The following is a 124,753-nucleotide window of genomic DNA, read 5'->3' on the forward strand; positions in this document are numbered from 1 at the left end:
TCACTAATGGGCACTGATGGGCATTACATGTCTGGATGTCCCCTGCGAGGAGATGCCGCTGATTGGCTCTTCTCGCCACACAATCTGTCCTTGTGAGGTTATGAGAACCAATTACCGGAATCTCTGTGTTTACATGTGACTGGACACAGCTGATCACATGGTTAAAGAGCTGCGGCTCTTTAGAGAGATCGGGGTCATCCCGTGTTCCAGGAACATGACGCGGTCGCTGAGCAGTGCACCCCGAGGGCGCGTGAGAGCAGCTGTTCTGTCATATGACGTCGTCCCAGAACAAGAGCCACACCGCCCCTTCTGTCATTTGACAGTAGGCAGGTGGCAAGCATTTAAAAAAAATGGGCGAGCAGGCAGGATTTTTACCCACTTGCCTACTGGGCACTTTAACCTCCTTCCTGCCCAGGTCAATTTTCATCTTTTAGTATTGTCACATTGCGAATGACATTAGCCTGCTCATACAATACTGTACCCACATGAAATGTTTATCATTTTTTTTGAGACACATAGAGCTTTCTTTTGGTGGTATTTAATCACCACTTGGTTATTTTTTTTGCTAAACAAATAAAAAAAAAGACTGAAAATTTGGAGGAATTTTTTTTTCTTAGTTTCTGTTATACAATTTTGTAAATCAGTAATTTTTCTTCTTCACTGATGAGGTTGCACTGATAGGTGGCACTCACAGGCATCACCAATAGGCACTGATTGGCAGCACTGGTGGGCAACGAAGAGGAGGCACTAATAGGTGGCACTGACAGGCATCACTGATGGGCACTGATTGGCAGCACAGATGGGCACTGATGAGGAGGCACTGATGGGCACCACTAGTGAGCACTGATTGGCAGCACTGATGGGCACTGATGAGGAGGCACTGATAGGCATCACTGATTTGCAGCACTGTTGAGCACTGATTGGCAGCACTAATGAGGAGGCTCTGATAGGCATCACTGATTTGCAGCACCGCCATGATTGGCTCTGCACCCTGATCTGTGAAGGATGCAGCAATCGCAGATCACTGCCAATGCGTGCCGCAGAGAAGGACGTCATATGACGGCCTCCCAGCAAAGTAGCTGTCACTCAGATATAGCGCGGTCAAGAAAGGGTTAATGCAGAAGAGCCATGTTTATCTCTTCTGCATTAAAATTACTTACCTGCCTGTACGCTCCTGTACAGTGAGCTGCGTACTTGGATTGCTGTAGAAATTAAGCAATACCAAAGCTAACTGCACTCTTGTGCATGCACAGAAGTGATGTTATCCCTGCCCAGCCAATGAAAGTGGCCGGTGATCAATACTCAGAAGCTGGCTACCTGAAAATATCAGCAGCCGGCAGGAAGCTCCAGGATGCCACATCACTGAAGCCAAAGTGAGTATAGTTCTGCTTTAAAGTGATGTTAATTAACCGGTTCCCGACCGGCGCACGCCGATGTAAGTTGGCAGAATGGCACGGGCAGGCAAATGGGTGTACCTGTACGTCCCTTTAAATTTGCCGCCCTGCCATCGCTCGCGTGCCGGTCGGGACCCCCGTGAGTCCGGTCGCGGGTCCCGCGGACTCGATCGCCGCGGGCATACCCGCAATCATCTCACAGGGCGGCTGAATGGAGAAATGCCATTGGAAACAGCATTTCCCTGTTCTGCCCAGCAACTAGTGATACTGATCTCTGCTCCATGTGATTGGAACAGAGATCAGTGTTCACTAAATGAAAGCCCAGCCCCCCACAGTTAGTAACACACCCCTAGGAACACTTAACCCCTACACTGCCACCCACTGGTTAACCCTTCACTGCCAGTGTCATTTACACAGGAATCACTGCATTTATATAGCAGTGATTGCTGTATAAATGACAATGGTTCCAAAATGTGTCAAAAATGTCCGTTGTGTCCGCCATAATGTCGCAGTCCCAATAAAAATCGCTGATCGCCGCCATTACTAGTAAAAAAAAATGATTAATAAAAATGCCATAAAACTATCCCCTATTTTGTAAACGCTATAACTTTTGCGCAAACCAATTCATCGCTTATTGCGATTTTTTTTTTTACCAAAAATATGTAGAAGAATACGTATTGGCCTAAACTGAGGGAAAAAAAGTTTTTTTATATATTTTTGGGGGATATTATAGAAAAAAGTAAAAAATAATGCTTTTTTTCAAAATTGTTGCTCTATTCTTGTTTATAGCGCAACAAATAAAAACCGCAGGGGTGATCAAATACCACCAAAAGGAAGCTCTATTTGTGGGAAAAAAGGACGTCAATTTTGTTTGGGAGCCACGTCAAATGACCGTGCAATTATGAGTTAAAGCGATGCAGTGCCGAATCGCAAAAAGTGGTCTGGTCTTTGAAAATGATCTGGGGCTGAAGTGGTTAACCAGCTAAATACCGGGCAATTTCACCCCCTTCCTGTTGAGGCCAATTCTGTTATAAAATTTTGTAAATAAGTAGTTTTTCTTCTTCACTGATGTGTGCTGATGAGGCTACACTGACAAGGTGGCACTGATCTAATATGCAGCACTGATAGGGGGAACTTATGGGCAATGATAGGCACTGCTAGATTGCACTGATGGGCACTAATAGGCATCACTGATGAGAAAGAATAGTAAAGGAGCGCCTGGTATCCAATGAAGGTAAGTATATTTGTATTTTATTTGAAGTTTCAGCAGTAAAAAGAGGCCAATGGGTTTCAGGGGGACTAAGGACTCCCTCTTCAGGGCTGCTAGTGGAAGTGGTTATGGAATAATCCCATTGGAGGGTGCCTTTGGCACATGAATCGGACTGTTAGATGTCCACGACACTGGCTGTATGTTCAGAGGCAGCAATGAGAGGTGGATTGGTGCCAGGGATTTGAACTCCCTGATTCAAATCCCTGGCGCCAAATCCACCTCTCGGGGCTTCCTCTGGCACACCACACCATGGATCGCTGTGCTGCATGCCCCCTGGGGGCACACGCGAGTGGCCATTCTTAAGAACATCATATGACATCCACGGAGAACAATGAAATTGTTAATCTTTTACAGAAAAAGAGGCTATAATGTCAAGGGGTTGATACTAAAAGACACTGAAACTTTGTAAAATGTTTGTCAGAGTAGATGTAATTTCTCCTCTACTCTAGCACTGCGGTGTCCCAGAGCTTCCTCATTGGTCTTCTGGGTACTGATCTTCAGCCATTGGCCAGGCCACGATGATATACAGTAACACTTGCACACACACACAGTCCATTCATTTTGGCAGATGCCGAAATCGTACTGTGTACAGCACAGTCTGGTAAGAAACTTGCAGAAACCCCATGGTATATCTCTTCTGCATTAAAAAAAACCCCACCTGTTTGCAATTTTTTTTAACCACTTGCTTGGACTGTCTCACCACCTTTCTGCCACATTTTTCACACAGTCATAAAATTAAATTAAAAAAGTGTTGTGCTAGGCATAAAGTTGTCGAGGGTAGCAGAAACAGGTAGGACTGGAACTCAACAACTATATAGAGAGGTAAAGATATGGCTTTTTAGGTTGATAGGGGTTTAGGTTGAAGCCATATTTTTACCTCTCTATATAGCGGCTGGGTTCCAGTGTGCAGTGTTTCCACCTTCTGTCATTCGATCTGTTTCAGCTAGCCTGGATGAGATTATTTAAATGTCAGCACATGATCTGTGCTTTGGACTGCAGGGGTACATTAGCAGTGCTTTGAGCGGCACTGCATGTTTTTGTATATGGATTACAAGGGTACAGTGGTGCTATAAATATTGTAGGGGATCAGAGGGGTGAAGAGCTGGCTCAGAGGCAGTCCGGTAAAATAAAATTGGCTTTTATTCAGCAAAACAGCAAAAACAAAACATAAGACCAGAAAGACTTGTCTTATCACACGGATGTGCACACAGGTACAGCTCACAGTTCATCAGCCCACAGGCTTAGAGGTAACAGTTCATAACTCCAAATAGAGCTACAGTCTTTTTGTGGTTTAAGCTCACCCAGCAGGTACACCATCCAGCAATGGATGTTTCCACACAGCGTGCTGCTGTGTCTCTTTCTCCTACTCAACAACTCCACACTGACCCTTTCAGCACACCTGACCATAAGCAGGTCTGAAGGGGAAGTACCTGCCTTCTTCAATTAACCCCCTCTTAACCGTGCCCCAGGCTGACCCTCTACATATCCCCACCCCCTCTGTTCCAGGCCAGGGGTCTGGACACCACGACTCCAGTAGCAATAGACACGGGAAAGGGCATCCGCATTCTGATGTAACTTTCCCGGTCTATGTACCACTACAAACCTGAAGTCCTGTAGAGCAAGGAACCACCAGGTGATTCTGGAGTTTTTATCTTTATTTTGGGCCATCCACTTAAGGGGCGCATGATCTGAAACTAACTTGAAGGGTCGGCCCAACAAGTAGTAGCGGAGTGTCTCCAAAGCCAATTTTATTGTGACACTCCCTTTCCACAATGGAATAATTTCTCTCAGCTGGTGTGAGCTTCCGGCTCAAGTACACAACAGGGTGCTCATCTCCCCCCAATCATCTGGGACAGTACTGCACCCAGACCCAATTTTGAGGCATCTGTTTGTACCAGGAACTTTTTTTGGAAGTCGGGAGCTACCAACACTGGTTCCTGGCACAAAGCTTGCTTCAATCGGCAGAACACTGCTTCTACTTCTGCACTCCACTGAACAACAGTTGCGTTCTTTCCCTTGGTGAGATCAGTCAGAGGTGCTGCTAGACTGGCAAAGTTGGGGACAAACCTTCTATAATAGCCCAAAATGCCAAGGAAAGAACGCACTTGTTTCTTTGTGAGTGGATGAGGCCATTTCTGAAGAGCCTCCACCTTGTTTAGTTGGGGCTTAATCACACCCCTGCCTACAACATACCCCAGGTAGCGGGCCTCCTCCAACCCAACCTTGCTCTTTTATGGGTTCACTGTGAACCCCGCCCTTCGGAGGGCATCCAAGACCAACTGGACCTTCGGTAAGTGACTCTCCCAGTCCTTACTAAAGCTGACAATGTCATCAAGATAGGCTCCTGAGAATTCCTTATGAGGTCTCAGGACGAAGTCCATGGCCCTCTGGAAAGTGGCTGGGGCCCTATGTAACCCGAATGGCATTCGGGCATACTGCCATAAGCCCTCGGTGTGGCAAATGCAGTTTTTTCTTTAGCCTCTGGGGAAAGCGGGATCTGCCAGTATCCCTTGGTCAAATCAAGAGTGGTGATGTACCGGGCCGGTCCTAATCTCTCTAATAATTCATCGACCCGGGGCATGGGATATGCGTCTGGCTTGGAGACTTCATTTAACTTGCGAAAGTCATTGCAGAACCACCAGGTTCCATTCGGCTTGGGTACAAGGACTATAGGGCTAGACCAGCTACTTGAAGACTCCTCAATGACCCCAAGGTCCAACATGCTCTTAAGCTCGGGCGAGACAATATTACGGTGAGCTTCAGGTATGCGGTAGGGTTTGAGGTTTACTCGAACGCCAGGATCTGTAATGACATTATGTTCAATTACCGAGGTAATGAACAAAAATGTCTTGATTCCTCTGCAAAAACTCCCAGGACTCCTGTTTTTGAGTAGGGGAGAGAGCCTCTGCAATCCCTACCTTCTTAATCTGAGCATCAGGGTCTTCCGGGACTTTCGGACTGACTGTCAAAACCTGTCTATCTTTAACTTTGGTTTGATCAAGTTGACGTGGTAAATCTGGTAGGGTTTACGTTTGGTGGGCTGATGAACTTTATAGTTGACCTTGCCCACCCTCTCAACTATCTCAAAGGGTCCTTCCCACTTGGCAAGAAACGTACTCTCGGCGGTAGGCACTAAGACCAGCACCCGATCCCCAGGTTTAAATTCTCTAATCTTGGCAGATCGGTTGTATACACGACTCTGGGCGTTTTGCGCAGCCTGCAAATGTTCCCGTATGTATGGGCATAACTTTTGTTATTCGGTCCTGCATTTGAGACACGTGTTCTACCACACTCCGATATGGGGAAGCTTCTTGTTCCCACGTCTCTTTCATTATATCCAGTAGTCCTAGGGGGTGCCTCCCATAAACCAGCTCAAAGGGAGAGAACCCCGTGGAGGCATGGGGTACCTCTCTTATGGTAAACAACAAGGGAGGCAACAATTAATTCCAATCCCAACCATTCTCCTCAACTGCTTTCTTTAGCATTCCCTAAGGTAAGGGGCCCACCAAGTCCATGGCTATGCGATCAAAGGGAACCTCGATAATTGGAAGCGGTACCAGCGAACTGCGAAATGGGGTATTGGAGCGGTTCTTTGACAGGAAGGCAGGACTCACAGTAGTCCTTAATTTCTCAATATACACCGGGCCAAAAAAACGCTGTAAAACCTGTTCCTGAGTTTTAGCCGCTCCAAGGTGACCCCCAAGTACATGACTATGAGCCAAATGCAACACCTTAGACCTAAAAGGTTTGGGTACCACCAGTTGTTCCAACACTTCTTGATTGACCTTAGTTACTTGGTACAATAAGTCATGATTCACAGCAAAATTTCACGTCCACCCCAGGGTGCTGTGGTTCATCGTTTAAGACCGTGGCCTGTTCCCTGGCGGGGATCAAAGTGGGGTCCCTCATCTGAGCACTAAGGAAATCTCCCCGCGAGCCCCCGAGATCTGACATGTCTGCGCTCAGAGGAGGTACTTTCCGCTTCAAATCCCGCAAACACCTCCAGGGGACCGGGCTCACTTTCTGCAGGTTCAGCAACCTGGTACTGATCCTTAGTAACAACCTCCTGCAACACAGTATTATTCACCACCTCTGAGGGTTCTTGCTTTTTGGGGGAAATCCCTGAACCTTTGAGCTTTTGCTCATACAAGTCCCAAAACATGGGGCAGTCTTGCCCGATTAGTAAATCATGAGGTGGTCCCAGGACCACCCCCACTTTTAGTTTAGCTGTTCCTGCTGGTGTACACAGGGTCACACAGGCCACCAGATAGTTTTTAACATCACCATGCACACAGATGACCCCAACCTGTTCCCTTGGTACCATCTTTCTTAGCAATCCGTCCGATCGAAGCAGGGTAACAACACTCCCAGAGTCAAGGAGTGCTACCACCTTCTGTCCATTGACCCGCACCACACACTCTTGTGGATTTAGGTTGGTTTGGAGCACATAATGCATGGACATACATGGAGCGACGGCGACCTATGTCGCACTCCATTGGTTCTTCCCAACTTGGGCACTGGGCCGCCAGATGACCCAGTTGATGGCAAGACCAACAGCGAACCTCACGGGGTTCTCCCTGTCGGTTCCCTGGAAGCTTAGGTCCTGTGGCGCTTTTGGTAGTTGTATTATCCCTCCGAGCAGCCACAATGCGATCACCGGGAGGCACACTGGTGCTGGAACGCACTTCTTTGAAATGGGCCAGCTCTCTTGTGACAGAGGGACTCTCCTGGTACTTTTCCGCACAACTGCAGTGCTCAACAACTGTAGCCATCTCATCCAGTGACTGAGGCTCGGACTGAGCCACCCATCGGTGGAGCTCCCTGGTTAGTCCATGCAGTAAGTGCGTCAGGAGGAAGAGCTCGGCACAGGCAGGCTTAGCCTTGTCAAAGCTCCAGCCATGGACTCGGTTTGCCCTTAAAGCGACAGTCACTCTGAGCCTTGCTAGGATTTCGGCTTTCAGGAGCTTATAATCGCGTGCTGATTCCGGGGCCAAGTCACAGTACGCTTGTTGGAGGTCTGCGATCAGGAAAGGAGCCAGTACATCTGCCCAGTCTTTATCAGGCAGACCCTCCCTTGCTGCAACCCGCTCAAACATAGCTAGGTATGCTTCCACATTGTCTAAGGCCGTCATCTTTTGCAGGGTCCACTGCACTGCCTTCCAGGGGGTCACTCTTTACAGCGGGGTCACCTTTCGTCATTTCAGCCTGCTGGGTCACCATCTTTTGTAATCCCGCTATCTGTTCACTCAGTAAGCGATTTGTTTCCTGTTGTACAGCGACTGTCTGCATCAGGATCTGCTCCTGCCGAGCCTGTGCTTGTACCAGGGCCTGCTGGGCCTCCTGATGGCGGGCCTGCGCTTGTGTATGGCTTGTTCAGAAGATTTCACTGTCTGTGCAGCTTTAACCCAGGACATGGAATTAGACTGGACCCCTCAAACTGCCCGCATTCTCCACCAATTGTAGGGGATCAGAGGGGTGAAGAGGTGGCTCAGAGGCAGTCCAGTAAAATAAAATTGGCTTTTATTCAGCAAAACGGCAAAAACAAAACATAAGACCAGACAGACTTGTCTTATCACACGGATGTGCACACGGGTACAGCTCACAGTTCATCAGCCCACAGGCTTAGAGGTAACAGTTCATAACTCCAAATAGAGCTACAGTCTTTTTGTGGTTTAAGCTCATCCAGCAGGTACACCACCCAGCAATGGATGTTTCCACACAGCGTGCTGCTGTGTCTCTCCTACTCAACAACTCCACACTGACCTTTTCAGCACACCTGACCAAAAGCAGGTCTGAAGGGGAAGTACCTGCCTTCTTCAATTAACCCCCTCTTAACCCTGCCCCAGGCTGACCCTCTACAATATATAGAAACATAAAGCAAAAACTCCATTATTAATAAGGTGCTCAATATATACATTATTAAGACCAAAGAAACTACTTTAATTTACAATATCCAAGTGTTTAAAAGTTCAGTGAAAAAAAGTCCGAAGTGCAAAAGATGGAGTTCATAATCCCCTGTGCAGAGACTATATTTAAGAAGTGTTCTTCATGCAGACCCTTCACCTTTCATCCTGGGTGTACTCTCACCTTCAAGATCTGACCCTCATCACACAGGTCAGATAACCCATGCCTTTAAAATGTAAACCAGGTATTCAGGCTCAAACACCTCCAGAAAGGATGGATTCCTCTCTACTAGGAACTCCCAGCTTATAGTCTCAAGGATTAGTAGGTTGGAAAGGGGCCAATGCGTTTCAGTGGACTAAGGACTTGGCACATGTAGAAAGTAAATAAAGTTTGACTTTATTTCACAAGGTTGACATTTAAAGTGGTTGTAAACCCTTACAACCAACTTTGACCTACAGGTAAGCCTAGATTAAGGCTTACCTGTAGGTCCAAGAAATATCTCCTAAACCTACAAGGTTTAGGAGATATTTGCCAAAAGACAGGCACCGCTGTCTACGCACTGAGCACACAGCGGTCAACAGCGATATGCCGCGAGTGGTGGCTCCAGTGCGCATGCACGGGAGTGAGGTCATCGCGGCTTCGCTGAATGCCAGCGGCGGAGCGGCGAGACCCACCGAGAAGATGGATGCGCTGGACTACAGGGGACAGCGGTGACTACGCTGGCTCCTGTGTCAGGTAAGTGACACATAATGGACTATTGCGATGCATAGTAGTCTATTATGCTTTACCTTTGCAGGGAATGTAAGAGGAAGGAAACCCATCAGGGTTTACTTACATAGTTACATAGTTAGGTTGAAAAAAGACACAAGTCCATCCAGTTCAACCACAAAAAAAAAAAAAATATATATATATATATATATATATATATATATATATATATATATATATATATATATATATATAAAATAAATATCATACCAGCCCATATACCCACAGTTGATCCAGAGGAAGGCAAAAAACCCCAGCAGAGCATGATCCAATTTGCTAAATCAGGGGAAAAAATTCCTTCCTGATCCCCCGAGAGGCAATCGGATTTTCCCCGGATCAACTTTACCTATAAATGTTAGTACCCAGTTATATTATGTACACTTAGGAAATAATCCAGGCCTTTCTTAAAGCAATCCACTGAGCTGGCCAGAACCACCCCTGCAGGGAGTCTATTCCACATTTTCACAGCTCTTACTGCGAAGTAACCTTTCAGTATTTGGAGATGAAATCTCTTTTCCTCTAGACGTAAAGAGTGCCCCCTTGCCCTCTTTGTTGACTGTAAAGTGAATAACTCGACACCGAGTTCCCTATATGGACCCCTTATATATTTGTACATGTTGATCATATCCCTCCTTAATCTCCTCTTATCAAGAGTGAATAAATTCAATTCCTCTAATCTTTCCTCATAGCTGAGTTCCTCCATGCCTCTTATCAGTTTGGTTGCCCTTCTCTGCACTTTCTCCAGTTCACCGATATCCTTTTTGAGAACTAGTGCCCAAAACTGAACTGCATATTCCAGATGAGGTCTTAGTAATGATTTGAACAGGGGCAAAATTATATCTCTCTCTCTGGAGTACATACTTCTCTTAATACAGGAAAGGACTTTGCTCGTTTTGGAAACCGCAGCTTGGCATTGCATGCTATTATTGAGCTTATGATCTACCAAAACCCCCAGATCCTTCTCCTCTATGGATTCCCCCAGTTGTACTCCCCCTAGCATGTATGATGCATGCATATTCTTAGCCCCCAAGTGCATAACTTTACATTTCTCAACATTAAACCTCATCTGCCACATAGTCGCCCAAGTAGACAGAGCATTGAGGTCGGCTTGTAAATTGGAGACATCGTGTAAGGACGTTATTCCACTGCATAGCTTGGTGTGATCTGCAAACACGGAAATGTTACTTTTGATCCCAGACCCAATATCATTTATAAAGATATTAAAAAGTAAGGGTCCCAACACTGAACCTTGGGGTACACCACTGATAACCTTAGACCATTCAGAGTAAGAATCATTAACCAAGACTCTCTGAATTCTGTCTTTTAGCCAGTTTTCTATCCATTTACAAACTGATATTTCCAAACCTGTAGACTTTACCTTACACATGAGCCGTGTGTGCGGAACTGTATCAAAAGCTTTTGCAAAATCCAAATATATCACGTCCACCGCCACCCCCCTGTCCAAGGTTTTACTTACCACCTCATAAAAAGAAATCAGGTTTGTCTGACAACTTCTGTCTTTCATGAATCCATGCTATCTGTTGCTCAAAATATTTTTTTCCTGAAAGAACTCGTCTATGTGGTCCTTTATTAATCCCTTCAGTATCTTCCCAACTATAGAAGTTAAACTAACGGGTCTATAATTACTTGGTAAAGACTTTGTCGCACAAAGACTTTGTACTTCCTCTTTAACAAGTTATTTCTCATATACAATATAGACATACTTACGATTACACCCTAAAACATATTCTACTCTTCCCTAGTCTGGGGATACCACACGTTTGAGACTTTTTCATTGCCTAGATGCATAGAGGGGCCCAAAATCCAAGAAGCGCCTTCAGGCATTCAATGGGCATAAATTACGCATCTAATTTCCTGACTTCCTATAACATTTGTGGAGGTCATGACATGAGAATCGAACCCATATATTTTACAAATTAGACCTGCCAATGTATTTAATTAGAGGCATGATTAGTCTTTTGAAGATGTCATTTTTTTCCACGTTTTTGGCAAAAAAACACAATGCTGTGTGCTACATACCCTAAGTCTGGAAAGGTGTGCTGCGGTTGTATGCACGGCCTGGCCACCGCAGCAGCTTGGAGCTTGTCACCCCCCTTTTTTTTTTTTCCAGGATTGAGTGTGCTACATACCGTAAGTCTGGAAAGGAGTACTGGGGTTGTACACATGGACTGGCCACCGCAGTGGCTTGACACGTGTCATCCAATCCTTTTTTCTTGGTCTATGATTGAGTGTGCTACTGTAATGGATCTAATAAAATGACTGTATTATGTCTCCCTCTCCCTCACTCCTAATATTATTATTTTCTTTCATATATTTATTAAGTTCTCCCTCTTGTAGTGAGGAGCCTATATCCTGGAATGCAATCAGTCCCTGGAGACAGATGTTGGACAGGAAGAGGATGATGTGCAGATGAACCAATCATATACACACACATATGTGATGACGTTTGCTTATGTCACTTTGACTATAGAAGAGCAGTAATTTGATTAAGGAGCAGGAGTTGATGAGGAGCTTTTACACTGAACACTGTCTCAGTGTTAATTCTTTTGCATGCATGTACTCACATCACATTGAATTAGAGTCAGAGGCAGAATAGAAGTTTGTGTGCTACATACCCTAAGTCTGGAAAGAAGTACTGGGGTTGTACACATGGACTGGCCACTGCAGCGGCTTGACACTTGTCACCCTTTTTTTTTTTTGGTCCAGGATTGAGTGCGCTGCATACCTTAAGTGTGTAAAGGAGTACTTGGGTTGTATGCATGACCTTGCCACCGCAGCGGCTTGACATTTGTCATCATTTTTTTATTTTTTTTACTCCAGAATTGTGTGCTACATACCTTAAGTCTGGAAAGAAGTACTGAGGTTGTACGCATGGCCTGGCCACCACAGCGGCTTGACACTTGTCATGCTTTTTTTTGTTGGTCCAGGATTGAGTGTGCTACATACCCTAAGTCTGGAAAGTAGTACTGGGGTTGTACGCATGGCCTGGCCATCACAGCAGCCTTTTTTTTTTTTGCTCCAGTATGTAAGATACTATGTGTGTGTGTGTGTGTGTGTATGTGTATATATATATATATATATATATATATATATATATATATATATATATTATTAATTTATCAGAGGTGATAGTATATAGGTGGGGAGATATATATATATATATATATATATATATATATATACAGAAGTTATGGTATATAGATGGGGAAGGGGAAGTATATATACAGAAGTGATGGTATATAGATGGGGGAGGGAAGGCATATATATACAGAAGTGATGGTATAAAGACGGGGAGGTGTTGGTATATAGATGGGGAGAGGAGGTATATATACAGAAGTGATGGTATATAGATGGGTATGGGAGGCGTGTGTGTGTGTGTGTGTGTGTGTGTGTGTGTATGTATATATGTATGTGTGTATATACAGTGCCTTGCGAAAGTATTCGGCCCCCTTGAACTTTTCAACCTTTTGCCACATTTCAGGCTTCAAACATAAGGATATAAAATTTTAATTTTTTGTGAAGAATCACCAACAAGTGGGACACAATTGTGAAGTGGAACGAAATCTATTGGATATTTTAAACTTAAAAAACTGAAAAGGGGTGCATGCAAAATTATTTGGCCCCTTTACTTTCAGTGCAGCAAACTCACTCCAGAAGTTCAGCGAGGATCTCTGAATGATCCAATGTTGTGCTAAATGACTGATGGTGATGAATAGAATCCACCTGTGTGTAATCAAGTCTCTGTATAAATGCACTTGTTGAAAGCGCAGAGAGCATCATGAAGACCAAGGAACACACCAGGCAGGTCCGTAATACTGTTGTGGAGAAGTTTAGCTGGATTTGGGTACAAAAAGATTTCCCAAGCTTTAAACATCCCAAGGAGCACTGTGCAAGCGATCATTTTGAAATGGAAGAAGTATCAGACCATTGCAAATCTACCAAGACCTGGCCGTCCCTCTAAACTTTCAGTTCAGACAAGGAGAAGACTGGTCAGAGATGCAGCCAATCAGTCGTACACTGCATAAATCTGGCCTTTATGGAAGAGTGGCAAGAAGAAAGCCATTTCTCAAAGATATCCATAAAAAGTCTCGTCTAAAGTTTGCCACAAGCCACCTGGGAGACACACCAATATATATATATATATATATATATATATATATATATATATATATGGGGAGGAGAGGTGTATATATACAGAGGTGATGGTATATAGATGGGGAGGGGATGGTATATATACAGAGGTGATGGTATATAGATGGGGAGGGGAGGTATATATACACAGAGGTGATGAGATATAGATGGGAAGGGGGTGGTATATAGATGGGGGAGGGGAGGTTTATATACAGAGGCGATCGTTACATAGTTAAACAGTAGGTGAGGTTGAAAAAAGACACAAGTCCATCAAGTCCAACCCATGTGCGTTATTATATGTCAGTATTACATTGTATATCCCTGTATGTTGCGGTCTTTCAGGTGCTTATCTAATAGTTTCTTGAAACTTTCGATGCTCCCTGCTGAGACCACTGCCTGTGGCCGTTCTTACAGTAAAGAACCCTCTACGTAGTTTAAGGTTAAACCTCTTTTCTTCTAATTTTAATTAGTGGCCACAAGTCAAGTTAAACTCCCTTCCGCAAAAAAGTTTTATGCCTATTGTGGGGTCACCAGTACGGTATTTGTTAATTGAAATGATATCCCCTCTCCAGCGCCTCTTCTGCAGAGAGAATAAGTTCAGTGCTTGCAACCTTTCTTCATAACTAATATCCTCCAGATCTAGAACGGGACAGCATACTCTAGGTGCGGCCAGACCAGGGTCTTGTAGAGCTGGAGAATTATCATTTTATCTCTGGAGTTGATCCCCTTTTTAATGCATCCCAATATTCTGTTTGCTTTGTTAGCAGCAGCAGAGGTTATGGTATATAGATTGGGAGGTATATATACAGAGGTCATGGTATATAGACGAGGGGGATTTATATATACAGAGGTGATTGTATATAGATGGGGAGGAGGGGTATATAGATGGGGAGGGGAGGTGTATATATACAGAATTCATGATACATTGATGGTGGCGGACCATACAAAGGTACAGAGGTATTTGAATAAGTCTATGAGCTTGCCACATCTTACTACTTTTATTTTTGCCCATTCCTCCATGCAAAACTGCCCCAGCTCCTTTAAGTTCGACTACGGAGTCGACTCCGTAGTCGAAGCGCGTTTGATCGACTCCTCTGCAGACATCGCTATTCCTATTTTCAGCTACATGCTGTTTTTTGATATCATCAAAATGTGAGTTTTTTATCTTTATTCATTAAAATTTCTTTGTGACAATATTACGCTATGTTGGGCTTTTGTTTCTATGGTTCTATGTACGAGACTACTACCCCATCTCTCATTGGACAATAGCAAATTTTTCGCCTATTTGACATGGTGGTGCAAGCTGAGTCCGAGGAATATCTACACCCATTGCGTAGAGTCCATATATAAAGCCTACAAGACTTGGAAGGCATACGCCTGACTAAGTCCTGACTAAGTCCAAGTCCTCTGGTAAGCCTCCCCCAATCTCACGATGGTGGGGATGTTGCATGTAAGAAGAGCTCGCATTGTCTTTGAAAGTTGTTTTTGGGAAAGTTGATCTTCCTACAAATTCACCATTGGACTTCACATTTAGCACATGCACTTTTTTCTGAATATTATCTGTTAATGATCATTATTCACGTATATTTTTTCACTTATATTTATAATTGTCTATTGTCTATGTCTATTTGATTATTTAAATGTAGCTTTGGGGATTTATGTTTACTTAGCTCCTCCAGGGATACCTTAGGTCTCTGTGCTGCCTCTCCTTGATTAATGCCCTCCTTGCCTGGTCTGTGCTCCTAGGGATCATCAAAGATTTGGATATTTTTTTATAACCTAACCCTGACTTGTACTTCTCAACAATATTGTTCCTTACTTGTTTGGAAAGTTCCTTGGTCTTCATGGCAGTGTTTGGTTAGTGGTGCCTCTTACTTAGGTGTTGCAGCCTCTGGAGCCTTTCAAAAAGGTGTGTATATATAATGACAGATCATGTGACACTTAGATTGCACACAGGTGCACATCATTTCACTAATTATGTGACTTCTGAAGGTAGTTGGTTGCACCAGAGCTTTTTATGGGCTTCATAACAAAGGGGGTGAATACATGCGCACATGCCAATTATCATTTTATTTCTGAAAAATAGTTTTATGTATATATATTTTTCTAATTTTACTTCACCAACTTAGACTATTGTGTTCTGATCCATCACATATAATTAAGATTAAAAAAAAACATTCAACTAAAGGCTGTAATATAACAAAATAGGTAAAAAGTCAAGGGGTGGGTGAAAAAATTTGCAGGGCACTGTATGTGGATATAATACTGTTTTCCATTGTATATCTTAACCACTTTAATGGCAGGGGTGGGCAAACGGGCATACCTGTACGTCCCCTTCAAGAGCCGGGGATAGCAGGTGCGGTCGTGCTCACCGTGCACAGCGTGACCGGGGCCATAGATGCCGGTCTCCCGGCGATCGTGTCACGGAGCCTCAGAACGGGGAAGTGCCTATTTAAACAATGCATTTCCCTGTTCTGGCTTGTTTCATGACAGAGATCACTGCTCCCTGTCATGGGGAGCGGTCATCTCTGTCATGAGACTTGAAGCCCATCCCACCCCACAGTTAGAATCACTCCCCAGGACACACTTAAACCCTTCATCGCCTCCTAGTGGTTAACTGTTAGAGAATTTAGATTCTTATTTTATAATAATTTATGTTTGCAAAAGACTGCTTAAAAGCAGTAGCATTTCATAATAACCAATATATGTTATTTCGTAAATATAGAAAATGTTGAACTTTAAATGACCTCTCTGCTTCTTTCTCACTTTTATAGTTTACTGGGTGAAAGTTCATTAGAATAGATTCAAGTTATATAGAATTGTCTCAAGTCCTTGAAATGCATATAAATCAGAGAGATAAGATAACAATATCTTATAACAGGTGGTTAAAATAATTATGTGGAATACGGGAAAGTTATACACAGTACATTAATTAAGTTTAACAAAGGTCTGCTCAAGCCCTCATTAAAACTGTTAAAATAAATTGAATAAGAAAAAAATATATATAAAATATATATTTTTTTTATTTTAATAATTAGACAATATTGAAGGAGTAATTGGCTTTGTATATATGTATGTGTATATGTGTATGTGCATATATATATATATATATATATATATTAGGTGAACCAGTAATTTTACACGTAGGATTATATAGTAACACATATAACACATCTGGTGGGGTTATTGAAAGTTGATTCTCTCAAAGTCGTAAATCTGTCACCCTTGAAGTTAGTTAAATCTTATCACGATGAGGAGGGTTTGATTTAACATAGCTGGGTGCCATACTGTCTCTACATATGTGTTTTTAATTGGACAACCAGTTATAAATCACTTTAAAGAGGAAGTAAACCCCTTCAAACCACTTTGACCTACAGGTAAGCCTAGATTAAGGCTTACCTGTAGGTCCAAGCAATATCTCCTAAACCTATATGGTTTAGGAGATATTTGCCCGAAAATGGGCACCGCTGTCTACGGCGCATGCGCCGTAGACAGCGGCGCGCAGGCGCACTAAATGCGGCAAGTCCATGAATGGATTTGCCTAATTTGTCGACTCCCGTGCGCATGCGCGGGAGTGACGTCATCGCGGCTTCGCCGAATGGCAGCGTCGGAGCTGCGAGACGCGACTCCCGTGCGCATGCGCGGGAGTGACGTCATCGCGGCTTCGCCGCTGTCATTGGTCGGAGCTGCGAGACGCCACCAGCAAGATGGACGCGGCGGACTACAGGGATCAGCGGCGACTTCGCTGGCTCCTGTGTCAGGTAAGTGACACATAATGAGCTACTATGCGATGCATAGTAGTCCATTATGCTTTACCTTTGCAGGGAAAAAAAGAGGAAGTAAACCCATCAGGGTTTACTTCCTCTTTAATGAACATATAGGAATTCTGGGAATAAAGTTTATCTGGTTGTAGAACAGGTGTCAGATTTATAGTTAGATACATTGATGTTGAGCTTAGTGACCAATCATAAGTAGGAGAGATGATTAAGATAAGGCTTGTAAAAGGGTATATAAATGCAAGCGCTACAATTGTTAGGCAGACAAGTCAGATAGGAGCTCATAAGGCTGAACTCTATGTATGCTGCCCTATTGCACGGGTCATAGAAGTCAGAACCAATAGGCAAATATCTGTCCTTTTGTTGTAACTTGTCTCCTCGTTCGAGTAAAATAAAGAAAACTTCTTAACTTGATCCAAAATGTGGTCTCGGGCGAATTCACATTAACCCCTTCACTGCCAGTGTCATTTACACAGTAATCAGTGCATTTTTATAGCACTGATCACTGTATAAATGACAATGGTCCCAAAATAGTGTCAAAAGTGTCCATTGTGTCTGCCATAATGTCATAGTCCCAATATAAATGGCAGATCATCACCATTACTAATAAAAAAATGAAAAATAAAAATGCCATAAAACTATCCCCTATTTTGTAGACGTTATAACTTTTGCGCAAACCAATCATTATACGCTTATTGCAATTTTTTTTACCAAAAATATGTAGAAGAATACACATTGGCCTAAACTGAAGGGAAAAAAATGTTTTCAATATTTTTTGGGGGATATTTATTATAGCAAAAAGTAAAAAATAATGTGTTCAAATACCACCAAAAGAAAGCTCTATTTGTGGGAAAAAAAGGACATTCATTTTGTTTGGGTGCACCGTCGCACAACCTCACAATTTTCAGTTAAAACGACGCAGTACCGAATTGCAAAAAGTGCTCTTGTCAGGAAGAAAGTAAAATCTTCTGGGGCTGAAGCAGTTAATTAATACTCAGTGGTATAGTCACTAGGTCTCTGCTCCTCTTAGCAATACAGGTACATAATAGCTGGGTGGCAGTCAGAGTTGGCAGCCATCTAAAGAATTTATGGACAGTCTGTAAATTTTAACCATTTACAGGCTGTCCGTAAATATCCGTTTATGGACAGGGGCCATCCGTCCTTCGGCTTTTTTATGAATGATCACCACACAGACAGGAAGACTGGATGGGAAGTCGCATGGGAGAGCTGCTTGCCAGGAGTCTCGGCCCAGGCAGGGAACTGTCTGAAGGAACTACACGCTGCAGTGCAGAGGAGAGGAGGCACGCCACGGCACGGCAGACACAGGCAGTGTTATGGTGAGAATTTAACTGTATCATATGTGTCTGCAGCCTAACCATCTCCATTCTCTTGTGCCATTTCCACAGCCTAACCATCTGCATTATCTTGTACCATGTCCTCAGCCTCTAACTACAGTGCATCCGGAAATAATTCACAGCACTTCACTTTTTCCATATTTTGTTATGTTACAGTCTTATTCCAAAATGGATTAAATTAATTATTTTCCTCAACATTATACAAACAATACCCCATAATGACAACCTGAAAGAGGTTTGTTTGAAATCTTTGCATATTTATTAAAAATAAAAAACAAAATAAATCCCATGTACATAAGTATTTACAGCTTTTGCTCAATACTTTGTTGAAGCACCTTTGGCATCAATTACAGCCCCAAGTCCTTTTGAATATGATGCTACAAGCTTGGCACACCTATTTTTGGTCAGTTTCTCCCATTCTTTTTGCAGTACCTCTAAAGCTTCATCAGGCTGGATGGGGAGCATCAGTGCACAGCCATTTTGGTCACCTCCCTGACTAAGGCCCTTCTCCTCTGATCAATCAGTTTGGCTGGGCAGCCCACTCTAGGAAGAGTCCTGGTGGTTCCAAACTTCTTCCATTTATGGATGATGGAGGCCACTGTGCTCATTGGGACCTTCAATCCTTCAGAAATTTTTCTGTACCCTTCCCCAGATCTGTGTCTCGATACAATCCTGTCTTGGAGGTCTATTGACAATTCCTTGTACTTCATGGTTTGGTTTGTGCTCTGACCTGCGCTGTTAACTGTGGGACCTTATATAGATGGATGTGTGCCTTTCCAAATCATGACCAATCAACTTAATTTACCATGGGTAAATCAAGTTGTAGAAACATCTCAAGGATGACCAGTGAAAACGGGATGCACTGGAGCTCAATTTTGAGTCCTGGCTAAGGCTGTGAATACTTATGTACATGTGATTTATTTTGTTTTTTATTTTTAATAAATTTGCAAAGTTTTCAAACAAACTTCTTTCATTATGGGGTATTGTAGAATTTTGAGGAAAATAATGAATTTAATCTGTTTTGGAATAAGGCTGTACCATACATAACAAAATGTGGAAAAAAGTGAAGCACTGTAAATACTTTCCCTCTAATCATCTCCTGTACCATGTCAGCAGACTATAATCATCTTCTGTACCATTTCCACAGCTTCTAACTATATCCTGTACTGTGTCTGCAGCATCTAACCATCTCCTGTACTATGTGTACGGACCCTAACCATCTCCTGTACCACGTCCATGGCCCCTAACCATCTCCCGTGCCATTTTCACAGCCTCTAACTATCTCCTGAACCCAGGGCTAGTGCTAGGCTATTTTGCACCCTAGGCAAAACCAGCTACAGTACTTGATAGGTGTGTACCCATGCTACATGTGTTGTTTCCTAAATATATATATCGATATCTAATATAAGGACTGATGCTGAAAGAAAGGCAGAAATATCCTTTCTAAACAATCAGTATAAAAATCTCAGCACTGCCCCTCCATACATAGAAAATGAAATTCATATATAAACAATCTTAAAACTAGTGCAATTGTGCTATTTAATAAAGTCCATTCCAAACGTGAAAACTGGAAATCCTTGGAATAAAGTACAATTCTTTTCTTCAAAGTGCAAAATATAGAAATAGTGCCATATTCTTCACTGTGCAGGTGATAAAGTGCCATGCGCTCACCTCCTATGTGTCCTCACTCACTAGCATTTAATTACTTGATTTCTAGAGTTTATTTGTGACTTTTGATTGAGATATTTCCATCTAATGTTGCTACTACTAGGTGGCTGCCTAGTTTGCCTAGTGGTAGTACTGGCTCTGCCTGTACCTTGTCCGCAGCCTCTAAACATCACCTGTACCATGCCCGCACCCTCTAACCATCTCCTGTGCCATGTCCACAGCCTCTAACCATCTCCTGTACCATGTCCGCAGCCTCTAACCATCTCCTGTACCATGTCCGCAGCCTCTAACCTGCTGTATCATGACCATCACTTGCATTTTGTCCACAATATCTAACTATCTCTTGTATCATGTCCACAATCTCTCTAACCATTTCTTTTCTTGTATCATGTCTGCAGTCTCTGAGGTCAGCCTGGAGAGGAGTCAAAAGTGAGACCACCGCTGGGATGGGGGTCAGGGGAGCAATCAGATGTGTGTGGACTGTTGAGGGGAAATTAGGGTGAGACCAAAGCCACCAAGCTGGAGCCTGAAGGGGACCGTCTGAATGAGCCCTGCATGGTGCTGCTGAGAGGAGGCCAGTGATAGCGCTTCCAGACCAGACTGAGGGGGGGGTCACTGATGTAAAGAGGGAGTGAATACCGTAAGGTAAAGGGGGGGCACTGATATAAAGGTTCCCTCTTATATCAGTAACCCCCCCTCCCCTTACATTAGTGCATTTACTCTGCGGAACGTGGTCTATAGCAGCAGTTTTCACTGGAACAGGTGTAAAGGAGAAACCTTCATATGGGGACACCTGAAAACAGATTGACTTTTGAAAATATTGTTTACAGTTACAGCGACTCCAGGCCTAAATGGTTTTCTATGTATCTCTTTCAGCAGCTTTCAATGGAACAGGTGCTGAGGGGGAGATCCTTACACGGGGCCCCCTGTTTGACTGAAAACTGCTGCAAGCTCCTTTAACTTTTATTTGAACAATGCATTAGTATTACTGTCTCTTTGGTAACTGCTATGTCAGTTTTTAATGATGTCTCTGTGCTCCGGCTGGAGAGATTCACCCTCAAGTTGCCTGTTTACCATTCCACCAAATTCAGAACAGTATTTGAGGGGACCTCTATTCTAGTGATCCTGGCGGCTACTTGGGGTTTTCCCTCAATTTCTGTTTTGGTGGCTAATTATCTAAGCAACTGAAATTGTAGGAAAATCCCCTCAGATGGATGTACGTGACAAAACTCCTGGATTATATTAATCTGACCATCATGGAAATGGAGAAATATGCTTTTTGAATTTTATTATAACTTAACCACTTCAGTACAGGACATTTTTACACCCTTCCCTCCCAGTAGTGATGGACGAACGCGGCCGATAGTTCGCGAACCGGAACGTTCGCGGCGGGCCCCATTGACTTCAATGGGAGGTGAACTTTGCAAACCTACAGGTCAAATTTGCAGCCACAAAATAATTAATAGCTGTGCAAACATAGTCCCACCACATGGGCAATGACATAACACATGTATGAGGTGAATCTGGGATCGACAGCTACAAGCATTCTTTTTTTATATGGGAAATTGTTGTGACAATTCAGGACTGTGGAGCGCATGAAGGCAATGGAAGAGAGGGAAGGTCAGGGACCAGGGTAGGCAAAGAAGAGGGTGCAGGAGATGATCACCAGCAGCATGACATACAGCAATGACACCTGCACCGTGATAGAGTCATCTGACACCAGCACCGTGATAGAGAGCACTGACATCAGCAGCGTGACATACAGCAATGACACCTGTACCGTGATAGAGTCATCTGACATCAGCACCGTGATAGAGAGCACTGACATCAGCAGCGTGACATAAAGCACTAACACCAGCACCGTGATATACAGCACTGACAGCAGCACCGTGATGGAGAGCACTGACATCAGCAGCATGACATAAAGCACTAACACCAGCACCATGATATACAGCACTGACAGCAGCACCGTGATAGAGAGCACTGACATCAGCAGCGTGACATACAGCAATGACACCTGCACCGTGATAGAGTCATCTGATACCAGCACCGTGATAGAGAGCACTGACATCAGCAGCGTGACATAAAGCACTAACACCAGCACCGTGATATACAGCACTGCCAGCAGCACCGTGATAGAGAGTACTGACATCAGCACCGTGATATACAGCACTGACACCTGCACCGTAAGCAGCCCCAGGAGGAAGTCAGCATAGCACAGGGATGGTGGGAGCCCCTCATAATGAGCATAGCACAGGGATGGTGGGAGTCCCTCATAATGAGCATAGCACAGGGATGGTGGGAGCCCCTCATAATGAGCATAGCACAGGGATGGTGGGAGCCCCTCATAATATGCACAGCAGAGGTACAGCCCCAGGAGGAAGTCAGCACAGCACAGAAATGGTGGGAGCCCCTCATAATAAGCAGCCCCAGGAGGATGTCAGCATAGCACAGGGATGGTGGGAGCCCCTCCTAATAAGCAGCCCCAGGAGGATGTCAGCATAGCACAGGGATGATGGGAGCCCCTCATAATAAGCAGCCCCAGGAGGAAGTCAGCACAGCACAGGGATGGTGGGAGCCCGTCATAATGAGCATAGCACAGGGATGGTGGGAGCACCTCAAAATATGCACAGCAGAGGTACAGCCCCAGGAGGAAGTCAGCACAGCACAGGGATGGTGGGAGCCCCTCATAATATGAACAGCAGAGGTACAGCCCCAGGAGCATGTCAGCACAGCACAGGGATGGTGGGAGCCCCTCATAATAAGCAGCCCCAGTAGAAATATGACACCGCTCAACCTCTTCAAAGAGGAGGGTACGGGCAAATAGTATGGTGTGCTTTTTTTGGACAAGGAAGTGAGCAAAAAGAAAAAAGAAGGTCTGTGTGCTCGATTAAAAAAATTGTTTATAGACATATACATGGTCTACTGGTCACATGCTTTGAATTCCTCCGAGATCCATGCCTCATTCATTTTTAGAAATGTGAGGTAGTTAACACTGTCGTGAGCTAGGCGAGTACGCTTATCGGTCACGATCCCCCCTGCTGCGCTGAACATCCTTTCGGACAGGACACTGGACGAGGGGCAAGCCAACAGTTCGATTGCAAATTGGGCAAGCTCTGGCCAGAGGTCAAGCCTGCCCACCCAGTAGTCCAGGGGTTCATCACTCCTCAGAGCGTCCTAATCGGCCGTTAACCCGATGTAGTCGGACACCTGACGGTCTAGGCGTTCCCTGATGCTGGATCCGGATGACACCTGTCGATGGGTCGGCTGAAAGAATGACCTCATATCCGAAGTCACCAACACATCTTCAAACCGGCCTCTTCTTGCAGGCGCTGTTGGATTGGTACCCGCAACTCCTTCTCTGGGAGTGGGAATTGCTCCTCTGCCAGCACACGCAAAAGCAGAATGCAGAATTTCTCGAAGCAAGGCCTGGAAGTGCTGCATTCTGACAGCCCTCTGTGACGGCGGTAGCATTTCCGCCATTTTGTGTTTGTACCGGGGGTCTTAAGTACGTTGCCACCCAGTACTGGTCCTTGACCCGTATGCTTTTTATACGGGGGTCCCTATTAAAACACTGGAGCATGAAGGCCCCCATTTGCACTAAACTGGATTATCCAGGATAATGTCGTCCTCTTCATTCTCCTCTCCCCATCCACGCACAACAACAGGGGTCCCAGAAAGGTTTAAAGCATGCTCTTCTTACTCCTCCTCATCCGCCCCGGCACCATCCTCCTCTGACTCCTCTTCAGACTCCTGTTGTTGACTTGTCTCAGATAGAGTAGCCCCCCTGGGAATTCATCTAGCATTGCAACTTCCTCATCTTCCCGCTCCTGCTCCTCCACAGCTTGATCAATGACACGACGCAATGCACGCTCCATAAAGAAGGCATAAGGTACCATGTCACTGATGGCGCCAAGGCTGCAACTGACCAGTTTGGTGATCTCCTCAAATGGCCACAGAAGTCTGCATGCATCGCGCATGAGCAGCCACTGGCGCGGTGAAAAAAACCCCAGCTCCCTAGAACCTGTTCTGCCGCAGAGTTCATACAGGTAGACGTTAACTGCACGTTTCTGCTGGAGCAGCCTATCAAGCATATAGAAGGTTGAGTTCCATCGCCTCGGGCAATCGCAAATAAGACGTCTGACCGGCAGATTTTGTCGCCGCTGAATGTCAGCAAGGCGAGCCATGGCCGTGTAAGATCTTCTGAAATGGGCCGAGATTTTCCTTGCCTGGCGCAAGATGTCCTGGACCCCAGGGTATTTGACAAGGAATCGCTGCACAACCAAGTTTAAGACGTGTGCCATGCATGGCACGTGCGTGATTTTGCCCTGTTTCAATGCGCTAAGCAGATTGGCACCATTGTCACACACCACTTTACCAACTGTCAAATTGAGCGGTGTTAGCCACTGATCTGCCTGTGAACGCAAAGCTGAAAGGAGTGCCGGGCCAGTGTGGCTCTTGGCTTCCAGGCACAACAGACACAGCACGGCATGGCAACGTCTCACCTGGCATGTCGAATAGGTTCTGGGGAGCTTGGGCGGCGCAGCGGAAGAGACGCTAGCAGCGGAAAAGGAGGAGTCAGCCGAGGAGGAGAGGGAGGAGGATGGAGTAGGAGGAGGAGGAGGAGAAGAAGAGCCAGGCCTGCATGCAATCCGTGGCGGTAAAACCAAATCTACACGGGTGCCACGGGTTACATGCTTGACGGCCGTCAGAAGGTTCACCCAGTGGGCAGTAAAAGTGATATACCTTCCCTGCCCGTGTTTGCTAGACCACGTGTCTGTGGTCAGATGTATCTTGGCACCGACACTGTGTGCCAGAGATACATTCACTTGCCGCTGAACATGGCCATATAGCTCTGGGATGCCCTTCTGTGAGAAATACTTTCTTCCTGGGACCTTCCATTGTGGTGTTCCAATGGCCACAAATTTACGAAAGGCCTCCGAGTCCACCAGTTTATATGGCAGTAGTTGGCGGGCTATGAGTTCTGACAAGCCAGCCGTCAACCGTTGGGCAAGAGGGTTATCTGGTGTCATCATTTTTTTTACGCTCGAACATTATGCCCACAGAAGCCTGCCTTTTTGCAGAAAAACGTGAGCTTGACGTGATGGAAGGTGGAGTGGAGGACAATTGTGAGGAGAGAGGAGAAGGACAAGTAGAAGACGAGGCTGGACGGTGAGAGCCTGGAGTGTGGCTTTGTGTGTTCCGTTGCTCCCACTGGGCTCGGTGATGGCTGCTCATGTGCCTTCTTAAGGCGGTCGTCCCTAGGTGAGTGTTGGGCTTACCGCGACTAATGCGTTGACTGCAAAGATTGTAGATGGCAACGCTATTGTCAGCAGCGGACACGTTAAAAAAAGCCCACACTGCGGAGCCATGTGCCGGTGTCCTGGGAGCGCCAGATGTGACCGTACATGGTCGATGACTCGCTATTGATACATTTGCAGTCTGCTTTGTCCCATCTGTGCAATGTAAGTTATTCCTGCTTCTCCTCCCTATCTGCTGGTCCATATCTCCCTCTGAACTCCCCTCCTCTTCCTCTCTTGTGGGCACGTACGTGACATCACTAGACACGTCATCATCGATGTCACCTTCCCCACCGCTATAAGTAGAGATCTCGGAGTAGGCAGCAACACCGGGGACCAACTTCCTCCTTGGGCTGAACTGGGTCGTCAGACTGCTGAGTAGCGGTTGTTGCTACCTCCTCTTCCTGATCCAATACCAAGAGTGGCTGCGCATCAGAAATGTCTTGATATGGATCGGAAAATAATTCCTGTGACTCAAGCGGAAGGTATGTGGTGGTGGTGGTGTTGTTGGTGGTAGTGTCTTTGGGGGTGCACATAGCAGAGAGTGAAGAAGAGGGTGCAGATCGAGAGGATGAGGAGGGTGCAGAAGAGTAAGGCTGAGTGAGCCACTCAACCAAGTCTGGTGTGTCCTTTAAATGAATTGAACGCACCTTCTGCAACTTCCCACTTTGGCTCAAGCCTGTTGCTCCTGCCCTACCCCTACCACCCCTGCGGAAGGGCCTGCCTCTTCCTCTGCCTGTCATTTTTTAAATGACCCTGTGACAAAACTCTCAGTCCCTATACCGATGAAGGACTGCTGCAGTATAGGGCAGTGGTCAGCAGTAGTGCACCTCAACCCTATGTATTGTGGACCTATACCAGTCCTTATAGAATGGCAGACTGTACCTCACTCAACCCTATGTACTGTAGCACCCTAGACAGACCAAGTTACCAGTCCTTATAAGGACCTTTGTGGAACAAGTAGGTTGTGTGTGACTGATTAGCAGACTGTACGTCAGTCCCTATACCGATGGACTGCTGCAGTATAGGGCAGTGGTCAGCAGTAGTGCACCTCAACCCTATGTATTGTGGACCTATACCAGTCCTTATAGAATGGCAGACTGTACCTCACTCAACCCTATGTACTGTAGTACCCTATACCTTACCAGTCCTTATAAGGACCTTTGTGGATCAAGTAGGTTGTGTGTGACTGATTAGCAGACTGTACCTCAGTCCCCATACCGATGAAGGACTGCTGCAGTATAGGGCAGCGGTCAGCAGTAGTGCACCTCAACCCTATGTATTGTGGACCTATACCAGTCCTTATAGAATAGCAGACTGTACCTCACTCAAACCTATGTACTATAGCACCCTACACCAGCTTATTACCTTACCAGTCCTTATAAGGACCTTTGTGGAACAAGTAGGTTGTGAATGATTAGCAGACTGCAGCAGAAGGGCAGCAGTCAAGTATAATATTCTTTCTATATTTGGAAGAAAGAATATTATACGTGTACAAGCCTATTACCATACCACTGATACCAGTCCTGAAAAGAACCTTTGTGGACCTAATATAGTAACAGCTACTGATTAAACTGACCCTCACTGCCTCACACACTGCTTCCTGCCTGTCCCTATATAAACTGACAAAACAGAGGCTACTGGAACAATAACTGGAATAGCACTTTTGTGGACCCGATAGTAACAGCTAATGACTAAACTGACTGTCCCTACAGCAGACACACCGTCCTGTCCCTTTCTCTAAACTGACAAAAGACACTCAGGCTGCTGCAACAATCAGTAGCACAGCAAACCTATATACACCTAACACCTATACCAGTCCTGAAAAGAACTTTTGTGTACCAAATAGCTAGCGATTTGGGTCACTGTAATCTCTCCCTGCTCCACACAGCAACCTCTCCCTATAGTGACAGAAGAAAGAATGTAAAATGGCCACCGGATCAGGTGTATTTATAAGTTAGGGGGAATGTCCAAGTGTCCATGTGCTGTAATGTCTCAATTGGCTGTCCTGTACCCCATGATGGATGTGTCATCATAGGTCAAAGTTCTTTTACACAGAAAACACTGAAGTCCGCTGGGCGAACGGCGGCAATAGTCCGCCGATCGAGCGAATCGCGAACAGCCAAAATTCGCCGCGAAACGACCGCCGGGAAAACCGTTCGGCCATCACTACCTCCCAGACCAATTTTTAGCTTTTAGTGCTCTCACATTTTAAATGACAATTACTCAGTCAAGCAACATTGTACCCAAACAAAACTTTTATAATTTTTTTTTCATACAAATAGAGCTTTCTTTTGGTGGTATTTAATCACCACTGTGTTTTTTTTATTTTTTGCGACATAAGTGAAAAATTATCGAAAAGTCATTTTTGTTCATAAATTTGGGCCAAAATGTATACGGCTACAACTCTTTGGTAAAAATAACCCAAATTAGTGGATATTATTTAGTCTCTGTGAAAGTTATAGAGTCTACAGGCTATGGTGCAAATCATTGAAAATTGAACACACCTGATCACACCTGATGCACTAACGGCCTATCTCATTTCTTGAGGCTCTGAAATGTCAGGAAAGTAAAAATACCCCCCAAATTACCCCTTTTTGAAAAGTAGACAGTCAAAAGCCCCGTACACACGAGCGGACTTTTCAACATCCAAAGTCCGACGGACTGATTCCGTCAGACTATTCGATCGTGTGTGGGCTGCAACAGACTTTTGACTCGCCAAAGTCTGAAGGACTTTAGAATATGGAACATGCTTCAAATTTTTCCGAAGGAACTCCGCCGGACCCGGTCCCTTCGAAAAATTTGCTCGTGTGTATGCTATTCCGACAGACTAAAACCGACGCTAGGGCAGCTATTGGCTACTGGCTATGAACTTCCTTATTCAAATCCAGTCGTACGTCATCACGTTCGAATCCATCAGAGTTTAGTGTGATTGTGTGTGGCCAAGTCCGCTCAGCCGAAAAGTCCGTCAGAACTCTGTCGGAACTCCGGCAGAACTCCGACAGAACTCCTTCGGAAGTCTGTCGGACATAAGTCCTCTCGTGTGTACGGGGCTAAAGAGATTTAGCAAAAGGCATGGTGAGTTTTTTTTAAGTTGTCAATTTTTCCCCACAATTCTTGGGAAAATTAAGATTTTTTTTCACAAAATTGTCATAATAACAAGTTATTTCTCACACACAGCATATGCATACTTCCAATTACACCCCAAAATACATTCTGCTACTCCTCTTGAGTATGGCGATACCACATGTGTGTGACTTTTACACAGCCTGGCCACACAGAGAGATCCAACATGCAGGGAGCACCATCAAGGATTCTAGGAGCATAAAATTACACCTCTAATTTCCTAATCACCTATTACAGTTGTGAAGGCCCTGGAGCCCCAAGACAGTGGAATTACCCACAAAATAACCCCATTTTGGAAAGCAGACACCCCAACGTCTATTCTATGAGGCACAATGAGTCTTTTGAATGGTTCATTTTTTTTCCCCAAGTCTTCGAAACACATGGAAAGAAAATTAAAACTTTTTTTTTTTACACAAAGTGGTCAGTTTATAAGATTTTTCTAACTCAAAGCATGTATATAGCAAAAATGACACCTCAAAATACATTCTGCTACTCCTCCTGAGTATGGCGATACCACATCTGTGAGACTTTTACACAGTCTGGCCATATAGAGAGGCCCAACATGCAGGGAGCATCATCAGGGATTCTAGGAGCATAAAAGACTAAGTTAGACTTACCGGTGACGGTATTTCTAAGAGCCTTTCAGGACAGCCCCGGAGAGAGTGTAGCTCCACCTTGTCATTAGGAAACACATACCCACTTTAAAAACACCTCCTCTTCCTCCATGGCTTCAGTTATTGTGGCCTTCCGACACTGGAAAACAAAGCACAGAAAGCACAACACCATGGTAGAACTTAATACATTTACTAAGCATAACCTAGGGAGGGAAGTAACGGTTGTCCTGAAAGGCTCTTAGAAAAACCATCACCGGTAAGTCTAACTTAGTCTTTCTCAAATCGCCTTTCAGGACAACCCCGGAGAGGATAACCGAGAAACTTACCCTAGGGCGGGACTACTGCCTGCAGTACCTTCCTGCCGAAGGCCTGATCTGCCGCAGACAGATCTAACCGGTAGTGCCGGAGAAATGTCGAATAACTGGACCAAGTGGCACCCTTGCAGATTTGTTCAGGCGTTGCACCGGCCCTTTCAGCCCAGGAAACTGCTGTGGATCTAGTAGAGTGAGCAGCAATACCTGAGGGAGGTATTTCTCCTTTTGCTTTATAGGCTTCTGTTATAGCCAGCTTAAGCCATCTACCCAGCGTACTCTTAGAAGTTTCTCCCCCTTGCGTGATCCAGAAAATATCACAAAAAGGGCGTTGATCTTCTAAAGTCTTTAGTCATTTTCAGAAACTGCAATAGACACCTTCTCACATCCAATGTGTGAAAAACTTCCTCTCCTGCATTCGCTGGGGTTGCAGAGAATGTAGGTAACACTATTTCCTGCGATCGATGAAAAGCTGAGGATACTTTCGGTAGGAATGCTGGATCCGTCCTCAGTACCACCCTGTCCAGATAAACTCTAAGGAAGGGTTCTGTAATAGCTAGAGCTTGGAGCTTGCTGACTCTCCTGGCCGAGGTGATGGCCACCAAAAAGATTGTTTTTAAAACCACCTTCTGTAAAGAAGCCTCTTGTAATGGTTCCAACGGTGCTCCCGAGAGACCCTGCAAAACTGTAGACAAATCCCAACTGGGAAAGTCTTTAAGGGCGACTAATCTACTTCGAGCAAGAGCCCTAAAAAATCTAGAAATTAAAGTCTCTTTAGATAAAGTATTTTCAAAGAAAACTGATAAGGCAGCCACCTGAGTCTTCAGGGTACTGGCTGCTAGACCCTTCTCCATTCTTTCATGGAGAAACTCCAAGACGGACACCGTGCTCTTGACCTTGAGCTCTCTAGAACTACACCAGGAGTTGAACTTCTTCCAGACCTTCATGTAAATTGCCTGGGTAACTGCCTTCCTGCTAGACAGCAGGGTCTTTACTACTTTATCTGAGAGACCTTTGGCTTTTAAGAGGTCCTCCTCAGAAACCAGGCGGTTAGCTGTAGAAGTTCCACCTCTGGATGATTTACTGTTCCCTGGGATAACAAATCTTTTCTGGGTGGTAACCTCCATGGGGGCTTCGAGGCTAGGTTTCGAAGACCCGCGAACCAAGGCCTTTTTGGCCAAAAAGGAGTGACTAGTATTAAGTCCGTCCCTTCTTCCCTGAATTTCCTCAGCACTAGTGGAATTAGAGGAAAGGGGGGAAAGGCGTAGCACAGCTGGTAGTGCCAGGGGTGAGCAAATGCATCCAGCCCTATTGCTGCATCTCCTCGGTGAAGAGAAAAGAATCTGTCCACCTTTGAGTTCTGCTGGCGGGCAAAAAGGTCTACCTGTGGAACCCCCCAAGCCTCGGAGATCATCAGGAACACTTCCTGATTCAGGCTCCATTCTGCCTCTAGCAATTTCCGCCTGCTTAGGAGGTCCGCAAACAAATTCTGAGAGCCCTTCAGATGCACTGCCGATAGTGAGGCTGTGTTCTGCTCTGCCCAGGCTAACAACGGATTGGCCAACTCCATCAAGCTCCTGCTACTGGTTCCCCCTTGTTTCATTATGTAGGTAACTGCTGTTGTGTTGTCTGACAACACCTGGACATGGTGACCTCTCAAATTCTGCTGAAAGGCCACCAAACCCAGAAAGATCGCCTTCAACTCCCTCCAGTTGGATGATCTTTGAGCTTCCTGCTTGGACCAAACCCCCTGAGATGTTTGACCATCCAGGTGGGCCCCCCAGCCCCAGGCACTTGCGTCTGTTGTTAGTCGCTTGTCCAAGGGAAAAGACCACGCCAGACCCCTTGAGAGGTTTACCTGGTCTCTCCACCACCAAAGAGCCCTTTTCGTCCTTGACAAAATTCTTAACTGCTTTTCCAAAGGATCCTGATAGGACCAGCTTGACAGAACCTCCCTCTGAAGGGGTCTGGAATGGAACCTGGCCCACTGAACAGCCGGGATTGCTGCCGTAAGCAGGCCCAGAACTGCCATAGCCGACCTGACTGAGACTGCCTGGTTGCTCTGTATCCGCTGTACAGCTAGCTGCAACTTTTCCTGTTTTTCCAGCGGCAGGAAAACTTTCTGGAGAATCGAGTTTAACGTATACCCCAGAAATTTCATTTCCTGTGAGGGGATCAGGTTTTGACTTCTCTAGATTTAGAAGCCACCCCAGGCCCTCGAGGTGAGACTGGGCCCTCTGGAGATTGACTAGGACCTGCTCCCTGGAGTCCGCAAAAAACAAAAGGTTGTCCAGATAAGGGACGACTGAAATCCCCTTCAACTTCAGGGGCTCCAGAGCCTCTGCCATAATCTTTGTAAAGACCCTGGGAGAGGACGAGAGTCCAAATGGCAGAGCCCTGAATTGGAGGTGCCACACCGAACTCCCCACATTCAATGCCAGGCGCAGGAACTGCTGCGATGCCTGATGAATGGGTATATGAAGGTAGGCATCCCTTAGATCCAGGGATGCCATGAAGCATTCTGGGGTCAACAACTTTGTGATGGAAAAAATTGTATCCATCCTGAAATGTTTGTACCGCATGAATCCGTTCAGAACTTTCAGATTCAGGATTAAACGGTACTTCCCTGAGGGTTTTTTCACCAGAAAAATATGTGAGTAAAAACCCCTGCCCTGCTGGTTTATTGGGACTTGAATTAGAACCTCTTACTGTATCAGCTCCTGTAATAAAAGCTTCATTGCAGAGGCCTTCTCCTGATCCCTTGGCAATGTTGTCACATAAAACCTGCTCGGGGGTGGTTCTGAAAATTCCAACCTGTACCCCTTATCGACAATGCTCTTCACGAACAGATTTGGAGACAGCCTGTCCCATTGTTCGCGAAAAGCTGACAGTCTCCCCCCCACTGGGGAGAGAATGTCACTTGCTCTTGGGGGTCGGCTCTGGGGGAGATCTAAAGAGGACTCCACCCTTGCCTTTGCCCTTCTGCGAACCCCATCTGCTCTTGCGATCCTGGTCTTTTTTATGGGACTGCTGAAAAGCACGAAAATTATTTTTGGCAACCTGCTTTTTCTTAGCTGGAAAAGCCTTCTTTTTATCGGCCGTCCTATCCAGCACAGACTCTAAATCGGGTCCAAAGAGCAAGTCACCCGAGAAGGGCAGACCACACAGTTTGACCTTAGAGGCCGTGTCTCCAGACCATGTTTTCAGCCAAACTGCTCTCCTGGCTGAATTTACAAGAGCCGAGGACCTGGCGGCCAGTTTGACCGATTCTGCTGATGCATCTGCCATATATTTGACAGCATTCAGGATCAGTGGAAAGGACTCTAAGAGATCCTTGCGGGGTGTCCCCGCTTCAATATGGCTTTTCAGTTTCTCTACCCAACATTCCAGGTTTCTGGCCACTACTGTAGCTGCCATAGCTGGCTTTAGACTAACTGACGCAGCATCCCAAGCCTTTTTAATGATGGAGTCAGCTTTTTTGTCCATTGGGTCTTTAAGGATCCCCATGTCCTCAAAGGCTAGATCCGTTCGTCTGGATACCTGCGAGAAAGCTGCATCGACTCTGGGTCTTTTGTTCCAAACCTCTGAGTCTTTATCTTCGAAGGGAAACCTTCTCTTGAGAGCTTTCGAGAAGAAAGGGGTTTTTTCTGGGTCCTTCCACTCCTTTCTCACTGAATCTGAGAGGACCCTGTGGACTGGAAAAACTCTCAGTTTTGTTTCGTCCAACCCCTGGTACATTTTGTCATGAATTGACAGCTGTACTTTTTCTTCTTGAATTTCTAGAGTAGTGTAGATTGCTTTAAGAATGTCATCTACCTCCTCTAGTGATAGCTTGTACTTAGAGCCCCTGCTATCTTCTTCCTCTTCCTCCTTCGTCTCCAGAATCCTCGGTCTCCACCTGTCTGGACGATGACGCCCTGGGGCTGGGCGGCAAGTTCTGAGGCTCGGTCTGTGCGGGAGGGTTTTGTATCAGGATGGACCTGACTCAACTCAAGGAGTTTGTCAGCTCTTTAACCGAAGAAAAAAAATCCTTATACTGCTGGGATGTTTCCTCTTCCACCAATTCTCTGATACAATTCCTGCACATTGCCTTCTGCCATGAATCTCTGAGGGGGGTCTTGCAAGAAGGACATTTTCTCTGACCTGGTCTAGCTTTTCCTAGTGATTTTTCCTGAAACGACATGCAGGCTTAACTCACTCAACAACCAGTTGCTTAACACCAAGCCAGTGCAGAGACCCACCACCAAACAGACCACTAGTGAGACCCCAGAACTAGGCTGCAAAAGGTCAGAGCGAAGTCACCTCTGACCTGCAGCGACAGGCCCCCAAGAGGGGGGAACAGACAAAGACATAGCCCAATAGTGAAGCAGAGGGTGCCACTGCACCTTACATACCTGGGCTGGACCGGTGCTTGGGGTGCCTGTCTCCGCCATAGCTGGCTTACATTCCTCCATCGCTGAGTAAGGCAGCATTCACAAACAGCTCCGCAATTTTTTAAATTTTCCCGGCCGCCGCGTCATCAGGGCCGGCCGGAAGCGGAAGCACGCGGTCACCTGACCCGCGCCATGATCCCTGCGTTCCAGGCGCTTGAACCACGGCGCCACGCCCCCTCAGAGCGCCCGCGCGTCACCGTAAACGACGCTGTCGCCGCCCGGGATCCGACGCCGAAAACGGAGCCACGCCACTGACCTGCAGTGACCTCCGCCAGCGACAGAGCCCTCCCTGCACTAGTCCAGCGGACACCGGGCACCCGACGCCGGCACTCCAAGGGTCCTTACTCCCGTGAGATGGCAGGACCAGGAGCTCCAGGAGTCCTCTCCCGCTGGAGATGCTGCTGGGGGTCAAAAGAAAAAACAACCAGTACCTAAGGTAAGCCTTACTCCCCTGCAGAGAGTGTAGCTTTCCCCTGGTTCAGGCACATGCTTCCTCCATGGAGGAAACATAATAACTGAAGCCATGGAGGAAGAGGAGGTGTTTTTAAAGTGGGCATGTGTTTCCTAATGACAAGGTGGAGCTACACTCTCTCCGGGGATTGTCCTGAAAGGCGATTTGAGAAATTACACCTCTAATTTCCTAACCGCCTATTACATTTGTGAAGGCCCTGGAGCCCCAGGACAGTGGAATTACCCACAAAATAACCCCATTTTGGAAAGCAGACACCCCAACGTATATTCTATGAGGCACAATGAGTCTTTTGAATGGTTCCTTTTTTTTCCCCAAGTCTTCGAAACACATGGAAAGAAAATTAAAACTTTTTTTTTTTTTTACACAAAGTGGTCAGTTTATAAGATTTTTCTAACTCAAAGCATGTATATAGCAAAAATGACACCTCAAAATACATTCTGCTACTCCTCCTGAGTATGGCGATACCAAATCTGTGAGACTTTTACACAGTCTGGCCATATAGAGAGGCCCAATATGCAGGGAGCACCATCAGGGATTCTAGGAGCATAAAATTACACCTCTAATTTCCTAACCACCTATTACATTGTGAAGGCCCTGGAGCCCCAGGACAGTGGAATTACCCACAAAATAACCCCATTTTGGAAAGCAGACACCCCAAGGTCTATTCTATGAGGCATAATGAGTCTTTTGAACGGTTAATTTTTTTACTCTTCAGAAAACGCGGAAAGAAAATATGACGATACCACACGTGTGAGACTTTTACACAGCCAGTCCACATAGAGAGGCCCAACATTGAAGTAGTACCTTCAGGCGTTCTAGGAGCATAAATTACACATCTCATTTCATTCCTACCCATCACACTTTTGAAGGTCCTGGTGCACCAGGACAGTGGAATTACCCACAAAATGACCCCATTTTGGAAAGCAAACACCCCAACGTATATTCTATGTGGCATGGGCTGCAGATAGGTACTCGGGTACTCTGTTGGGCTGGAGACAAGTACGCGGATACTCTGATGGCCTGGTGACAGGTACTCAGGTACTCCAATGGCCTGGTGTCCCCGATTGCCGCTCTGTGCGCACCCTAGGGGCGTGCACGAGCGCCGTGCACGTGGACAATACATGTGATCGGCTGTGATTGGATACAGCCGGTCATGTGGTAAAGAGACTTTTTTTATTGGCTCTTTACCCCGATCTGGGATGGGCACACTTCATCAAACGATCGCTGCTCTGCGGGCCCCCGGGGGCCTGCAGGAGCGGCAAGATACCAAGTGAGAGATCCCATCTGCAGACGTCATATGAGTATAGCCCGGTATTGAAGTGGTTAAACACATTGCTAATATCACTACATATATGTTTATAGTGTAAAAATTTTGATATTTGCACTGCTTTACACTTAAAATGTCAATTGTATGCACTTTTTTGAAGTGTCAGTAAAAATGTAACTGTCAGTAAATTTCATGATTTTTTTGTCAGTAAAAAAACTGGTGCTGTTTGTAAATGTTGGATGTGCTCTCAGTAAATTTAACTTGTTCACTTTGGGGGTTGGCAACACTGGTGGCAGGATCCTAGCTTCCTGAAAACATCAGAGCACTCTGTAAGCCCTAATGTAAGCAACGGGCTGGCATTTCGGGGAGGGGTTATGTAAATATCAAAATGTATTGATGGGTAGATGGCAGCCTAGAAGAATCTTATAATGTACTGGTGGCAGTAAGAATAACAGAATGTGATCACAGTGAAAGTCAGGTAAGCAATATGAAACCCCCCCCCCCCCCCACCATAAAACACACATTTTTGGTAAAAATGTTAACATTTACCAGTCCACAAAATTTTAATATTCTGTTTAAATAACCCTCTTCATCAATACATTTTCTAAACACAACGATAAATTGATATGTAGTTTTCCTGCAGTATTTCTGAAACAGGAATACTTTACTAAAAATTAGGGTTTTCATATGGTACCATATATTTTACAAGGTGTATTGGTAATTTCTTGTATTGCCTGAATGACTGATCAGTAAATCAGTAAAATGGCAATTCCCTCTGAAAACTCAAGCTAGTTCCAGCTGTTGACTCTTCAAGGGTGAAAGTTGACGATTGGTGGTTCGGTTGAAGGAATCCATAGATGGAACATACTTCTCCATAGGCATAGTGAGCTTCCGGCGGGTATCAACACATTTGTTGTCCAGGTTTAGGGAGTTTTCCTTAAACTTTATATCTGCTTGAATGCGGGCAAGATGTTTGTAGAGTGCATCCAGTGCATCCCTGCAAGAACACAATAACAGTGCTTTCATTTGTGTTTTGTGCTCAGAATAAGCTTCTTTGTAACTCACATAGCCTTATTCAATTAGTTCCTAATTTTAAGAAGAATGTTTATTAAATTGTCACCAACACATTATCTGAATTATTATTGCATTGTATACCTAAAATGATTTTCATGTGATTTTCACATTGTTACGTACTTATGGTGTGATATTTCTGTTGCTGTATTAAATGTAAAGTTTTGTAAAGTAGCAACTAGAGGCAAGGTAGATTAGCTTTAACAAATCCCCTTAAGTTGTTCATCCCCTTAAGTGGAACTTCACTCTGGCAATCAACATTGATAATTTTAAATCCCTATGCTGCTAACATTAATAAATAGATAGAAAAGTATATCATATTTACTTGTTTTAAACTTTTTCTTTTTACATTTCTTCAGTTACTTCCTGTTTTTTTTGCCTTAGAATATGATGTCATACATCCCAGGAGTCTTCAGGAGAGGAGGAGGGGTTTTCTCAGCTAAGCTCTCCTGCATGCATGCCTGAGCTAAGGGCAGATGGATTCCAGGAAGTACAGTAAATGCTACATGAATCATTTGCCCTTACTCAAGATGGCCACAGCCAGAAATGCTAGGTGATGTCTAAACAAAATAAAGCATGGAGACATGGATGGATATGAGAGTTTGCTTTGAATATTAAAAATTAATTAAATAGTGTTTTTGGTTTGTTGTGCTCAAACGCAGTGAAGATCCGCTTTACCAATTTTTGAGGTCAGATAGGGAGTGTTATGTTTTCAGTGAGTTGGCTGGTTGATAGACTTGTATTATCAGAAGGAGTAGTGTCAGAGCCCTTGTGAAGAAAAAGATATACGTTTCCAACATTAAAAGATGAAAATATATCTGTAAGACTGAATAAGCCCCTGAGAAAGGGTCAAATTAAGGACATAGTCAGGCCAGTATTTCAACCGAAGACATTCTGTTTTTCTTACTCGGGTGGAGGTCTATAAACAAGCCTATTTGCAAAACTAGTTGCTAGAACAATGTGTGTACCTTCTTTCCCACCTGGAGCCCAGGAAAAAGCTGTTTCCTTCTTCCTTAATAAGGCCCCTTTCACACGTGTGGACAGTATGTCTGTATTTCATCCATCCATTTCAGATGAAATACGGACATACATGCATCCCTATGGGATAGCGGGTGTCAGCAGATGTTCATCCGCTGACACCCAATATCATCCGTCCCCACTATGGTCCGATTCTGCAGACAGAGGAAAATCCTAATTTTCTATCCATCTGCAGAGCGGATCGGATGAACACGGACAGGCGGTCCGTGTTCATCTGTTCCCCCATAGGGGAGAGTGGAGATCTGACAGCGGGGATCAAGAAGGCGATCCCCGCTGAGCAAGCAGATGTTCACGGGGCGGATTATCACGGATCCATCCCGTGTGAAAGGACCCTTAGGCTGGGGTAATAAAACTCTAAAAACAGCAAACGTCAACTGACTTTCCAAGGCAAGAATACACCATATCCAATCAGTGTATAAAGAGGAAACTTTGGGTGAAGTTTACCAAACTGGACAACCTCCAATATACATTTGCACACAGATATAGAGAACAGTCAACAGACTCCAGTTTAAAATCTGCATTTCTCAACCACTGAATATGAAGAAAAAAAAAAAAAAAGACATATGTATCAGACATAATTTAAAATATGTGGACACTACACTTCAGACACACTTCACTCTTCATCCATAAACTTCACTTGGATCACACTACATCTAGAACACCCCCATCCATCCAGAGAGATGCTCATAATCACGCCTCATCGTCTAAAACATGTGAAGATGCCATTTTGGGAAAGGACCATTGTAAGCCAGCAGCCATTTTGAAAGGGTAACTATAACACATTGCCCTTTCCATGATTCATTGCTAATTTTTATATATCTATTATTCATTTCTTGTGATACTTGGGTTGCTCTTCCCCTGATATAATAACCAGTTCGATTTATTTTTAATTATTTATTTTCCTTTCAATTTCAATCATTTTTGGTTTTGCGCTATAGTAGCGTTGCTTCGTTTAACACTTACTCCTTCTGCGGGGGGGGGGGGGGTAACTGTTGGGCTTCGTAAAACACAGACTATTGTCTGATAGTTAGTTATCAATATACATGGTTATTTTATCCATGGGGAGAAATTGATCCTTCTGTGTTATTCATATATGTAGCAGTATACCTTAGCGAGTGTTGCATACGATCTTGTTATTATCTCCATCCACAAATATAACTATTTATTGTGAATACATGTCTAGTAAATAAATATTTAATTCCATATTTAGTCTGTACTTTAGACTAGACTTTTTGAAGAACCCTTGTATAACTAAAGTTCTCTCTCTGCCTTCTCTCTCCCCCCATCTATAATTAGCTGCTGTTCTACCTTCTTTCCTCCAGTCACATTTAACTTCCCTATGCCCCCAACCATGCTAGAACCATGTACCTATATAGACGATGGTCCATGATCTCTTGCCTCAATTGTAATAATATCCCTTGTTCTGCCTCTCTTTCAACTATACCTAAACCCAAGAACAAAAAATGTATACATTGCATCTTACCAGTCCTTCAATATAGTGGTACTATTTTTTTATTTTTTAGGCATTCTTCCTTTTGTTTCATTGGTGACCCTATCCTCAATACTCAGGGACTGTACCATATCTATGGAGGAGCAGCTTTGTTACCCAAGGCCCTTTTACATGAAGTGTTCAATCAGGTTCAGTTGTCAGTTTTTTAGGCTGATCTGATAGAATGGACCATTCATCCCTATTGACAGGTGAGTGTAAACAAACTTGTGTCTGTTTAACACCCGCTGACCTCCAATCCGGTTCACTAGAGAAAAACGGAAGGGGAACCATCTTCTCTGTCTAGGTGGATCAGAGAGGGCAGTCGGTTTATCCCTGGCCCCCCATAGAGCAGAGTGGGCTCTGTCTGTATCAGATTTTCAGAAACTGAGCAGATATGCTCCCCTGGTCCTTACACAGTTAATATTATGTCTTGTTTATCCCCCCACCCTGAAGTCTATGTTATTATTATTATATAGGATTTATATAGTGCCAACAGTTTATGCAGCACTTTACAATATAAAAGGGAGACAGTAGAGTTATAATACAATAAAATACAAGAGGATTAAGAGGGCCCTGCTCAGAAGAGCTTACAATCTAATAGGGTGGGGCAGGTTGTACAAAAGGTTGTAACTGTGGGGAATGAGGTGATGGAAGTGGTAAAAGATTAGTTGGAGACGTGATGGGCTTCCCTGAAGATATGAGATTTTAGCGATCGCCTGAAGGTAGCAAGAGTAGGGGATAGCCGGACAGGTTGAGGTAGCGAGGTCCAGAGATGGGAGAGGCTCTGGAGAAATCCTGGAGACCAGCATGTGAAGAGATGAGAGAGCTTGAGAAGAACTGAGAGGACGGTTTGGGAGATATTTAGAGACAAGACATGTTCAGCCACTTTTCTACTTCCTCTTTCTTTCCTGATAGTTTCCTCAGTTCCACGATTAGATTATCCACGGTGCAGTGGCATCACTAGGCTTGGTGTCACCCCTCTCCACAAACTATAGCTCCCCTCCACTATCTACAGACCCCCCTCTCTCAATATACAGCCCCCTCCCTCAGTATAGATCTCTCTCACTAAGTATAGATCCCCACTAAGTACAGACCCCCCTCCATCAATATAGACCCCCTCACTAATTACAGACCCCCCACCCTCAGTACAGAACCCCCTCCATCAATATAGACATCCCCCTCAGTACAGACCCCTCCTCTGTCAGTATAGACCTCCCCCTCAATATAGACCCTCCCCCTCAGTACAGACCTCCCCTTCAGTACAGACCCCCCCTCAGTAGAGACTCCCTTTCCTCAGTATAGACCCCGACTAAGTACTAACCTTTTCCATCAGTATAGACCACCCCCTTCAGTATAGACACACCCTCAGTGCAGACCCCCCATCAGTATAGAATCCCCCCTCTTAGTGCAGACCCCCATCGGTATAGACACCCCCCCAGTGCAGACCCCCATCAGTATAGACACTCCCCCCCTCAGTGCAGACCCCCAAATCAGTATAGACACTCCCCTCCTCCTCAGTGAAGGCCCCCATCAGTATAGACACCCCCCACAGTGCAGAACTCCATCAGTATAGACACTCCCCCCTCAGTGAAGACCCCTCATCAATATAGACACTCCCCCCGTCAGTTCAGACCCCGATCAGTATAGACACTCCCTCATCAGTGCTGACCCCCCAACAGCATAGACACCCCCCAGTGCAGATCCCCCCATCAGTATAGACACCCCTCTTCCATCTCATAGTTGGTCTCCCCCCCGCACATGTCTATCTTCATATATACGATAGTATGTATATATATATATATATATATATATATATATATATATATATATATATATTAGTCATATAAGTGTACAGACCTCAGAACAGCACAGACGGATACACATAGCAATGTGTGTCCTTCAGGCTCCTCCCCTCCTGTGTGGATGTAAACAAAGAAGAGGGGGAGGCGGCTTCAGTGCGCTCCGCTGAGGGACATAGCACAAGAACCAGATCATGGCAGCGGCAGGTGTTAACAGTGCCACTACCAACAGGTGTCAGACCTCTGGTGGGTGTCACCCAGTTTTGGCCCACACTCCCCGCCCCCCCTAGCGAGGCCACTGCTCCTCTATAATGGCACACTTGGCCAAGAAATCTAATCTAAATTTTTATGATTGGGTAGTAACGCTTAATAAAAGTAATGTAAAGTATATCTAAAAAACATTCACAAGACTATACTCTTACTAATGTTTAAGTGTAGTATCCTTTATCAACCAATCAGACTATTACAAAATGGATTTTAAAAGAGAAGTGTGGGAATGGCCAAAAAACAAAATCATATTCAACTAAATGGTGGCAGCACCAATGCAAGCTGCATCTATCCCTTGCTGGCTCTACCCTGAGAATTGAGCAAACACTGCTGATCACTCAGTTCTCCACCTCCGCTCTAAGTAGAGAGATGTGACTGTCAGTCAGCAGCTCTCTGCTCACTGAGAAGCTGAACCAGCACACTTCTGGGCAGATCCTGACCATAAGGCCAGGATCTTTTCAGACCCTGAACTAGCTGAGTGACGTAAGCCGATAGCAGACTTTAGCACACAGAACGAGCTGCACTCCTGTGATCCATAGAAGTATAGCCAAAAATGCTTTGGCTATACTTCTCCTTTAACTGTGTTTGTTATCGGTTAGTGCACTTAAAGTAAACCTGTGCTCTGACTATGCACGCTGAATTATTTACATATACTTAACAAGCAGTAACGGCATTTTAAAACAAATCCTCATTCACCTCTGTAGCTGTAGGCATTGTGCAAAAATTCATGCTCAGGAGTGACATCATCGTGGCTCGGTCATTCGAGCTTTTGCAGTCTGCGAACTCGGAAAGGAAGACCGGGTGAAGAAGCAAGCCTCTTCAGCGGTGACAATGTGCCCCTGGAGGGCTTCATTTTAAGGTATGTCTCATAATGTGCTAGTATGCGATGCATAACCACCAATGTAAGGGGCATTTTTTGACTGCACATTAACATCAGCGATATTATTCTTAAGAGAGAAGAGCCGGCAGCTTCAAAGTCCTTGATGCAAAAATGTATTAGCTACAATTGAGCATTTAAAAGCAAACTACTGACGCATTTCGGCGTGAGCCTTAGTCATAGCCAAGTCAAAGTCATCTTTGCACAGTCTACCACAGTATAGAGGCTTTCCCTCACCCATGGACTATCAATGTATAGGAGTATTCTTCCCACTGATCAACAAAAGAGGGGGCATTTTTCCTGCCACTTATCACAAATGTATTGGGCATTCTTCCTCCCATTGACAACCAATGTAAGCGGCATTCTTTTTTCCATTGACCACCAATGTAAAGGTGTGATCTTCCTGTCACTAATTACCGATGTAAAAGGGAATTATTTCTCCCACTGACTATCATGTAGAGCAGGGGTAGGGAACCTATGGCTCTTGAGCCAGATGTGGCTCTTTTGATGGCTGCATCTGGCTCTCACCTCTCAATCTGCGGATTGCGTGGTGTGCCAATCCGTGGATTGCACCCATAGGAAAGGCCGCAGCTTCAGCCTAGCTCCGCAGCTGTGGCCATCTTGGTACACCCAGTGGCGGCCTAGGTGAGCGGCGCACTGACGTCATCATCACCCGCCTCAACTGCTTGTGGATCTGCCTGCCTGTGTAGTGGTAAGCAAGCAGACAATCATAGGGGAGATGTGGATATTACAGTGGGGGAGATGACGTGGATATTACATTTATAATTGAAATTAGTCGATTAAAAAAAAAATAGTTTTAAACATATTGTATGGCTCTCACGGAATTACATTTTAAAATATTTAGCGTTCATGGCTCTCTCAGCCAAAAAGGTTACTACCCCTGATGTAGAGGCATTCTTCCTGCCACTGGCCACAAATGTAGGGGTATTCTTCCAGCCACTAGCCACCAATATAAGAGGTATTCTTCATCCCACTGACCACCAATGCAAGTGGCATGCTTCCTCCTGCTGAGTACCAATGTAAGGGGCATTTTGCCTACAGTCTACCATTGTAAAGGCCACACATTTTGAAATATTCTTTTTAAATGGACTTTATATATAAAATAACACAACAATATAATGTGCGACTTCATCTTCAAAAAAATTCAGCAATTTTTTACACAGTAATGGATATACCACAGGTTATGCTATAGAGAATTATCTCTAGTACTTATTATTTATTTAATTCCTCTTACATTAATACCTAAGAACACAGAGACCCCCACACAAACACATGGAGAGTGTACATATGCAATGCAGATAGAGTCCTTGGTGTAACCCAAAACTGCTAGACAAGTTGCCATGCCTCAGAATGGGCCTGTGCTTATCTGAGCTCTAGTAAAAGCTAAGAGAAGGCTTTTTTTTTAAAATAAGAGAGAACATTTTTAACAATTCAAACATAACATTACTTACTGTGATTGAGCCATTTTTTGCTTTAGTGCAGCAATAGTGCCCTCAAGCTGGTGGACCTCATCTGTCAACCCATACTGTACCTATGATTTGAAAAAGAACAAAGTACTGAAAAAGGGTCTACAGACTGCTGTTTTCTGAATACAGACACATGTAGGAAAATGCTTATTTACAAATAATACAAATACCTGGTCCCTACAAAGATCCACATTGGGTCTATAGGTACGATTCTCAAGGCGTGTATGCGCTAGCTTCAGAGGTCCACTCTTCTCTTTGAGATCACTCTCCAAACGTCTTATGTCTCCTTCCAGTTCCTCTATTTCCTCCTTCGTCTGTAATAATAAAAAAAAATGTCAAAATGATACCAAAGTTCAAGCAGATGGGTAGTTGAGGTAAGGCTACAAAGGTAAGGCTACAATTTTGCCCTACCTTGTATTGATTCTTAGAGATTAAAGGTATTGTAAAGTCTTGCTTTTTTAGTTAAAAATAACAAACTTAAATAACCTTTCGGTGCAGTGGTTTTGCATAGAGAAGCCCAGATCCTCCTCTTTTTGGGTCCCTCTTCAATGCTCCTGGCCCTTCCCTCCTGTTAAGTGACCCCACAGCAAGTTACTTGCTATGGGGGCACCCGAGCCGAGTCACGTGTGTCCATTCAGACATGGAGCCGTAGCCCAGCTCTCCCCCTTTCTTTTCTCACTGGCTGACTGACTTTGATTGACAGCAGTGGGAGCCAATAGCGCAGCAATGCTGTCTCAACCACTTAGGAGGGGAAACCAGGGCAGCCAAGACACTGCTTCAACATCGCTGGATCTAGATGGGGCTCAGGTATTAGGGGGGCTGCTGCACACAGAAGGTTTTTTATCTTAATGCATAGAATGCAATAAGATGAAAAAACACTTTAATTTTGCCTTTATGATATAAAACCTTTCTAAGTATAGAGAGAATATTTCACCCTGGAGCTATCACCTATGCTGCAGTCAGAAAAAAGGGTAGAAGCCAAAACATAAATATCTGGGGAAATGTGTAGTCACACCACAACACAAAGGAGACATATTGTGCATTTTTAGTGCATAAGTGCATATACTAACCACTTCAATACAGAGCATTTTCACCCCCTTCCTGACCAGGTCAATGTTCAGCTTTCAGCACTGTAATATTTTGAATGACAATTGAGTGGTCATGCAACACTATACCCATATGAAATTTTGATAATTTTTCCCCCCACAAATAGAGCTTTCTTTTCGTGGTATTTGATCACCCCTTCGGTTTTTATTTTTTGTGCTATAAACAAGAAAAGAGCAACAATTTAAAAAAAAAAACACAATATTTTTTACTTTTTGCTATAATAAATATCCCAATTAAAAAAAACAAAAAAACAAATTTCTTCCTCGGTTTAGGCCGATATGTATTCTTCTACATATTTTTGGTTAAAAAAATAGGTTATTGCTTTATGGCATTTTTATTATTATAATTTTTTTTACTAGTAATGGCGGTGATCTGTGATTCTTGTCAGGACTGTGATATTGCAGCGGACATATCGGACATTTTTGACATTATTTTGGAACCACTGACAATTATACAGCGATCAGTCCTATAAAAATGCACTAATTACTGTGTAAATGTCACTGGCAGGGAAGGGGTTAACGCTAGGGGCGATCAAGGGGTTAAATGTGTTACCTATGGAGTGATTCTAACTGTGGGGGGAGGGAACTGACTGGGGGAGGTGACTGATCAGTGTCCCAATATACAAGGGACACATGATCTGTCTCCTGTCCCCTGAAAGGACGTGGATCTGTGAGTTTACATACAGAGATCCATGTTCCTGTTCTGTGATCGGCAATCGTGGGTGCCCAGCGGCCATCGTGGCCGCCAAGCACACGCATCGGGTCCTGAGTGACGCGATGGGAAGTGGTTAAGTGTTTTTCCACGTTTAGAGTAAATTTTATCAACTTCAACATTTGGTCATCCGTTTTTTTGTTATTGCATTAAAGAGGTACTGAACTGAAACTAGAAGAGGAAGGAACTGAAAGCTAGAAATAAGGGGCAAAGGACTGGTCACCAGTATTGCCTGTGGTCTCTCTGCAGCTGTTCTTTCCAAGTTACTAGTTTTACAGTCTATCGTTCCACATCTCTGTGTGAATGTGGCCAGTCTTGGTAGAAGTTTTACTTCTTCATATTAAAGTCTCTATCAAAGAGAACAGTGAGCATCACAGTAGAGACATCACTACATCTTACTCCACCTCTCCAGACACATTTTTTTGCATGTTATAGTGTTTCACGTGGACGGCAGCCCCTTTAATTCAGAAACGCGTGTCTTGCTTGCTGCATTTGCAGTACCATTAACCTGTGCTACTATAGTGTGAATATAGCCTTAGATCTTACTCTGCAGATGTACAGCTATGAAGCATTAGAGTGTTACTAAACCTGCAACAGTAAAATCAGTCTGTATATGCAGTAAAGCAGGGGTCTCAAGGTACCGGCCCGCGGGCCATTTACAGCCTTTGTGCATCCACTCACACCAATGCTGGAGGTTAATATTGTGTTCGCTGACACCAATGCTAGGGGTTAATAGTGCGTCCCTTGACACCAATGCTGGGGGTTAATAGTGCATCCGTACATCTGCTTACACCAGTGCTGGGGGTGAATAGTGCATCCGCTGACACCAGTGCCAGGGGTTAATAGTGCGTCTGCTGACACCAGTGCTGGGGGTTAATAGTGCGTCCGTTGACACCAATGCTGGGGGTTAATAGTGCGTCCACTGACACCAATGCTTGGGGTTAATAGTGCGTCCAGTGACACCAATGCTGGGGGTTAATAGTGCGTCCGCTGACTCCAGTGCTTGGGGTTAATAGTGCGTCCGCTGACACCAGTGCTGAGGGTTAATAGTGTGTCCGCTGACACCAGTGCTGGGGGTTAATAGTGCATCCGCTGACACCAGTGCTGGGGGTTAATAGTGCATCCGCTTACACCAGTGCTGGGGGTTAATAGTGTATCCGCAGACACCAGTGCTGGGGGTTAATAGTGCGTCCGTTGACACCAATGCTGGGGGTTAATAATGTGTCCACTGACACCAATGCTGGGGGTTAATAGTGCGTCCGCTGACACCAGTGCTGGAGTTAATAGTGCGTCCGCTGACACCAGTGCTGGGGGTCAACAGTGTGTGTCTGCTGACACCAATGCTGAAGGTTAATATTGCGTTCACTGACACCAGTGCTGTGGGTTAATAGTGCGTCCACTGACACCAATTCTGGGGGAAAGGAAAGTTTGCATGCGGCCCCCATTGGATGTGAAAACTTGTCCTGTGGCCCTCAGATAATTTGAGTTTGAGACCCCTGCAGTAAAGCATGCTTGTTATAGTCACTGTGGAACCTGTTTGATCCTGTCTCTCTGATCCTCCTCTTCTTCCACTGTCTCCAAAAAATAACCCGATATTTACAGAGCCAGGAGACAGGCTGCACATGCTCAGTTTGGTGTGTATTGCTAGAGAGTTTTTTTTTTTCTTGGGAGGGTGCATGTGATCAGCACAGAGCCAATCAGCACTGTCCAGACATGTTGAGAGGATCAGGGGGAAATGAAAACATTTCTTACAAACTTTACTAGGAACTGATAGAAGACACAAGACTGCTAAAAAACTGCTGAAGAGAAAAGGTATTTAGCTGTTTATATTTACTAATATAATTGCATTTCCATGTTCTATGTACTGTAGGAGACCAGATATAGTAAATACATGTGCAGGTTTAGTAACACTTTAAGCACAGGTGTTCCTGGGCATGCTAACATACAGGGACACTGCTATTATTCTGAAAACAAAATTAAAAAATGTCAAGATATTAGTTTGTAGCGGATGACATTTGGGATCAAATGTCACACGCATTGTAAATTTAGTATTTGGTCTCAGGACAATAAAGGTTCTGAGGGTTAATTATTGTAGGTAGGCCTAACACCAGTCTGGCCAGGCTGTGTTTAGAAGTTCTGCCTGGTCATGTGAGCGGTGAGGTGCACATGACAGGCTAGAACCAAGTCTGGTTGGATGTTTTGGTATTGGCCCTCTCTGAGCCAATCAGCGGGAGTGCCGGGCCCGCTGAGGAGTCTGGGAGGGGGTACTTAAAGAGGTGTGGGTCTCTGAATGTGCGGGGCCTAAACACACTTGAGGAGTGGTCACAGCTACTGACGAACTTGCGTAAAGACGCAGGTAGCGTTTCTTCAGGAGACGCATTTTTGTGAGGGTAGCACACCCAGACTTACCAATGGGGCTTTTCCACTTGCTTATCATAGTGTTTCTCCGATCTCCAAATCAAAGGGGGTGAGTATTTTAGTGGCAAAATCTGTTCCGTGGTAGTTTTTTAGGCGCAGCAGATGGACGCACAGGGCCGTTTTATCTTCCTGAAAGGGACAGTGTTTGGCAGGCAGGTCACTTTTGCCAACGTGTATTTCCCGAATACAGACCATGTACAATTCATGCAGGGTCTCCTCCCTGAGCTGCTAGAGTTTGCGGAAGGGATGCTGGTCTTTGGCAGAGACTTAAATTTTGCCATGGACCCAGCTCTCGATGTGTATAGGGGGGGCCTCTCATTTGTCGTACGCACGCTTAAAGCATCTGAAATCAGACCTCCATGCGCTGCGCCTGGTTGACCCATGGTGGCTGCTGCATGCTCAAGCCAGAGACTCATTTTTCTCGCATATTCCCGGTTGGACTATTTGTTGGTGTCATACAAAGATCTGTCCATGGTGGTGTCCACCTCCATTGAAGTCATCTCGTTTTCTGAACACGCACTGGTCCACCTGACTCTGCAGTTGGGTAATGTGTCGCAACCCCTGCCGTCATGGAAACTTAATGAGGCCTTGCTCCAATCGGAAGATACTCGGCCAGAGATTCTGAGTGCGTTGTGTAAGTATTTTTCCATCAAAAGAGACTCTGTGGCCAACCACCTTGTTGTCTGGGAAGCGCATAAGGTGGTGGTTAGGGGTGTGCTAATGAAAATAGGAGCCCGTCTCAAGCGGGACAGAATGCAGCGCTCGGAGGACCTCCTGGTCCTGATATGTAGATTGGAGTCCCTACACAAGGAAAGCTACGTTCCCTTCTATTTCAGAAGACTAAACAAAAGTTGGCCTGGGCCCGGTGGACTATGTTTGAGTTTTCGAACAAACCGGGGTCCTTGCTGGCAAGGGCCTTGCAGGGCCCACACACTCAGACTTATATTCCACATATCAAGGCGGCATCTGGCCAGAAACTGAGCACGTCTGCGGACATAGTGTCCAAGTTCCAGGCCTACTATGAGGGTCTTTACAACCTGAGCAGGCCACCTGCCCCTGACCCTCGCAACGGTGAAGGTCCAACTCCGCAGTCGTACCTTGCTTTCTCGGGTATGCCTTTCCTTCCCGGGGAGGTTCGGGACGAGCTGGAAGAACCCATTTCGGTCGAAGAGTTGGGGGTGGCCCTGGAGGCTTCGAAGCCTAGGAAGGTACCTAGCCCCGATGGCTTCACGCTGACCTACTATAAAACCTTCTTTGGGATACTGGGACAGCCCCTGGTCTCTGCCCTCAACTCCCTCGCTGATGGCAATTCCTTTCCGGTAGGCTCTCTCAGGGCCCATATCTCCCTCATCCCGAAGGAGGGGAAGGATCCACTGTGCTGTGGGAACTACTGGCCGATCGCATTGCTGAATGCGGATCTGAAGCTTTTCGCGAGAGTCTTGGCAAATAGACTGCTTCCACATATCCCCGGTCTCATCCATAGGGATCAAGCCGGCTTTGTCCCGCGGCGTGAACCCCGAGACAACACCATCAGAGTCCTAAACCTGATCCACGTGGCCAGAACCTCTAAACGGGCCCTTCTCTTGCTGTCGACAGACGCAGAGAAGGCTTTTGAGCGTGTGGACTGGTCATTTATCCGTGCCACCCTGGAACATATTGGGTTACGCTCCTCCATGCTCAGCTAGATATTATCCCTCTATTCAAACCCTACTGCACCAATGAGACGAGGTCTCCCTATTTTTCCATCAGGAACGGTACCTGTCAGGGTTGTCCCCTGTCTCCGCTGATCTTTATCTTGTCCCTTGAGCCCCTTTTATGCCATGTCCAGTGGAATGCAGGCATTATTGGTTATGCCAAGTCCTCGGGAGTTCACAAGGTGGCCGCTTTCGCAGACGACCTGATTTTCTTTCTAACGGACCCTCTTACGTCACTACCTAACCTGCTATTATCTCTTGCAGAATATGGATCTCTCTCTTTATTCCAAATTAACCTAGCTAAATCCTCCATCCTTAACATCACAGTAGGGAGAGATGTGGTTCGGTGCTTACGGGTGGCTTTCCCACTGAGGGGGGCGACCGACCACATTTGCTACCTTGGGGTGGATGTCACTCCGGACCCGGCAGCTCTCTACGTGGCCAACTTTGTGCCCCTGCTTGACCGTCTCAAGACAGACCTCCTGCATTGGCATACACTTACATCACAGTAGGGAGTTGACATGGTTTGGCTGCTGCAGTGCACTTCACTTAAGATGACCCTATTCCCGAAGATTTTGTATCTGCTACAGGCATTATCCATACATCTCCCTCCCACCTTTTTCAAGCGGATTGACTCTATGTTCCGTGCCTTTATTTGGTCACATCGTAAGCCATGCATTAGATTACAGCTCCTGCACCTGCCGAAGAACAGAGGTGGAGTTGGCCTCCCAGAAGTGAAAGCATATTATAGGGTGGCACACTTAACTAGGATAGTGGATTGGCATTGTCATGCGGAGGCGAAACACTGGGTCACCATGGAGGGGGAGGACTCGGGAGACACGATTGGGAGCAGGCCCTGGCTAGCAACACTCTTGTTGAGACATATATCAGACCACCCTACATTGGGTAGTACCCTGCGGGTGGCAAGGGAGGCCTTTCGGAGCTCTTCGGTGTCCCCGGGGGCCTCCCCAATGGTGCCAGTCCTGGGCAACCTGGAATTTGTACCGGGCCTCCAGAGCCCCTGCTTCCAATGTCTGAAGATAGGCGATAGGCAGCGGTTATGTGACTTTATAGGCCCAGATGGTCTGCTCACCCCAGAGGCGGGGACGCTGGCAGCGGACCCTCCACTGGACTTTTGGAGCGGCCTACAATTAAGGAATTTTTTACGTCAATGCCTGCGGCATTTCCCGCCTTCTCATGGAACTGGAGCAAATTTGCCACCGTGGGGAACCGGTGCAGCATTGTCTCTCGCTTCTCTACTCTGCTTTGACCTGTCCGGCAGAGGGATATGTCCCCCCCTTCGTGTCTAAATGGGATTTTACCCCAGACCAGAAGAAGAAAATCCTCCACTTTGCGCAGAAATCCTCCATGGCCACCAGAGTCCAGGAGACGTGCTACAAAATTACGACCAGGTGGTATAGGGTACCCTCCGTTCTCCATCGCATCTTCCCACAGGTGCCTGACCGCTGTTGGCGTTGTGGAGATGCGGAGGGAACAATGTTGCATGTCTTCTGGGCCTGCCCCAAATTGGCACCCTTTTGGCGCGAGGTGACTGGCACGATTGGCCACCTGATCGGTGTTTCTCTGGAGGGGAACCCAGCGGCTTGTCTGCTGCACCTGACAGAGCGACCCATCAAAAAGTACAGGAACTCTTTAACTATTCAGTTGCTGAATGCAACGAAGGCCTGCATCCCTTTGTGCTGGAGATCGGAGAACCCGCCAGCTAAGTCCCTATGGTTCTCTAAGGTGAACAAACTGAGAGATATGGAGGACCTCACGGCGACGCTGCATAACAGGGAGGAGGCCTTTCGGGAGACATGGAGACCATGGCAGCATTTCAATTACACTGAAGCCTACCTCCGGGTGGTGGCACCGGTTGCCCGATGAGGGAGGGCCCTTGTTCTCTTGAACCTCGTCTCCCCCCCTCCCCTGCGACTGGGAGATGCCCACAGTTACTATCTCACACCTTCTTGTGCTTTGTCTCTCTTAATAACCCTTCTCGGAATCTACCTTTCTTTCTTATATCCACTTTCCTATCTTCTGGTTCCTCTCCCTCCTTCCCTCTGCTTACCTTTCCCCCTGCCCAACCCTTGTACCCCCCCCTATATCCCCTCCCCCTTCCATTCCTTCTTGTTCTCTTACTCAGATGACATCTGTCAGTTTTTGAGGACTTGGATGGGTGGTGGGCTTCCCTGGAATCTATATGTCATCGATAGTGTACGCCCAGATCGACCAGGTAGCGGCCCATCACTGCAATGCATGGCCAGGCAATGATTACTGCTCACTTGGGTTGGCTTGAATTGCTTGGATGGTACTAGAGGTCCTGTAAAAGAGACTCGCTTCCAGTGTGGGAGTGCCTACAAGTCTGTTTACACCTAAGTTCGGGGCTGTTTATTGTATTTCCAGCCTAAGTGATACCATGGCTTTTGTTTTTGAAATTGTACTTGCTCTCTCAATGTTGTCCATGCTTCTGTTATATTTTCTTTCATTTAATAAAGGAATTACAAAAAAAAGAGGTGTGGGTCACGTGTTTGGGGTTCCAGAGTTGTTCGTGAGACCCGTGTGGTCTGTTCTGGTTCCAGGACCAGGGTAGCCATGTGAGGGGTCCCGGTCACGGGGTGTTCGACATCCCGCAACATGTTTCTGTTGGTGGCCCCTGATAGACCTGTCTGGTCTGGGGTAGGGATCCGTCTGTTCCCGAGTCTCGGAACCGGCTGGTCCGAGGCGCATTAACTGAGGGAGGATTCAAAGTGTCCGGGTGTGCTCTCAGCTTGGAGGTACACCACAGCTTGTGGAAGTGACCAGGGGAGGACTCTTCGGAGGAGGGCCAGCAAGTGGCATCCTGAGAAGTGCCTGGTTACTGAGTTGGGAAGGACATTGACAAATTCACAATTTTCCAGTACCATAAAGGAAGCGGGAAACGTTCCAGGTACGGTTGGAAAAAGGTTCCTGTATACTCTCAGTTGATTGTTCAAGTTTTGAGGGAACGTGCTGACTGCCATGATCTCTGGCTAGAGATCTGTTCAGCCTTGAAGTACCCAGCTGAGAGTGGCTACTCTCTGGGTGGAAATAGAGACTTTGCTAAACTTGCAGTTCAAGGTGCCTGAGTTCTTCAGCCGTGCCCTCTGTTCCCTAAGAGCCTGTGTTTGTGAAAGTTTTACTGCAAAATAAACCTTTTTGAAAGGACTTCATCTGTGTCAGTGTACAAGTCGTTGGGTATCAACCCTGGGAACCCCTAGATGCGGAGGAGCAGGCCAGGAGAAGGTAACCGGTAAGCCCATCAAGTCAAGGCCGCACAGCAAAGGTTGTGGCCGCTACAAGTCAATCACAATTAACATTGCTAGATATTCCCTAAAACATAGCAGTTTACTTTGTCGCTCACTTAAAGCCAAACTAAACACGCTTACAAAATTTTAGGCTTCCAGGAGTCTTAGCCATGATGTGCAAGTTTGCACAGCATATTTGCACATTATGACAGGGCACCCATCTCCAGCAATGCAAAGTCTGTGAAACAAAAGAGGGGATATTCCCGAGCTGCCTATATATACAGGGACAGGGACACTAGCTGCAGCAAACACTGAAAATCAACAAATGGTGTTGAGCTCTAGATAGTAATTCATCAAATAGTATGTACACAGCTACACACATATGGAATCAATCCTACATGCTAATAGCTCAGTACTCAAATAAACACATATAACCACTGTAGGCGGATAGGGTATAAAAAATGCAAGCGATAACAGTGACAGTAGTGAATTTCAATCTACAAGTAGATAGTCATAAAGTGCTAGTGCTGAAAACCACATAAATACTACAGGCATACCCCACTTTTAAGTACACAATGGGGTTTATTTACTAAAGCTGTAAAGTGCAAAATCAGGCTCACTTCTGCATAGAAACCAATGAGCTTCCAGGTTATATACCCAAAGCTTAATTGAACAAGCTGGGGTTAGAAGCTCATTGGTGTTTATGCAGAAGTGAGCCTGATTTTGCACTTTCCAGCTTTAGTAAATAAACCCCAGTGTGTACTTAAAAGTGGGGTATGCCTGTATTACTCCTGCAATTAGTAAACTTAGATCTCTATTCTTGGAGTGGTGAAATTTGGCGATGAAAAAACATATAGAGGGAGTTTCAGTTCAAGTGCAGTGTATAAAGGAGAAGGAAGAAAGGAAGTCCCTAACCGTGAAGTATGTAAGGGCTAAAAATATGTTTATTATAAAAACAGCCAATAGGGTACTCAAATTAGGAGTGTAAAACACAAACACAGCACCACGAGCAGAGAGCTCGCAAACCTGACGTCACTTCTGGTGCCTATCTGTTCCGACATGTAGCGCCATGGTCAAGTGACTTCATTCCCTGATTTAGCCCTTACTTCACGATTGGGGACTTCCTTTCTTCCTTTTTCTTTAAACACTGCACTTGAACTGGAGCTCCCTCTGTATATTTTCATCGCTGAATTACACCGACCCATGAAGAGAAATCTAAGTTTACTCATTGCAGGAGCCCGTATCCATCTGGCTGTCTCTATATAATATTTAATGCTGTTACCTTACTGACCATCTTATACAGAGGTGTAATTACACTGAAGAAACAAATCACTAAAGTCACATTATTCACTACCTGACCTGCACAAATCACTATTGGGAGCAGCACCATATATATTTGTAATAGTACTTATGTGGTTTTCAGCACTAGCACTTTATTACTATCTACTTGTAGATTGAATTTCACTACTGTCTCTATTATCACTTGCACTTTATATACCCTATCCGCCTACAGTTGTTATATATGTTTTTTTGAGTACTGAGCTATTAGCATTTAGGATTGATTCCTTATGTGTGTAGCTGTGTATATACTATTTGATTAATTACTAAGGATGAGCCCGATGTTCGAGTTGAACATAAGTTTGACTCGAACATTGGGTGTTCACTGAACAGCAAACATTATGCAGTGTTCGCGGGAAATTCGATAGCTGCCGAAACACTATGGGACACAAACATGAAAAATCAAATGTGCTCATTTTAAAGGTTTATATACAAGTTATTGTCATAAAAAGTGTTTGGGGACCTGGGTCCTGCCCCAGGGGACATGTATCAAAGCAAACATTTTTTTTAAAACGCCTGTGTTTTCGGGAGTAGTGATTTTTTTAATGCTTAAAGTGAAACAACAAAAATGAAATATTCCTTTAAATATCATGCCTGGGGGGTGTCTATAGTATGCCTCTAAAGTGGCGCATTTTTCCCATGTTTAGAACAGTATCGCAGCAAAATTACATTTCTAAAGGAAAAATTGTCATTTAAAACTGATTGCGGCTGTAATGAATTGTCGGGTCTCGGCAAAATAGATAAAACTCATTGAAAAAAAAGAGCATGGGTCCCCCCTCCCAGTCCATTACCAGGCCCTTTGGGTCTGGTATGAATATTAAGGGGAACCCTGAATCAAAAATGTAAAAAAAATTGCGTGGGGGCCCCCCTAAAATCCATACCAGGCCCTTCAGGTCTGGAATAGGTTTTAAGGGGAACCCTGCGCCAAAATGTAAAAAATAAATGGTGTAGGGGCCCCCCCCCCCAAATCTATACCAGACGCCTATCCAAGCACGCAACCTGGCAGGCCACAGGAAAAGAGGGGGGATGAGAGAGTGCCCCCCCTCCTGAACCGTACGAGGCCACATGCCCTCAACATGGGATGGGTGCTTTGGGGTCTGACCCCAAAGCTTGTCCCCATGTTGATGGAGACAAGGGCCTCATCCCCACAACCCTTGCCCAATAGTTGTGGGGGTATGAGGGTGGGGGGCTTATTGGAATCTGGAAGCCCCCTTTAACAAGGGGACCCCCAGATCCCAGCATCCCCCCATGTGAATTGGTAATGGGTTACATTGCACCCCTACCATTTCACAAAAAAAGTGTCAAAATGATAAAAAAAGACAAGAGACAGCTTGGGACAAGTCCTTTATTAAAAAATAAAAAAATAAAATTGTCCCGCAAGGAAAAAAAAAATGTTCCGCCTCCATGGGAGGCTCCCACCAACTGACGCTTTTTCTGGGTGACAGTCCTTATATAGCTGAAGGCAGGGCCACCTGGTGATGTAAACGGGTGACCTCGCCCCCTCTGACGCCATGGGGGAGGCCGTCATTAGGCGGGAGCCTCCCATGGAGGTGAAACAGTTGCAGCTTTTTTACCAATTCACATGGGGGGGTGTTGGGATCTGGGGGTGCCCTTGTTAAAGGGGGCTTTCAGATTTCAATAGGCCCCCGCCCGTATACTCCCAGAACCACCGGGCAAGGGTTGTGGGGATGAGGCCCTTGTTCCCATCAACATAGGGACAAGGTGCTTTGGGGGCCTACTCCAAAGCACCCTCCCCATGTTGAGGGGATGAAGTCTGGTACAGTTAAGGAGGGGGGCCCTCTCTCGTCCCCCCTCTTTTCCTGTGGCCTGCCAGGATGCGTTCTCGGATAAGGGTCTGGCATGGATTTTTACACCATTTTTTTTATTTTGGCGCAGGGTGGACTTTAGGATTTGAATTTTAGGGGGACCCGCACGCAATTTTTTTTGTTTTTTTTTGTTTTGTCCAAGCAGTTATGTACAATTAGGCATGAATTTTATGGCAGAATTGACACAGAAAATCCCTTCTACCATAATAATTGAAAATTTACTTAAAGCAGTGTTCTGCTTAAAAAAATTAAAAGTCAGCAGCTACAAATACTGCAGCTGCTGACTTTTAATAATTGGAAACTTACCTATCCCAGGGTCCAGCAATGTGGGGGATCGAAGCCCCGCTCAACTCCCCCTCTGCTCGGCGGCACTGGCATGTTAACTGTGAAGCCACAGCCAGGCATTTAGAGGTGAGTAAAAAAAAAAAAATCTCATTTTTTTACTTATTTTTTTAAGCACCTTAATATTTTTTTTTTCTTTTTGGGGTGGAACTCCACTTTAACTTTTAAGTTTAACTTTAAACAACGATTTAGAAAAGATATGAGCCACATAGGGATTGCATTGTTTTCAGTAGGCTCGCTGGCTTATAGACTTGATTTATGAGAAACAGCAGTAAAGTACAATTGTGTAGAAATGCAAAGAAGGTTACACAACCCAGGTATGTTATAAACAAATGTGGGTACCCTCAAGTACAGATATACATTTTACATTTTACAAAGAAAGCAGGTTTTCGAATATTAACACATATTGTATTGTTAAAGGATCACTAAAGGCAAATTATTATTTTTTTTAAAATAACAAACGTTATATTTACCTCCACTGTGTAGCTCATTTGCACAGAGTGGCCTCGAACCTTCTCTTCTGGGGTCCCTTTGCGGCTGTCTCAGCTCCCTCCCACAAGGACTCCACAACTTCATGCGAGCTCCTTCGCATAGTGTGGAGTGCTTGCGGGCGCCCTCCCGTGATACAGCGAGCGGCCGTAGCCACTCGCTGTATCACTTGACCCCGCCCCCCGGCGCGCCGCGTCATTGGATGTGATTGACAGCAGCGCAAGCAAATGGCTGCGCTGCTTTCAATCCATCCACTCTAACCAATCAACGGCCGCGGGACTTTCGAGGGGTTAGGTAAGTAAAACGGGGGGGCTGGGGTGGCCGGTATTGTCAGATGTTTTTTCAGCTTAACCACTTGCCGACCGCCTCACGCCGATGTACGTCGGCAGAATGGCACGGGCAGGCATAAGCACGTACATGTACGTGATTTGCCTCCCGCGGGTCGGGGGCCCGATCGGGCCCCCGCCCGGTGCCTGCGGCGGTCGGTTTTCGTTCGGGAGCGATCCCGGACGAGGGGACGGCCATTCATTCATGGCCACCCCCTCGCGATCGCTCCCGACGAATGGAAATCCCCGGTGACATCACTTCCTCTCCTGTAATGTAAACACAGGAGAGGAAGTGATGTATTCTCTCCTCCGTGTCGGTATTTTTCGTTCCGACACGGAGGAGAGCGGATCAGTGAGTTGCACCAACACATCCCACACACAGTAGAACATGCCAGGCACACTCACACCCCCCCTTTACCCCCCGATCACCCCCCCAATTACCCCTGCCCCCCCAGTCACAGTGACACCAATGTCATTTTTTTTTTTTTTTTTTTTTTTTTTGCATTGGTGTCATTTGTGACTGTAATAACTGTTAGGGCAGTTAGGGTTAGCCCCCTTTAGTTCTAATGTACCCCCCTAACCCCCCCAATAAAGGTTTAACCCCGTGATCACCCCCCGTCGCCAGTGTCACTAAGGCTGGGTTCACATTGCAGCGGTTTATGAGAACGAATGTGATTCGCACCGCACTGCAGTGCAAATCACATCCGATCTCTGTGCGATTCGAGTTCAGCCATTCGCCGCACCCGCCGCACCCGCCACACCCGCCGCACCCGCCGCAAATTCGCACGGGACCCTTTTTTTGGCCCGCAGCAGAATCGGATCGCATGGGTGTTCACACCATGCGATCCGAGTTTGCAGATCGCACTGCGATATGCGAACTGATCTGGGGGTGTCAGTAACATTTCACTGACACTCCCAGCAGTTCGCATAGGGCAGTGTGAACTGCCGCCGGGAGGCATGCGATGCGGGAACCCGCCGCGGATTCGCGGCGTTTCCGCATCGCTCCAGTGTGAACCCAGCCTAATAAGCGATCATTTTTCTGATCGCCGTATTAGTGTCACAGGTGACGCTAGTTAGGCAGGTAGGTATTTAGGTTCGCCGCAGCTTTTTATAGCGCTAGGGACCCCCATATACTACCGCATAAAGCCCCCTGATTGCCCCCTAGTTAACCCTTTCACCAGTGATCACCATATAACTGTTACAGGTGACGCTGGTTGGTTAGTTATTTTTTTATAGTTTCAGGGCACCCGCCATTTATTACCTAATAAAGGTTTAACCCCCTGATCACCCGGCAGGTGTCATTTGTGACTAATAACTGTTAGGGCAGTTAGGGTTAGCCCCCTTTAGTTCTAAGGTACCCCCCTAACCCCCCCAATAAAGGTTTAACCCCGTGATCACCCCCCGTCGCCAGTGTCACTAAGGCTGGGTTCACATTGCAGCGGTTTATGAGAACGGATGTGATTCGCACCGCACTGCAGTGCAAATCACATCCGATCTCTGTGCGATTCGAGTTCAGCTATACAGATAGTATGGCTGAATTCGTGTCGCACCCGCCGCACCCGCCGCAAACTCGCACGGGACCCTTTTTTTGGTCCGCAGCAGAATCGGATCGCATGGGTGTTCACACCATGCGATCCAAGTTTGCAGATCGCACTGCGATATGCGAACTGATCTGGGGGTGTCATTAACATTTCACTGACACTCCCAGCAGTTCGCATAGGGCAGTGTGAACTGCCGCCGGGAGGCATGCGATGCGGGAACCCGCCGCGCATTCGTGGCGTTCCCGCATCGCTCCAGTGTGAACCCAGCCTAATAAGCGATCGTTTTTCTGATCGCTGTATTAGTGTCACAGGTGACGCTAGTTAGGCAGGTAGGTATTTAGGTTCGCCGCAGCTTTTTATAGCGCCAGGGACCCCCATATACTACCGCATAAAGCCCCCTGATTGCCCCCTAGTTAACCCTTTCACCAGTGATCACCATATAACTGTTACAGGTGACGCTGGTTGGTTAGTTATTTTTTTATAGTTTCAGGGCACCCGCCATTTATTACCTAGTCTCACTAGTGTACCCCTAAATTTAGGGGTGTCTACTTTCTAAAATGGGGTCATTTGGGGGGGGGGGTTTGTGCCATCTTGGCATTTTATGGCCTTCAAAACTGTAACGCCCTTAGAAAGCCTGAAGGCGGTGCTTGGTTTTTGGGGCCCCGTACGCGGCTAGGCTCCCAAAAAGTCCCACATATGTGGTATCCCCGTACTCAGGAGAAGCAGCAGAATTTATTTTGGGGTGTCATTTCACATATGCCCATGGCATGCGTGAGCAATATATCATTTAGTGACAACTTTGTGAAAAAAAAAAAAAGTTTGTAATTTTCCCGCAACTTGTGGCAAAATATAAAATATTCCATGGACTCAACATGCCTCTCAGCAAATAGCTTGGGGTGTCTACTTTCTAAAATGGGGTCATTTGTGGGGGTTTTGTGCCATCTTGGCATTTTATGGCCTTCAAAACTGTAATAGGTAGTGAGAAGTGAACTCAAAAAATTACGCCCTTAGAAAGCCTGAAGGCGGTGCTTGGTTTTCGGGGCCCCGTACGCGGCTAGGCTCCCAAAAAGTCCCACATATGTGGTATCCCCGTACTCAGGAGAAGCAGCAGAATTTATTTTGGGGTGTCATTTCACATATGCCCATGGCATGCATGAGCAATATATCATTTAGTGACAACTTTGTGAAAAAAAAAAAAAAAAAATAAAGTTTGTAATTTTCCCGCAACTTGTGGCAAAATATAAAATATTCCATGGACTCAACATGCCTCTCAGCAAATAGCTTGGGGTGTCTACTTTCTAAAATGGGGTCATTTGTGGGGGTTTTGTGCCATCTTGGCATTTTATGGCCTTCAAAACTGTAATAGGTAGTGAGGCGTGAAATCAAAAATTTACGCCCTTAGAAAGCCTGAAGGCGGTGCTTGGTTTTCGGGGCCCTGTACGCGGCTAGGCTCCCAAAAAGTCCCACATATGTGGTATCCCCGTACTCAGGAGAAGCAGCAGAATTTATTTTGGGGTGTCATTTCACATACGCCCATAGCATGTGTGAGCAATATATCATTTAGTGACAACTTTGTGTAAAAAAAAAAAAAAAATTTTTTTTTTGTCATTATTCAATCGCTTGAGGCAAAAAAATAAAATATTCAATGGGCTCAACATGCCTCTTATCAATTTCCTTAGGGGGTCTACTTTCCAAAATGGGGTCATTTGGGGGGGTTTTGTACTGCCCTGTCATTTTAGCACCTCAAGAAATGAGATAGGCAGTCGTAAACTAAAAGCTGCGTAAATTCCAGAAAACGTACCTTAGTTTGTAGATGTGACAACTTTTGCGCAAACCAATAAATATACAATTATTGACTTTTTTTTTACCAAAGACATGTGGCTGAATACATTTTGGCCTAAATGTATGACTAAAATTGAGTTTATTGGATTTTTCTAATAACAAAAAGTAGAAAATATCATTTTTTTTCAAAATTTGCGGTCTTTTTACGTTTATATCGCAAAAAATAAAAATCGCAGAGGCAATCAAATACCATCAAAAGAAAGCTCTATTTGTGGGAAGAAAAGGACGCAAATTTTGTTTGGGTACAACATTGCATGACCGCGCAATTACCAGTTAAAGCAGCGCAGTGCCAAAGTGTAAAAAGACCTCTGGTCATTTACCAGCAAAATGGTCCGGTCTGAAAGTGGTTAATGCATAGAATGCATTAAGGTGAAAAAACTTTTACCTTTACAACCCTTTTAAGAATATTTACATCAAGGTAATCTCCTTTATGTGTTAAAAAGAGACAATGATAAGAATTAACAAGCCATCCTTTACATGTAAAGGCTTGTGTACATAAATTAAAATAATAAATGTTTTCAGGCACATGCAGTTTGCATTTGTGATACATTTGAGATACGTAGGACTCCTTTTGACCTGTTTTTTGAGTTCAGACTGAGTCGCTGGGCTGTCTTTACATTCTCACTGATTTATGGGTGGAATCACATTCCTGATGGCACCTTAAAAATCTCCTTTCGTGTTGTGAGTTCTGCCTGTCCATTCAAAAAAATACAAGTTCTTCTGTGAATGGTGGCAGTGGCAAACAAGTGCCCTCCTGTAGTCACTGTGCAGAGGGGCATTCACTTGGCACAGGACCCGGAAGATTGCCACTATCATTGTAGTAATGTTGGCTGCTACAATGATTGTCCTCATCGCTCGTGGTCCCTCAGGTATGAGAAATGCATGCTTACATTGGTCCAGTTTGAACCAATTTACAGCGGTTCTAAAGGCTCAAGGTTTACTTTCCCCTTTTATAAGCAGGAAGATAAAACATCTCTGTGCAGCAGCCCCCCAGCTCCCTCTAATACTTACCTGAGCCCCATCGCAAAACAAGCAATGTGCACAAGAGTCCCGGCTCTCTGGAGGCAGCGGTGGCAATTGGCTCCTGCTGCTGTCAATAACAGCAAGTGACCCAATGAGGAGAGAGAGAGGGCGGGGCTGAGCCATGGCACTGTGTGTGAATGAACACGCAGAGCAGTGGCTCTGGAGCGTGCTTGGGTGCCCCCATTGTAAGCTACTTGATCTGGGGGCACTTGACAGGAGGGAGGGGCCAGGAGCGGTGGTGAGGAACCCAAGAAAAGGAGGATCGGGGCTGCTTTGTGCAAAACCACTGCACAGAGCAGGTAAGTATAACATGTTTGTTATTTTTATTTTAAAATATAATCTTTAGTATCACTGCAATAAAGATCATACCTGGAGTCCAGCTTTGATTATTATTATTATTATTATAATTATTATACAAAAGGAATAGTTTATAGTTCTGTAGCTGTGTTTTTCACTTGAAGTGGTCATAGAATTCATCCCTCTCTACAGTAGTATCTTTCTAGTATCTAGTACTGTTGAAAACAAAAGAAAATAACATAACTTGAAAAACAGACTATATGGAAAACTTACACTTTTCTCTTGCCATTTGAGTTCATTGTGAGCTCTTTCAAATTCATGGATCCTCTTCCTAAAAGCAAATTCCACAGCTTGTCTCTGAGCTTCCAGTTCATTATTAGTCTGTCAATGAGGAAGCAGCAACTCTATTTAATCATTTCAAGACAGGACACCTTCACCTCTTCCACCTTCTATGACAATTACTCAGTCATGCAACACTGTACTCAAATAACATTTTTATAATTTTACAAACAGAGACTCATTTTTGGTGGTATTTAATCACCACTGAGTTTATTTTTAAGGAAAAAAAAAATCCAAAAATTTGGGGGAAAGAAAACAAATTTATGTTATACATTTTTGCAAACAAATAATTTGTCTTCATAAATGTGGGCCAAAATGTAGTCTCCTAAAGTCTACCTAAAGTTTTGAAAAAAACAAAAAACTTTAATTTCTTAATTTTCAATATTTTCTTCCTTTCCTAACAAGAATTTCCATGCTATCCCCCCTTTATCAAAAAGAATAAATAAATAAAAAGTAAAGATTTTTTTGCTGGAATTAGGCCTCAAGTATAACTACAGGTAAAACTTTATTTTTGGTTTTGGATAGCATGGAGATTAGAATGCTTGTCAGATTCACCCTCTCTATTTGTCCTCTTTACCATTATCATCAAAAGTGAATGTAAAACAAGATCCCAAATTTTGGGTTGTCCCCAGAAAACTAATAGAGGGGAAATCTTCCAATGGAGAAATAGTTCTGGTGACCTGGGTCCACAAGGAATTTCCCTAATTTGCAGGGATTTACTCTCACTTCCTGTTTGGCTATGGTACAGGAAATTAAGGGAAATCTCAGCAATGGGACACAAACGGCGGAAAAAATCTGACAGGAATTATAACCCTCCCTTACTCTATCAAAATGAAATTAAAAGTTTCCCCTATAGTTCTACTATGAGGGCACTGCTCTTGAAGCTTCGGGTCACATCACATGAAACCTGTCATCTATAATAGGCAGAATATTGTACATGTTAGGTAATATACCTGATCACTACCTACGGCCTACCTAATTAACCGAAGTGAACATAATATTAGAGTTTAAATCTATTTTAAGACATCTCTGTATTTCATGGTACTACTTAAACATTACTGTTTCAAATGTAGAAGGATCCATGCTTTAATCTATTCTTTTATGACATACTACTTAATACAGTGATACCTTGGTTCGCGAACAGAAGAGTTCACAAAAATTTGCTTTGGTTCACGAACTCCGCTTCGGTACACGAACATGAGCCTCGGCCATCTTCCCTGCTCTGACACATTCATATTGAGAAGAGCAGTGCAAGATAAGAGTCTTAAGAGAACCAGTCCACTCAGATAGGGGTTTCTGCCCCCTGACTACCATGAGGGTGGGCTCACTTGATTGGGAATCATCATAAAACAGTTCATATGAATTCTACAACTTTATTGTGCCCTCAGATGATCTTTTTCTGGATGCACAGTGCTTTTTTTCTGGCCCCTAGATTAGTCATTTAAATTGGGGTTTGGGAAAACAAGTATTAAAGAGGAGCTATAGTTTTTTTTTTCTTTTTAGATGTACACATGAAACAGGTCAGCTTAATGTAAAAGACCATATGTAATATACAGTGGTACCTTGGATTACGAGCATAATTTGTTCCAGAAGAATACTTGTAATCCAAAGCACTTTTATATCAAAGCGAGTTTCCTCATAGGAAATAATAGAAACTCAGATAACCCGTTCCAGTGGCACTGCTAGTGTATGCAGTACCGCATGTAACCAGAGGCGGGGGGCGGTGACATTCAGAAACACTTGGAGTGTTTCCCAGTGGCTCTGAGTGTCACCTCTGGCCAAATGCAGAACTGCACACCCCAGAGGCTTGAGACAATGCTCGCAAACCGAGTCAGGTTTTAAAAAAATAATAGTTCATATTGCGAAATGCTCGTGAACTGCATTACTAGCAATCTGAGGTATTACTGTATGTTTAAAATCCTTTTTTTTTTGTACATAGATTTCATAATTTTACTCTATATATAAACAAAAAAAGTTCAGAATGGCATAACTTGATTTACATTGAACCCTATGGGAAAATTTGCCTCAGTTCACAACTGATTCGGTTGGCGGAGTCGTTTTATGAATTAAGTTTGTGAACCAAGGTACCACTGTATGCAGTACCACACTGCCTGAAATCAGAAGAAAATATTCTGCTAATGGTACCAGAGAACCATATTGTATATGCTCCAATTCGGCATGCATAAATTGCACTTTTTGTTGGCTTTGTTTATGCAAGTGACTGAAACAGGTACTGCATGTTGTCCATAGCTTTCAATCACATTCCTATTATACATTGAGGTGTGCTTACCAAAGGCAGCACAATTTGTAATTGAAATGATAATTTTTTATTTTTTTCTGTTTTAGTGTTTGAACCTTGGTCCCTCGGTCCTCCAGTCCTCCAGGTTCTCATATACAGTAATGCTTTTTAATTATAAATTAGAAAGGAAGTTTGCCATAAGAACATATAAGCTCTGCATGCTTGATACATACAGTGCCTTGAAAAGTATTCATACCCCTTGACATTTTCCACATTTTGTCATGTTCCAACCAAAAAATTTCAATGTATTTTATTGGGATTTTATGTGATAGATCAACACAAAGTGGCACATAACTGTGAAGTGGAAGGAAAATGATAAATGGTTTTCAAAATATTTTACATATAAATATCTGAAAAGTCTGGCATGCATTTGTATTCAGCCCCCCTGAGCCCCCCCCCCCCCCCCCCCGAGTCAGCAATTACAACTGCAAGTCTTTTTGGGGATGTCTCTACCATCTTTACACATCTAGAGAGTGACATTTTTGCCCATTCTTATTTGCAATATAGCTCAAGCTTTGTCAGAATGGATGAAGAGCATCTGTGAACAGCAATTTTGAAGTATTTCCACAGATTCTCAATTAGATTTAGGTCTGGACTTTAACTGAGCCATTCTAACACCTGAATATGCTTTGCTCTAAACCATTCCATTGTAGCTCTGGCTGTATGTTTAGGATCGTTGTCCTGCTGGAAGGTGCACCTCCACAACAGTCTAAAGTCTTTAGCAGACTCTAACAGGGTTTCTTGTAAGGTTAGCCTGTAGTTGGCTCCATCCATCTTCCCATCAACTCTGACCAGCTTCCCTGTCCCCGCTGAAGAAAAGTATCCCCACAACATGATGCTGCCACCACCATGTTTCACGGTAGGGATGGTGTGTACAGGCAGATGTACAGTGTTGTATAATGGGTACTCCCGCGCTACTATGGAATGGTAAAATATATGTATGAGGTGCTGCAGACACCATATAAGTCAAACACTACTCAATGTGAAACAAATGGCAAAGTGATTGGTGTTACGCTCCTAACAAAATGATAAATTATTAATAACGTGAAAGGAATTCTCAATGCGAACAATAAAACTGAGTCCATTACGTGACAAAAATTCATCAATAAATATATATAAAAGCAATCCACTGTGTCATAAAGTAAACGTCATCAGAATATAAGGTGCTAGCGTGCAGACGGGTAATCACATGCAAGTGTGAATAAAACAAAAAAGTATAAACACAGAGACAATCGTGACTGTGATTTTGAATCAACCGCGAAAAAATAAATAAATAAACAAATTGATGAATTTAAAATATGCCAAAATAGAAAAAGAAAGGGAAATATCAGTCCAAGATATATAAGTAGAAAGTTGGACAATAATCTGGGTCCAAAGTACAAGGTGCAGGTTGGGTGGATGTTCTACAGGAACAGCGTGTGGAAGTTTTTTAGAAGATGCATTTCAACTCTGACCAGCTTCCCTGTCCCTGCTGAAGAAAAGCATCCCCACAGCATGATGATGCCACCACCATGTTTCACTGTGGTGTGTTCAGGGTGATGTGCAGTGTTAGTTTTCCGCCACATATAGCGTTTTGCTTTTAGGCCAAAAAAAGTTATATTTAGGTCTCATCTGACCAGTGCACCTTCTTCCACATGTTTGCTGTGTTCCCCACATGTCGCCTCGCAAACTGCAAACAGGACTTCTCATGGCTTTATTTCAACAATGGCTTTCTTCTTGCCACTCTTCCATAAAGGCCAGATTTTTGGAGTGCACGACTAATAGTTTTCCTGTGGACGGATTCTCCCACCTGAGCTGTGGATTTCTGTTTCTTTGATTAATGCTCTCCTTGGTTTAGGTTTAGGTGGACAGCCATGTCTTGGTAGGTTTGCAGTTGAGCCATACTCTTTCCATTTCCGATGCTGGATTGAACAGTGCTCAGTGAGATGTTCAAAGCTTGGGATTTTTATTATCACCTAACCCTGCTTTAAACTTCTCCACAACTTTATCCCCGACCTGCTTGGTGTGTTCCTTGGCCTTGATTATACTGTTTGTTCACTAAGGTTTTCTAGCAAACCCCTGAGGGTTTCACAGAACATCTGTATTTATACTGAGGTTAAATTACACACAGGTGGACTATATTTACAAATTCGGTGACTTTGGAAGACAATTGATTCCACTAGATTTTGTTAAGGGTATCAGAATAAAGGGAGCTGAATACAAATGCACGCCAGACTTTTCAGATATTTATTTGTAAAAAAAATTGAGAATCATTTATCATTTTCCTTTCACTTCACAATTATGTGTCACTTTATATTGGTCTATCACATAAAATCCCAATAAAATACATTTACGTTTTTGGTTGTAACATGACAAAATACAGAAAATTTAAAGGGGTGTGAATACTTTTTCAAGGCACTGTATATAATAATATATATTGATATAATTTATTATTTATTATAGGTACTAATATATAGTGCCAACAATTTACACAGCACTTTACATATATAGTATATTCACATCAATCCCTGCCCTCAAGGAGCTTACAATCTAAGGTCCCTAACTCACATTCGTACATACACATACCAGGACCAGTTTAGATAGGACCCAATGACCTACCACCGTGTCTTTCCAGTGTGGGAGGAAACCTACACAGGCACAGAGAGACCATGCAAACTCCAGGCAGGTAATTCTTTGGTTGGGATTTAAACTGACGGCCCTGGTGCTGTCAGGTCGATAGCGGAGGCAACCAGATCCTCTCCCTAACCTGACATGGGGATGAGTGAAGGGAAGATAGCCCCCACCCATCTCCATATCATTGCAGGGGGGAAGCAACATCAAAACATCACTTCCACCCACAGCCCTTAAAGGGCCATTTTTTTTTTTTTTAAATGACAACATTTTATATTTTATTGCATTTTAGTGTAAATATGAGATCTGATGTCTTTTTGACCTTTTCTCATACTTAAGAGGTCCTGTCATGCTTTTTTTTCTGTTACAGTGGATGTTTACATTCCTTGTAATAGGAATGAAAGTGACACAATTTTTTTTTGAACAGTGTTAAAAAATAAAATAAAAGGTAAAATAAATAAGAAAAAATATTTTTGTTGAGAAAAAAACACTCTCCTCTGGATTTTAACAAACTTTGTTGCAGATTCCTACCTTTTGTTATTTTGAAGAAATAGCTGTTTGCTTGTCTGTCTCCATGTGTAAAGTGAATGTAAATGGGAGTGATTATGTAATTATCAATCAGCTGCTGCATTTGCAGGTTTCTAATGAGTGGCAGGGTCTGCATCCCTTTAGACATAATTTCCCTTTGGGAGGATCTCACCAAAAATTTCATTGTTGTTGCAGGGGATGCTTGAAATCTAACTTGTGTCTTAGTGCAGACTTCTTGTAAAATAAGCAAGTCAATCACAAAAGCAGGATATGACAGTTCTGGAGATCGTTGTGTACACCACCTTTGTACAGAATGCCTCCAGGTTGCCATATTGCATTTTACAAAAATCTGCAGAATAAAAACGAAAGGTAATTTTTAATAACTTAAATTCCATTATAATATAACTTGTGTAGCAAAGGTATATGCTATTTTTTTTTATATGATATTTTTTTCTTTCAATAGTGTAGTTAACCTTTAGATCCCTTTCACACTGGGGCGCTTTTCAGGCGTTTTTGCACTAAAATAGCGCCTGAAAAGGGCCTCTCAATCCACCCCAATGTGAAAGCCTGAGTGCTTTCACACTGGGGTGGAGTATCTTTCGGGTGGTGCGGAAGCAATGTATACACTACTCCTCCACCACCCCTGCAATTGAAATCAATGGGCACCGCTGCTGTAGCACCTGAAAAGCGCTTTGGCAGCGGCACTTTGTGGACGCTTTTAACCCTTTATTCGGCCACTAGCGGGGGTTAAAAGTGCATCGTTAGCACCTGAAAATCCCTGATACAACAGCGGTAAATTAGCAATGCTTTACCGCCTTAAACTTAATATGTTCTTTGTATTGTATTTTGCACAATAAAAATGGATTTTATAGTTAAGGCTTATTTTTTTTTCTTTGGCGCCTTCAGAGCCCTCTCACACTGAGGCAGGAGGGCGTCGGCTGTAAAGCGGCGCTATTTTTAGGGCAAATTTAGCGGCGATATTCGGCCTCTAGCGGGGAGGTTTTAACCCCCACTAGCGCCCAAAAAGGGGTTAAAACTGCCAGCAAAGTTTTGCCGGCGGTTTGGCGGGGCTGCCCCATTGCTTTCAATGGGCAGGGGCGTTTTAGGAGCAGTGTAGACACCGCTCCTACAGCGCTGCAAAGATTCGGGGAGCAGGACCTTTTTTACCGCCCTGCAAGCGCACCACTCCGGGTTTTCGCATTGGAGACACAGGAGAGACTCTTTGCAGGCGCTATTTTTTAGCTCTGTAGCACCTGTAAAGACTCATGATTAGGATATGGTGCCTTTCGATCTCCCTCTATCCACTATTTTAATGACTAAGGCCTCTTTCGCACTGAGGCGCACTGAGGCGCTTCTAAACTGCCAGTAAAACACTTGAGTGCTTGAAGAGCTTTCCATTCATTTCAATGGAGAGGGGCATTTTTTCACTGCCCTGCCAGCGCACTGCCCCAGTGTGAAAGCATTCATTGATTTTAATGGAAATATGTTTTCATAAGCTTTTCAGGCGCTTTTTTTTTGCGTGAAAGCGTCTGAAAAGCGCCTTAGTTTAAAAGGGGTGTAAACAATTTTATTGAGACTTTTTTTACCTGTGCAATAGTCATAGCAATGGCCTCTCTCAACTGGGCAGAGGCTCGGACTTCAGCTTCTGCTCTCTCTTTGTTGTAACGGCTAAATTGTTCCCATTCTTGAGGAGTGGTTGTTCTGAGGAAAAAGGACGGTTTAAAATAATTCTGTATGTTAATTCTATTATAATGTCCCCATGCATACATAAAAAAACCTTACATACATTCTGACTGTTTCTTTAAAAACCAACTGAACATTCAGTTTAAATCATATAAATACGTTTCAGGTACCTCAAAACAAGGTGCTTGAAGGACTTAGACCCCTTTCACACTGAGGCATTTTTCAGTCGCGTTCACACTTAAAAAAAGCCTCTGAAAAGCTCACGAAAACCTATTTCCATTAATATCAATGAATGCTTTCACACTGGGGCAGTGCAGTGAAAAAATGCTCCTCTTAATTGAAATTAATAGAAAGTTCTTCAAAAGCGCCTGAAAAGCTCTTCAAAAGCGCTCAGTGTTTTACTGTCAGATTAGAAGCACCTCAGTGTGAAAGGGGCCTTAAAGGGTGCTTTCGCACCAAGGCATCGGCGGCGGCGGTAAAGCGCCGCTATTTTTAGTGGCGATTTACCATAATTTTTGCGGAGGTGTTGCCTGCTAGCGGGGAGGTTTTAACCCCCGCTGGCGGCCGAAAAAGGGTTAAAACCACCAGCAAACTGCTGCCCATTCATTTCAATGCTGCAAATTTGTGCATAGATATAACAAAAAAACATTATAAATACCTATTTTTCCCTTTTTTATAAGACCCCTTTCACACTGAAGTGTTGCTAAAAAAAAAGCTGTTAAAGCACCGGCCATTTTTGCAGTGCTTTAGTAGCATTTTAGGTGCGGTTTTTGGGTGCTAGCGGGGCGCTTTTTTTAAGGTCACGTGACAACGTGACCTTAAAAAAAAAGCAAAAAAGACTAATTTTGCGGTGCTTTTGAAGCCCTGCCCATTCATTTCAATGGGCAGGGGTGTTTTTGGAGTGCTTTTTACATTTTTACAGAGCTCCAAACATGCCCTAAAGATGCTGCTCGCAGGACCATTTCTACCGCCCCGCAAGCGCACAGCCCCAGTGTGAAAGCACCTATTAAAATGAATGGGAGGCAGTAGGCGCTACTTTTAGCGTTAAAATGCCTGAAAACTGCCTCAGTGTGAAAGGGGTCTTAGTGATCACATTCTCTCTGTTCCCTCTGTTTTCAACTGCATAAGAGCTGAGGGAGGAGAAACAACAGGACACAGAAATTTCCAGTGAAAGGCCGTGTGAGGGGAGGGGGGGGGGGCTGGTTGGTGTCAGGTCTGATCATTGAAGGAGAGAACACTGAGTTCCCAGCATACCTAGGGAACTGACCACAGTGAGCTCTCCCGTCTAGTGTGGTCAGTTTTTAGCAGGAAAGGGACTGGCAAGAACACCAGGGATTTTTACACAAAGGAAGCAAAAAGAGGACAGGATACTTTTTATATTTAAGTACATGGTATAGCAGACACATATCAGGAATATGAAATGCTGGGGTAACAAACACTTTAAGTTGTTAACAGACCAATATGGAGCAATAAAGAAAAATTAATTGCTGGGATTTACATACATTTTTAACCACTTAAAGAGCAGATTCGTTTTGAGATTTTGGTGGTTTACATGTTTGTTTTTTTTGCTAGAAAATTACCCCCAGACATTATATATTGTTTTTTTTCTAACACCCTAGAGAATAAAATGGCGGTCATTGCAATACTTTTTTTCACACCGTATTTGCCCTGCGGTCTTACAAGCGCACTTTTTTTGGAAAAAAATCACTTTTTGGAATAAAAAAATAAGATAACAGTAAAATTAGCCCAATTTTTTTTATATTGTGAAAGATAATGTTACGCCAAGTAAATTGATACCCAATGTCACGCTTCAAAATTGCGCCCGCTCGTGGAATGGCGTCAAACTTTTACCCTCCATAGGCAACGTTTAAAAAATTCTACAGGTTGCATGTTTTGCACTACAGAGGAGGTCTAGGGCTAGAATTATTGCTCTCTCTCTCTCTACTAATCACGGAGATACCTCACATGTGTGGTTTGAACACAGTTTTCATATGCGGGCACTATGGGCGGAAGTGACGTTATGACGTCGCTTTCGCCCTGCAGTGTCATGGAGACAATTGGGAGTCATCTTCCTATCACTCATCTCCATGTCAGCCCAGGGGGCAGACGCGATCGCCTCTGCTGCTTCTGATGGCTCCGGTAAGCGGCGGAGGGCACCGGATCGCTGTGGGAGGGGGGCCCCTCTTCCACCATAGATAAAAGTGACCTCACGGCGAATCCGCCACAGAGACCACTTTTATCTTGTACCAGATCGCTGGCCAAACACGGGGATACTGGGGTTATGGCAGCTAGCTGCTGCAATAACAATGATATCTGTCCCAAAAGTAGGGACATACATCGCCGTGCGGTGGTCCCAAAGTGGTTAAAAAACACCAAAAAAGACTTTTGAAGCACTCTTAGCCCTTGTACACACAGTCGGAGAATCCGTCGGAATGTGTCCTATCGGACCGTGTTGTCGGATAATCTGACTGTGTGTGGTATGCATCGGACTTATTCCGTCGGAATATCCGTCGGACTCAATTTTCCAACTTGTTGGAAATATTTCCCGACAAACTGGTCCGATCGGACATACTCCGATCATGTGTAGAGAATTTTGATCGGACCAAGTGCCACGCATGCTCAGATCAAATTCCTACATCAAAGCTATTGGCTACTAGCCTGAATGTAGTCCCATCATAACGAAATTACGTCATCACGTTCTGAAAGATCAGATTTTTCGACAACTTTGTCCGACCGTGTGTATGCAACAGTTTCGGACAAGATCCGACGGAGAAAATCCGACGGAGAAAATCTGATGGATTTGGTTGTCGAAATCTCCGACCGTGTGTACAGGGGCTTAGGCTGGATTCAGACCTGTGCATTTTTAGTGCTTTTTGCATTTTGCAGATTTGCACTACAGAACCTGTAGTTTCAATGGGCAAGGACATTTTTGAAGTGCCTTTTACAGTGCTCCAAACACGGCCTAAAGATGCTGCTTGCAGGACTTTCTCTACCTCCCCAAAAGTGCACCGCCCCAGTGTGAAAGCACCTATTAAAATTAATGGGAGGCGCTTTTCAGGCGCTATTTTTAGCGCTAAAACACCTGAAAACTACCTCTGTTCCCTCTGTTTTCTACTGCATAAGAGCTGAGGAAGGAGAAACAACAACACACAGAAATTTCCAGTGAAAGGCCATGCGGGGGGGGGGGGGGGGGGGGTGTGTCAAGGCAGGTCTGATCATTGGAGGAGAGAACACTGAGTTCCCAGCATATCTAGGTAACTGACCACAGTGAGCTCTCCTGCCTAGTGTGGTCAGTTTTTAACAGGAAATGGACTGGCAAGGACAACAGAGATTTCACATAAAGGAAGCAAAAAGAGAGGACGGGTTACTTTTTTTTATTCAAGTACATGGTACAGCAGACACATATCAGGAATATGAAATACTGGGGTAACAAACACTTTAAGTTGTTAACAGACCAATATGGAGCAATAAAGAAAAAATAATTGCTGGGATTTACATACATTTTTAACATTCAATTTACACATCTTATGCATGACACACAAGAACAGTAAAACCATGGATTGAGAGTAACTTGGTTTAAGTGTTTTGCAAGACAAGCAATTTTTTTTTTCATAAATTTTGACTTGATATACAAGCGATGTCTTGATATACAAGTAGTGTCATATCATAACTGAGTATAAAAGAGAAGAGAGGCGCCTCAAAGTGTAACAATATGGTTACATTTAATGAAGGTACAAAATTTAGCAACTCACATGGTTGATGATTAACCACTTGAGATCTGCGCTGTAGCCGAATGATGGCTACAGAGTAGACCTGCTTTGCCGGGAACGTCTTTTGACTTTGTCCCTTGCCCGGGCGCCCTGCTTGCCTCCTGCAGGGCGCGCGTGGCAAGCTCTGTGATCAATGACTCTATGAGACTCGCTGGATAACAGATCGTAGTAAGGGGTCGATCACGACCCCTTACCACCTGACAGCTGACACCATGACAGCTGATCATGTGATGTCAACAGAGCCAGTAATTGGCTATTTTTTCTCCTCGTGCTGACAGCGTGAGGAGAAAAAAAAAGACCATCACCGGCATCCGTGAGAGGGACATCAGTGAGCTGCTGCCAAATCATCAGTGCCCACCTGTGCCCCCTGCCAGTGCCCCCCAGCAATAGGCAACAGTGCTGCCTACCAGTGCCCACCAGCACCACCCATCAGTGCCCACAGTGCCACCTATCAGTGCCCACAGTGCCACCTATCAGTGCCTACAATCAGTGCCTTAACAACAGTGCTGCACATCAGTGCCACCTATTAGTGCCCATCAGTGTCACCTACCAGTGCCCATCAGTGTCACCTACTAGTGCCCATTAGTGCCACCTATTAGTGCCCATCAGTACCATCTATCAGTGGTATCTATCAGTGCCCATCAGTGCCACCCATCCGTGCCACACAGCCGTACCACCCATCAGTGCCATCTTATCAGTGGCCATCAGTGCCGCCTTATCTGTGTCCATCAGTACCGCCTTATCTGTCTCCATCAGTGCCACCTTATCTGTGCCTTTCAGTGCCGCCTTAACTGTGCCTATCACTTTCCATCTGTGCAGTACAGTGTTGTATGACCGTGCAATTGTCATTCAAAGTGCGACAGCGCTGAAAGCTGAAAATTGGTCTGGGCAGGAGGGAAGTTTAAGTGCCCAGTAAGCAAGTGGTTAAAACAGGCACATCTACGTATGCAGGCATCCGGGGTAAAGCTGTCCACATAGACCATCCTCCGTTCTGCCATTAAAGTCATCCCTTACATGCTGCGCTCCATGAGCGTTTCAAGATTCGGTTGGAGATCACTCTACTGCAGGGTAGTTTTCACTGTCATGATTACAGGCTGACAGCGGTGGTAGCCGGCGGTGCAGAGGATGGTCTATGTGGACAGCTTTACCCCGGATGCCTGCATACTTAGATGTGCCTCTTTTAATCATCAACCATGTGATTTTCTAAATGTTGAACCTTCATTAAATGTAACCATATTGCTACACTTAGAGGCGCCTCTCTTCTCACCTGCTGGATTTTGCTTCTAATCCCCTTGTGGAGGCTGCCATTTGTGGATGGACATTTTATGGTTATACAACCTGGTCACATTGCGATAATCCTTTTATACGGACTATAAACCGAAGGACTTAAATAATTGTGGAATGACTCATCTGAGTTTCCATTATTTCTTATGGGGAAATTCGCTTTGATATACACATGCTTTGGATTACAAGCATGTTTCCAGAACAAATTATGCTCGCAATCTAAGGTTTTACTGTATACATATCTCCTCTTCAGATAAAATATAAAAGCACACTCTTGTCCCATCTTACCCATAAGGAACACGGGTTGGATCCACTTTCAGTGAAATGTTTGGGGAATGCTTGGTAAGTGAGAGGCATGTCTGATCTATTTCAATTGTTTCAGCCTTGTCTCTTTGGTCCCAGGATAGTTGTTGACGTGTCTCCTGCAGAAGACTAAAAAGAAATGCAATTACAGAGAGCCCTGTCTTCTTCTTTTTTTAAATCATTCTGGTAACATGACACCCCCCATGTTGAGGGCATCGAGGAACACTTTTTTATTTTTATTTTTTAAATAAAGGAATTGTCAAAAACCGTCTCTGTGTTTTGATTACTTTTTGACACTTTTTTGGTGAATGGGTAGGGGTACTATGTGACCCATACCCATTCACATGGGGGGGGGGGTTAAAGGGGGCTTCCATATTCCGATAAGCCCCCGCCCACAGACCCCCACAACCACATCGCAAGGTTGTGGGGACGAGACCCAAGGCACACCCCTATGTTGAAGGCATGTGGCCTGGTATGGTTCAAGAGGGGGGGGGGGTGGAGTGCGCCCGTGCCCCCCCCCCCCCCCGACTTGCCAGGCTGCATGCTCGAATAAGGGCCTGGTATGGATTTTGGAGGGGACATGTGTTTCTGAAAATTGCTTAAAAAAAAATCTTAAATAAAAACCAATGTTCACAGATGAAGCTCCATCATCAATCATGCCACCCGCCGCACCACTGCACCCAAAAAAAGAAAAAGTAAAAACCTTTGGCCTCATTGAAGGCTTCCCACCGACTGTCTGCTCCTCTGTCTGATATTTATTAAATAGGTAAGGGACCGAGTCACCTCAAACATTTTAGATTTTTTAACAAAGGAAAACTCCTTTTTAACAAAGGAAAACTCCTTTTTAACAAAGGAAAACTGGTGTAGTGTCTTTATTCAACTTTTACACCTTTCTGGTGAATGGGTAGGGAGGGGTACTGTGTACTACTTCATTCTCATTCACATGGGGAGGGCAGGAGCTGATTCCATAAGCCCCTCACCTGCAGACCCCCACAGCCACAGCCCAGGGTTGTGGAGAAGAGCCCCTTGTCCCCAACAACAAGAGGACAAGGTGATTTGGGGTGGGGAGGCTGAACCCCCCTGCCCCAAAGTACTCCCCCCATGTCGAGGGCATGTGGCCTGGTATGATTCAGGACGGGGGCGCGCTCACACGTTCTCCCCCCCTTTTCTGGCTTGCCAGGCTGCATGCTCGGCTAAGGGCTCGGTATGGATTGGGGGGACCCCATGCAGTTTTTTTTCAACATTTTCTATTGCCAGCTTTTTTTGTTTACATTTCAGTTCTCAGCGGGGAAGCCCATTGACAGCTGATGAGTCATTGGTTGTTAAGGACGTGGCAAAAAACTTCTAGGCCCACTCCTTAACAACCAGCTATTCTTAACACAGAATTCAAATCGGTCAATTATTTTTCAACCAATCCAAATTCGAATCATTCCGAAAATTTGAAATTCGTTAGAAAAGCAATCGAAATTTAACAAATTTCAACTAAATTCGTTACTATTTCAATCGGAGATTTGGATACATTGGGACCGAAACTAATTGCACATCTCTAATAGCAAAACTCTTTCAATGTTATTTTTACCAGACCAAAAGGAAGCAAATAGGGGAGCTACATTGTTCTGTTTTCCATACAGTTTAAGCTTGGCACTTTGTAAGCTTTGCAAGTTTCAGAATATGGGCTAAGTGCTTTGCTGCATATACTAGAATATAGACTTTGCATGGTATTTTGAGTTTCAGAACTTGAATTTCGTGGTTAGATTTTGAATAACAGAACAATGAAAAAAAAAAAAAAAGGATACAGGAGTTCTGTGCACAAGACAGATTTTCCTTAAAGCAGTGTTCCGCCCACTTTTACAACTTGGTCTTAAATGTAAGACCACCCCTCCACCCCTCTTTCGGATAATTTTTTTTTTTTTCTTCTTTCTTACCTTTTCTGAAGTACATAGTGTACTTCCGTCTTAGCTCGCCCGCACTGCCTTCTGGGACCTATAAGTGTCCAAGAAAACGACAGGGCCATTCAGAAAGCGCTGCGTGACTCGCGCATGCGCAGTGGGAATCCGGCTGTGAAGCCTGAAGGTTCCACTGTCAGTTTCCCTTAGTTACAATGGCGGTGCATGCATCCGATCTGATGGACGGATCGGCCTTGGGGGGCCAACATTGCAGGCTCCCTGGACAAGTAAGTGTCCTTTTTAAAAGTCAACAGCTACAGTGTTTGTAGATGCTGACTTTAAGAAAAAAAAAATTGCGGCTGGAACACCGCTTTAATGTCAGCTTCACTGATATTGGTTATAAATTAGCAAGAACCAGTTTTTCTTTGAGAAAAGAAGGAGCGTCATACTTAAATATCACACTTATAATCTTGGGCACACTGATGTTAAATGAAAAGTGCTCCATGAATGGAGGATCCACCTCCTGCATCCATAGAGAACTTTTAATTGATGGAAGCCATAGTATGTTTTTTTTTTTTGAATGGAGGAGTGGGGCGATAGTCGGCACTCTTGATGAATACCTATTAAAGGTCCAGCGGCTATATTAACCCTGCACCACATGAAGATTACCAATGGAGAGGGGGGAGAGGATGAAAGGTTTCAATTTAGATAGCAAGGACAATGGACACTTTTCATTAATTGTAAGCACATTTATGCGGATTTCTTTTCTATTGTAATAAAACTTTAATAAGGCTTTAAGAAGGAACTTTGTGTCTGTATGTGGGAAGGGTTGGCAGAGAGTTGAAGTCCCCCACTGCTTTGCCAAAGACCTAAGTGGTGCATTTCTACACCCTTCTATTAGCTCCCCACTAGTAGTGCCCTTATTTACCAAATCTGCTCAAAAGCTTCACTGATCTTTTGCTGCAGTGCTTTACGAACTCCCTCGATCACTTCCACTTCCTTGTGCAACTCTTCCTCCACAGGGTCTTTCACCAGGTCAATGCTTCTGCGGCTTTCACGGAGGGTCAGACAGTCTATTGCTACATCTGAAGGTACATTCTTGGCTTGCAAGGCTCGTTCTGCTTCATCTTTCATCTGGAGCACCAAGGAAAAGGTACACTATGATTAACAGCAATACCTGGAAAAGGTATTCATCACAAGTTCTGTGACAAGCAGCAATGGGTCTTTATTGTATTAGTGGAGCATAAAGCAGTTGATTTCATCTACACCAATGTGTACTCCTTTCTAATTTGATCCAAAGGTATGTTTTGCAATTACTTGGGATGCTGTTCAACTTACCGAGGTCAAAGCAGCTATTTCTGCATCTACTTCAGCCAGGCACTTATCCAGCACTTGTTTCCACTTGTCTACGTCATCAATACGACTGGCTAGGCGGGTACTATTATCATGCTCATTCCATTTAGTCTAATCAGAAAGTAATGTTGGTTATGAATTATCAGTATAAAAAATGTCTGTATATAAATACTGTAAAACTGATGTGTATTTACTTTCAAAAGTGTTTTATAAGCATAAATATACATTTTTCCAAATATTTTCACCCTAAATGCGTCTGGTACTATACAGAAATACATAATTTAAAGTCTAAGTTCACCTTTAAAAAAACAAAAAACAATAAACATATGTATTTTTGCAGGTAGAAAGATGGGCAACTTATTTTTTTCTACAGGAGCCTGCAAAGTATTGTACCCGCCAGTGTTTCACGGGTGCAATGTCAGGCTACTGCACATTCTTCCTCCAGCTTTTTTGCCAGTACCTCTGAATGGGCTTTCAGTTTGAAAGCTGGAGGAAGTGAGAATGGATTTCGAGCATCCACTGAAACTACAAGTCTATATGCTGTGGTGGAAGATGGGACTTGTAGTTTATTCATTCACGGATTTCTGTGGATTGAATGCACGACACTGCTGTGTGGGCAGGGAGAAACCCCCATCAGCTGTTACATAGAAGCTCCCCTTTCTGCTGAACATGATACACCCTAAATTCAAGTGTAAATACCTGATCCCTAAAGTAGGCTGCGAGGTCTGCTTTTTGCCAATATCCTATACTCCTAAAATGTTAAATGGGATTTTTTATAGTTTTTGCAAGAGTTGGATCTTCCCGGTCCACACCCTCACCGCAATTAGGAAATGTCACCCAGCATTCCATATAAGGAAAGAAGAGTAACTTGCCACATTAGCTCTTGACTGTATATAGGGAGGAACAAGATTAAAGTGAAGATGCAAGTTTGTCTTTCATCAATGCTTTTATTTTAATGGAAAAATGTAATAGTTTTGGTTCGATTTTAACAGTTTCCTTTTTCAATGTTTCCCTTTTAAACTGCTGTTTTATTCTTATGTTTTTTCCTTCTATCTACTGTATATATAACACATTTAATACATGATAAATACATGATAAAGCATTCCCAGAGCACTATGGGTTAGTAAAGGAAACAGCTCAGCAGCTTATCCTACAGCTCCCTTTATCCAAGTGAAACCATGTACCGAGCCATCTGATAACTGTCGCAAATTGCTTTAATGAAAACTGACTTTTTCAGCACAGCTGAAAATTAATCAAACTAATGATGTAAATCTGAGACTACAGCTACATCTACCAGTACAGGCAGTCCCTGGGCTACAAACAAGATAGGGTCTATAGCTTTGTTCTTACGTTGAATTTGTCTGTAAGTCAGAACAGGTACATTTTTTAAGTGTAGCTCCAGACAAAAAACTATTTTTGGGCTTTTTGGATTGCATAGGGAAGGATTAACACCCCTGTAATGTTTGTTTTGCTGTCTATGCCCCTGTTCAGAAAATTTCACATCACTTTATGTCCCAATGACAATTGAATTTTGAAAACTTTGGATTGTTGTGGAAACAACAATGTGGGGGTCCCCCAGGCCCCCTGGCACTATATACTCTGAACATCATTATATATACTATACAGCCAGCCCTATATACTCTGCAGAAAAGGGCCTTAGGTGTTTGTGGTACCAGAACACTGTAAGCCCTCACAGATACTCTTGTTGGGTGCAGGAACGGGCCCTGCGTTTAAATATTATATCAAATATTGTAATTACATGCCCCTGTTAAACAGGGGCAAAAAAATTGGGCCTTGGGTGGTGGTGCCCTAAACCAAAAATATTGTTGGAAGCTAGCATCATCAAGATTGAGGAGGGATAGGATAGTCAGCATAGGCAGTCTTCAAGGGATCCCACATCCATAGCAAATTCAATCAGTTACATCATCATCAGGTGCTTGATAGCTGCTGATCCAAGACTGATTTGTATTTATAAATGTGAGCCTATCAACTGAGTCTGTGGACAGGCGCACTCTTTGATCCGTTACAAACCCTCCAGCAGCACTGAATGTGCATTCAGAAAGCATGCTGGACGCAGTACAGGCCCGTAGCTCAATTGCATATTGAGCAAGTTCTGGCCAGTGGTCAATCCTCAAGACCCAGTAACCCTGTGGATGCTCTGTTGGAAAGGTCTCCAAGTCTGCTCTTGCCCCTAGATATTTCTGCACCATGTAATGCAGACACTGGCGATGGTTGCTTGAACCGATCAGACCTTGGCGCTGAGGACTGAAAAATTGTTTAAAGGCATCGTCATCCACCCACCTTCTCCACCGCTCTTCCTCTGACTGAACGATGCCTCAGCAACACGTTGACCAGCACCAGGAAACTGTAACCTCCCAAGGTCTGGAAATGCGTTGCACAAACCTGTCTTCAAGGTCTCCTGAAAATGTTTCATCCTCTGCTCCCTCTGCGAAGGCAGGATGAGTTCTGCAACCTTACCCTTTTAACGTGAATCAAGAAGGAAGGGATCATCACTGCTCACCAGTAATGATCCCTCTCCTTGATACCACAAATCCTAGGGTCCTTTCACAGGCTTTGCAGAATCAGGGAGGCCATGCAGCGTAAGTTTGCAGAGGCATTCGATTCTGAGTCCTTTGGGTCACAAAGGATCACATGATCCGTAACTACCTTCTCCCAGCCACGTACAACTCTTTGGGTTTCTGGGGACTGAAAACCATCCCTTGAAGACTCCTGAGTGTTATCCTCTACATCCATACTGACACAATCCTCCTCCTCTTCTTCCTGTGTGACAGGCCCACAGAAATGCTATCTGGATAAAGGGGGCCTTGAGAGGTAAGGAAGTCCTCCTCTTCCTCCCGTTGTTCTGCCTCAAGTGTCCTGTCCAGGATTCCACAAAGCATGTGCTCCAACTGAAAGACTAGAGGGACAGTGTTACTGATGCATGCATTGTCACTGCTCACCATCCTTGTGGCCTCCTCAAATGGTGACAGGAGAGCGCATGCATCCTTGATCAGTAGCCAGTGGTGTGGCAAAAAGAAGCCAAGCGCCCCTGACCCTATCCTGGTGCCATACTTGCACAGGTACTCATTGATGGCCCTCTGATGTGTGTACAGCCGCTGCAGCATTTCCAACATTGAGTTCTACCTGGTGGGCATGTCACAAATGAGGTGGTTGGTGGGCAGGTTGAATTTCCTTTCAATGTTAGCCAGCTGAGCACTGGCATTGTATGAAATGACCACAGACTTTTCTGGCCTGCCTCAGGAGATCCTGTAAACCTAGGATAAATGCTCAAGAACTGTTACACCACCAAATTCAGGTCGTGTGCCAAACATGGAACATGGGTCAAGTGTTCCTGTCAGGGGGCAGAGAGAAGGTTGGTGCCATTGTCGCATACAACCATTCCTGGCTGAAGCTGGCATGGCGTCAACCACCTCTGAGCCTGCCCCTGCAGAGCTGACAGAATTTGCAAGGATATCTCTACTGTTCAGATACCCTCCATGCTTTACACCTCATGGCCTCACGTATAATCATTACTTCCCTCTTTCAACCTCACCACTATAGACAAGGCTGCTAAACTACTTGCTAACGTCCATCTTACCACCTGCCCTCTGGATCCCGTTGCCTCAAAAAAGCTACGTTCCCTCTCTGACACTATTCTACACTCAACCCACAACTTCAATCTCTCCCTCTCTTCTGGCATCTTCCCTAACTCCCTAAAACATGCACTTGTCAGCCCTATACTTAAAAAGCCCTCACTGGACCCATCCATTCTTACCAACCTACGCCCCATCTCCTTGCTCCCTTTTTTATCCAAACTCCTTGAACGTCTGGTCTACAACCGACTGAGCGACCACCTTGCTGATAATAGCCTTCTTGATCCCCTTCAGTCTGGATTTTGTCCCCAACATTCCACAGAAACTGCTCTTCTAAAACTAACAAACAATCTACTAATGGCCAAAACCAATGGACACTACTCTGTACTCCTACTCTTGGACCTCTCTGCTGCCTTTGATATGGTTGACCACCCCCTCCTCCTCAAAAAACGCCATGCCTTTGGTCTCCGTGACTGTACTCTTCGCTGGTTCACCTCTTACTTATTCAACCGCACCTTTAGCATTACTTACAATTCTACTTCCTCCTCTCCTCATCCCTTCTCTGTTGGGGTCCCCCAAGGTTCTGTTCTTGGACCTCTCCTATTTTAAATCCTCACCTCCTCCCTGGGTCAGCTGATAGCCTCCTATGGCTTCCAATACTACCTCTATGCTAACGATACCCAAATCTATTTCGCTACCCCTCGGCTCACTCCCTCTGTCGCCTCACGTATTATTCATTTACTAACAGATATATCAGTCTGGATGTCACACCACTTCCTCAAACTCAATCTATCCAAAACCGTACTTATCATTTTTCCTCACCCATGTGCCCCTTCCCTTTCCCTGATCTCTATGTCAAAATTGGTGGCACAACTATAAGCCCATGCCCGCTTGCCAAGGTCCTAGGTGTAGTCTTGGACTCTGAACTCTCCTTTAAGCCCCACGTCCAATCACTGTCCAAATTTTGCTGCCTCAACCTCTGCAACATCTCCAAAATACACCCATTTCTAACCAATGACTCAACAAAGCTCTTAATTCACTCCCTGTTCATCTGTCGCCTCGACTACGGTAACTCCCTCCTCATTGGCTTACCTCTACATAGGTTATCCCCTCTTCAGTCCATCATAAATTCTGCTGTCAGACTCATCCACCTTACCAATCGCTCTGTGTTTGCTACTCCTCTCTGTCAATCTGTCCACTGGCTTCCGTTCACCCAACAAATTAAATTCAAAATACTAACAACTTCTTACAAAGCCATCCACAACTTAGCCCCCAGCTACATCACTAGCCTAGTCTCTAAATACCAACCTATTTGTTCTCTTTGCTCCTCTCAAGATCCCCTGCTCTCTAGCTCCCTCGTCACCTCCTCCCATGCTCGCCTCCAGGACTTCTCCTGACCCATTCTAATCCTATGGAACGCCTCACCCCAATCTGTCTGGTTATCTCCTACTCTATTAGCTTTCAGATGATCCCTGAAAACACTTATCTTCACAGAAACCTATCTTACACACACCTAACAACTGTATTTTCATTTTCTCCATCACCTCCACAGTTATTACCTTTTGTTCCCCTTGACCCTCCCTCATAGATTGTAAGCTCTAACGAGCAGGGCTCTCTGATTCCTCCTGTATTGATTTGTATTGTAACTCTATTGTCTTGCACCCATGTTGTAAAGCACTGTGTAAACTGTTGGCACTATATAAATCCTGAATAAAAATAATAATAATAATAACAATGATAATTTCTGCCCCAGTGTGGCTCCTGTCCCCTAGGCAGACCAACTCAAGCACTCCATGGCATCTTTTAGCCTGACTGTCTGCGTAGCCCCTTGAATGCTTACGTAGCACCGCTGGTTCAGAGGACAAATCTGCAGAAGAGGCCATAGTGGAAGAAGAAGAGGAGGGGTGGAGGAGAGAGCTGTGGCAGAATCACCATTAGCATTTTGGATGCATGGTGGCAGAACAAGCTCCAACAACACTGAAGCTTGTCCTGCATCCTTCCCAGCTGCCAGCAGAGTTACCCAGTGTGCCGTGAAGGAAAGGTAACCTCTCTGCCCATGCCTGCTGGACCATGAGGTAATTTGCACCTTACTGCTGATCGCCCAGTCCAATGAGGCCAAAACATTGTCTTCCATATGCCGGTAGAGATCCAGGATTGGTCTTCCGTGAAAGGAAATGGCATTTTGGACAGCACATTCCACAAAATCACAAAAGGGGGCAGAGTCTACCAGCTGAAAAGGCAGTAGTTGCAGTGCTAGCAGTTTGGCCAAGATAGCATTTAGATGCTGAGCATGTGGATGGCTGGGACCAAATTTCTTTTTACAGTTCAGCAACTGGGGTAGGAAAATTTGCCTGCTAAAATCAGATGGTGGTATAAATATATATATACACACACACACACACACTGCCTGCACTGACTGAATAGAGAGTAAACACTGAATATATAGTCTATGTTAAATGTGTGTGTGTGTATATATATATATATATATATATATATATATATATATATATATATCAAATACACTGCTACTAACTGAATAACCTGCCTACTTAATCTAAATCAAGCTATCTCTCTGTCCATACATAGTATGGGACGTGGACTTAGTCCCCCTGAGCTATGATTGGCCAAAGGCACCCTCCTGCCTTTGGCCAATTATGGCTCTCTTAACAGAGTGTGCTGTGATTGGCCAAAGCATGCAGGTCAGGTGCATGCTTTGGCCAATCATCATACACCAATGCAATGCCATCTAACAGTGCATTATGGGGCGTTCTGTGGTGCTTGAATTTGCCACTAACGCCCCATAATGTTCGCTGTTCGGGGAACGGGCAAAAACCCGATGTTCGACCTAAACATCAAGCTCATCCTGAGAGAGGAGTTAGGAAAAGATCAGGATAATTAATATTATTAAATATTATTAAATATTGGACTTCCTCTTTTTTAATGTGCAATTTATTTGATTGATTTTTTAAAGAATATTTTTTGGAAAAGTTAATAAAATCTTTGTAAAATAAATAACCTTTTTTTTTTTTTTTTTTTTTTTCAATCCTGAGCATCTGGTTATAGTTTATGTGGTTGGACTATGCATACACATGGCTCTATACTTAAAACATTGTAGGGTTTTTTTGGAATGTAGAGGTCAGTTTGTAGTATTTGTGTTTGTTGAATGTTTGAATATGGTTCAACCACAGTCTGCACTTCCAAATTCTCCTCTGAATATATTTATAAAAAAAAAATAATAATAATTCACCTTATTGCAAAGGCAATATATTGGTTAATTAGGATAACACATACTACTGTAACATTATTTACTGCTAAGATAAGACAAACCTATTTTCTAGTAGATACCTGGTTGTTGGTCTCATTGCGTAGACTTCTGGCTTCCTGACGAATCTGGTGAGAAGCCGAACGTTGCCTTTCAGCATTTGTGGAAATGAGAGCACTGTTGGTGTGCCAGTCTGGTACAGAAAAGCGGCTCCCAGGTTTCACACTTAGAGTGGCCATAACTGTGCAGACAATGATTGTTAACAATACAATACATAATGTACACACACAATAAGTATCATATAGTGATAATGGAGGAAAGGAGACGTACCTTTGTTGTTCATAGCAACCAGTCTGAATACCTCTTTTGAAACTGGTAGCAGGTAAATGATAGATACCAGGCTGTTTGCTATGGATCATATGTGCGTTTTTTTTATTCCTGCAGTTCTTGCACATAAGATCTATGTTCTTATTTATGTTCTTATATTCAGAACATTTAAAGTGAAACTCCATTTAAAAAAAATAAGCAAAACCCTATATGAACTGTGCGCAATGCAAGCCTTCTTGCTGATCTTTCTGTTATATAGGTACCCATGTACATTTGCCTTGACCCTTTTAAAACTGACTGCTAAGTGGAGGGTCTGCACTGTTGTTGGTTGGTAAAATGGAAAGCGTCGGACAGAGCACACATTTATGCATGCAAGAATCTGAGAACCTATCTGGTGTAGGGGATATCTATCATTTGATTAAAACTGCATGCTGATTTCTAGGACAACAGTAATGCCACGTACAATCGACCGGACTTTTCGACGGACTTGGTCCGGCGGACTGAATACGACGGACAATTTGATCGTGTGTGGGCTCCAGTGGACTTTTTCTTCCCCAAAGTCCGGCGGACCTAGAAATAAAACTTACTTCAAATCTGTCCGCCAGACTTGGCTTTCTAGCGGACAATCCGGTCGTCTGTGTGCTAGTCCGTCGGACTAAAACCGACGCTAGGGCAGCTATTGGCTACTGACTATGAACTTCCTTATTCTACGTCATCATGTTCGAATCCGTCGGACTTTTGGAGTGATCGTGTGTGGCCAAGTACATTCATTTGAAAGTCCGGCGGACCTTAGCTGCAAAGTCCATCAGATTGTCCGCCGGACCAAGTCCGTCGAAAAGTCCGGTTGTGTGTACACGGCATTAGTTAATAACAGAAGCAGAGATGTTCTCATCATAAGATGGTATCCATAACTCCCAAATGTCCCTGATTTTGAGGGACTGTCCCTGATTTGGAACAAAGTCCCTCTGTCCCTCTTTCCTCCTCATTTGTCCCTCATTTTGGTCAGATCTATATATTTATATATAAAAAGCGCTATTTATCTTCTGAAAAGTGTTTCATGGTGCTAAATCTTTCATCCATTTTCTAAATTGCTGCTTCTGTTAATGTTAAAAGTCAGTATAAAGGAATAATAGTGGTAAAAAAAGCACTTGTGGGTTTACCTAATCTTTTTTTTTTTGTGTGTGTGTGTAAAATTCTCCTCTAAGGGGCCGTGTCAGGGGATGTATCCTATGCCTACAAACTTTTGAAAATAGGTGTCCCCCGTTCCCATCTCAAAAGATTGGTAGGTATGTGTATCTACTCATGGTGTGGATGACTGTAGGCTGGTGCCTGTCTGGAGGATTCACCCTCTCTATTTGTCCTGTTTACCATTATCATTGAATAAAAAATTAAAAGAAAATCTCAAGTTTTGTGTTGTCTCAAGAAAAGTAATAGAAAATCTTCCACTGGGGACACTAGTTCTGGTAACCTGGGGGTGCCCTCAGAGATTCCCTTAATTTGCAGAAATTATTATTATTATTATTCCATTGGAGAAGTGTCTGTGTCTTATACTTCAGGAGTGCTAAAGCAAAGTTAATGTGACCGTGGTGTATCTAGTGCACCTCATACCGGGAGTCAAGCCATGCAACCCTATGGGTTGAGCGGCCTTGCGCTGCAATGAGACAGTTTACAAGGGAAATTTCCTAAGTCAAATACATATGTATTATCGCACACTTTAACCTTCAGGGTTAAGATGCACCACCAGGGAAGACGGCCAGTCTGGAGATGAAAGTGGGTAATGGTGGCACGTGACTGTGTTGGCACATATAACTGTAGTCCATCTGGAGAGTGTACAGAAGAAGGTCCCTACATTCTCACATAAGGAAGTAGGAACAAAGCACCCTTTAAAAGTATTTTTTAGGAAATGCTGTCTGAAACTGCCATTATAAAACCTTGTACACACAATTGGATTTTCTGACAGGATTTGTGTGATGACAGGCGCTCCGTCAGACAATTGTTGGCCAACTTTCCGTGGACAAATGTTGGATGGCAGGTTTATAAATTTTCCGTGGACAACGGTGTGTTGTCAGATTTTCCGAGCATGTGTACACAAGTCCAAAGTACAAACACGCATGCTCAGAATCAATGCTCACCAAACACAGTAGCAGAAGGTGCCCAAAGGGTGGCGCTAAAGAGATGAAAAACCACGTAGTACTTCACTACGTTCGTGTTTGTTGGCCAACAATTGTGTGCCATTTGTATGCAAGACAAGTTCCTGACCAACGCCCTTCGAACAAAAGTCCGAAGCTTTGTCTGCGGAAAATCTGATCGTGTGTACGAGGCTTTAGGGACAAAGATGACAACAAATAGAGATATGGAATACAGTTTATTATTCTTATTTTTATGCAATCAATAGACCAAAAAAAAAAAAAAAAACACTTTCTTCTACTTTGATAAGTGTTCATTAAAAAATAATTATTTTTTTTTATTGTAGATAAAAGGTATAGATTTTATTCTATCATTTGTCCCATTTAGACAGTCTTTTTTTTTACAGAAACAGCTAATTACAGCAGCTGTGGTTGCGCATTATCTCTTGGCAAGTGCAAGGGAGGGGGGTGGGTGGAGGCAGAGGTGCAGAAGAAATGGAGGTATTACACACATCTGGTGTACTTTTGATTCCTCCACAACTAGTTAAAGTGACTTTTATTTTTTAACAAATACTGACCTACTGTGTGAAATGGTTCCCTGTCAGCACTCTCCTCTCCCCTTCTCCTCTGTGGGGAGATAACACAGATAAAAAAGTGCCATCATTTTGGTATAGGAGTAAGGACTGCTGCTACATGGCCAAGAAGCATACAAGTCTCGGGGATGAGGTGGGAATTTGTGCTCAATTTTGACTCAAATTATTTTGTTGATAGTAAATCTTAATTTTTTGCAATGTTTTAAGGAAAATGTGGAAATGATCATTGTGCTTAAGTGGTTTGTTAAAAAAAAAAAAAATCTCCTTTTTGTCTGAAATTCTTCCTGAAAAAATGGCATTGGTGCTTCCTGGTATATGGGGGTGCCTAGACACGTTTGTACCTACAGCCTCCTAGCTCTATATCTACAGTGTAACGCTAGTAATATACGATTAGATTTTCTTTGTTCGGCCTACAGGGAGAATGGGAGGAAATCACTTGATTCCCCCATTAAGAGCCGGTTCACACAGGGGCGACACGACTTTCAACACGACTTTTGAAGGCAACTTGGACACGACTTGGGGCGACTTACAACAGGACTTTAAGTCAACCCAGGCCAGGCGACTTTTACCGTGGCCAATCAGAGAATGAGCTCTGAAGCGGGAACTCCACGCCAAATTTATTTAAAAAATGGCATGGGTTCCCCCTCTGAGAGCATACCAGGCCCTTAGGTCTGGTATGGATTCTAAGGGGAACTCCCTACGTGACAGCGGCAACAGAAGACCGGGCCACCACATGTAAAAGAGCTAGAAGAAGGAGCGGTGGCCCGGCCAGAAGAAGAGGGGGACAAGACCCCCGAAGTCGGAAGAAGAGGGTGGCGGCAGCGAAGAAGAATGCCGGGCCCCTCCGCTAGTAAAAGAGCTAGCAGAAGATAGCGGAGGAGTCCGGCGAGAAGACCCCCGAAGATGGAAGACCCCCAAAGCTGTGCAATAAACTATTTTAACCCTTGTGTGTAGTGTTTTATTTGTACATTTTTTTTCACAGGTGAATGGGTAGGGGTACATTGTACCCCATACTCATTCACATAGGGTGGGGCTCCCGGATTCCGATAAGCCCCCCGCCCACAGACCCCAACAACCAATGGCCAGGGTTGTCGGGAAGAGGCCCTTGTCCTCATCAACATGGGGACAAGGTGCTTTGGGGTGGGGGGGCCGCGCGGCCCCCCCTTCCCCAAGGCACCCCCCATGTTGAGGGCACGCCGCCTGGTACGGCTCAGGAGGGGGGGCACTCGCTCGTCCCCACCCCCTTTCCTGGCCGGCCGGGTAGCGTGCTTGGATAAGGGTCTGGTATGGATCTGGGGGGGACCCCCATGCCATTTTTTCGGCGTAGGGGGTTCTTTATTTTTTTAATAAATTTGGCGTGGAGTTCCCTCTTGAGAGCTGATAATTCTGTCAGAGTCACCTCCGTATAGACGGAGATCCGACTTGGAGGCAGCCTCCATTGAAATCAATGGGTACCAGTCGCCTACAAGTCAGATTGAAGTAGTACAGGAACCTTTTCTGAAGTCGGAGCGACTTCAGTAGTGTGCATTAAGACAGCTCTCATTCACTTACATTGATTTTTACATGTTGTCCGACCTGAGGCGACTAGGGGCGACCTGAAGTCGGATCTGAGTCGCCCCTGTGTGAACTGGCTCTTAGGCTAAACAGTGTGGATGAAGGAATCTCTCCTGTTGGCTGTCTAACCTGCAGTAACTGCATCTGATTGGATGTAGCCACTGTTTGGTCTAGAGTTTTCCACCTAGAGCCTGGATCCATTGATTATGAAATCAAACAAGATGGTGTTCACCGAGCCACCTATGGCTTGAATTTCAGCCAGATCAGCAGGAATTGGGCAAAATTCTGCTGTGTATGTGTAGCACTATCCCCAAAGGAGTTGCTAATGTGCCAGGTCCTCACCGCTGCACAGGTAGTCACATAGCATTTTCTTCACACATTCCAACACAGAAAACAGTCCGTGGCTTGTTTTTGATCTTTTTTTAGGGGTTGATAAGTTGGATAGGGAAATATGGGATGCCCAACTTAAGAATGTCCAACACACTGAACAATGGACAACTTCCTCTGTATTTACAAAAAAAAGTCCTCTTTTTCCTTCCACCTGCACAAACTTGGTTTCCACTGCTCATCACCTGCTGCTCGATCCTGTGGAACTAGCAGGATATTGCTATTTCAGCAAAGGCCCATTACAGGCAGGAACTCTCGGTCCCTTGACAAAAGTAGTGCAATGTGAGTCACCATCATGACATCTTTCCTTCTGCTTCCCTGTGGCCACTAATCCCAGCTCCACTTGCTTGCAGAAAATCTATAGCCCACCTGGCTGCCACCAGCCACGCATGGCTGAACTTCCTCTCAGTCCTCCATACTGACTTTTTGCCTCAGTCCTGCCCGACTGGCACACACACATGGAGACCTCCCAGGGCAAGCTTAGATGAAGACTTGGCACACCACTGCCTTCAAGAGAACACTACTACAGCTGGCAGTCTCTCCCCTTGTCTGTCCCTGCACCATGCTGATCTACAGACTGTCTCACCTTGCTCCTACCCTTTGCTTTTCCGACATGAATCTTTCCACTGCTCCACTGCTTGTTAGGATCCTTACAGGCCAGCTTTCCTGAGCACCCGACCTGAGGTAGAACCCCCCCCCCCTCCCCCGTAAGGAGTCTCTTTAAGGGCCACTGACAGCCTCTCCTCAGCCCTACTTCTCCATCTTCCACCTGACTCCCCTTGCTGGAGTGGCCCATGTCTATTTATTAGGTTGTCTCAGTCCCCTGCCAGCTCACATCTGGGGATTAGCTGATGCCCCATAAAAATGAATGGCAGCTATTCCTAATCTCTGCCCTCTAGTTCTAGAAGGTTCTCCAACCTTCCAGACAGCAGGAGGAGGCACAAGAGAGCTGTAAGCATGAGCCATCCAGCCCTGGCCTCTAAAACTCCGTACCCAATTCAGTGAATCAGGTTATTCCTCGCCAGAATATGCTTTTACCTACTCTCAACTCTAGCAGCACACACTAGAGGGTACTACAGTACATATGGCTAGCATAAGATTTTTTTTAAAATAACAAATATGTCATATTTTGCACAGAGCAGCTCAGATCCTACTCTTTTCAGGGTCCCCCAAAGCGCTCCTGGCTCCTCCTCTTCACTCAGTGCCCATAATAGCAAGCCGCTTGTTCTGGGGGCACAGGTGTATGCTGACTCCTGAGCCATGCTCTATGTGTTCAAAAAACACACAGAGCTGCAGCTCGGACCTGCCCCCAACTCTCTCCTTATTGGCTCTCTGGTTGTGATTGACAGTAACAGGAGCCAATAAGAGACCAGATAGAAGCTCAGCTCTCGTGCACACTGCTGGATTGAGAGGGAGCTCAGGCGAGTATTAGGGGGGCTACTGCACAAAGAAGGTTTTTCTACCTTCATGCATCATGCAAGGTAAAACAAAAAATTTAGTCTTTAAAATCACTTTAAGTCACTGCTACATTTGACAGCTAGTCTAAGGAGATTTTAAGTGAGATGTGGTGATGTTACAGCTGTGCTGCTCACTATTCTTTTTGGAAGTTCTAACACAAGGAGGCAAAATCTCTGCCTCAACCAAGATGGCCTCTTCTATACAGAGACACAATGCAGAACAAGTCAGAAATGGGGAAAAGATAACTGAAGAGAGAACAGGTCACAACGATGACTCGTCCTTTACCTTCTGCTTGATTTTTTTGGGCACAACTTCCAGTGTTCAGTTGTTTACTTACGGACCGCCCGCTGCTGTTTGAAGGAGGATATCGTTGTTATGGCAGCAGCTAGCTGCCATAACCCCGGTATCCTCTTCTTCAGTGTGAGGTCCGCTATAAGATAAAAGTGGTCTCTGCAACGGATTTACAGCGAGATCACTTTTATCGGCAGCGGGAGAGGCCCCTCCCCCCCCCCCGCCTTGCTCAGGTACCCTCTGCCTCTTACCAGAGCCGTCGGCAGCGGTGGAGGTGATCGCGTCCAGTCTCCTGTTAGGTATAGAGACGAGTGAGGGGAAGATGGCCCCCACCCGTCTCCATAACAATGCAGGGCAGAAGCGACGTTAAAATGTCACTTCTGACACAACTCTTAAAGGGACATTTTTTTCGAATGACTTTTTTAAATGACAATTTTTTTTTTTTTTTTTTATTGCATTTTAGTGTAAATATGATATCTGAGGTCTTTTTGACCCCAGATCTCATATTTAAGAGGTCCTGTCATGTTTTTTTTCTATTACAAGGGATATTTACATTCCTTGTACTAGCAAAAAAAAGTGAAATTAAAAATAAAAATAAAAACAGTGTAAAAATAAAAGGTAAAATAAATAAGAATTTTTTTTAAACGCACCCCATCCTGACGAGCTTGCGTGCAGAAGCGACCGCATACATGAGTAGCATCCGCATATGAAAACGGTGTTCAAACCACACATGTGAGGTATCGCCACGATCATTAGAGCGAGAGCAATAATTCTAGCCCTAGACCTCCTCTGTAACTCAAAACATACAACCTGTAGAATTTTTTTAAACATTGCCTATGGAGATTTTTAAAGGTACAGTGGCGAAACTACCAGGGTCGCAACAGTCGCACTTGCGACTGGGCCCATGTGTTCTGCCACTGCCACGGCATGGGACATGCTGATTTAAGGTTCGTACTGACGCTGAATGCTCGGCACTTGCAAGGAAGGAGACACAGGGAGGGGGAGGGGCAGGGAAGGGAGCTAGTTGTCAAAGGAGGATGCTTGCTGGGTGCATTGTGAAGTTTGCACTAGATGGGTACAGTGCAATGTGCAGTATGCAATGGAGGGGTACTGCTGTGCAACAAGCAGCATGCACTAGATGTGTGCTGTGTGACAGGCATAGTGCAACATGTAGTGAGCACTGAAAGAGTGCTGTGCGATGTGCACTCGATGGGTGCCATGTAATGGGCAGTGCGCACTGGATTTGTGCAGTGGATATGCCATGTGCACTGAATGGGTGCACTGCGCACTAGTGGAGCAATGTGCAGTGTGCTTGAATTTGTTCAAGTTGTGTGAGAAGCATACTTGGAGTGATTTGGGGGGGGATAAGAGGATGCTGTATGTGCAAGGGGGCACTTTAGAAAAAGACAGAACTTGTGCTAGAAAGGGGGTTAAATAAAAAATATGACCCCCCCCCCCAGCACCAGTTCTCTCTGCTCCTAAAATGCCCCCTTGCACATACAGCATTCTCTTATCCCCCCAAATCACTGAAAGTATCCTTTTCTGTCAACTTTCTCCCTCCCCCCTTCAAAGAGAGGCTGTCTGCTATTGAGGGGACGATCATGGTTTCTGGGATTCCGGGCACCTCGCTAGAGATTTGGGGTAATCACTCCAGGACTCAAGGCCAGTTCACACCACGAATCACAAAGGAGCGCACTGTGCATTTTTAAGCGATACACATGCCTTCCAGGTGCTGTGCGATTTCAGCCCTTTCATTTGAATAGGCTAAAATTGTGTTGGTCTGCACCAAGAGCTGTGCATGTGCTACTTTACAAAACGCACTGCAACTGGATGGCATGGTACTGCTGGTCATACAATCTGGTGCAGGCAAACACTGCATTTGCAACCAGCATTTGGGGAGTCAGTAAGTTGGCAACTGCTGCAGATCGCTTTGGCAGTGCATTTTGAATGCAGTGTGGGAAACGCACCCAAAACGCAGGTTTCCCTCAAGGCATTCTGGTGTGAACAGACCCTTAGTCCAGACACACAGGATTTCATTTGTATCTCAGGAAGGTCCCACCAAAACCGGGACAGTTTAGAAGTATGGATTTGTATTAGAAGTGGAGAGGATTTGTGTTTTGGGGGGTTTGTACTGGGAAGGGGGATTTGAGTAGCAGGATTTGTGACAGAACTGGGGAGAATACTTATGCCGGCATGGGGGAAAAGAATTCATGCTGGGGGAGTTTGACCCAGGATAGTGGGAAAGGGTTGTACTGGAAGGGAGGACCTGGGGGAGAGGATCTGTGCTAGAAATTGCAAGAGGATTTTTGCAGAGAGGGTGATTGGGTGGGGGTGGATTTGTAGAGACTTCCTACACGTTGCACCCCATCACAAATACAGGCGTAATGCAGGGCTGGACTGGGACAGAAATTTGGCCCTGGACTTCATCCAGACCGGCCCACTTACATTTTGAGTGTCCCATCACCAGCCCCCTTACAACAGAGTGTCCCATCACCAGCCCCCTTACAACAGAGTGTCCCACCAGCACCGCTTACATCAGAGTGTCCCATGAGCAGCCCCCTTACATCAGAGCATCCCATCAGCACCCCCTTACATCAGAGTGTCCCATCAGCACCCCCTTACAACAGAGTGTCCTATCAGCACCCCCTTACATCAGAGTGTCCCATCAGCACCCCCTTACATCAGAGTGTCCCATCAGCACCCCCTAACAACAGAGTGTCCCATGAGCAGCCCCCTTACATCAGAGCATCCCATCAGCACCCCCTTACATCAGAGTGTCCCATCAGCACTTCCTTACAACAGAGTGTCCTATCAGCACCCCCTTACATCAGAGCATCCCATCAGCACCCCCTTACATCAGAGTGTCCCATCAGCACCCCCTTACAACAGAGTGTCCTATCAGCACCCCCTTACATCAGAGTGTCCCATCAGCACCCCCTTACATCAGAGTGTCCCATCAGCACCCCCTTACATCAGAGTGTCCCATCGGCACCCCCTTACAACAGAGTGTCCTATCAGCACCCCCCTTACATCAGAGTGGCCCATCACCAGCCCCCTTACATCAGAGTGGCCCACTGAGCCATCGGCCCACCGGGAAACTCCCGGTAGTCCCGATGGCCAGTACATGCCTGGCGTAATGTGAAAGAGGTTAGAATTTGAAGTGAGGGTGGGGGGTTCCATTGTGGAGGGGAGAGGGGTGGCAGGGCTTCAAAAATCAAAATGCACCTTCGCCTGTATAGCCAAAAATTCTTGCATTGGCTCAGCTGGTACTGATAACCGCTGCCCGACTTGCCCCCACCCCCCGCCACTACCCATTGCTGCTAGCCTAATGCTGCCAGTCTGACCTTCCATCCTCCATCAGTGCCCTTAGTGTGAGCCACTTGCTGTCAGAGCTCTCCTCCTGCACCACTGCGGGTCATGTCCCTGGGGTCAGCAATGGATTGCTGGTTCTCCTGTCATGGGTGATCTGCTCAGGGTCCGCTCACTGAGCCTGTCAGTAACATCCTTTTTAAAAGCCTTTCAAATGCTGGCAGTGCAGGTCTTACATACCAGTAAAATCAATAACATTTTATGACAGTACCTAAATACAGGGGGTACACAATGGCAGATCTACCAGGGTCACAAAGATTGCACTTGTGACCCTGGTGTTCTGCCACAGTGGGGGTGGGCCCAAGATGGCAGGAAGGGGGCCACTGTGGGTCTGTAATAAAGGGCCCCGGGACCAGAGGTGGGGGGGCCCTTCACGATTTCTTGCATCGGGGCCCTGAAGGTTGTAGTTACGCCTCTGTAAGGGTAAATGTTTGTCGCCATTCCACGAGCGGGCACAATTTTGAAGCGTGACATGTTGGGTATCAATTTACTTGGCGTAACATTATCTTTCACAATATAAAAAAAAATTGGGCTAACTTTACTGTTAATTCAAAAAACTGTATTTTTTCCAAAAGAAAGTGTGCTTGTAAGACCGCTACGCAAATACGGTGTAACAGAAAGTATTGCAACGTCTGCCATTTTATTCTGTATGGTGTTAGAAAAAAATGTATAATGTTGGGAGGTTCTAAGTAATTTTCTAGCAAAAAAAAAACTGTTATTAACTTGTAAACAACACATCTCAGAAAGAGGCTCAGTCCTTAAATGGTTACGTGGAAAAGGTTGACATGGGAATCTCTAAGATACACTGTGGAAATTAAAGGTACAACACAAATCCTACATGTATGGAAGCTGATCCATTGTGTGTCCAGAATCCTAGATGGCCATACAAGCTTAGATACACAATTGATTTATTTTCTGATCATTCCTGATACATATGATTGATCTATTGTTTACAAGCCCTTCAACCAATGGGGAATTGGATTTTGATCAGTAGTTGGAAGATATGATCGCAAGTTATTGACCACACCATGCAATTTTATAATCTGATCGGATTCTTGACTAGAGCATCTCAGTGTTGCAGATCAATGAAAAAAATAGATGATTTTCATGCCCTTAGCCGATTGACAAAGCTTGATTGATCTAAATTGAGTTTATCGACAAGACGTTACAGCTATTCAACTGTTTGCAGATTTGATGATTTTCATCAAATTGCATAGTGATTGTATAATAAAATAGAAGTGTGTATGGTTGCCATTAAGTCAGTAATGTAGCCCCTAAAACCACCAGCCAACTAGCACTTTCAGACAGATCAATGGCAGGTTTTCTTTTAATGACCCTTTTACATTTTATAATTCATACATAGTTGAAGGAGCAAAGCGCAGCACCAATCAGAATCCTTGTATAGCACATTCTACTTGGTTACTATGTGATACTCCACCTTCCAATGCAGTTTATATAAAAACACCACAGTGACAGTCTATGAACTACATGTTAGTAGTAATAATTGCTAGAAATACGCCCCCAGATCGCCGTGGAGGGAGAAGAGCGCTCCCCACCGCCCTGCCATGACAGCCGAGACACTTACCGTCTATCGGCGGCTAGTGCGATCCTCGATCTCCAGCTGCCCACACTGGCTTCTGTGATGCCGTTTCCAGGGGAACGGAGAGCAGCCAATCAGCGCTGAGCGGTAATGTTTACATGCGGTATCTTGGTAACAAGGTGTCACTGGAGTCCTTGTGAATAATGCTGCTGGAAAGTGGAGACTGCTATTGGGCATATGAGACCTGGGTGACTGAGCCCTGCCTGGGATCTGTGCAGCCAATCAGAATTTCAGAACAAGCAGCTCTTGCCTGTAGGAGTCTGTGTTTTGTATACTGGCTCAGTTAGTTACCAATGACTTTATGTGGAGCTTAGATGCAGCTGATGAATGAAAGATCTTACAAATTAAATATATTAAAACACAACCTGGATGGGGTGTCAGGATTTCCCCTTTGATTGTAAGGGAGCAGAGGCTGTCATAACTTCTGTGCAGACTATATATATATATATATATATATATATATATATATACACATATATACACACAAACACACTCACCAGCCACTTTATTATGAAGACCTGTTCAATTGCTTGATAACACAAATTTCTAATCAGCCAATCACATGGCAGCATTAAGGAATTTAGACGTGGTGAAGACTACTCGCCGAAGTTCAAACCGAGCATCAGAATGGGGATTGATGCCAGACGGGCTGGGATAAGTATTTCAAAAACTGCTGATCTACTGGGATTTTCACGCACCATCACCTCTAGGGTTTACAGAGAATGGTCCGAAAAAAAGAAAATATCCAGTGAATAGTCCGAAAAAAAGAAAATATCCAGTGAGCGGCAGTTGTGAGGACAAAAACACCTCGTTGAAGCAGGGGGTGGATTCGGAGTCTAGTCTCGAGAGGGGCACTGCCAGAAAATAAGGTGTTGCTTACAGAACTGTATTTAATGTATCATACAGCCCTAATCTTGTTTAACCACTTCAGCCCGAAAGATTTGGATGCTTTTGGATGCTGAATGACCAGGCCATTTTTTTTTGCTATTCGGCACTGCGTCGCTTTAACTGACAATTACACGGTCGTGCGACACTGCACCCAAACAAAATTGACGTCATTTTATTCCCACAAATAGAGCCACCATCCCCCACTTGTGTCACCTTCTTCATTATTGCCCCCTATTTGTGTCACCTTCATTACTGTCCCCCATTTGTGTCACCTTCTTCATTACTGTTTCCCACTTGTGTCACCTTCTACTTCATTACTGTCTCCCACATGTATCATCTTCTTCATTACTGTCCCCCACTTGTGTCACCTTCTCCTTCATTACTGTCCCCCACTTGTGTCACTTTCTTCATTAGTGTCCCACACTTGTGTCACCTTCTCCTTCATTATGGTCCCCTACTTATCACCTTCTTTACTGTCACCCATTTGTGTCACCTTCTTCATTACTGTCCCCCACTTGTGTCACCTTCTCCTTCATTACTGTCCCCCACTTGTGTAATCATCTTCATTACTGCCCCCTATTTGTGTCACCTTCTCCTTCATTACTGTCTACCACTTGTGTCAACTTCTGCATTACTGTCCCCTATTTGTGTCACCTTCTCCTTCATTACTGTCTCTCACTTTTATCTTCTCCTTCTTTAATGTCCACCACTTGTGTCACCTTCTTCATTACTGTCCACCACTTGTGTCACCTTCTTCATTACTGTCCCCCATTTGTGCAACCTTCCCCTTCATTACTGTCCCCCTCCACTTGTGTCACCTTCTTCATTACTGTCCCCTCCCTTACTTGTGTTACCTTCTCCTTTACTGTCCCCCCCACTAGTGTCACCTTCTTCATTACTGTCCCCTCCCCTACTTGTGTCACCTTCTCATTCACTACTGTCCCCCACTTGTGTTACCTTCTTCATTACTGTCCCCTATTTGCGTCACCTTCTCCTTCATTACTGTCCCCCCTGTGTCACCTTCTTCATTACTGTCCCCCTATTTGTGTCACCACCTTCATTACTGTTCCCCACTTGTGTCACCTTCTCCTTCATTACTGTCCCCCACTTGTGTCATCTTCATTACTGTCCCCTATTCCTTCATTACTGTCTCCCACTTGTGTCAACTTCTTCATTACTGTCCCCTATTTGTGTCACCTTCTCCTTCATTACTGTCTCTCACTTGTATCTTCTCCTTCAATACTGCCCCCCACTTGTGTCACCTTCTCCTTCATTACTGTCCCCCATTTGTGTAACCTTCCCCTTCATTACTGTCCCCCTCCACTTGTGTCACCTTCATTACTGTCCCCTCCCCCACTCGTGTCACCTTCTTCATTACTGTCCCCCTCCCCCACTTGTGTCACTCATCTTCTCCTTCATTACTGTATACTACTATTCCATCCAATGCTCACCTTATCCCATCTCTGGAGATGGGCTCTGGTCCCTCAGACAGTCACTCAGGCTAACCACGGGTGGAAGGAGGAGAACTCAGGCAGTGTTGGATCTGAGCCAGCCCAGCCAGCAATAGCACACAGACAGAAAAAGTGGGGCTGGCTGCTGCAAGTCACTCTCTCTGGGGGCAGCTGGCAGTGGGGGGCCAGAGGTGGAGCGGAGAAGACACTGCCATGAAGAAGATCACACACACAGACCGACCAGTCCCTCCCTACTGGCAAGCAACTCCCTCTCATGCCGCTTAGCAGCAGAGGAGGAGGAGGAGGAGGAGGAGGGGGGGGAGGAGGTGGATGGAGACAGCTGTGCAGTGCAGCACTAGGTGAGTGAGACTGTGATGTCACTGCTTGCTAGATGCCAGGCGGGGTGGTCCTAACAACCAGTTTCAGCAATCTTATTTAGAAGGGTGGCTGTGTCTCGGAGTTGATATTTTCTAAGGGGGAGAATGGGCAGACTGGTTTGAGACAATAGAAAGGTAACAGTAACTCAAATAACCACTTGTTGCAATCATGGTATGTAGAATGCCATTATTATTTTTTTTGCAAATTTGTGTTTATTAACAGTTTTCAACACATGTAATACAAAACATATGACCCACAACCCCCCCCCCCCCCGTGCAGCCCTCCAATGACACCAAATCACATACCATGTACCCCTCAGAAAGCATATTACCCATCAGTAATGGTATTCCTGACCCCCGAAGAGAGAGTAAGGAGCCAATAAGACATATAGCAGTGCCCTGCCCCACAAACCAGCCCGTCAGTTGGGGATCATCCCCCCCACCTAGGAAATTAATTCAAAGTGTCCTTGTTATCCAACCAGCCCTGCCACACTTTCTCAAATTTATTGGGGCATCCCCTACTTAGATATGTAGCCTTGTAGAGCGGTAGCGCTTTATTAATCAAGCTTTTCTAATATGACACTGTAGGTGGTTCGGGCTTTTTCCAACATAACAGAATAGCTTTACGTGCATAAAATAGAGACAAGGAGATCATAGTTCTCTGTGCCCTCCGAGGCGCTAACTCCTCCACCAGCCCAAGCAGACATGCCGCGACTGTAACAGGAATCAGCACCAAGAGTACTGTTTGTATGGTGTGCGTCACTCCCTTCCAGAAGTCCCCGATCTGCTGGCACTGCCAGAATATATGATCAAAGTCAGCACGATCAGCTGTACAACGCCAGCATCCCGCCGATCCCATACCATACATCCTAGCTAGTCTTACAGGGGTATAATACACCCTGTGTAGAATTTTAAATTGAATAAGCCTGTCTCTGACTGATACCAGGGTTTGAAATGGGTAATCACACATGTCGTCCCAGTCCTCCCTCCCGAAAGTCCGTCACTAGGGCACTCCAAGTGTCTCTGCATTTTTGCACCGGTTTTGGCCTGTCTACGAACAGCTCTTTATAGACTGCGGATAGGGGCTTCAGCAAATCCTCCGTCCGCAGCAACCTCTCCAGTGGAGACACTCCCAGCTCATCAGAACCAAACTGTGAGAGAAAGGCATGCCACAACTGGAGGTATCGAAATAAGTACCAATTTGGGAGGTTATATTTAACTTTCAGTTGGTCAAACGTAAATAGCTTTGTCCCCCCTACTACATGTTTCAGTTGTTTAACGCCAACTCTGGCCCATAGCACCGGGTCGGGGATCTCACTAAAATGTGGCAGTCTAGGATTAAACCAAAGAGGGGTGTCTGGTGACCAACTCACCACTGTGTGTTTCATCAGGACCTGTGCCTTTTCCCAAGCTCTTACCGTCACTCACATTGAGGCCGTCAGAGACTGTGAAGCCCGTGGGCCCCTGTATACCAATTAGGATAGACCCTCGTACGATCCCAGAAGGGCTGCCTCTAGGACCGTTGCCAAGTCCCCGTCATCCCTTGTCAACCAGCGCCTAGCGACCACCATCTGCCCAGCTATGAAGTACTTAAAAAGATCCTGCAATGCCAGGCCGCCTTGACCCCAGGGCTCCTGCAAAACGTGGAGACTTATTCTGGGATGTGCAGCGGCCCATAAAAAGGAACTGAACATGCTGTTCACTCTCCGAAAAAAAGAGCATGGAATCCACATTGGCAAATTTCGTAAAAAATACAGAAAAATCGGCAAGACTTTCATTTTTAGCAAGTTAACTCTGCCAATTAGGGAGAGTGGTAAATGTTTCCATGCGTCCAGTTGCACCTTAACTCTGGCCAGCAAGGGAAGGAGATTAACCTCCCTGGCGGTATGATTCAGTCCGGTTTTAGGTGCTGAAAGCAGTACAATTATTTTGCATGGAAATTTGGCGTTTTATTTTGTAGTCCTGTAATTCTTAGGAATAACCCTCTTAAATCTCTTCAAACCAGAGTCTAGCGGACATCCCGGGTATGATAAGGTTTATAATATAATAAAGAATAATAAAAATTATTCAATACTGTAATCAAATCCTAAAACCCTGAAAAAGGGACATGTTTTGGTTGCTATGGGCAATCTCCAAATTCCAGGCAGAAAAAACAGTATTTATAATATAAAAGTGAATGCAGGGCACTGCACAGACCACTAGGGACAAAGGGGGTGTGTAATTTTTAATACAGCACGGTAATCTGTAAGATTACAGTGCTGTGTGTGTTTTGTGTCTTTTTACTTTTTTGAATTTGCCGCCGTTCTCCCCTCCCGTGCGCCGTAACGCCGCAGGGAACGGAGCTCGGCGGCATTCAGCACTGTGAATCGAGCGGAGGACAGCTCGATCACACAGTGCGGGGGACATCGCTGGATCCAGGGGACAAGGTAAGTAACTCTCCCTGTGTCCTCCCCTGCATCCAGCGATGCGATCCCGAGTCTGGCTCGGGGTTACCAATTCTATCAGTAAATTCCTAACTCGAGCCAGACTCGGGATTACTGCTAGGGGGGGGGTTAAGAGACAGATAATCCCCAACTCTTGGCCACAATCTCACACCCAGATACTTAAATTCCTGTACCCATTCAATGGGAACTCTGGTGGTCGCCAGAGCGCGGGCCTCCGTGTCAATAGCCATCGCGTTAGACTTCTCCCAATTAACTTGTAGCACGGAGAACTCAGTAAATCTGTCAAGCACCCCGAGCACTGCTTCCAAGGATGGCCCTGCATCTCTCAAGAAAAGAAGCATGTCATCCGCATGCAATGCTATGCATTCCCTAATACCCCCTATCTCCAGTGCTGGAACCTCAGGTGATCTCCGGAGGGCAATAGCCAAGGGTTCTATCGTTAGTGCAAATAAGGATGGAGACAGCGGGCATCCCTGACGCGTGCCCCTGCCCACTTTAAATTGGGAAGAGATCGAGGTGCCTGTTTTTATAACCGCCTAGGGGTTACTCTAGAGCAGGGATATCCAGGTCACGAAAACCTCTCCGAAGCCCATGTGCCGCAGAACTGCAAGCATATACTGCCAGTCTACCGAATCAAATGCCTTGGCCATGTCTAGGGATACCACCACTCTAGTTCCCACCCTGTCATGTTCGATCTGTAGATAAGCAAACAACCTGCGTAAATTGGTGGCCATATATTTTTGTGGGATAAAGCCCGTCTGATCTATGTCCACCAAGGTGGTAATGACTTGAGACAGTCTAGTAGCCAACACTTTTGTTAGGATTTTAAGATCTTGATTCAGCAGTGCTATTGGCCTATACGATGAACACGACAGGGGGTCCTTGCCTGGCTTCGGCAGCAAGATCACGTGCGCCTCCAACAGCGAGTCAGGGAGACACTTGTGTTCTAGGCAGTAACTATACAGAGTCCTTAATCTAGGCACCAGATCCTCCAAATGTAGCCTATACCATTCAATGCATAAACCGTTAGGACCAGGAGATTTATGAGGAGGGAAGGATCGAATAGCCCTCTCTATTTCTTTGTCAGTTATGTCTGCTTCCAAAAGGTCTCTGTCCGTCACAGACAGCACAGGGACCTTCAAAGACGCCAGTAGCCTATCCAAATCTAGGGGATTATAAGTCGGGATGGGAGCATACAATGCCTTGTAATACTCCACAAAGGTGTCCAAAATATCCGTTGGGTCTGTAAGAACGTCCCCCTGATCATTTTTAATGCAGGGTATGTTGGTCTGTACTCTCTGCTCTGCCACCAGCATAGCCAGCAACTTACCATTCTTATCCCCTTGCTCAAAAAGGGATTTAGCCAGCTTTGTTCTGGATGTGTGAGTTAAGTCAGTATAATGTAGTGCCAGTACCCGTCTCGCCTCCAGCAATTCACTATAAGTGACATCAGACTGATTGCTTGCATGTGCCAAAGCACACACCCTCTCTCTGTCCTGCAATTCCTGTTCTTTCTTATTATGGGACCTGCGGGCCTGTTTGATGGCCGAAATATAATGACGCCGCATGCAGGCCTTAAACGCATCCCATACTATGGTAGGGTCAGCGGACCCCACATTATCTTCCCAATAATTGCTCAAATGTGGCGCAACCTGAGAGGACACCTCTTCCACCTCCAACCACCCTGAGTTCAACCTCCACTCCCCCCCCCCCCCAGAAACCGAGGTGTGACCAATATGCACCAACAAAGGTGTATGGTCTGAAATACCACCTGCCAAATACTTGGCTCCAGCCACTATCTGCAGCATTGATGCATTGGCAAACACCAAGTCTATCCTCGAGGAGGACCTATGCGTTTTGGATAAATGTGAATAGCCTCTAGTGGTGGGGTTCTTCCAATGCCACAGTTCTGTCAGGTCAGCCGCAGCTGCCCAGGCAGAAAGGTCAGCCAAAGCCATCCTAGATGCGTTGGAGGAATCCAGAGCGGTGGAAAGTATGGCATTAAAGTCCCCGGCTATAAGGAGAGGAAGGTGCATGTAAGGTGCCAATTTACCAAACAGGTCATACAAGATCTGAATCTAGAAAGGAGGTGGAATATAAACATTAACTAAAACCTAGAATGCCATTATTGAACGCAAAAGACATCGAACCTTGAAGCAGAAGACCACCACACCGAGTGTTACTCCTGTCAGCTAAGAACAGGAAACAGAGGCTATAATTCACACAGGCTCACCAAAATTGGACAATAGAAGACTGAAAAAACTTTGCCTGGTTTGAGGAGTATCGATTTTTAGCTGCGACATTCAGATGGCAAGGTCAGAATTTGGCGTAAACAATATGAAACCATGGATCCATCCTGCCTTGTATCAACAGTTTATGCTGGTGGAGAAACATTGCAATAGAGCATCTTTGGGATATGGTGGAATGGGAGATGTGCATCATGGATGCACAGCCAACAAATCTGCAGCAACTGCATGATGCAGTCATGTTAATATGGATCCAAATCTCTGAGGAATGTTTCCAACACCTTGTTGAATCTCTACCAAGTAGAAGTAGGGCAGTTCTGAAGGCAAAAGATGGTCCAGCCCATTACTAGCAAGATGTATCTAATAAAGTGGCCGGTGAGTGTATATATATATATATATATATATATATATATATATATATATATATAGTGAGAGGATATATGTATATATAGATAGATATCACTATCTGTTTTATTATTAGTATTTTATTAATGGGCCACAATATTGAGCCTGCAGTACTTCAGAGAGTTCTCTCTGCCTTGGGCCGTGTTCACACTGGTACAACATATGCCCGTCTTTGGGAGAACATGGCGCATGAGGTGTGGAAATCAATGGTTCCCTATGAGAGCTGTCTTAACTGGTCCGACTTTTAAAAAGGGTCCTGCACTACTTTGGTCCTACTTCAGCCCACTGAATATCATTGAATTTGGATCAAAGTCAGATCCTTGTCCTAACCATCCGATAACTTACACTGGGATTGTTTTGATTGGTCAAAGGACAAGTCAGACTATCTCAAAGTCGGAGCAAAATCTTATCGTGACGCAGGGTAAAGTAGGATGACAGTCGTACAATAGTCACGTCGTACCAGTGTGAACCCGGCCTCAGGGTTCACACTGGTACGGCATGACTGTTGGCCCTGCCTCCCTAGGTTAATGACAGGTACACCGCTCACTGTGCCTCCCAGAATATGCACGCTACATATCCTAGGAGGCATTGACTTTCATTCAAGGAAAGGAGGAGCAGGTAAGCCTATTGAGAGGCCCACATGCTGAACTCAATAGCCAGCAGGCCTCTCCATGATAGCTCAGAGAGAACATGGTGGCATGGGACAAAGCAGTAGCAGGGCATAAGACCCCATTCACACCTGAGCGTTTTGTAGCCCTACGCCTGAAGCTACAAAACGCTGGAGGGGAAAAAATACATTATTCTCAATGGAGATGGTTCACATCTCCACTCCAAGTCGCCTGAAGCCCTACGCCTGAAGCTCAAACAAGTTCCGGACCCTTTTTTGTTGCGCGAATCGGGCTGATTTGGGCGTTTTCATTCCCATAGAAACTAATGGAAACGCTCGATTCGAGCGTTTAGCGCGACAACGAGCGTTTCTATGGGCGTTTTGACGCTGTATCTGCAATGCTTAACATTGGTGACCTTTTGCCCTGCACAAATTCGTGACAAAACGCGGCAAAAAACGCCGCGAATCACGGTAAAAAACGCCGCAATCGCGGTAAAAAACGATGCGAATCGCGGTAAAAACGCCGCAAAAAACGCTTGAAAAAGCTACGCTCAGGTGTGAATGCAGCCTGAGAGGATCTCAGCAGGACAGCGCTGAAATGGGACACCAGGCTCCCAGAGGGTATTTCTCCAAGATGTTTGGAACAACCTACCCGAGTTCTTTTAAAAACTGTGTGCAAGTGTACATAGAAGGATTGAAGAATTAATGCTGTTTTAAAGGCAAAGGGTGGCCACACCATGTATTGCTTTTATTGGGATTTTTCTCCTGTTCGCTTACTTTGCATTTTGTAAATTGATAAAAAACAAAACTATTAAAAAATATATTTTTGAAAGCATTCTTACTTTACAAAAATGTGAAAAACAGTGCAGCGCTTGCTATTACATAAATTAAACATGTAACTAAATACAATGAAGTGATCTTTCATGAAAAAACCTTAGTGTTAATGATTCCAGAAACTGAACATCAGTGAAGGAAAATATTGTACAACAGTGAAGAAAGGTATTGTGCAAAAAATTAATTTGCAAAAAAGTTGTTTGGTTGTGAACCAAAAAAGTGTTTTTCTAAAAAAATATATGTATATAAATGCCAAAAAAGTGTGTTTACCAAAATTGCTTCTTAAAAAACAAAAGAAACGAAAACAGGAAAAATTATAGAACAAAACAGAGAAAATCAAATCAAAAGAGAAAGTCCTCTCCCTTGAGTATACGAAAGTGACTTTTCAAAGTCCCATACAAGTGAAGATAATTATTGGTTGAGTGAAATATCAGTGAACACAAATGAAGTTGATCCCATGTAACTCCAGTGAGAGTGCTTGACCACGTAAAATCATTTACTACAGCAACTTAAGTAAGTAATGCAGGCTTACCAGAACATCTATTAATGTGCGCAGATACGAATTCCCAAACGATTTGGATCGGTCAAGGTCGCTCCTCAGACACTCCACATTAACTCGGACGACTCGAATCCTCTTTCCGGACGGGAAGGTAAAACACAACCCACACCTTCGGGTGTTCCGAGATCGTAGTCCGTTCCGGTCAGTTCGAAAGCCTCAAGGTGTCGCATCACCGAATGGATGAAAAAAAATAAAGTACGCCCAATCGTGTGATATAGTTTCAAACACGTGGAATTTATTTCTCAACCAAGTACAAGTTGGAAACTACGAATGACTCGGTCGAGTCACATAAAAATAATCGTAACATAAAAAAAGAACAGTTTTGCTAGCAAAAGTATATAAACGAGCGAATAAAAATAGCACGAGGTGTAAGCGTATCTACCCGACGATCGTTTCGTCACAGATTGACGTCATCAGGGGTACGCCCACACCCTCGTGCTGAAGCCTTTTATGTCCTATGGGTAAGGTAGGGAGCCCTGCCATAGGTGCAGACAAAAAACATCCGTTCATGATCAAATTAACCACCGAACGACCAGTTTATTCTAACAAATTCCCATCAATTGGGAAAGATGACAAAGGTACTGAAAGTGATAGGGTGTCCCCCAACCAACCAATAAATTCCAGCACGGTCTATGACCAATTTATTCGAATAAGGTTGGAGTTCCCTCATGAAGTTTAGTAATAAAACTTATATCAAACATTAAAAATTAAAAATAACTCTTAGACAATGCAAACATTCGATGCAAGTCCAAATCCCCCCCTTAATTCCAATGGCCACATACACTAATGATGACCTGTACCACACAATTTGACCACATATGTGTCCCAAAGATAGGAGGCAGGTTCAAAAAATGAACAAAGCTAGTGAGTGCGTGTGGTTTAGAAACAACCCTCCACAAAATCATGAAGATATGCAGATATGATGTTGTAATGGGGGCCTAAACAGCATTGACTACCCACCATTACCCACAGTCAATTCAAGAAACTTCATAGGTAAAATATGTGTACTAAGTTTAAAAAACATACCATTTTTTCTTATTTTATAAAAGAAATGTATAAATGATATAACAGAAATTATACAGTACATCATTTTTTAGCCCAAGATGGGAGTATTTCGGTGACTCAGCGTAATTATATTTTAGAACTACTTTTTTTCGCCATGACGCATAACCATTTTTGGCATGACGGGACCCATTTTTTGCAAGTGAAGGGGGTGGCCATGGGAGCTAAATTTGCTCCCAGTATGGCCAACCTCTTCATGGCAAAATGGGAGGAGGATATTGTCTTGAGTAACAAACCTCCTGAATTGGTGACCTGGAAAAGGTTCATCGACGATATTCTGTTCATCTGGGATGGGGACAGTTTATCAGCAGAACTTTTTCTGTCCCATCTAAACAATAATGACCGTGGGATAGTTCTCAGTCATGTTCTGAGTCCCACCAACATCCAATTTTTGGATTTTAATATCTCCATCAGGGACAACAATATAATTACTACAACGTTTTTTAAGAAAACGGATAGGAATAGTTATATCCCACTGGATTCCTGTAATCATAAATCTTGGCTGTCAGCTGTCCCTAAAGGCCAGTTTCTGCGCCTTAAGCGCAATTGTACTTTTAATGATGACTTCCTTAGGGAGGCACTAATTTTAAAGAAGAGATTCCTGGCTAAGGGCTACAATAGTGAATCTCTTGATTCCATCATAACGGAGGTTAACAGTAGAGATCGCCAATCATTGTTAGTCGACAAACAACCTAGGACTGGTAACACAGACAACTATGGGGTATCTTTAATTACAACTTTTTCGAGCCAACATTGGGCCGAAAAAGAATCTTACGGAAACACTGGTCAGTTATTAAAAATGATCGCATCTTGGGTCCTGAGCTACCTGACAGACCAAATGTGATCTTTAGGGGTGCCACCAGCTTGAGAAATATGATTGCTCCAAATGTCCCGGATCCCCCGACTAGACCAACATTCTTTGGAGATTTGAAAGGCTTTTTCCCTTGTGGGAAATGTAGAGCCTGCAAGCTGAATTACGGGGTAGGAGATTCACTGATTTCACCTCGGAGGGGACGAGACTCACTTACCCCATTCGAACATTTATCACATGCACCACTAAGTGTGTTGTGTACCTGCTTAGGTGTCCATGTGGTCTAGAATATGTGGGTCACACAGTACGCATGTTACATGTGCGCCTGGGGGAGCATATAACCAACATCTGCAAAGGTTTTGATAAACACAATGTTAGTAAACACTATGATTTAAAACATAACAGTGATCCAAGAGGCACCACTTTTCTAGCTATAGAGAAATATATTCCGCATTGGCGCGGCAGCAATGCTAAGCGAACTATCTCAAGAGCAAAAACAAATTGGATACACAAATTAGGTACACATATTCCTGGGGGACTCAATATTGAATGGGACATCAACTGCTTCATCAACAATGGTTGATGCCCCCCCCCCCCTTTTTAGTGTGTCTAGTTTGTAGTTAATATAGGCTGTTTATGCCCTGAGGACTAACTATGATATTATCGTCTGTGTATTTTTGTATAATTTCTGTTATATCATTTATACATTTCTTTTATAAAATAAGAAAAAATGGTATGTTTTTTAAACTTAGTACACATATTTTACCTATGAAGTTTCTTGAATTGACTGTGGGTAATCAATGCTGTTTAGGCCCCCATTACAACATCATATCTGCATATCTTCATGATTTTGTGGATGGTTGTTTCTAAACCACACGCACTCACTAGCTTTGTTCATTTTTTGAACCTGCCTCCTATCTTTGGGACACATATGTGGTCAAATTGTGTGGTACAGGTCAATCCGTAGTGTATGTGGCCATTGGAATTAAGGGGGGGATTTGGACTTGCATCGAATGTTTGCATTGTCTAAGAGTTATTTTTAATTTTTAATGTTTGATATAAGTTTTATTACTAAACTTCATGAGGGAACTCCAACCTTATTCAAACAAATTGGTCATAGACCGTGCTGGAATTTATTGGTTGGTTGGGGGACACCCTATCACTTTCAGTACCTTTGTCATCTTTCCCAATTGATGGGAATTTGTTAGAATAAACTGGTCGTTCGGTGGTTAATTTGATCATGAACGGACGTTTTTTGTCTGCACCTATGGCAGGGCTCCCTACCTTACCCATAGGACATAAAAGGCTTCAGCACGAGGGTGTGGGCGTACCCCTGATGACGTCAATCTGTGACGAAACGATCGTCGGGTAGATACGCTTACACCTCGTGCTATTTTTATTCGCTCGTTTATATACTTTTGCTAGCAAAACTGTTCTTTTTTTATGTTACGATTATTTTTATGTGACTCGACCGAGTCATTCGTAGTTTCCAACTTGTACTTGGTTGAGAAATAAATTCCACGTGTTTGAAACTATATCACACGATTGGGCGTACTTTATTTTTTTTCATCCATTCGGTGATACGACACCTTGAGGCTTTCGAACTGACCGGAACGGACTACGATCTCGGAACACCCGAAGGTGTGGGTTGTGTTTTACCTTCCCGTCCGGAAAGAGGATTCAAGTCGTCCGAGTTAATGTGGAGTGTCTGAGGAGCGACCTTGACCGATCCAAATCGTTTGGGAATTCGTATCTGCGCACATTAATAGATGTTCTGGTAAGCCTGCATTACTTACTTAAGTTGCTGTAGTAAATGATTTTACGTGGTCAAGCACTCTCACCGGAGTTACATGGGATCAACTTCATTTGTGTTCACCGATATTTCACTCAACCAATAATTATCTTCACTTGTATGGGACTTTGAAAAGTCACTTTCGTATACTCAAGGGAGAGGACTTTCTCTTTTGATTTGATTTTCTCTGTTTTGTTCTATAATTTTTCCTGTTTTCGTTTCTTTTGTTTTTTAAGAAGCAATTTTGGTAAACACACTTTTTTGGCATTTATATACATATATTTTTTTAGAAAAACACTTTTTTGGTTCACAACCAAACAACTTTTTTGCAAATTAATTTTTTGCACAATACCTTTCTTCACTGTTGTACAATATTTTCCTTCACTGATGTTCAGTTTCTGGAATCATTAACACTAAGGTTTTTTCATGAAAGATCACTTCATTGTATTTAGTTACATGTTTAATTTATGTAATAGCAAGCGCTGCACTGTTTTTCACATTTTTGTTATTTGGGCCTAGTATCTGGGTTATTGTGTTCAGCTGCTGTTTTCTTAATTAATTTTTTACCAAGCGCAGATTTTATATTTAGATTTTATTCTTACTTTACAGCATTTCTTTACACCTGTCCAAAACCTTTGCACAGTACTGTATGTCCTAACCACAGCCAAACCGGCTGGCTGCCTAATCCAATTATCAATTGACTCTGCAGTACAATCTAGGCCCAAAGAATATTGGAGTTAAACCTCTGTCTAGATCTCTGAGATTGGTTTCTGTTAACAAAGACAAGGAATGGGAAGAGCTCCCCCCGGTGCAGTCATTGGGGCTCTGTGTGCTATGGTTGCAATAGTTGAAGATCATGTAGCCTTTTCTGAAATGCAGCTGATAAGACACCAAGGGAGTTGGACCAGACACTGTGACAGACCTGTTCCCCTACCCTGCAGCATTGGGGTTGTTTGAGAACTGCTCTATATCAACAGCAGATGATCAGGTGTCAAAAATCAATAAAGTCTTGTGATCTTAAATTCTGTGACAGTCCCACATTTTGTGTCTCAAATCTTGTGCTTCATACCAATCTTCTGTGAAAAATCACCACCTGCTCCACACTCCATCACCACAACGTTTTTGGTTTTCGCATCTGGTTCTCCCATATTGTTTCCAAAAGATGTTCTTCAGAAGTCTGTACGATCACCATGGCCACCTGGGACCTGAGAAAACGTATGGCCTAGTTCAAGTCCATTTCTATTGGCACAAATAATGGAATTTATAAAAAAAAAATAATGGTGCCACATCCCCATAAGACATTTTTTTAAAAAAAAGAAAAATTGCTTATATCAAATAAATAGTGTTTTTAGACATATGATGTACCTCAACAGTGCCATGCTAGTGTATTTTTCTATTGGCTCAAAATGAGAGAAGCCATGACTGGTCTATATGTTATCTCAAATGTTTACAGAGGTCTGCATTGACAAAGATTCAAGAGGAATTGTAAAATGTACTGGTGGCGACTGACCACTTTACCCAATATGCCCAAGCTTTTCCCACCAAAGATCAAAGAGCAGTTACAATTGCAAGAGTGCTTTGTGAGAAGTATTTCACCCATTATGGCCTACTGCACAGGTAACACTCAAATCAGAGGTGAGATTTTGAGAGCAAGCTAATTAAAGAGGTACTTCAGCTGCTGAACAAGTTGAATCACCCTGAAGACAATTCTTTTCCTGAGAGATTAAAACATAGCTTGATATGCTAGATACCCTACAGGCTGACAACACGTGTACCTGGAATCACAGGGTTGAAGCCATGATCTATGCTTTTAACAGCTCCAGGCATGAGAATACAGCATTCTCCCCCTATTTCCTGATGTTTGGGAGGGAGCCTATATTGCCCATTAACCTCCTACTAGAAGTGACCACTGACCTTATTAGTCATGAAAGGCATTACTAATATGTGGCTCTTCTGAAAAATACCCTTCAGTCTGCTTACCATTTAGCTGCAGAAAATGCAGCTAAAATGAATGAATGGAATAAAAGAAGATTTGATTTTCATGTGAGATACGGAGATCTGAAACTAGGTAACAGAGTTGTGCTACAGAACTTGGTAGCAAGGAGATTTTTTACAGTGGTAAAATTGCCTGGGATCCCTGTGTACAAGAGAAACAGACCAGAAGGCAGTGTCAAAGCCTTGCATAGAAATCCAGAAACCTATTTCTCAAGGCGTTGACAAAGGTAGCTCAAATGACAATTCAGAGTGTAACTCACCCCAGCTTCAGGCAAACCTCACGCCTGATCTTCCCGATACCCACGAGTGTGATTATACTGTAGTTTCTGAAGTTTCTATCTTAAAGCCCTCTTTTCCTAGAAAGCCATTAGATCTTTAATCTCCAGAGATTGTTCCTCAGTTAGTGAGTATGTCTAGTAAGGCACCCAGTCCTGTTACACAGCCAGTGCCATTCATTCCCATGACTCATAATTCCAGTTCAGTAACTGAAAACAGCGAATTACCTCAGAGGGAAATGTGGAGAGGGCAGGGCGTTAGTTAACCTGCACCTATTTTGCCCTATGATAATTTGGGGGACAGCAGGTTTATTGCACCACATTTGTACCATTCTTCGGTGAGAGCAGTCTCTAAATTAGTCAACATGTCTGTTTTTGCTTCACCTGTGGTGTATTGCTACTAACTTCTTGTTTTTATTCAGCAAGCCTTCGTAATTGGGAGAGGACAATGCCGTTTCATAAATTGATGGTTATTAGGGTGGCACAGTGGTGTAGTGGTTAGCACTCTCACCAGTGGCGTAACTAGAACCTTCAGGGCCCCCATGCAGATATGGAATCATGGAATCCCATGATTAAGTCTGATATGACGAAACATGTCGGGGGCGTGGCTATCTGGTGAATATTGAGCTGACATACATGGAGCTGGGAAGGAGGTCTAGGACTAAGAGGACTGAATCATCTAGCTTGAAGGCGCCCTTTTCGAACGGACCTGCTGTGTGGGACCAGGCGGGACGCACAAGGAGGGGTGAGATTAAGCGATCCAGCACCTTATCTAATGAGTCCGCTGTGACCACCAATGCCCAGACGTATTCAGAATAGTGCTGTGGAGTGGAAATGTGAAGCGAGTCTTTTTACCCTTTTGAAGTGATTTAACCTTTTTGAGTTCATGTGAGTGCATAAAGAGTGAGATTTTTAACATTAAAAAGTGATTGCAGTATTACACTATTGGGGTCTCCCTCTTTGATTTCTCTTTGAGGTATATATATATATATATATGCATTGAAGTGCTTAAGTGGAGAAGATCTAATCGGATGTGCTGGTGTCTGAACTACCTCTTGAGAGGTTTTTTGGAAGCTCTTTTGGCCTCACACGAGAGTGTAAGGCTTATCAGTCGGTGAGTGTTTTCACGAAGGGGGGATCACAAGCACGGATGGTGTGGTGAAGGAGTCACTTGTAAAAAGAGATTTGAACACTGGAGATTTGTTCACGCATTTATAGAAGGACTTTTTGTAATCTGGATATCTACTATTAATATTGTTTGGTGGATGGACTATATTCACATTTATTTATACTTGTCACTGTGTGTATAATTTAAATGCAAATTTGAGTATTCACTGAGTGATAATGATCTATGTAATGTTTTGTTTGTAATTTACAACACATTTTTTGATTCAGATAGGATCACTTAGGAGGTGAGGTAGCGTTTACTGAAAGGTAACACAGGTAACAGCGCCACGTGCAACCAATTAGTTAATTAAAGTTTCAGAATTAGTTTGTATGCACCTTTATATATTTGATATTTTTTGGTAAGTGGCAGCTAAGGTGTAGAATTTAGGTAATTAGAGCGCTGTGATGATACACTAGGTAAAGGGATCGTGGTTTGTGTATCTTTAGAAATATACAATCAGGTGATGGGTAACAGACCCGCACACCTGATTGGTGGAGAGGCGGTTCAGTGTTAGAAAAGTGAATATTAATTCACTTTTCTAACACACCTGGGTAGACTGTGAGCGTCAAGCATGGCGCTCGCAGTTCACCTATTTTGAAGCCTATTAGAGCCCATGGCTCTAATCAGGTGCTGCAAACCCCCCCCCCCCCCACCACCGCTGTAATTTAGGCACCCCAAAAGGGACCAGACACCTAAATATGGGGGTGGCAGCGGTGGCCATGGATAGATTCATGCTATGCATGAATCTATCCATTGGTCATAGAGGGGGTGGAACCTGTGCACCCTTTTGGATTCACTGCCACTGATAAACACATGCACATTCACATACATAGATATGCATACATGCACACTTACATACATGCATGCTCTCGCACACTCACACACACGCACATACAAGCATGCTCACACACGCACGCACATACAAGCATGCTCACACACACACAAGCATGCTCACACACATGCACACACAAGCATGCTCACACACACGCACACACAAGCATGCTCACACACACATACAAGCATGCTCACACACGCACACATACAAGCATGCTCACACACACGCACACATACAAGCATGCTCACACACACGCACACATACAAGCATGCTCTCACACACGCACACATACAAGCATGCTCACACACACGCACACATACAAGCATGCTCACACACACGCACACATACAAGCATGCTCACACACACGCACACATACAAGCATGCTCACACACACGCACACATACAAGCATGCTCACACACACGCACACATACAAGCATGCTCACACACACGCACACATACAAGCATGCTCACACACACGCACACATACAAGCATGCTCACACACACGCACACATACAAGCATGCTCACACACACGCACACATACAAGCATGCTCACACACACGCACACATACAAGCATGCTCACACACACGCACACATACAAGCATGCTCACACACACGCACACATACAAGCATGCTCACACACACGCACACATACAAGCATGCTCACTCACACACACACATACAAGCATGCTCACTCACACACACATACAAACCCAAATGCAGTAGATAGTCTTATTAAAAAAAAAAACGGCAGACATTTACCTTGGCTCTTCCTGCCGGGTACTGCACTGTAGGGGAAGACAAAGAGCACACACTGTGCTTTCACTAAAGGCTAATGTGAGGAGCTCCCCGCATAATGCCGATTTCAGTTTGGCTGATGATCAGGGAGCTCCTCTCAGCCTCGCCTCCTATGGAAGAGTACCGGGGGCCCTCAAGGCTCCTTGAGGGTAGGGACCGATGTGAGTGTGCAATGTACAAGGATAGGGACAATTGTAGACACTCACTCAGGTTGAACTGGATGGACTGGTGTCTTTATTCAACCTTACTAACTATGTAACTATTACGCATGTTGTGTTGTCTTTTACAACACTTAAAAAATTCACCAGGGTGATTGTCTGGAGATTCACTGCCTTTCACTGTCAGCTGTTAGTATCACACTGTAATGTGTAATTATGTAGTGAGGGGAAAAAAGTATTTTATCCCCTGGTGATTTTGTACATTTGCCCACTGACAAAGAAATGATCAGTCTAAATTTTAATAGTAGATTTTTTACATTTTTTTTTTTTTTTTTAACAGTGAGAGACAGAATAATAACAAAAATATCCACAAAAACACAAACATTTCAAAAAAGTTATAAATTTATTTGCATTTTAATGAGTGAAATAAGTATTTGATCCCCTATCAATCGGCCAGATTTCTGTCTCCCAGGTGTCTTCAATACAGGTAAAATGCTGAGATTAGGAGCACTCTGCTAAAAGGTAAAAGACACCTGTCCACAGAAGCAATGAGATTCTAATCTCTCCACCATGGCCAAGGCTAAAGAGCTGTCTAATGATGTCAGGAACAAGATTGTAGACCTACATAAGGCTGGAATGGGCTACAAGACCATCGCCAAACAGCTTGGTGAAAGGGTGACAACAGTTGGTGCGTATATTCGCAAAATAACTGTCAATCTCCCTCGGTCTGGGGCTCCATGCATGATCTCACCTCATGGAGTATCAATGATCATGAGGACATTAAGGTATCAGCCCAGAACTACATGGGAGAATCTGGTCAATGATCTCAAGGCAGCTGGGACCATAGTCACCAAGAAAACAATTGGTAACACACTACATTGTGAAGGACTGAAATCCTGTAGCGCCCGCAATGTCCCCTGCTGAAGAAAGCACATGTTCATTAGCAAACTTCAGACAGGCATGTACATCTGAATGATTCAGAGGAGAACTAGGCAAAACAGTTGTGGTCAGATGAGCACAAAATCAAGCGCTTTGGAATCAAATCAACTCGCTGTGTTTGAAAGAGGAGGAATGCTGCCTATGACCCCAAAGAACACCATCCCCACCGTCAAACATGGAGGTGGAAACAGTTTTTCTGTTTAGGGGACAGGACAATTTCCCCACATGTAGGGGACAATGGACAGGGCCCATGTAGCATCAAATCTTGGTTGAGAACCTCCTTCCCTCAGCAAGGGCATTGAAAATGGGTCATGGATGAGTATTCCAGCATGACAATGACCCAAAACATACAGCCAAGGCAACAAAGGAGTGGCTCAAGAAAAAGCACATTAAGGTCCTGGAGTGGCCCAGCCAGTCTCCAGACCTTAATCCCACAGAAAATATGTAGAGGGAGCTGAAGGTTTGCGTTACCAAATGTCAGCCTCAAAACCTTAATGACTTGGAGAGGTCTGCAAAGAGGAGTGGGACAAAATCCCTCCTGGAAGTGTGTGCAAACCTGGTGGTCAACTACAAGAAAAGTCTGACCTCTGCGATTGCCAAACAAGGGTTTTGCCCCAAGAACCAAGTCATGTTTTGCAAAGGGGTCAAATACTTATTTTACTAATTAAAATGCAAATCAATTTATAACTTTTTTTAAATGCGTTTTCTGTTATTCTGTCTCTGTTAAAATAAACCTACCATTAAAATTATAGACTGAGCATTTGTCAGTGGGCAAACGTACAAAATCAGCAGGGGATCAAATACTTTTTTCCCCTCACTGTACGTCCCAAGGTTGTTGGGAAAAGATCCTGGAAGGAGGAAGCAGAGAGAGAGAGAAAGGTCTCAGCCACATGTCCTGCCACATGTCCATGCTACTAATACTAATAGTTTAAATGCAGCTGCCTATAGCTTCTTGAGTATATGGCTGATTCCTCATGACAGAGTATATCTGTTCTATTACTATCGCACATGCACAGTGCCAGATAACTAGGACTGCATTTCAGACTGGTTGGGTAATGGATGTAGGGTCTCCTCGTCAGGTCTCTAACACAAAGACAGACGCCACATCATCTTCAGGGGCCCCTGCAACATTCATCTGTGGAAAGTTCCATCAGGACTCCTATTGGGTCCTTTGCGGATAATAGCTGTTTGTACATTTTATGTATGTACGGTTATTAATCTTTTTATATAAAACTTATTTCTATACTGGTGTGCATCTGTATGCTGGTTGCGGTAGTTCTTCTTCTAATTATTTTGATTAGATTATTGGTTAATTTCTCAGGAAGGGAATCCCCTCTGTTCACAGAGGCACTGCCAATATTATAATTATCAATCTCACTGTTCCACTTAGGGAAGCTTTTGGTTCTCTTGCTTACCTCAATATCCTGTTAGAGGAGAGCCATTTTTCTCAAACGTGCCCTCCAAAGAGGGCTACACCTGCAATGGGAGAAACATGGGGACTATTTTTGTTTCTGCAAATTCTGTTATTAGCTGTCATAATGACCCTCTGGCATCAATACTCAGTCAGGGACTTAAAGAAGTTTGCCTTTGGGGAAAAATATTAAGTAGACATATTTTGGCAGAACCAAAATGGCATTTATTACCGTATTTATTTTTTTGCCCAAGGAGCCTGCAAAGTATTGCACCAGCATCAGTGGATTACAGGTGCAATGTTAGGCTCCTGCAGCTTTCTGCCCTTACCTCTGAACGGGCTGTCAGTTTGAAAGCTGCAGGGCTTGTGAATAAACTATGAGGGCGATAATCAGTGCCATTGCAGTTTAAGAACTACAAGGCGCCTGCTGTGGTAGAAGACAGGACTTGTAGTTTTCTCATTCACAGATCGCTGTGAATGAATTATGCAGCTGTAAGGGTGGAGCCCCGCACTGCCGTGCCGATTTTTAAAATGTGCAGCAGGTACGAGATGAGGATAGGGAGAGGAGAGTATGGAGGTTGTTACACTCAAATACATGTATAACATAGAACATGTGCTAAATGTGAACTTATGCTTTAAAACTTTTTTTTCCTGAGCTGCATACTTTTTAGCCTATTTTTTTTTTTAAAGATAGAGATTCAATTTTTTTAATCAAGTAATATTTATTATTGGACATAAAACACATAAATAATTGTAAGGACATCCCCAAAAGAGGCTCTCAACCATATACATTAACTTACATCATTTAAATCAAAACAATCATTGTACCTCTCAGATTCAATAAATAACACAAGATCATAAAAATAATCAAAATATAATCATACATAAGAACCTAAACATATATCTATAAACTTTATTAACCTCACTTAGTAGGGAATGCTCATAGTCTACAAAACCGAGTTATAACAGCTCCCCCAATTTTTATCCACTAAAGCTATATAATCCTAAACTTGTTCACTTAAAGTTTTAACGTTGTTCCTCTATAACATTTCATTGAGCATTATATAATAAATTATGTGGATCTATCCAATAAGTTTTTTCAAATTTTTTGGGCGATCCCCTATATTTATACGTTAACTTTTCTCTTTATAGTATATAATTAGGTTTCTAACACCACTGTTTATGAGTTGGAGATATAGGAGAAGTCCACTTTTGTAAAATAATTTGACGTGATAAATATAAGGACCTAATCCACATAATATACATCTCGTCTGGTAATGCTCCATCAGGAATTATTTCCAAAAGTGCAAATTTAGGGGTCCCTACCACTTCAGTTTAGCATAATAAATTTAAGTTATAAAGACTCTTTCCCAGTAACGATAAAGTATGGGACATCGCCAAAGCGTGTGAATGAGAGAACCATTGGCCAAAGCACAGCGAGGACATGCTGGTGTTAGAGAGTCAACTTTTGGGATGGGGAAAAAGACCTCAGGCAGCACCAACGTATGACCACACTCCTCTCTATCCAAATGTACTATATCCTTTTGCCAGCTAGTACGTTAGAGATTAAACAAGTTATTCTCCCTGTAAAAGCTAAATTGGATTAGACTTTGCATAGAAAAACTAGTACCTAGTTGATAGCACAGAAACACAATGTCATTCAAATTTGCAGGGATGCTTTCGAAGGGTATTAAGATTTCTTTGCAATGTCTGACTCATAACGTGCAGTGCGCACTTCCTCTTTAGAATCCGCTGTATTCCCAAACTGGAGCTAAAGAAAGCTTTGAAGTGACCTGGCCTAAAACATTTAAAAAGGTTGGGACAGTGCTGAAGAGCAATAACCTTTCAATGTCTGCACCTACCCTACCTAGCACTTCAAATTGATCCCTGCTATGTCCCTATAGAGCCCCTTTGGGTGCCATTTATACGGGACCCTGGCTTATGCCCAAGTGGGAGATTAAATCCTGTCCACACATTAAGCCCCAGACCCAGCATTCAACTTTAAATGCCAGATCCTCTACTCCCCACTGAAGTGATGGCATTTGACGGTTGAAGAACAAGGGGTGGAATGTAACAGAATTTCAAGGGATCAGTTGTTTATGAGTTACCTGTTTTGAGTAGGCCGTTCAAGTTAACCGCTGAACCACGATATTGTGTACATTTATGGAAGTATAATAACGTTTTTTTGGAGTGCTTCAACCCTTAAGTATGCTTTTCTTTTAACCTACTACCAACACTTTACATCAGTTCAGTTTAAACTAAGATGTTGAGGTCAGCATAATACTCATGCAGGACAAGAATGGGAACAGTAACAAAAAAAATTGAGTATCACATGCCTATGAATTTTTCACTGTCACCAGTCTAATAATTTCAACAACAATTGTTCCATAAAATAAATTGTAAATTATTCCTTTTTATGCATCTTATTTAACTGTAAAACCCTCCCTTGTGTAGGCATCCAAAAGCCCCAAGACGGCAGCTAGGCACTTCCATCTTGGATGTGATCTCAGCAGCCCTAGAAGACTCAAGAGCTATCACAAGCCATCTGTGTTTTTCTTGCTATAATGATCCTGTAGTCTCGAGGATAAAAAATAAAAAAAAAAGGGGATGGGGTGGTGGATGAATAGTCTAACTTTTAGAGAGCTGTAAAGAATCTTGTGGGTTAGATGGGGCAGAGTACCAGGAAAAAGCATTACTTGGGGAGGTGAGAAGAGGGCAGAGATATTGAGTCAGTACAGACAGTAGACACTCTCAGAAAAGGGGAGGGAGGGGGCCTGTACTAAATAATTGACTCTTCCTGGAATTGTCAACATTTTCTAGCAAGCTCAAAGGCACATTGCAAGTGAATAAAAATATTTTACTGAAAGGAAAAACACTTCAAGTAAACATTTAAAATAATTGACTTTACTGTGTTTTTACCTGCAACTTTAAGTTGGTCGTAGGGTCTTTGTTGTTTTTATTTAGAGATGGGTATATTCAAAACTCCTGTCAGGTTTTTTTTGCACCATTTGTCCTCCATTGTGAGATTTACCGTCACTTCCTGTCTTGAAGACGCTACAGGAAGTGAAAGAAAATCTCTTCTAAAGTGAGAGAAATGCCATCTTAAGACAATTGTCATTGGACTAAGTGTTCCCACATTGGAATATTTCTCCTCAATTATTGCTGTTCTTTTTCTTTTTAGTCCAATGAGGGTAGTCAAAGATAAATCAAAAATGATCTCCCTAGCAGGGAAAGTTGAATATTGCAAGTGCTTGGGTAAATGTTTTAACAAATTATAAATAAAAGTGGACAGAACTGATTTTTATTAATGTGCTTTAAAATGAACCTCTGCTTCTGAACTCCAAGGGCCATTGTACACATTTTAGGTGTCAAACATTGTGCAAGTAGTTTTTTTTTTTTTCTCTAAAACATCAAACAAAAGCAGGTTATACTATTGTGCCTATTTTACAAAGAAAGGGAAGGGGTATGTGGTATCCTCATCCTTAATATATTGACTACAGAAAGATTTTTTGGGGGGAACGACAAAAGATTATACATGGAACATCATAACCATGATTCACCTACAAGTCACCCAACAGAATGATGGACTGTCTTGATACCAGTTTTATATAAAATACAAATATTTATTATTGATTATAAAAAGTTTTTTTACCAAAGTAAAAAGGGGGGGGGGGGGGGAAAGAAAAAAAGGGTTTTATACATGCATAAATAAATACATATATATTATAGCTATAACATAGACAAGGTTTGTTACAACAGTATTTTGTGTCCAATACGGTCGTTGGTTTCTCTACTAGTTTCGCGACTACTCTGTCGCTTCTTCAGGAGACCTTGTTTGTCTAGAATAGAATTTATCACTAGTTATTCAAAGATAACATAGATACAACATATATTTTTCAGGGTATTTGATGTATTTTTTACAAGAGGGTAGGGGTTTTTTACAAACACCAAATGTGCAGCTCACCACCGTATGGATAACTCAGGACATCTGGAATTCGGGTAGTCCATGCCAAGCCAGGCAGTGACCACCCTTTGGGGCGGACACGGGAGGTTTTTAAAGTCAGCTACAAAACAATAATCAAGAGTATCTAAGCGTTAAATATGTATATATATATATATATATGTAAATAAGTTATATAGCTGAGGCATAATTGTTTGTGTCACATTATAAATGTAAAAAACTACATACCCGTATAGCCAAATGCCTTAAAGATGATGCAGTATAGGTAAATATTGCGGTTCTTTCATTAAGCACTAAGGCTCAGGTAATGCGCCAGGAAACACATTAAGAGAATATACATGTGCTGGATCCAATATGTATGGATATTACACCTCTTTCAGGAGGGGGTCCAAAGATTTTGCCCAATCAATCCAGAGTGTATATTATTAGCCTAATGAGAAAATTATTACCATCAGCCGGCCATCTATATATATATTGCAACTAAAATGCCTAAAATGTATAAAAGCTCGTACCTATCAGTGGCTTTCATCTTACGTTCCTCAGACCCAGACGGTAAATCCGGTCAGAGGCTCTGTGTCCTCCGTTTTGTCCGCTGTAAAAGAGCGCCATGATGGCGCTCTTTTAACCTCCAACCCGGCGGCGTCAGAGATCCGGCGCAGGCGCCGGGCTATGACGTCGCCGGGTCCGCCGCTCCTACTGCGCGTGCGCCAACAACGTGGCGACGCACAACAGCGATGGTCACCAAGGAAACCTCAGTGACTCATCGCTGAAACGGACCCGATGCCACCCACTGCTATGGGGGCCTATCAGGGCCGCCGGAGAGGCGCGTGCCCGCCCCTGGGAGTCTCCTCCCATCCTCCATGTTGTGCCTGAACACCGCACGGTTTAGATGTTGCACACCTCGTTTTTAAATGTAAAACAATGCATATGAGCAGATAAATGAACAGAAAAGGGAAACTTTACAACTATAGACATTGGCTACATTTTTACACACATATCATTATATATGTAAACTCTCACCATTACTTCAACTTATCTGTGGAAAAATACAAACAAGTTTATTTATAATAATAATTCAGTATATAAATAGATCAATTGAGGTGCTTAAGGCAACAGGGACGATTAGTCCATATAGTACACCGTTGGCTTGCACCAAGAAAATTTATTTATTTTGGGATGTCAGGGACGGAAAGCACCGGGATAGGCTCAAAGGGTACCTGACAGATTGGAGGACTAGGATGAACAGTGGAACTTGTATGATAACTAAAAATGCAAAAGACAAGTGAAAAGACAGTTTGTTTTCCATTTGTTTATTTTTTATATTTCTTGTTTTTATTATTATTTGAGAAAGTATTTATATGTTTTTGTTTCATTCAATCCTGGCGGGACCAGAGCGTCTAAGCGTTCTATCCATAGGGTTTCTCGTTTTAAAATTTCTCTATCCCAGTCCCCACCCCGGGTGTCCTCGTGGATCACTTCGAGTATAAAGAATTTTACCACTTGGGGCTGGTACCTATGGTGAATGCCTATATGGCGACCAACTGCGGTAAGCTTACCGCCCGATGAATAATAGAGATGGTCGCCTATACGTTGGCGAAACTCTCTAATGGTTTTGCCTACGTAGAATGCCCCACAGGCGCATATCATTATATATACAACACCCTTTGTGTCACAGCTGGCATGGAACATTGGAGTGAAAGCCTCTCCATTTGGGAGACTATATGTAGTTGCCTCTAAGATCCAGGGACATCTAGAACAGTCACCACAGGGATGAGTACCTCGTGGACCCTGCCGATTTGATACGGAAGTTTGATAGTGGCTTTTAGTAAGTTTGTCCCCAAGAGTGGTTGCTCTTTTAAAAACCAGTTCTGGGGTTTGTCTAATATATTTATTCAGAGTATGGTGATCTGTTAAGAAGTGCCAATGTTGTGATAGGATGTTTCTAAGGGTATTATGATGTGCAGAATATTTTGTGATAATCTTAACTGTAGGGGGGTGAGTTGGTCTGGGAGGGCCATAAAGTAGAGACTCCCGTGTGTGCCCATAGGCTTTATTGAATGCTTTTCTCAAAATAGATCGTGAGTAGCCTCTGTTAAGGAGGCGCTCCTGTAGATTCTTTGCTTGAACAAGAAAATTTTGGTCAGTTGTACAATTTCTTCTTGCTCGTAGATATTGAGCGTATGGGATGCTACGTATTAGAGGGCGGGGATGCGAACTTTTAGCGTGTAATAAAGTGTTTCCAGATGATGGCTTGCGATAGAGGTCAGTGATTAATCTTCCAGAGTTGTCTTTAGTGATGTTGAGATCCAAAAAGGCAATTCTGGTTAAATGATATACATAAGTAAATTTTAAATTGAATGTGTTAACATTCAGTTTTTCAACAAATGTTTCCAAGGTCTGGACAGTACCTGTCCAGACAATTAGAAGATCATCTATAAACCTGTACCAGAGAAGAACACAGTCTAAATAAGTTTGTAGGGATTCGTTAGTAAACACTGATTGCTCCCACCCGCCCAGATATAAGTTTGCGTAAGAGGGTGCGCAAGCTGTCCCCATGGCCACGCCCTGAGTTTGCAAATAAATTTGATCATTAAATGTAAAGAAATTTTTGCTTAGGATGAAATCTAGAAGTTGCAGTATGAAATCATTTAGAGGCCAGGTTGTGTGATCTTGTTTTTTGAGGAAAGTGCTGGCCATCCGGACGCCCTGCTCGTGGGGGATGCTGGAGTATAGAGCCTCCACATCTAATGCCACAAGGAGGGCGTCCGGAGGGACCAGCACATCCTCAAGGTGTCGTAGAAGGTCAGTAGTGTCCTTTATATATGAGGGTAGACTCATAACATGGGGAATCAAATATGAGTCGATTAGTCTACTTGCGTTTTCTGTTAAGGAGCCCATTCCTGAGACTATTGGACGTCCCGGGGGATTCTTTTCATCCTTATGTATTTTTGGGAGTGCGTAAAATGTCGGCATACGGGGTTTGGCTGTATTTATATATTTCAACGTTTCACTATCTATTAGTCCTTTTTCATATGCCCCTATAACTAGGGATCTAAACTCAGT

At 44.2% G+C, this 124,753-nt stretch overlaps 1 protein-coding gene across 2 annotated transcripts; it reads right to left on the reverse strand.

The window, feature by feature from the left end:
- Positions 1-36,348: 36,348 nt before the first annotated feature.
- TEKT2 (tektin 2) lies at positions 36,349-99,033 on the reverse strand. 2 transcript variants are annotated; one of them, XM_077481718.1, is made up of 10 exons: positions 99,013-99,033; positions 85,052-85,209; positions 78,099-78,224; positions 77,689-77,894; positions 74,860-75,003; positions 69,421-69,535; positions 62,332-62,439; positions 44,009-44,152; positions 43,824-43,903; positions 36,349-36,807 (listed from the first exon to the last, which is right to left on the reverse strand). In XM_077481718.1, exons 2-10 carry the CDS (start codon positions 85,205-85,207, stop codon positions 36,594-36,596), a joined length of 1,293 nt encoding a protein of 430 aa, XP_077337844.1. In that variant the 5' UTR covers positions 85,208-85,209; positions 99,013-99,033; the 3' UTR covers positions 36,349-36,593. The 2 variants fall into 2 exon arrangements, with proteins under 2 accessions (XP_077337844.1, XP_077337843.1); XM_077481717.1 differs by lacking the exon at positions 99,013-99,033 and adding an exon at positions 96,659-96,776.
- Positions 99,034-124,753: the final 25,720 nt, after the last annotated feature.

Source organism: Lithobates pipiens, unplaced genomic scaffold, assembly GCF_037356315.1.
Source record: "Lithobates pipiens isolate NorthernLeopardFrog02 unplaced genomic scaffold, aLitPip1_a1.2 Scaffold_16, whole genome shotgun sequence".
NCBI classification, from domain to species: domain Eukaryota; kingdom Metazoa; phylum Chordata; class Amphibia; order Anura; family Ranidae; genus Lithobates; species Lithobates pipiens.

Coding starts and splice junctions, on each gene's coding strand:
- TEKT2 (XM_077481718.1), bottom strand. CDS start 85,207: ATGGCCACTCTAAGTGTGAAACCTGGGAGCCGCTTTTCTGTACCAGAC. Junction 77,895..78,098: donor AAATAGCTGCTTTGACCTCG/GTAAGTTGAACA, acceptor TTGGTGCTCCAG/ATGAAAGATGAAGCAGAACG. Junction 43,904..44,008: donor TGGATCTTTGTAGGGACCAG/GTATTTGTATTA, acceptor TTCAAATCATAG/GTACAGTATGGGTTGACAGA.